At 47.0% G+C, this 125380-nt stretch overlaps 2 protein-coding genes across 8 annotated transcripts; both read left to right on the forward strand.

Annotated features, from left to right (window-relative positions):
- The first annotated feature begins 20351 nt into the window (after nucleotides 1–20351).
- On the forward strand, nucleotides 20352–29811 carry C2H11orf24 (chromosome 2 C11orf24 homolog). Of its 3 annotated transcripts, XM_043924730.1 has the most exons (5): nucleotides 20356–20512; nucleotides 22591–22751; nucleotides 23590–23787; nucleotides 27515–27688; nucleotides 28377–29811. In XM_043924730.1, exons 4-5 carry the CDS (start codon nucleotides 27613–27615, stop codon nucleotides 29480–29482), a joined length of 1182 nt encoding a protein of 393 aa, XP_043780665.1. In that variant the 5' UTR covers nucleotides 20356–20512; nucleotides 22591–22751; nucleotides 23590–23787; nucleotides 27515–27612; the 3' UTR covers nucleotides 29483–29811. The 3 variants fall into 3 exon arrangements, with proteins under 3 accessions (XP_043780655.1, XP_043780663.1, XP_043780665.1); XM_043924720.1 differs by lacking the exon at nucleotides 22591–22751 and having other exon boundaries at nucleotides 20352–20512; XM_043924728.1 differs by lacking the exon at nucleotides 22591–22751 and having other exon boundaries at nucleotides 20355–20512; nucleotides 23590–23837.
- Nucleotides 29812–68459: 38648 nt separating this feature from the next.
- KMT5B (lysine methyltransferase 5B) lies at nucleotides 68460–121563 on the forward strand. Of its 5 annotated transcripts, XM_043924732.1 has the most exons (12): nucleotides 68460–68798; nucleotides 68982–69083; nucleotides 87794–88029; nucleotides 94168–94315; nucleotides 97636–97704; nucleotides 102053–102218; nucleotides 102601–102710; nucleotides 104160–104326; nucleotides 104602–104621; nucleotides 104703–104839; nucleotides 109540–109736; nucleotides 117223–121563. In XM_043924732.1, the coding sequence occupies exons 3-12, from the start codon at nucleotides 87870–87872 to the stop codon at nucleotides 118704–118706; spliced, it is 2658 nt and encodes an 885-aa protein (XP_043780667.1). In that variant the 5' UTR covers nucleotides 68460–68798; nucleotides 68982–69083; nucleotides 87794–87869; the 3' UTR covers nucleotides 118707–121563. The 5 variants fall into 5 exon arrangements, with proteins under 5 accessions (XP_043780667.1, XP_043780666.1, XP_043780669.1 ...); XM_043924731.1 differs by lacking the exon at nucleotides 68982–69083 and having other exon boundaries at nucleotides 68462–68798; XM_043924734.1 differs by lacking the exons at nucleotides 68460–68798; nucleotides 68982–69083 and adding an exon at nucleotides 78934–79051.
- The last annotated feature ends 3817 nt before the right edge of the window (nucleotides 121564–125380 follow it).

A 125380-nucleotide genomic window follows, 5' to 3' on the forward strand; every position in this document is an offset into this window, starting at 1 on the left:
GGAGTGGGCGGGGCTTATCCCCCCCAACTACACCCCCACCCCCGCCCCGCGCAGATCCCCTGGATACCCGGGTCTGGGGGCGCTGGGCGCAGCGAGGACACAGACCCTCAGGCGGCGGCGAGGCAGGGCCGGCGTCTCGGCCTTGTCCCTGGGCAGCGCCAGGTGCAGCCGGGCGCGGGGCGCCGACCGCGGGGGAGGAGGCGCCTGCTGCCCGAGCGCGTCCCGGGCCAGGATCACACATCCTCCTTGCTTATCAGAGAACCTCCGACCAAAGCCTCCGACCAAAGCTCACCGCGGGCAGGGCGCGCGGGCACATTTGATGAGCAGCCCCCGCCGCCCAGTCAACAAACGCTGCAGACTTTGCCCCGAGAGTGTTTACTCCCGGCAAGCACGGGGGTGTACCCCCCCGCGGGCTGCCCGCTGCTTTCTCTGGGGTGGGGGTGGGGTGAAGGGGGGGATGAGGGAGCTACCAGTGTGAGTCTTCTCCAGCCCAGGGTTCTGGAGGAGCACCTGCCTGGGTTCTCCAGGAGCACCTGCCTGCTCATGAAATCCTCCTAACTGAAGAGGGAAGATCTCACTTATGCCCATTCTATAGAGGGGAAGACTGAGGCCAGGCTGGTTAGGTGACTTGACTGAGATCCCTCAGGGAACAAAGGATGGAGCTACAGACTTGTTATTTCTCCTCTCTGATGCTACTGAAATTTTGGCTTTCTGTGTGCCCACGAAAACCAAGTAAAAAAAAAAACATGGAAACATGTTTGGAGGAAGTGGAAAAGCGGCTTTAATCCTCAAATGGTGGAAGGGAGAACACAGTAGGTCTGTGCCTCAAGAACTGTGCCTCCTTTTCATGAGGAATCTGGGGGATTATATAGATGAGGGCTCGCAGTCAGGGGTTGGCGATGAGGAACAAAGGTGTCAGGATCTTGCATTCTTCTTCCTCTAGCATTCTTTCAAAACATAGGCTGGTGTCAGGTAGCCCAGTAATTGGGTCTGGCTGTCTGGTAATAGTTGGGTCCATTGACTTTTGCGTATTGTACTGGGGCCTTCTTTCTATAATGCAAAAAGAGAAAAACTACAAGGGATGGTCTTCAAAGAGTTCTGTAAAGGTGAGCAACAGGATGTAATTAGCATGGAGTCAAAGGATAGTTGGAGGAGGGCATGGAACCCACTCCAGTATTCTTACCTGGAAAATCCCACGGACAGAGGAGCCTGGCGGGCTACAGTCCATGGGGTTGTACAGAAGTGACTTAACACGCACGCGCAAAGGCTAGTAGACGCAGAATAAAGCTTATGCAGAGTTAGGGGGCAGAACAGATTAGGAACAGTTTAAGTAAAACCTGGGGCTTTCCAGGTGGCTCAAGTGGTAAAGAATCTGCCAGCCAGTACAGGAGATGAAGGAGACACAACTTTGATCCCTGGGTTGGGAAAGATCCACTGGAATAGGAAATGGCAGGATGGCAACCCACTCCCGTATACTTGCCTGGAGAGTCCCATGGACAGAGGAGCCTGGCGGGCTACAGTCCACGGGGTCACAAAGAGTCGGACATGACTGAGCCGCTGGGCGCACACACCAAGTAAAAGCTAGGAGTGATCAGGCCTGCTCGCTGTTCCATCTTCTTTGTTCTTAGGAAAGAAAAGAAAAACTCATTTTCTTTTTTCACCTTTTCACTGCAGCATCTCTCCCAGGCCCTGGAGGGTCGGGGGAGTGAGGGGAGCAAGGAAGAGACTGAGGGCCTCCAGACTCAGGGGTCCAGGCTCACCCCAGCTCCAGGGGCCCCTAGCTCAGGCCTTCAGCGATCCGCACAGCCACGAGAGGGCAGCAGCATCCTGCCATGCCAGGCTCTCCAGGTGCTCCGGGATCCAAGGAAAGCGCTCGTCAACACGGAGGGGCGTGGAGGAGGATCGGCCAGCCCTTGGATCAGGGAGCACGTTCCACCCCACTCATGACCTTGGGCAAGCTGTGGAACCCCTGGAGACCTCCGTTTCCTAATCTGTGCCGGTGGGGATAACAGGAGCTGCCCCGCTCGGCGGAGCTGGGAATTAAGAAAACCTGGCAGCAGATAGAAAACTTGCTCCCAAGGCACTGGTTCTAGTTCATATTCTAGAACTAACACCAAAAAAAGATGTCTTTTTCGTAATAGGGAACTGGAATGCAAAAGTAGGAAGTCAAGAGATACATGGAGTAACAGGCAGGTTTGACAGTGGACTACAAAACGAAGCAGGGCAAAGGCTAACCGAGTTTTGCCAAGAGAACGCACTGGTCATAGCAAACCCCGTCTTCCAACAACACAAGGGATGACTCTACACATGGACATCACCAGATGGTCAATACCGAAATCAGATTGGTTATATTCTTTGGAGCTGAAGATAGAGAAGCTCTATACAGTCAGCAAAAATAAGACTGGGAGCTGACTATGGCTCAGATCATGAACTCCGTGTTGAAAAATTCAGACTTAAATTGAAGAAAGTAAGGAAGACCACTAGACCATTCAGGTATGACCTAAATCAAATCCTTTATGATTATACAGTGGAAGTGACAAATAGATTCAAGGGACTAGATCTGATAGAGTGCTTGAAGAACTATGGATGGACGTTTTTAACATTGTACAGGAGGCAATGATCATCCCCAAGAAAAAGAAATGCAAAAAGTCAAAATGGTTGTCTGAGGAGGCCTTACAAATAGCTGAGAAAAGAAGAGAAGCAAAAAGCAAAGGAGAAAAGGAAAGATATGCCCATTTAAATGCATAGTTCCAAAGAATAGCAAAGAGAGATAAGAAAGCCTTCCTCAGTGGTCAATGCAAAGATATAGAGGAAAACAATAGAAAGGGAAAGACTAGAGATCTCTTCGAGAAAATTAGAGATATCAAGGGAACACCTCATGAAAAGATGGGCACAATAAAGGACAGAAATGGTATGGACCTAACAGAAGCAGAAGATATTAAGAAGAGGTGGCAAAAATACACAGAAGAAGAACTATACAAAAGAGATCTTAATGACCCCGATAACCACAATGGTGTGATCACTCACTTAGAGTCAGACATCCTGAAGTGCCAAGTCAAGTGGGCCTTAGGAAGCATCACTATGAACAAATAGAGTGGAGATGATGGAATTCCAGCTGAGCTATTTCAAATCCTAAAAATGATGCTAAAAATAAAAATGGTTTTTCCAGTAGTCATGTATGGATGTGAGAGTTGGACCATAAAAAAGGCTGAATGCAAAGAATTGATGCTTTTGAACTGTGGTGTTGGAGAAGACTCTTGAGAGTCCCTTGGACTGTAAGGAGATCAAACCAGTCAATCCTAAAGGAAATCAATTCTGAATATTCACTGGAAAGATTAATGCTGAAGCTGAGGTTCCAAAACTTTGGGCACCTGATGGGAAGAGCCATCTCATTAGAAAAAGCCCTGATGATGGGGAAGATTGAAGGCAGGAGGAGAAGGGGATGACAGAGGATGAGATGGTTGGATGGCATCACTGACTCAATGGACATGAGTCTGAGCAAGCTCCGGGAGATGGTGAAGGACGGGGAAGCCTGGCGTGCTGCAGTCCATAGGGTCGCAGAATCGGACACAACTGAGCAACTGAATAGCAACCAACAACAGACTGGATATCCAGAGAGCTCCATTTGTTACAAACACATACAAATACAGGAAACAATACTAATTAAACATTTTTTAATGTATGGCAAAGTTGGGAAAGGAAGGGATTTCATTAAGGCCAGAAATAATAAGAAAGCAGCAACAATAAGAAAGCCGTCTCATAGTTATGTGGCAACTGACCATTTGAACACTGATTATAGCAGAAAATTGAACACTGATGATATTAAGAAATTACTGTTTAAAATTTTAGGTGTGAGTGCATATATTGTGACTTTATTTTGAAAAGAGTTCTTATCATTTGGAAATGTATACGGAAGAACTTTCAAATGAAACAGTATGATTTCTAGAGTTTGCTTCAGAACCACACAGAAGGTGAATGAGCTTTGAGACTGGCCAGAGGTTCATGACATGTGACGAGTTTGTTGGGATCACTATATTATTTTTTGTATGTGTATATATATTTGAAATTCTCCATTACATATTAAAAGATAATGTATATCAGGGCGGTCTGCAGGTGGCTTTTTGCTGGGGGTGTCTCCACTTCCAGGAACCTCCCTGAATAAAGAGGAAGGTCAGTGAGATCAAAAACTCCCAAAAATCTGAGAGCCCTCCAAAAAAGGACCTTTGCAGTGGGTAAACAACAGTAAAAATCCTCCCACCAAGTATCTACAGGTGGGAGGGGGGAGATGTCCGCATGTTGGCCTTGGCTCTGAGTAGACGAGAAACAGTTAAAAGGAAGAAAAAAGTCCCCCATGAGTGTCTCAAGCCAGATTGCACATCAAGACTCACCCTGAGGATGTGATCTAAAGTCGACCCAGGTACCATTTGCAGCAACATGATGAACGTAGAGAGTGTCCTACTGGGTGAAGTAAGTCAGACAGAGACGGAGAAATGTCATATGACAGCCTTTATGTGTGACATCTAAAAAGAAACGATGCAAATGAACTTACTTACAGAACAGAAAGAGACTCAGAGAAAATGACCTCGTGGTTGCTGGGGGCAGGGGAGATAGTTAAGGGCTTTGGGAAGGTCAGGTACACACTCCTGTATTTAAAATGGATAACCAACAAGGACCTACTGGATAGCACAGGGAACTCTGCTCAATGTTATGTGCCAGCCTGGACGGGAGGGGAATTTGGGGGAGAATGGATCCATGTATATGTTAGGCTGAGTCCCTTCAGTGTTCACCTGAAACTATCACGACATTGTTAAAAATACCCCAATACAAAATGTTTTGGTTGTTAAATAAATAAAAATTGAATTAAAAAAATAAAGTGGGCCCAGTTGGTGGTGGAGCCTCCAGAGCCTGGCAAAACAGAGGCAACTCTGGAGAAAGTGTGCTTCAGAGCCAGCCCTCAGAATCCCCAGGAACAAAGCCATAAGCTTCTCTAGGGGCAGAGAATGAACCACCGTAAGCGTGAGCGAAAAAGCAAACTATGCAGCCCTGGCGCCATAAAATTGACACTCTCCAACTGTTAGTGTGAAGTCTTCCTCAGACATTTCAAGAGAGAAAAGAGGACATTCAAAGTATGACAGAGAAGCGAGAAAACATCAAATTTGCAGAAAATGACTGAAAAGCAATTCCAGAAATAAAAATTACAATTGAAATCAGAAACTCAATGGGCAGGTTAAACACTTGACAAGACACGAGAGTGTGCTGGAGAGGGATGCACAGAACTCCGCAGAGGGGCTCAGAGAGATGGACAAATCAGAGAAAGCAGCTCATGTGTCCCGGGGAGTGTGAACCCGTGCAGCCACTTTAGAAACAGTCTGGAGGGAGGGTTCTCAGAAGGTTAAGCGTGGTGTTCCCACGTGACCCAGCAGTTGCACTTTTAGGCATTCACTCAGGAGAAACGAAGGCATAAATCTGCACAAAAACTTACACTGAATAGTCACAGCTTCATTACTCCTAAGAGCTAAACAGTGGGAACAATCAAATGTCCATCAACCGATGAGCAAAATGTGGTATGTCTATACAATGGAATAGTATTTATCCCCAAAGAGAAAAGAATTACTAATACAGATGAAAACGCTGAAAGCATTGAGAAAAGTGAAAGAAGTTAGGCACCAAAGGCCACATGTGGTATGATTCCGTTTACTTGTCCAGAAGAGGCAGATCCATAGAGACAGACAGTGGACTTGTGCTCAGCAGGAAGCGGGGGGATGGGGGGATGGAACGTGACTGCTGATGAGCGCGGAGCTTTCTAGTGGGAGAGGGTGATGAAAGTGTTCTAACAGCGTGGTGATGGGTGCACAACTTGGTGAATATACCAAAAAAAAAACCCCACTGTTGTACACGAGATGTGTGAATTGTATAGCATGTGAACTATAGCACAATAAAGGTTGTTGTGTTTTTTTTTTTGAGGTTGACACATAGAATATGGACAGAGAAGATCTAACAGACAAAAATCAATGTTATAGAAGGAAAAATCGGAGACAGGGAAGAGGCGATATTCAATGTCATCATGGTTGAAAGTTTTACAGAGGTTATAAAGCAAGCTATCAGGTCTTTGGACTCAAAAAGCCCAATGAATCCCAAGCAGGATTTTAAAAAGGAAAAAAAAAAGGTAAGAAATCCACATATAGACACGTCAGAGGGGTCTGGTTCAGGGTCCAATCCAGAGACAGAAATCACATAGTGGATAGGGAAAGTTTGTTCTGAAGAGTTACTAACCATAGCAGAGGATTGGAGTCACGCGGGGGTTGGTAAAAGAGATAAAGACAGCTTTAAAGAGGCAGGAAAGGTGGGACTTCCCTGGTGCCTGGTGGCTAAGACTCTGCGCTCCCAATGCAGAGGGGCCTGGATTTGATCCCCAGTTGGGGACCTAGATCCCACACGCACAACGAAGAGTTCGCATGCCACAGCTAAGACCTGGTGCAGCCAAATAAATAAATCAGTAAATAAATACATATTTTTTAAAAAAGAAATGCAGGAATAGTACATATAAGGCACAGCCACAACCCCAGGGCTGAGACAGAGGCCCCTCGAAGGGGGTCCCTGGGAGAAGGCCATTGAGTTGTGCCAGCCCAGCCCCCTGGAAGCCCAGCCCCCTCCCACTGTCCCTGCAGCACCCCATGCCCCTTTACCGCAGAGCAGGCAGTGAGAGGGGAGTTTGGGCCTGGCAGGCAGCAAATTAATAACTGTCATATCCAGAAGGCAGCAGAACAAAAAGAAAACTCTTAAACCAGCTGGAGAAAATGACAGAATGACAGAAGACAGGGCACAGCGGAGAACCGCCTTGGAGGGGAAGCCCGGAATCCAGCAAAGCCAGGAGAGCGATCTTCAAGAACAAGGGCCAGAGGAAGATTTTTTTCCAGACAGAACTAAGAGTGGTAACCAGTAAGCCCTCGGGTGGGGAAGCGACTTGACAAAGCTCTTCAGTGGGAAGCAAGGTCTGGGTCACAAGAGGAAACCGTGAGCAAAGAAAATGGAAGACGTTGGATTAAATGGAAACAAACAACTGTACAAAATAATGGAAACATCCCATCTGCGGGTGCAGGAAACAGTGTAGGCCAGAAAAACTAGGTGACAGGGACTTCCCTGGGGGCCTGGGGTTGACTCCACCTGCATGGCATGCAGCGCTGCCCAAAAAAAGGAAGGATTAAAAAAGAGAAGAAACCAGGTAACAGCATTCACCCCAGTTTATTCACTTTCTTCAGTTACTTATGCCAATACGGACTCATGGATTTTGGCTTTATTCTCTGGGTTATAACCAGGTACTATCATTATTTATTTTGTTACTTCAGTTGCTCCAGCTTCTGTCTTTGGGGCCACTGTGGTTGGCTCCCATGACCTTTTAACATACCCCCATCATTGTGGGTACTTTTTTCTTAAAGCACTTTCATTCTTTCTGACTCTCACACCTACTATGTGCCTGGTAGTGCTTTAGATACCAAATGAAGAGCCCTGCCATCCTGGGGCTTATACTTTAGAGGGAAGGGAAGCAGATAATAAGTTAGAAATGTCAAGACTTCCCTGGCAGTCCAGTGGTTAAGACTCTGCGCTTACAATGCAGGAGGCTTGGGTTTGATCTCTGATTGGGTCGCTAAGATCCCACATGCCTTGGGGCCAAAAAATCAATACGCAGAACAGAAACAATGTTGTAACAAATTCAATAAAAACTTTAAAAGTGGTCCACGTTAAAAAATCTTTTAAGATTATTTAAGAATAAAAAAATTTTTAAAAATAAGTAAGAAATGTACTTGTGTAATATGTTGTTGCTGCATGTCCCACTCTTTGCAACCCCATGGACTGTAGCCCGCCAGGCTCCTCTGTCCATGGGATTCTCCAGGCAGGAATATTGGAGTGGGTTGCCATGCCCTCCTCCAGGGGATCTTCTCGACCTAGGAATCAAACCCAGGTCTCCCACATTGCAGGCAGATTCTTTATCAGCTGAGCTACCAGGGAAGCCCGTAGTAGTATGCTGGAACTACTACAAAAAATGAAATGTAGAGCAGCGTTGGGGTGTCAGGGGAACACAGGGCAGTCAGGAAAGATCTCCTTGAGAATAGAGAGAAAGAAGCAAGGGAGGATGAGGTCAAGAGGTCATCTGGGGAAAGAACATTCCAGACAGTGGATACAGTCAATGCAACATTCTAGGGTTGAGAATGTGCCTACTTTTTTTTTTTCCAAGAGCATTTAATCACAAGGCCATTTTCCCATCTCATTGAAACAGTTACAAAACTGTTTGCTGAATTATAGGAAGACCAAGTAAGGCTGATGCTCTGTCCCGCTGTTCCCTACCCCCCCAGCTACTTAGGGAAGTGCTCTTTCCCACAGGGCTCTCCATATGGCCCTGGGCGGGTCCTGGGAATGGTGACTAGGCTACCAGGGCTGTGAAATGTCCACACTAACTCCAGCACAGGTGGCCGGATGCCAAATCAAAGGAAAGAGTTAATTCTTGACTTTTGACTTTCAACGTAGACCCTTGAAAGTCTCAGGAGAGGCAAGCCCTATTATATGTGTGTGTATATACAGGTGATTTACTTTGCTTACAGCAGAAGCTAGCATCACATTGTAAAGAAGCTGTATACTACACCCTACCCCCACCCCAAAAAAGAACCCTATGCTCAGTGATGTAGAAAATAAACTTACAGTTACCAAAGGGAAAGGGGAGAAGTGGTAAATTAGGAGTCTGAGATTAACATATACACACTACTATATACAAAATAGATAACCAACAAGCACCAACTGTATAACACAGGGAACCATACTCAATATCTTGTAATAACCTATAAGGGAAAAGAGGACTTCCCTGGTGGCTCATATGGGAAAGAATCTGCTTCCAATGCAGGAGACCTGGGTTCGATCCCTGGGTCGGGAAGATCCCCAGGAGGAGGGCATGGCAACCCACTCCAGTATTCCTGCCGGAGAATCCCATGGACAGAGGAGCCTGGTGGGCTACAGTCCATGGGGCCGCAAAGAGTCAGACACGACTGAAATGACTGAGCATGCACCCTCCTCCCTCTCTTCTCTGGAGGTCCTGTTGCCAGGGCTCAGTCCTCCAGGTCCATCTTCCAGATCTCCTGTCTCTTGTCTGGATTTCCATTTCCACAGTCATTTTGTGCTACATTGTCAGTTTTATCATCTGATCTTTCAGAAGATTCTCAGAAGAGACTCTCTTTTTATTTTTCACTTCCTCTTTTGAACTTTTCAGTTTGTCTGTTTGTTTTTAATAGTTTCTTTATTTATGTGGCTGCACTGGGTCTTTGTTGGGGCACACAGGCTTTGGTAGCTGTGAAAACAACTCTAGTTCTCTAGTTGTGGCAGGAGGGCTTAGTCGCCCTGTAGCCACATGTGGGATCTTAGTTCCCAGTCCAGGGACTGGATTCTCGTCCCCTGCTCTGGAAGGCGGATTCTTAACCACTGGACCACCAGGGAAGTCCCTGAACTTTCAATTCTGGAAGCTGTGTCTTTTTCATTTAGGAGGCTGTCTTCATCTCTCTGTACCTCCTTTGAGTTCCCGTTATTCTCTTTCAAAGCCTCTTGAGTTCTGACTTGGCAGGCACCTCTTCTCACTCCATGGAGGCTGTTTTTTCTGCTGATGCGAACATCCAGCTCCTTTGGCTTCTGGATCGATTGGGCTTTGGCATTCTGTGGTGGACACTGCCAGGCTGGTCAGGTCCCCACTCCCCTCCTCGGAGACATAAGCGCTCCCTCACCCCCACCCCCTGCTTAGAGTGTGGGCGGCTGATCACTCTCAGTGGACTTCCTCTCCTGGACAATGAAAGCTGCCTCTTCAGGGCCCTGACCCCTTCCTGGGGCAGCCAAGGTCAACAATAGGTCACCCAGTCCCCTGTAAAATCAGCTGAGGCCTTGCTGTGAGTGCATCTTATTTCAGCTTCCTCCTTTGCCCAGTTTTGCCCCCTCCACTTCCCCATAGGTGTTGATCCCAGGAACCCTCCTCAGTCAACCACCTGCACACGAATCCAGCATCTCAGAGTCTGACTTCCAGAAAACATGGCCTGCAGATGTGTCTCTTGGCCAGAAGAAAACCCACAGGTAGTGGAAGATGAAGGCTTCTTTGTTCTAGGGTGCAGGAAGGCATTCAGCAAGCTAGGCCCTCCACACAGGTGTGCAGGCAGGGCCGTCTTTACTCAGCTGCGAGCACAGGTGTGGGAAGATTCTGCCACTCCCAAGGAGGGTTGCTTCTGTTGTGGTCAGAGGTAGATGGAACATGAGGAGATAAACAAGGAGCTCCCCAAGCAGAGCAAGGAGAGGCTACTGATTCAAAGCTGGCTGTAGCAAGGGGGCCAGTCACCATCATTCCCATCTGGTAGATACTCAAAGGCAGACGGAGGAGTGGGGAAGCTTTATGGGTGTCGGGGAGACCCCTCAGGTGTGCCCTAGCTGGAGGCTGTTGACCTGGGGAGCTGGAAGTGGGCTCACTAAAAGTGGGGTATCCCATTTTAGGGGGGCATATTTGACTTTCTCTCATTGGTCCTAAATTGGAAACAGGGACAAAATTAGGGAAACTGGCAGTTTATCATCAGATCCTGGCATATTGGACTGATGGTTACAGGAGTGATTGTTTAGCTTCCTGCATTGTTGCCAGAGATATGAATGTGGTTTCTTGTGAGCCTGACAGCAGGCTGGCTTCCTAGGAAGTATCGTGGATAAAGGCATTGGTTTTCTGGACAGCTCATGCAGATTGTGGGTCAGAGATTTATTTTCATATATGGTTTGCTCATTGTCTGTTTGTGTATTCACTCTCTCAAAAGAGATCCTGTACAAGGGGCTCCTCCTTTAGAGCAAAATCAGGATCTGGTCAAGGGCAGAAGGACCTCACATGGCCTGCCTAGCAGGATTGCATCACTATGATGGACCACCATCTCCTGGGTATCATTCATTGTTTCCTCTCTGAATGGAACTCTTCACTGCAGTTTATTAGTCCTGCTTCACCATTGTGAATTAGAGAAGGCAGGCCAGGGAGTTCCAGAACAAGGAAAAGAAATTCACTCTGAGATACAGCATACAGTCAAAAACAGTGAGAACATTCCTAAAAGCTACAAGAAGAAAAGGCTCATGGCCTTTGGAAGAGGAGCAGTTAAGACTGGCAGCTGACATGGCAGTAGCATCAGTGGAAGGAAGACTGACAATGGAAAGATGTCCTCAGAGTACAAAGAGAAAATAACCATCAATACTGAGTTTTATGCCTAAGGAAAATATGTTTCAAGAGTGAAGGAGAGGGGCTTATCTGGCATTCCAGTGGTTAAGACTTTGCCTTCCAATGCAGGGGATGTGGCTTTGATCTCTGGTTGGGGAACTAAAATTTCACATGCTGAGTGGACAAAAAGAAAAAAACCCAAAACCCCCAGAAAACAGAAGCAATATTGTGGCAAATTCAATAAAAACTTTAATATAATAAACACACACACACACAAATCTCCAAAAAAAAGAGTGAAGGAGAGAAGCAGTATGAAGAAGAGGTAAGAGTAACCCATGGGCCAACCAAAGACCTTGGGCCACAGCATTCCATGTCCAGCAACGACGCCCTGCCTCCATCACCACCATGCCAGAGAGAAAGGCTGAAGGGGACGTTAAAGGAGATAAATTTGAAGTGAAGGACCAACCATAGGAAAGATCTGAAAGGTTGTCTCTTAAACCCGTCCCTCCAATGCCAGAGTCCAGGCCTCAAAAGGCCCCCTGCAAAGAAGGGGGAGAAGGTACCCAAAGGGAAAAGGAGGGGAAAACTGATGCTGGCAAGTGTGGGAATAACCTTGCAGAAAATGGAGATGCTGAACGGGCCAGGCTCAGAAACCTGAAGGTTCTCCACGTGCCGACGGAAGTGTGTGCATTTCTGGTAACTGGGTGCTTCTGGTGACTGTCCAGTTTGAAATACTGTTTTTTTTTTTTAATCAAATTTTATAAAAATGCAAAAAAAAAAATTAATTAATTTAAAAAAAAATGCAGAACTTTGGTTTACTTTTTTTTAAGCTATGTTGTTAGCACACCGGATCCTTCATTGTTGTTTCTGGGTGGAAGGGTACCTGCCATTAATAGAATGTCTCCAAAGTTGAATTGACAAGGGTAAAAAAACGCCTTTCCCGTCTAGTTTTGAAAGACTTCATCTTGGTTCCCAGGAAGGAGGGAACCCTGAGGCTGACCCACATTAGCCACCTTGCCTCAAACACCTCGTGCGGAGGAAAAACTCAAGTTGGTTCTTCTGTCCTCTTCTCCCTCTGTACCTTCCTTCAGCTTAGACTCGGCTCCCTTAAACACAGAGACCTGTTGGAACTTGACCTCCACAAAGGCCCCTGGGACGGGGACAAAGAAGGAGCTCTGTTATACTGACAGCTGATTAACATAATTCTTGGAAAAAATCATTCAGGTTCTGCAAGACTGTAACAGATTTGTTTCTTTGTTTTTTTCCTCTAAGCAAAACAGTATCAAATCATATCAAACCTTCTCAAAGAACTATTTTTCCATTCCTTTGTTAGGCCATTAACTTGAATTTCTAACAATAATCTAATAAGGAATGAATAGATTCAGAGAATAGAGAAAGGTTTTCATCTCGGTAATTACATGTTGTACTATTTTTAAATGTGTAATGGGTTTAAGTTGCCTTTTGTTGTTGCTAAAATGGAAGACTTTCTTTACTATAAAAATAATACACATTTTATAGAAATTTTGCAAAATACAGAAAGGCACTATAGCTTATTTGCTATTTTTACCATTTAGTGCCACAGATGAATGTTAGAATTATTTTCTCAAGTTCCAAAAAAATTCAAAATGAGGTTTTGATTAGAATTGTATTAAAACCATAAATTTGAGGCTGGGAAAGATTGAGGGCGAAGGAGGAGAAGGGGGTGATAGAGGATGAGATGGTTGCATGGCATCACTAACGCAGTGGACATAAGTTTGAGCAAACTCCAGGAGATAGTGAAGGACGGGGAAGCCTGGCGTGCTACAGTCCATTGGGTCGCGAAGGGTCAGACTGAACAACAAAACTATAAATTAATTTGAGGAAATATACCTCTCTTCAAGGTTTTACTTTCCCATCAACATGATATACCTCTCCATTTTTCCAAGTATATTTTTATTTTAAAAATAACATTTATTTACATTCTTATTTTCGGTTGCACTGGGTCGTCTTTGCTGCACGGACTTTCTCTAGTTGCCGAGAGCAGGGGGTACTCTCTAGTTTTGATATGTGGGCTTCTCCTTGCAATGGCTTCTCTTTTGCAGAGTTCAGGCTCTAGAGCAGTAGTTGTGGAGCACAGACTTAGTTGCTCCGAGGTATTTGGGATCTTCCTGGACTGGGGATCGAACCCATGTCCCCTGCATTGGCAGACGGATGGATTCCAATCCACTGTGCCACCAGGGAAGTCCTCAAGTATATTTTTGACTCCTCCATAGAAAGAACATTCTAAAACTTGAGAGTCCTGAATATTTCTCACTAATGTATCACTGTCTATTTTATATTTTTGTCATCAGAGTAACTGACATTTTTTAAGCTTTTTTTTCTCTTTGGTGGCACCATGCCACATTGGGATTTTAGTTCCCAGAGCAGGGATCGAACCCAAGTCCCTGCAATGGAAACACAGAGTCTTATCCACAGGACTGGCAGGGAAATCCTGTTTTTCATTGTTGGTATACTGCAGATGGTGATTGCAGCCATGAAATTAAAAGACGCTTGCTCCTTGGAAGGAAAGTTATGACCAACCTAGACTGCATGTTAAAAAGCAGAAACATTACTTTGCCAACAAAGGTCCGTCTAGTCAAGGCTATGGTTTTTCCAGTGGTCATGTATGGATGTGAGAGTTGGACTATAAAGAAAGCTGGGTGCTGAAGAATTGATGATTTTGAACTGTGGTGTTGGAGAAGACTCTTGAGAGTCCCTTGGACGGCAAGGAGAGCCAACCAGTCCATCCTAAAGGAGATCAGCCCTGGGTGTTCATTGGAAGGACTGATGTTGAAGCTGAAACTCCAGTACTTTGGCTACCTGATGCGAAGAGCTGACTCATTTGAAAAGACCCTGATGCTGGGAAAAATTGAAGACAGGAGGAGAAGAGGATGACAGAGGATGAGGTGGTTGGATGGCATCACCGACTCGACGGACATGGGTTTGGGTGGACTCCAGGAGTTGGTGACGGACAGGGAGGCCTGGCATGCTGCAGTTCATGGGGTCGCAAAGAGTCAGACACGACTGAGCGACTGAACTGACTGGCTGACTGATACAAGAAATCTACTGACATAAACTTATTTTGCATTGGGGAAGATTATTAACCTATACATTTTAGTTGACTTTAAGGTGACTCTCTGAGACATTCTAAGTAATTGATCATACCTTATGCAAATAATGAAAATTTGTCTTTAAAAAATGCACTATATTCATTGCTCTTCTCTCATTCCTTTGACTAGAATAATGTTCATTAAGACCTCATCCGTGATCTCTCTAGGAACAGCTCTAATTTTTAAAAAATCATTATGTATGATGTAGGATGAGGTTTCCCAGGTGGCGCTAGTGGCAAAGAACCCGCCTGCCAATGCAGGAGATGTAAGGAACTTGGGTTCAATCCTTGAATCAGGAAGATCACTTGGAGAAGGGCATGGCAACCCACTCAGTATTCTTGCCTGGAGAATCCCCATGGACAGAGGAACCTGGCGGAGTACAGTCCATAGGGTCGCAAAGAGTTGGACACGCCTGAAACAACTTAGCACACATGCACAGCACATGATGTAGAATAATAATCTGAAATAATTATTTTTTTTCATATCAAGTCAATATTCTTCTATTTCTAGTTAACTGAGTTTTAAATGCAGCTACATTAGCCCTTTATAAAAACTAGGGACTTCCCTGGCGGTCCAGTGGTTAAGACTCTGTGCTTCTAACGCAGGGGACACGGGTTTGATTCCTGGTTGGGGAACTGAGATCCCATATGCCTGCAGGGCCAAATAAAAAACTAAGAATTAAAAGATAAATTTTTAATATAAATTCCTATCACTTCCTCCTAACCCACATCATACGTAGTAAATATATGCTTGTGATGACCACACAGAATTCCTCATCAAGATTTTCTCTCTCTCCTCACAATTCTGGTAATCACGATATACAAGATATGTTCTTCGTGTAAGCAGGAGATAAACATTTAAAACCTTTTTTTTTTAAACAACCATTTCTGACCAGAGTCCCTGCTCTGTCACAAAGTCCCTCCACCTTTGATTTTCCATTTCTTGGACTCTGAGCCCTGTTTCCTGATTCCGTGGAATATGAACACCTCTGGCTGCGCCGCTACCCTTTATGGTGAAGGGTCGGCTAACTCCGCAGCTGCTGCTGAAAGAGACGCCCTGTGACAGCCCCTCAGACCAGCTCAATGTCTGCTGCTGCAGTCCCCAGGGTTGGTCATCAGACATTTCTCTCTGCTGAAGCTCTCTACAGAACCCTGGACACGGTGGCCCTGGGGGACCGACCCAGGGGCCAAAGGTTGAAACGCTAGTGTTATCTGCAAATTTGATAAGCACACTCTTAGCCCTCTTCCCCAGGACATGCGATTAAGCTATCAATTACCCAGTTATTAGGTGGAATGATCTACGCATGTTCATGAAGCCAGGAATCCTTAGCAATGTCATCGAAGTCTTTAACAATCTTACTGGTTTTTTTGTGGGGGAGGAAAGTTCTGCTTGTTCTATACACTACTAAAAGAAGCATATTAAAATCTCTCCCTATGTTGGGAATTTTTCTATTTCTTCTCTGCCAGTTTTGCTCTACGTATTTTGAGGTCTTGGAATTGGGGCTATTCCAATTTTGAATATTAGGGATTATACATCTTCCTGGTGTGTTGAATTTTGTATAAGTAGGAAATGTGTCTCTTTTTGCTTGTTTTGCTATGCTGTAAGGCATGCAGGATCTTAGTTCCCTGCCCTCCCAGGGATCCTGGGATGCAAGCCCTACCGCGGAAGTGCGGAGTCTTAACCACGGAACAGTCAGGGTATTCCCAAGGAATGGGTCTCTTTATCCCCAGTAAAACTGGGCAAAAAATCCAATTTTATTGGATTTACATACGACAGAATGCATTCATTTTGTGTTTGTTTCCACTTACACACCTATGCACACGCACACACATGCACACACTCATGTAACTGTCATCACGATCCTGTTTTCACTTTCGCCTTTCTTTACAATCCCGTGTTTAGTGTTTTAGTGAAATTCACTGAGGCAGAATTTACATTCAGTAAAACTCACAATTCCATGAGTTGGGACAAATGTATATAGTTGTGTAACCGTCACCATAAGCAAGATACAGAATATTTCCATCAAGAATTCCCTCAGGTTCTTCTGATGGAGCAGTCAGTTTCAGCAACTTTAGCCGGGCAACGTGCACTTTATCTGGTGACCCTGAACCAGTCCTTTTCCTCATCCCATCCCCTGGTGACCTCTGGTTTCTGTCTCTATACTTCAGTCTTTTGATGAAAATTATGTGAATGGGATCATATTGTAGCCTCTGACATCAGGTTTCTTTCTCTTAGCATAGTGCTTCTGTGACTCACCAATGCTGGTGAATGCAGTAGTCCATTGTATAGACACAACACATTTTATCTATCCTTTCACCCACTGAGTCATTTGGGTGTTTCCAGCCTTTGGCAATTATGAATAAAGTTGCTATAGACTTTTTCATACAGGTCTTTGTGTGAACAGATGTTTTCATTTCCCTTGGGTGAATACCCAAGGTGAGTGGGATTGCTGGGTCATATAGCAAGTGTATATTTAACTTTATGAGAGACTGTCAAACTGTTTTCCAAAAGGCTCTACCATTTTGCATTCCCATCACCAATGTGTAAGAGTTCAAATTGTTCTGAATCTTCGCAGATACTTGGTAGTTTTGGAGCGGCTGGGAAGGAGGACAAGGGGGTCCCCAGGCTGCTGGTACTGGCTTTCTTATCTGAGTGGCTACACAGGGGGTTGTTAGTGAAAATTCATCAAGCTATAAATCTGTACATATTCTTTTCTGTACGTATAATAATCGTCAATAAAGATTTTTAAACTATACAAGATACCTTTGAATAATTTTGCTAAATTAGTGATGTGTTGAAATTTAAAATGTGCTTTTTTTAAAAATTGAAAAAGTCAATGTAAATCTGTAGCAACCTGCTTTCGTAATCTCTAAAAAAATTTTTCCAGCTAGCCACAGTAAATATCTGAAAGGCAAATTAATATTTCTGAACATTGCAACTGACAGGTCAGCAGGATCAATCGAATAATGTGTATATAATTATATTCCTATCTTCATAAATTATCTATTTTTATTCTAAAAATTCTCACAATTTCAATGTCCTCAATTTTATGTTTGGAGTGTAAAAATGACTGTAAAGTGTAGAGCATGAGGGGAAGTACTGGTCTTGTTTTCTTCCCTAGGAGCAGTGGTTCGGCACTCACTAAGTCCGAATTCACGGCAACTTTATTAAGCATAACAACCACAAGTCATGAGAACTGACTGTAGGATAAACTGAGGCACAGAGTGGCTAAGCCTCTTGACCGCTGTCACTCAGCTAAAAAGTAAAGCAGCCAGGATTTGAAGCCTGGCAGTGCTACTCCATGGCCCTAACATCTACGATCGCGCATGGCCTTACATTTTAATAACATTATAAATCAACAGCTAAAAGGACCACGCTGAGTTTGTTATTTAGCCATTTCTGCATAGAAAGAACCTGAGGGCATCAGTGGACTGAGTTACAGCGTGAGGATTTAAGCCTATCCTTCCTTCTCTGTCTTTAATTCGTCCCCTGCCATCAGAATCAGCTCGCCTGGCCTGCTTCATTGCTCATAATACTCTGCACAAACAGTAACGTGGTTCCCAGAGCTCTGTTCAGTGGACTTGAGGTGCCAGGTGACCCCAATCCACTGAAAGCTGCCAAATTCCCCTACAAGAGAATGAGTTTCCCTGTATTCTGGACCACCTCAACAAGGCATTTCCACTGCTGTCTGAAACCATTTCCTTGCAACATTCTAGACTGGGGGTTTGCAAGCATATTCTGAAGGGCCAGGCAGTAAACATGTTAGGTTTTGGTGAGCCAAACAGTCTCTGCTGCAACAATTCAACTCTGCCCTTGCAGTGCAAGAGCAGCCAGATAATACATAACAAAGTGGTGTAATGATATTCCAATTAAAGTTAATTACAAAAGCAAACACTGGGCTTCCCTGGTGGCTCAGTGCTAAAGAATCTGCCTGCCAATGCAGGAGACACAGTTCAATCCCTGATCCGAGAGGCTCTCACCTGCTTCAGAGCAACAGAGTGGCTAAGCCCGTGCACTATAACTATTGAGCCTGTGCTCTAGAGTCCAGGAACCACAGTCCAAGACCCACGTGCGGCAACTACTGAAGCCCGTGTGCCCTAAAGCCCGTGCTCCACAAGGGAAGAGGCCACTGAGATGAGAAGCCTGCACGCCACAGTTAGAGAGTAGTCCCTGCTTGCTGCAACTAGAGAAAAGCCCTCGCTGCAACAAAGACCCAGCACAGCTAAAAATAAACGAGCAAATAAATAAAATTGTAAAAGCAGACAGAGGGCCAGCAGACCCTGCTGTAGACCATGAGCTCCTTAAGAAGGAAGGCTGTGTCTTATCTTTGTAATTTCAGCCCTTGTAGTAAAAATCGTTCCGGTTTTGCCAAAGAGGAAATAACACACAGGATCACTGAAGCTAACTTTGAGGAAGGCAAGCACAGAACTATAACTGGTTGCTTGAGTGTATTTTCACTTCTGAATTGAACAGAGATGCTGTACTTTTCATGTTAGATTGGAGCTAGTTGGGAAAATTAAAGCAAACACAAACCAAAGGAGCTTGTCTTCAAGAACCCTTCCATCTGATCTACATCTCAGCAAACCTATGTCTTTCAGAGTAAGTTCTATACAACCTGAAACCATGGGGTACTCGGCGGTGCCATCACTAAAGTGAGTTTCAGGTGCTCCCAGGGCTCACAGCTGGCTAGCTGACCTTGTCACACACCCCCAGTTTTCTGTGTCACATTTAGTTTCTCATCCCAGGGCCCTGCTGACTAAAAAAAAACATACAACCTACAAGTTGAGAATTATGTGTTATTTGGCGGACAAAACTGAAGACTTAAGCCAAGTACACAGCATCTCAGAAAATTCTGAGATACTGCCCCGAAGAGGTAAGGGAGGAGCCAGGAGATATAGGAGTTTCAGCAACAAAACCCAGCGAGTTGGAACATCAAAAGATTACTGTTCAAGAAAACCAGGAATCTCAAGTCAACGATTTCGTGCTTTTCCATGTATTTGTGTGCTATGCTTAGTTGCTCAGTCATGTCTGACTCTTTGGGACGCTATGGACTGTAGCCCACCAGGCTCCTCTGTCCATGGGATTCTCCAGGCAAGAATACTGGAGTGGGTTGACATGCCCTCCTCCAGGGGATCTTCCCAACCCAGGGATCGAACCCACATCTCCTGCATTGGCAAGTGGATTCTAAATCGTTCAGGCACCAGGGAAGCCCATACATACAGGCATTCCTTTTTAGAAGATTCTTTCCCATTATGGTTTATCCATGGGTAAGGAAGATCCCCTGGAGGAGGGCACAACAACTTAACTCCAATATTCTTGCCTGGAGAATCCCATGGACAGAGGAGCCTGGCAGGCTATAGTCCATGGGGTCGCAAGAGTCGGACATGACTTGGCGACTAAACCACCACCACCAATTCCTCTTGAGCCTCTGTCTCAGCCCTCAAAGCCTATTTCAAGTCCCGTCAGCTTTACTCTGTACTTCATTCTGCCCCACTGTTATTCACGGCTCAGAATTAAAGAACATTCTGTGAGCCTCAGTTTCAGCGTCTGTAAAACGGGTGCGAAGCGTGTCACAGGGTTACTGAACCAAGCTCAGGGCTTGGCGCGCGCAAGCGCTCAAGACCCACGGGTGGCCATCTCTACTGTTACTTAGTCCCAGCGCTGGCCCCTGGGCCTGGATAAAGTCTGTGGGATGGGGGCGGGCACATGGCACAGCCACGGCGCCGAGGGAGGTCTGAGATGACCCTCTCCGAGACCCTCCGCCGGACACGCCAGTATACGCGGCCAGGTGGCAGAGCCCCAGGAACCACCACTTCCGGAGAGACCCGTCCAAAATAGCCACTTCCGGCCGCGCTCCCGGTGTAACCAGAGCCGCTCCGCGGTGGGCGTGGCCCTGGGTGCGGCCACGCCCCTCACTTCCGGCTCGCCTCCGGCTGCTCCACTCGTTTCGGGAGTCGGGCTCCAGGGTCGTCCAAGGCTGCCCCGCCCACCCTGGCCCGCCCTCCCGTGACGTCACCTCCGGGGCGGGGCGGGGCGGGGCCGAGCTGGGGCGGCTGCCCTGAGCCGTCTTGGCACCGGGTCCCGCGGCTCCGCTGCCGGCCACGTCCCCACGCCGGACCGCGGGCGCTTCCCCGCCGCCCGAGGGCCGCCGGGCCGCCGCAAGGCCTGCCGCGCCCGGGTAAGCGGGCCTCCCTGCTGTCCAGGGGAGCTGTTGTCACTGCTGCCTGTACCGGCTTGGGGGCGGAGAGGGGGAGGTGGGGTGCATGGGGTACTCAAGGGGCGGCGGAGGGAGGCAGCGACAAGATGAATGGGGATACGGAGTGCACACTGGTGACGATTGGAGGTGAGGAAGGAGGAGAGGAAGGATCGGAAGGAGGAGTCAGCTGGGGGAAGGATCGGGGAGGGGGAGCCCAAGAAGCAGGAGGCAAAAGGGGGCCCTAAGAGAACCCCGAACCGGAGAAGAAGAGACGCGGTCGGTCCAGTTTGGGAGCGAAGGAGGGAAAGTTGGGACACACCCGGATGGGTGGGGAGCTTAAAAGGTCCTGCCCGGCCCAAGGCTGGGCCCCAGGAAGTGTTGCTCTCAACACAGAGTTGGCCCTTTCAGGCGACCCAGGCCTCCCCCAAGCCCTCTCTACCTGAGAGGGGCTTATGCATTTCCACTTAACCTGCCTGCCTCCCCCACGTGAGTCTGGGTAGCCTCTTAGTCTCTGCCATTAGCTGTTAAGCTAGTATGAGGAGCCAGCATCCACATGGTTTGCCATAAGATATAAATACCTACTTAGAAATCTACCTTTAATAATATTTTTCCCCCCTCCCTAGAGGAATCATCTCTAAAATTTCAATACAGATGTTCAGCTTATAGGCCAGACTTGCCCGATGGACAAAGGAATGTGGAATTTACCCACGTGGCCAGCAAAAATTAGGCTCTTGATCAGCAATTAGCATCATATCCAAAACTCCAGAAGCCTGGAAGGAAGCAATATAATTAAGATGCTCTCCAGCGCTCCAGGTTCTCATCTGCCACAGACACACATCCTTTGGAACCCAGGACAATGTCTAAAGACACAAAACCACATGCCTGTGTTCCTTGCATTCTGATACCAAAGTTCAGCCAGGTGACGTGTCAGGACAGATGTCTGTGGTTTGCCCTGCGTTTGTTTCTGCAATCCCTATTCCTTGGTGTGTGTTTCTCCAGTTGGAGTCACATTGCCGCTGTCACTGATAAAAAAGTTACTAGTGTGATGGAATGTGGCAGGTAACACTTGTGTTGGCCCAGGAACCTGTGTAAGCCAGAAAAAGGAATTAAGCAATTTGGAGTCTGATTTCAGGTAACTTGCATGCCTGTATATCACAGTTTCAAAGAAGTTTAAAAGTCAAGCCAAGATTGAGAGCACGGAAGTCGGAAGTGGGAGATGTTGAGAGGCAGCATGAAGTCAAGGACCAGAGAAGGATGATGACGTTGGCGCCCAGGGCCATGTCTCAGGGTGCCTTTCTCATGGAGTGTTGCCTGGCTCCTGTCCCTTCCCTGCATAGCTCGTGAGGAGCTGAGCCCTGAAAATGAGAACTCTCAGAACCAGCCTAACCTCCCGTCTTTCCTCCTGGCCCGCTCTCCTACTTAACACCATTTCCTTCCTGCTCCAAGGAAGACCTTGACCTGCCCAGTCTTTCTACACCAGATAATGAGAATAACGGCCAGACCCTCCATTAAGGCTCACTGAAGCATTACTGACCCAGAGGACATGAGTTTGAGCAAACTCTGGGAGACGGTGAAAGACAGGGAAGCCTAGTGTGCTGCAGTCCATGGGGTCACAAAGAGTCGGACACGATTGAGCGACTGAACAACACCAAAAGCCTCTGCAGGGGAAACCAGATACTAAGTCTTGGTGATGGTTTCTCCATCGGGCTTCCCTGGTGGTTTAGATGCAATGCAGGAGACCCAGGTTCAATCCCTGGGTTGGGAAGATCCCCCAGAGAAGGAAATGGCAACCCACTCCAGTATTCTTGCCTAGAAAATCCCATGAATGGAGGTGCCTCATGGGCTACAGTCCATGGGTTGGCGAAGAGTTGGACACAACTGAGCGACTTCACTTTCACTTTCCATTGTGAGCCAACTTTGATTAGCACAGGTCCCGACAGGGGAATCTTGACATTTAGAATACGGGGTTGGAAGGTGGGGGCTGTACCATACCAGAGGGATGAGGTCATGGCACAAGGGCCTGCTCTTGACTCTACATAGCGGCCAATTCCTATCTCTAGCAGTGATTACCAGCCGCACTGGCTGGGGGAAGAGGCGGTGATGGGAGCCGTCAGAGGTTTCTTGAGAGACCCGTGGAGTTCCCTGAGATAGCTTGAGAGATGCTCCGTGAGCACGCTCACCTCGTGTATGTAACTGTGTGTGTGGTTGCACACATGTACAGGTATGATTGCACGTGTACATGCAGGGCAGTGTGCATGCGTGTGTTGCCTTGTGCACGTGGATATGGGTGCATGTGTAGCTCTGTGCATGAGTGTGACTGCCTATGCATGTGTGTGTGTTGCCAAAACCTTGACTCTGTGCACCATGGCCAAACAGATATGGAGACAGAGTCATGGAGGAGAAGGAAAGAGTGGCTTTCTTACCTTGCTATGCAAAGGTGAGCACAGTAGGCTAGTGCCTCAAGAACTGTGCCCCCTTCCCTTGGAAGAGGTTACAGTCAGGCATGGGGATGTGATAAGGAACAAGGCAATAACTTCTGCAAAGTTTCAAAAGGGTGAGGTTGCTGACAAGGTTAGGGTGTGTGCAGGGTGGGCCCACTCCTAATCTTGATGAATCTGTTCAGGTCCATTAGTCTTGCCTTGGGTTTCATCCTGTTCCTCCCGTGGTTATCAACTGTTAGGCCTTTGGAACTTAGAAAAGGTCATGGAGCCTGGAGTCTTGCCTATAAGAAATGGGGGACAAAAAGATCTATGTGCCCAGGAGCCCCACAGGGTGGGTGCACGTGGGTGTCTGTGATAGTGAGCCAGCCAGTGGTGGTCCTCGGGTATCACCACCTACTTGTGTCTGCCACTCTTGAAAGTGGTGAGTTTCTTGCATCTCTTCCTGAGTATGTATCAGATATTCACCAATCACAGAATCATGCGTGCTGGTTCATATCTTTACAACTGTATCCTGGACTCCTCTGAAGTTTTGGTTGGCTCCTAGGACAATGCCTCCCTTCTCACTGGATATTACCCCCTGCTTTTCCTAAGGAGCACTTCCTCTTTTTCAAACCCTAGATGCATCTTTTGCCAGAGTGGAGCATCTGCCTGGATCCCACCTGCGCCGTAGAGCGTGCCATGGCCTGGGAGTGCCCTGCAAAGCTGCCCTCGCCTCCCGCAAAGCCATTCCTCACCCTGCGAGCCCTCGGTGCCAAGCCCTCAGCTCTCCAAGGAGGATGGCCCAGCCTGGGAGCGTGCCCTGAGCAGCTGTCTCTCGTGAGTGTCCAAGGCCCGCGGGCAGGGCCGCCTGCTCAGTGATAGGACAGGTAACCCAGAAACAGCCCTGTGGGGGCTTTGCAGGGTCAGGGTGGGCAAAAGAAAGCGCGAACATCAGAGGGCCGAGCCATCCAGTGACCAGGAGGCCTGGCCGGTGGCACTGCACCGACAGAGCCTCTGCCTTCTCTGGTGGCCCCGGACATGGCTCCCCAGGTGGGCATGGGAACCATGTGGTCCTCTGGCCATCTTCTGTTTCTGGAGGTTCCCTCTAGGCCTCGTGTTGTGACACCACGAGACTGTGGGAGCCCCCTGGGGTGATGCATCTCAGCGATGCTGGGGGTGGAGGGGGCCTCTCATAGCAGAAGGGATCCCGGGAAGAGGCCGCCTGGAGGCCGTCCCTCAACCAAGAATGGTACAGTCCATGTCTGTTCCAGGGTGAGGAGCTGGACAGAAGGAGGAAATTCGTTCAGCCCCCTGAATCGGTTCCTCCTGCTTTAGCTGGAATGTCAGCTCTGAAGCTCAGTGAAGTCCCAGAGCCAGGGGGGCCATGTCCCGCCCACTGCCTGTCTTTGTAAATAAAGTTTTATTGGGACACAGCCACACGCATCACCTGCCTAGGGTCCATGCCTGCTTTTGAGACTTGAGTAGCCAAGACAGACCATATGGCCCACCAAGTCTGAAATACTTGCAATCAAGCTTCTCACAGGAAAAAGCTTGCTGATCCTGCTCTCGAGATTCGTAGTGAGGGGGCAGCGGAAGGCCCTAAGGCCTGGGGTGCATTCTGGAAGCCCTGAGATCCAGGGTTCAGACAGGGAGCACGTGGGGCTTGGTGGTGGGGGTATTGTCAATGCACTTGCTGGGTGTGACTGGCCGAAGAGAGAGCCATTTCAATACATTTATTTATGGAGAGTCCAGCTGCGTCTGCTTCAGCCGTGGACGGGTGGGGGTGGTGGTGGTGTGTGAACTCTTTGTGCCTGAAACCTCCCTGGTTCAGTCCACGCTCATGACATTGGTCTGTTTCTTCTCTGCCCACCCTACCCCCACGTGTTTCTGTCAGAACAAAGAATGCATTTCGCACTCAAGAGAGCAGATGCGAATCTGTGGTTGGTAGGGCCGAGGGACCTTTTGACACCTGTGAGACCCCAGGAACCTTGATGGGACGGTTTTGGCAGGAAAGCACACCATGAGGCTAAACTGAAGTTAGTGACACTTGGTTAGAAGCCTGGGGTGGGGGTGGTGTGGGGTGGGGGTGGGGTGGGGTGAGGTGGGGGTGCGGAGCACAGCCTTCCAGCAGAGTTTGAGCTCTGAGGGGATTTTTTCCAGTTCTGGGGCCACCCTGCAATGTCCCCAAGGGGCCCCTTTATGCTGCACGGGGGCGGGTGGGGGACTGCAGGTCTTTCATACATCTGGTGGAAGTGGGTGCATCCAGGAGGGGCTGAGGGTCAGACATGGAAGGCTACCTTGCCATACTGACAGCTTACTGACCAGAGACGTGTTAATGCGTCTTCTGTTACCTAAACGTTGCTGTTCAGTCGTTTAGTCATTTCCAACTCTTTGTGACCCTGTAGACTGCAGCACGCCAGGCTTCCCTGTCCTTCACCATCTCCTGGAGGTTGCTTAAAACTCATATCAATTGAGTCAATGATGCCATCCAACCATCTCATCCTTTGTTGTCCCCTTCTCCTCCCACCTTCAATCTTTCCCAGCATCAGGGTCTTTTCCCATGAGTCAGCTCTTTGCCATCAAGTGGCTAAAGTATTGGGGCTTCAGTTTCAGCATCAGTCCTTCCAATGAATATTCAGGGTTACATTTCAGTATTCACTTACCTGACAAATCACCAGCCACAGGCGATTTAGTTCCTGCCAAAATCCCTGATCAGTAAGCTTTGGAATTATCCTGGGAGAGTAGGGGTTTAAGCAGCGGAGGCAGGGTGGGCTTTGGGGGTTACAGAAATCTCTCTGGCAGCTGTGGAGTGGCAGATGGCACAGGGCCAGGATGGGGACGCTTGAAGGTGACTCTCGGGGCTGTTGGGAGGCCAGGGAGCCAGCCCGGCGGCTGGTCCATGCAGAGCAGCACTTAGCATCATGCCGGGCAAGGAATCGGTCAGCACATTTCCTTCCGGACGACTTGAAGGCTCCCTTGCAAGATGTTCTGTGGAACTCCAGAGCTTTGCGCTGATTGCCTAGGGTGCCTGCGGGCAGGACTGCTTGTGGGGGGCGCCCTCAGGGGCCCCAGTCCCCTCACTTGCCCCCAGACTCCAGCAGCCTGTGCTCCACCTGCCCTGGGCCTTCGTGGAGTGCCGGGTTGCGGGACTAACCCAGGGTGCACGCGGCTGGGCCCCTGTCTGGGGAGGGCCCAGGCCTCGCGGGCGACCACGTGGGACTCTGGCGGTTGGGCGGGGCTGAGAACAGGCTCAGGGCCCACCCAGGACCAGCAGGGCATGAAGTGACGGGCCCCTCGGTTGCCCTGCAGCGAGGGACGGGAGAGTGCTGGCACATGGGAGAGACCGGGGTGAGCATGGGGAGACCCGAGCGCCAGGGCAGCCCGTCCTTGTTCTGCTGGCGCTCAGCCGCAGTGGGGACTCTGTCAGTCCCTGCGGCTGCACCGTCACCCTCGGAGACCAGAGCTTCTGCAAGCGGGCCCACTCAGCCCGCCCTCTGTCGCTCACCGTGGAACCCCCGGGCTGAGTCTCTCGGCCTCCTCGGACCCCGCCCCCTCCCACCTGCATCGCCCCCCGAGATGCCCGTCGCCTGGAACCCCTGTGTATACTTGCCACACCCCTGCCTCAGTCAGACCTGCAGGGGCTCCCATCCCCCCACCCCCGAATCCAAACCACACCCGGGTGTCCGCCCCTCTCTAGTTTAGCCCCAGGTCTCACCGCACCATCCCCTGGTCCCCACTGTCAGTACCTGCCGCTCCCTCCTACCCACCTCCCCCACCCCTTTCCCAATAGGTGGACCCCATCTGTCTTTCAGAACATGGCCCAGGTGGCACCCAGGAAACCGGCCCGGCACCCTGCCCCAGCCCCCACCAGCTGAATCCCATGCCCCCTCTGGGCCCCGCAGCACCCAGTCCCTTCCCACCCACCTCTGGGGCCTCCGCCCGGAGGGCCAGCCTCCCCCTCCCCCTTCACGGCCTGCTCAGGTGCCATCCCCTCGCTGTTTGCCGAGCCGGAGTCACGCTCTGCTCTGCAGTGGCACCAGCTTGCTGTGACCACTCTTCTGTGCCTCCCTCTGGAGGAGAGAGTCGTGTGGCTCTCATCTTTCTGTCCTGAGTCCGCTGCATGGCACGTGAGCAGGCACTCAGGGCGTGCTGGACGGGTGGATGGGTGGCCAATGACGGATGAGTGACGGCTGGCTGCTCGTGGCATCTCCCCGTGCGGTCAACCATCCCAGGTCCTGCAGGCTGCAGAAGGACTTGGGTAATCTCGGTAACTGGAAGTCTTTACACCTTCTCGCTGCTGCTCTTTTATGTTCTGAACTCCGGGGTGGGATGGTGGGACTCGTAGTGAAATTGGGTCAAGAAGTGCTCTTAGCCCATGAAAGCAGGCACTGGGCCAATCGCTGGACATGTGGCTGAGAATCGGCACACCCTTCCCATGTGGCAGGCCCCGGGGGGACATCTGGCTGGGTTTGCACCCTGCAGCCCGCCGGAGCCCTCCCTCGCCTGTGACAGAGGAGCCCCTGCCCCCACATTCCTGACCCGACGCCTGCTGTCTTGACCATAGGTCCCTCGGCCAAGCAGCAGGGAACCCTTAGCAGCCTGAGGCGCGGCCGGCTGGGAGCCCCGGAGACCGCCCAGCCTCGCTCCCGGCCCACCTGCAAGATGTGGACAGCCCTCGTGCTCGTTTGGGTTTCCTCCTGGTCCTTATCTGAGAGCCTGCACGCATCAGAGCATCCATGTAAGTGAGAAAGCCGTGCGTCCGCCGGACGGGCCTGCCGGGGCCCCGGGGGCTGGGCTGGGAAGGCTTGTCCGGCCGACATGGGACCCAGCCTCTGAGCCCTGCGAGGGTTACTCCCTGGGTCCTGCAAAGTTTCATTTGTTCCGTAAACCCAGTCTTTACTGGGGAGCTGGATTTGCACTAGCTCCCAAACAGCACTTGTTTAGTTGCGCTTCTCCTCTGTGCCAGGCACTGTGCATCCCCAGAAATCTCTCTGTAAGTCCTTCCATAAAGCCAAGAGCTGTGGCACGGTGTGAATATCTGGGCAACGATTTAGCTGCTTTGGAGACCTGGGTGTGTGTTGGATAGATTTTTTTTTTTAATGGTGAATCACACCTGTGATGTGAGACTTTGATATTTTGGGAATTGGATCAAAGGGTGAAGCTCTGAAGTCTTCCGTGCATTTGGGGTTCAGAGAGCAAAGGAGTTTTTAAACCACAGTGCTGAGCACCCGTGTGACGGGCTGCAGGCCAGAGGTGCGCGGTGAGCTAAGAGGGAATCCTGGGCCCGCGTCACTGTCGTCCTCCCCGGCCAGCCCCATGGGCCGGAAACTCAGACCGGCTCTGAATAATCCACTTGAGTAATCCACTTCTCTAATGAGAAGACGATCATTTGTCTTTCTCCTTTTCCAACTCTTAACGGTACGCAGTCCTCAACCGGACGTGGGGCCATTCGGAGACAAACTCATCCGTAGAAACAGTGACCGGGGTCTTGAACAGAACAGCTGAAAGAATGACCCCAGAGACACCGTCTCCCATCACACCGACCAGAGGGACTTGGGGAGGCGACCACACCTCTCCTGCAGTCACAGCGGGGACAACACACAGGACAGACATGGGCACTTCCGCGACAGCTGGAGGGACCCGGGCTGGAGCTGCCTCCAGGGTGCCCACGCCGCCCGCCCCGGTGTCTGCCTGGAGGACCCCGTCCTCACCCGGCACGCGGGCGCCTGGCAACAGCTCGTCGTCTAGGCCAGCGACAGCCATCCCACCCGCCACACCCACACTGGCCACGAGTGCCCAGCCCGCCGCCGCGACCCCCGCCAGTGTCAGCAGCCCCGCAGGCTCACCCGGTCCTCCTGGGTCCACTGCCAGCCTCTCCACAGCCAGCCTGACACCCTCGAGTCCCCGAGTACCCAATGTGTCCGCGCAGGGCCCCACCGTCCAGGCGCCGATGCCGACGCCCCGGACTGTGGATGACACGTCCCAGAGGCCCACACCCACCCTCTTAAACACAACCCCGGAGCCCGCCTCCCCATCTGCGGCTTCCGTGTCCACAACCGTGGGCACCACAACCAAGGCCCCCGAGCTGACCGTCGGCACAGCGGCAGCACCCACACCTCACACCAGCCTGGCCCCCGCGGTGGAGGCCACGACCCCCACGACACGGCCCAGCCCTGCCACATCCACGCCGGGGGCCCCAGAGCTGGGCACAACTCAGACGCCGGAGCAGGCCAAGCCTGTGGCCACACCTGGTACTACTTCCCCGGGGCCGACCCCCGGGGACTCCAAGGTGCCACCCACAGACTCGTGCCAGCCCAGCACCCAGGGCCGGTACCTGGTGGCCTCCAGCGAGCCCCTGACCCTGTACTCCGTGAACAGAAGCTTCCTCCTGGCGGTGCTCTTGCTGGGGGTCACCCTCTTCATCACGGTCCTGATCCTGTTCGCCCTGCAGGCCTACGAGAGCTACAGGAAGAAGGACTACACGCAGGTGGACTATCTCATCAACGGCATGTACGCAGATTCCGAGATGTGACCTGCGGGTCGGGGGCGGGGCACCGCGCTCAGCCGGGCCTGGGGCTGGGCCCCCCCGCACCCCCACCTCCCCTTCCGGGTTGCCTCTGAGGCCAAACCAAGTGCTTCCAGATTCTTTTGGTGCAATTTAGGAGACATGCCAGATGCTTAAACACATTTAATTGCTGTCAAGATTAATTCCACGATCACTAAAGAGCGGCTGCTTTTTTCATATTTATTTTTCTAACGATCCTGTTGACATAGGGCCAGTGGTTCTGCCTCGGGATGGGGCAGGCGGGCCCCCCGGGGTGGGTCCTGACCTAAATTAAAGCAATGACCCCTTTCCACTCAGACCGCGTCCGTCCATTTGTGTGGGCTGCTTCCTGCACCCCCCCATCCCACCCCGTCACGCCCCAGGGAGCCTTTTCAAGATGGTGCGATGGCGTGCAATATTGTCGATGTTGAATGTACTGTGAGGTCCCGGACGTGGGCTGTGTCTGCTGCTCTCCTGGGCTTCGCTCTTAGGCCTGACCCTGCCTGAGCCTGGGCGGGAGGAGCCTCCGCCCCTGAGGGTCCCTGGCACCACATGGACGTGAACCCTTTCCTCGAATCCTCCTTTCTCGGGACTGTGGCGTGGTGGACGCGTGGAGCCTGCTTTGGATACGAGAGCCAAGTGCAGCACATAAACCATGCAACGCGGTGTAACCGGTGGGCGGGGTCTCGAGGACCCGGCACGGCTCACGTGCTCTGGCCACGTGGGAGCCTGGTCAGGTGGCGCCGTGGGCTGTCACTTACCAGCACTGCACCCCAGGGGAGCCCCAGGGCCGAGCGAGCCCGAGGCCAGGCCCCACGTCCCCAGCAGCCCTCCGAGCCCACACTGCGCTTGTCACGTGCCACACACTCCCAGGGCTCAGTGCACGTGGCTGGGCGCCCACGCGCGCCCCAGGACACCAGTGCTCTGAGCCCCGTTTTAAAGGCAGGACCACCGAGACCCAGAGGAGACCTCACTCAAGCGCAGAGGGCCAGAGTCAGAGTTTCACCGGTTCCAGAGGCCGGCTCTTTCCTCAGCAGCTTTGTTTTACAGCTGCCCAGACCGCACTTGGCTCTCAGGCCTCACCGCGTGCCTGCCCGAGGCAGCGAGCGCTGGCCCGCAGCACGTGAGACCGGTTTCCAGGCCACGTCTCTGAGCTGCGTGGCTTGTAGCACAGGGGCACTGGTGGGGACTCGGCATCCTGTGAAATGCGCAGGCAGTCACATCTGTCGTGGCCCTGGGGTCCTGCTGCCTGGCAAGATTCCAGGACTGGGGTTGACTCTTTCTTCTCAACTACTCTGAGCCCTGAGGAGGAGACTCTACCTGGAGACGCCAGGTTCCCCATCACAGGGGTCTCCTGAGCTAGACCTGCGTGTCTGGATCCTCCTATTTAAGTTCTGCCTCCAAAAAGAATTTCAAATGGTGCATAATAAGAGACAACGACAGGGGCTTCTCTGATAGCTCAGTGGGCCAAGAATCCACCTGCCAAGGCAGGAGACGTGGGTTCCATCTATGGGTTGAGAAGATCCCCTAGAGGAGGAAATGGCCACCTACTCCAGTATTCTTTCCTGGAGAATCCCACGGACAGAGGAGCCTGGCGGGGTACAGTCCATGGGGTCGCAAAGAGTCGGACATGGCTGAGTGACTGAACACACACACAAAATATGAAGACAGTGAAACCATCTGAAATAACATAAGAGCCATGGGTGGAGGATATACAGAGCAGAGCGGGGGGATCCGAACAGTCCTCCCCTGTCTTCCAGCTCCATCTGGGGTTTCCCCAGCCCCTCTCTCTCACTTGTTGGTCCAGCAGCCCCCTTTCCTTCCCCAGCAGCCATGCTGTGCCTCCGACAGCTGGGCCCCTACCGGCCTCTGCCGTGCACACATGCTCAGTCATGTCCGACTCTGCAACCCCATGGACTGTAGCCCTCCAGGCTCCTCTGTCCATGGGATTCTCCAGGCAAGAAGACTGGAGTGGGCTGCCAGTTCCTATTCCAGGGGATCTTCCCCACCCAGGGATTGATCCCGCGTTCCACTGGCCTACAAGCCTCTGTTTCTCCCTGCCCCAGCAGACCCATCTTACGCTTGAGCCCGTCTGCTCTTTGATCCCAGGTACTGTGGCTGAGAAGGTGTCAGCCTCACTGACCGGAGCTCCAGGCCAGCCTGCAGCTCCATCCTCAGATCTGAGAAGTCATCTCTGCACGTCAGGGTGAACAATCGGGGGATTTAGGGAATGACCTTTCTCTGCCCGCATCACCCCAGCGGCATGACGGTGCTGGCCTGTCAAGGGCAGGCTCCACACCCTATCTGGATGAGTCCCTCGACGGACAGAGCCCAGACCCCCATGTGAACCACGGCACACAGGGCGCCGTGTTCCTTTGCAGGGATGTAGGACAAGGGGCAACCCTCAGGGCTGGCTTTCATCCTTAGCTTGTGAGCAGGGGCCTCTGCCTCCAAGGAATGGGGGCGTGGAGTGCCACAGGGCTCGCCATTCGCCCTGCCCCAGCTGGGACTCCAAGTCTTTTCGCCCCAAGAACCCACTGTGCTTTCTACTCCTCCCGCCTAGGGTCCTGCTGCCATCATTTTGGTTCCTGTCTTTTGTTGTTGTTCGGTCGCTAAGTTGTGTCTGACTCTGCGACCCCATGGACTGCAGCTCGCCAGCCTTCCCTGGCCTTCGCTGTCTCCCAGAGTTTGCTCAGATGCACCTCCAATGAGTGTGGGGCTCCTGCTGGCGGACCGCAAATCCGTAACATGCAAGGCCAAGCTCAGCTGTGACCCCCAGGAACGTGATTGACTCCCAGGGTTCTTCCTAAAGCCAACAGCATCGCCACTTACCTGAGCTCGATACCCGGGCTTCACCCTCGAGTCCATGGCCATCCCGAGCTTTCCTGTGAGCGGGCCTCTCCTTGCCTGAGGCCTCCTGCCCTGCCTGGGGGCCCACCGCCACCTGCCTGCTCCCCCCCAGCCGTCCTCCACCCTGCAGCCAGGGCACCCTCAAAAATACAAGCCTCACCACAGCTGTCCCTGCCAACAATCTTTCCCGGGATGAAGACCAAACTGCCAGGCCGGGCCTTCCAGGCCAGAGCAAACCTTCCAGGGGGTCCTGGCCCCCAGCAGAGACTGAGGGGAGGGGCGAGTCTCAGGAAGGCTCGCAGGAGAGGGAAAGCACACGGGGCCCCTCCACGCAGGCCTTTCACTCTAGGGGCTGCGTGTCTGAGCCCAGACTGTCCCCTGCCTGGAGGCCACCGGCCTGCAGGAGGCCAGGCGGAAAGTCCCTTCAGACCTGTTCGGTGCCCGCTGTTTGGCAGCCAACTGGGGGTTCAGGCATGCAGCTGCCACACACTGCCCCCCCAGCTTGAGATCTGAATGATGATCGTGAGAAGGAAAGAGGAGACACACGGGGTGCCCGACCCGCCGGGGATGCTGGGGCGGGGGGCTGCCTGGCAGAGGGGCTCGAGCCTCTTCCCCGGCTCTTTGCTCCAGCAGCAGGGGCTGTGGCTGCTTCAGGTTCCCGGTTCCGTGGATGAGAGGTGCCAGAGGTCCAGGTGAGATGCGTCAGATTTGGGGCTTGACCCCTGAAAGCGATTTCTTCCCTTCACAGTGCGAAAAGTCAGGCACATGAAGGTCAAGTGGCTTGCCCAAGGCCACTGCTCGCCCTCCAAGCAGTGGCGGGACAGGGTTCACCCCGGGTCTTTCTGTCCCTCTGCGAATACCGGCCACCACGCGGCGGCTGTTGCATTCCTCTGGGCACAGCCCGGAGTCCACAAACCGGCGAAGTCCCCGGGCTCCCCCTGGTGGCCGAGCCTCCTTCCTTCACCCTGGGTGCTGGTCCTGGCTGGAGACGCTGGGGGTGGGGGAATCCCTCCAGCCTGGCAGTGGGGACGCCGTCCCGGTCACCCCACACTGGAAGGACTCCCCCACTCATTGCTAGACGGGGCCTCCCTTGTGGTGGACACAATGCTCTTGGTGGCGTTGCAGCATCTGTGCCTTTAACTGTCTCCCTGCGGGACGAAGCCAGGCCAGGGTTCAGGAAGGTGCAGTAAACGCATACTCGGGCTCGGGGGCTTCTCTCCCGGAGCCCCACCAGCCGGGTTACTTGGGGCAGACAGTTCACCCTCAGCCACTTTTTATTCCTGCAACTCTGCTTAAAAAGGGAGGCCAAGGTTTATGCAGCAGGTGCTGACAATAGCTGGTATTTTTTGAGCACTCACTGTCTCAGGCTGGAGTGCCTTCCAGCTTTCATCTCACTGAATCATCTCAGACCCCGGCGGCCCCCTTCCCCACCCACCCACAATATCCTCCACACAGAGGCCCGATCACCACGCGCTCCTGCCTAGACCCCCAGATTTTTGTTAGGACAGAAATCCAAACAAGGGAACTGAGAACACAGGTGGCCAGGGGGAGGCATTCATGAAAAGCGAGGGAAATGGGGGACCCAGGCAGAGAGACCATGAACGCAGAGCCCCAGGACAGGGAACAGACTGGCCAGCCGGAGGAGGGAGGGGAGAGGCAGGTCAGGGTCAAGGCCAGGGTGAGGAGGTAGGGTCCCAGGGGGGTTTTCAGCCGAGGGATAATGTCATCCAACTTGGGGGATGTCCAAAATCCCCAAAGTTACTTTGTTGGGAATTCCCTAGTGACCCAGGGGTTAGGACTTGGCACTTTTACTGACACAGCCCTGGTTCAGTCCTTGGTGGGGGAACGTAATTCCCACAAACCAGCTCAGTGTAGGTTGAAAAAAATTACTTTGTTGAGCATAGTACTTCTTACAGATGAGGTGATGTGCTGTCTGGGGTGCAGGAGGGGAGCGTGGTGGTGTGTCGGGGGGGGACACATCATAGTAGTCCCGAACACGGAAGGTGGTTGGTAGGCTTGTCACTGGTCATCCTGCTTGCTCTGTGCTTGTGTGTCTGCAGTTTCCATGATAAAAATTTAGAAGAAGAGAAAGGAGGGGGGTAGAATTCGATTTAACTCTCTTAAGTGAAAGATCCTTCTGGTTGCACCCCGTAGTGGGGGAGGGTGGCTGGGCGGCTGGAAAGGCTGCTCGGCTGCCCCCCAGGGGGAGATGGACCAGGGTGTGCTCACAGACAGACAGACGCCCATGAACTTGGCATGTGTTTTGGAAGCTGAGTCAGCGGGGCTGCCACTGTTTCTTTACACACGTCCCACACGCACAAAGCAGAAGCCGGGTTGACCCCGGTGTCTTTGGCTCGATGACCTGGGATGCTGGCGGTGTCGTTTCCAGAGCTTTGTATGTTAGTTTGTTTCATCCTGACTCCTGAGCATCCTGCCCTCCCCCATCACAGAGGGGACGCTGAGGCCCCGGGGGACTGGTGAACCTTCCGCATGTCACGGGGCGGGGGCGACAGAGCCCAGTTCACACCCAAGGACCACCCTGGTTTCTACACACTTACCAGAGGCCCCCCTAGCTCCTCGTGGGAGGACTTGGGGGGTGGAGTGGGCACCCCACCAAGAGTTCTGTGGATGGGCTGAGGCTGAGAGGTCTGTCAGGAGGACACGGGATATGAGTCTGAAGTTCAGGAAGGTCCCCACAGGAGAGAGAACTCCGGAGCCTTCAGAGCAGAGATGATCCGGGGTTAGGGTCACAGTTAGGGTTAGGGTCGGGGCGGGAGGGGAGGAGGAGCCCAACCTGGCCATGGGGAGGAGAGAGAAAGCGCGTCTTCCTCCACCAAGAGGGTCCCAGAAAGAGGCTGTGGACAGCCCTGTTGGTCAGGCAAGGAAGGGGCGAGGGAGTGGCCGCTCCTCCCAGGACGTCCCCATTGGCCTCGTGAGGGGGCGGAGGAAGGCAGGCAGGTGAGCATGTGGGCAGAGACGCCGGCTGCCTTCTCAGGAGGTTTGCTGGGGAATGGGTCAGGCCAGGCAGTGGGCTCAGGTGGGTAGGGGACCTGGAGGGATCCTTTTTATGCTAGCAATCTAGAGCGTATTAATTTGTTGATGAGAATCCCCGTGTGAGAGGCGATGATGAAAGGGTGAAAGGGGGACAAGGGGGGAGCTGAGTCCTTAAAAGGAAGACCGAGAAGGGGTTCAACACCCAGAGCAGGCTTCCCCGCCTCCCCACACCATAGGAGCTCATCTTACGCCTATTTCCAGGCGGGGAGGCCGACTCATTGGAGAAGACCCCGATGCTGGGGAAGATTGAGGGCAGGAGGAGAAGGGTCCGACAGAAGACGAGACGGTTGGATGGCATCACTGACTCGATGGACAGGAGTTTGAGCAAACTTCAGGAGATGGTGAAGGACAGGGAAGCCTGGTGTGCTGCAGTCCATGGGGTTGCAGATAGTCGGACACGACTTAGCAACTGAACAACAACAGTGGCTTTGGATTATGTTCTCGTATCCTTACATTTCACCCTGGAGGGCTCCTTTCACCATTTCCTGTAGGGAAGGTCTGCTGGGAGTAAATTCCCTCAGCTTTTGTTGATCTGCTTGCTAAGTTGCTTCAGTCATGTTTGACTCTGTGACCCTGTGGACCATAGCCAGCAAGCTTCCTCTGCCATTGGGATTCTCCTGGCGAGAATACTGGAGTGGGTTGCCATTTCCTTCTCCAGGGGATCTTCCTGACCCAGAGATCGAACCCGCTTCTCTTACATCATTTGCATTGGCAGATGGATTCTTTACCACTAGCTCCACCTGGGAAATATCTTAATTTCTCCTTCATTCTTGAAGGAGAGTTTTGCTGATATAGAGTTCTTGGTTAACAGGTGTTTTTTGTTTTTGTTTTTTTCTTTCAGAACTATATATATATATTATTCCACTACCTTCTGGCCTCCATGGTTATTGAGGATAAATCAGGTGTTAATCTCATTGAGGACCCTGGTATGTGTGAGTTGCTTTGATCTTGCTGCTTCCAAAATTCTGTCCTTGTCCTTGGCTTTTGACAATTTCACTGTAATATGCCTTGGTGTGGATCTCTTTGAATTTATCCTATTGGGGGTTTGTTGAGCTTCTTGGATGTGCATATTCATGCTTTCTTCAGACTTGAGACATTTTTCAGCCATTTTATTTTCAAATATTTTCCTGCCTCTTTCTCTCTCTCTTATCCTTCTCAGACTCCTATAATGCATACGTTAGTATGTTTGATGGTGTCCTATAGATCTCTTAAGTTCTGCTCATTTTTACTCATTCTTTTTTCTTTCTGCCCCTCAGACTGGATAATTTCAATTGTCCCATTGATCCTTTTTTTTTTTTTTTGCCAGCTCAAGTCAGCTATGGCACCAACTCTCCTTCAAGAATGAAGGAGAATTAAGATATTTCCCAGGTGGCACTAGTGGTAAAGAACCTGCCTGCCAAAGCAGACAGTGTAACAGAAGCAGGTTAAATCTCTGGATCAGGAAGATGCTCTAGAGAAGGAAATGGCAACCCACTCCAGTATTCTCACCTGGAGAATCCCATGGACAGAAGAGCCTTGCTGGCTGTGGTCCATAGGGTCACAGAGTCAAACATGACTGAAGCGTGCAGATAAACAAAAGTTGAGTGGTTCTATAGAACCACGCTAGTGAATCTTTTAATTATTATACTTTTCAGCTTCAGAATTTCTCTTTAGTTCTCCTTATTTATATCTTCCATCTCTTTATTGATAGTCTCCTTTTCTTCAAAGATCATTTTCCTGATTTCCTTTGGTTCTTTGTCCATGGCTCCCTTTAGTTCATTGAGCATATTTGGGACAATTGATATAATGTTCTTGGCTGTCACTTCCAATGTGTGGGCTTCCTAGGGGTTGTATTGAATCAATTTTTTTTCAAAGTGAATGGGCCATACTTGGCTGTTTACATACTTTGTTGTTTATTTTTATGTTCTGTAGTTTTAGATGAGAACTAGACATTAGGAATATTTTATTGTAGTAACTCTATACATTTGATTCTCCTGCATGTATGTGTGTGCTAAGTCGCTTCAGTCATGTCTGACTCTTTGCAACCTTATGGACTGTAGCCCACAAGGCTCCTCTGTCCATGGGATTTCCCAGGTAAGAACACTGAAGTGGATCTTCATGCCCTCCTCCAGGTGATCTTCCCGACCCAGGGATCAAACCCACATCTCTCACATCTCCTGCATTGGCAGGCGGGTTCTTTACCACTAGTGCCACCTGGGAAGCCCTCTGATTCTTCTGCTCCTCGGGAATGGCTGCGCTTTGTTTGGTGAGGCTGGAACAATCCATTTGTGACTTTTCCAACTATTATTGCAAAGTTTATGTCCCTCATGCATGGTCATGGAAGCTTCTGTTCTATTAAATTGGTCAGCAAGTGACCTGACAAAGCTTTCCTTACATGTTTGACTTCCTCCAAAATAAATAAAGGTTCCCTCTCTTTGAATCTCTCCATAGATCCTGCCAGGGGAAGCTGCTGTAGCTGAGAGGGCTGAAACCAAGGCAGGTATCTGCACTGGCCCCTCAAAGCACTGGCAGACCACCTGAAATGCACGACCTCACATATTTGGAGAACAAGCACCCTAGTGCCCACTCTGCCACCAACCAGCCACTCCAGAAACACGGGCCACTGCCCCCAGAGCTGTGGCAGGACCGAGGAACAGGACGTGGTAGTTGGTTAGCACACACGTTTCTCTTACCAAAGAAGAGCAGCTTCTCTCTCTGTTAAACATTCCTCTGAATCGATCCATTGATTAATCAGTTTCACTGATTGATGAGTGTCCAATCAGGTTCCAGAGTTCTAAAATGGTTGGTTCGAGTCACTATTTCCTGCTCCATGGGAAAGATTGAAGGCGGGAGGAGAAGGGGACGACAGAGAATGAGATGGTTGGATGGCATCACCGACACAATGGACATGAGTTTGAGTGGGCTCCGGGAGTTGGTGGTGGACAGGGAAACCTGGCATGCCGCAGTCCATGGGGTCGCAAAGAGTCGGACACAACTGAGCGACTGAACTGAACTGAATTCATCTATGCTTCAGTGGAGGGTCAACTCACAGAGCTTCCTCCTCTGTGATTTTGTGTGACATCACAACTGTGCAAAATTCAATCACATACACATAATCACTTATATCCTGTCACCTTTGCTGCATCCTATTGGTTAGAAGAAGCAGGTCCCGGGTCCTGCCCATCCTCAAGGGGAGGGAAATACACAAGGTTATGAAAACCAGGACGGCTGAGAACATGGGGCAAATAGATGGAGGAAAAATGGAAACAGTGACAGACTTTATCTTCTTGGGCTCCAAAATCACAGTGGACGGTGACTCCAGCCATGAAATCAAAAGGTGCTTGCTCCCTAAAAGAAAAGCTATGCCTTAATTTCTCCACCATACTGCTTACAGAATATGTTATTTCTAAATAAAGTAGCATACATATATGTATGAAAGAATGGGGAAAGTTCTGGAAGAAGATGCACTGAACTCCTAATAATAGGAGAGGGGCAAGAATTGTTTATAGGGGATGGAGAGAAATAAGGAGGTAAAGCTTTAATTTTTGGAAAGAAAATGCATTCAAATATTAAGAGAATATGACTAAGGAACTGTAAGCATCTTCTTCAGAGAGGCAATATAGATTAATATTTGAGCTGAGTCTAGAGTTCCTCAGGAAGAAGGAAGCATCCATTAGCTTAAGAATTTCCCCAGGCCAGAATACTGGAGTAGGTAGCCTTTCCCTTCTCCAGGGGATCTTCCCAACCCAGGAATCGAACCCAGGTCTCTCACATTGCAGGAGGATTCTTTACCAGCTGAGCCAAAAGGAAAGCCCTAAGAATTTCCAGTGATTCCCAAACCTTTGCAGAGCCCAACCCCAAGAGTACAAATGGAAGCGCAGAAAACATCCGGCTAAACTAGTAAACACTTGGGGCTTCCCTGGTGGCTCAGATGGTAAAGAGTCTACCTGCCATGCAGCAGACCCTGGTTCAATCCCTGGGTTGGGAAGATCAGTGGAGAAGGGAATGGCTACCTACTCCAGTATTCTTGCCTGGAGAATTCCATGGACAATTAGAAATCTCTTTGATTTCCTGTTCTTTCCATTCCCATTATAAACAATGTGGTCCAAAAGCCATTAGGTAGGGCACAAAATAGAAGATGTTCACGTAGATGTTCAAGAAGAGCTATAATACCTTGGAGGAGGAAATGGCAACCCACTCCAGTATTCTTGCCTGGAGAATCCCCATGGGCAGAGGAGCCTGGCTGGCTACAGTCCTTGGGGTTGCAAAGAGTCAGACACGACTGAGCAACTAAGCATGTAATACCTTACAGCAAAGTGAAGATACAGAGCAAGGACTAGGGTAGGGCAGATGAGGCACTTACCTTGCATAGGAAATGTAAGATGGTTCCCAAAACTACTAATTAAGATAAATAACATTTTGATACATTTTTTAAATCAAAATGAATGCAAAAAAAATCTATAGTGAGCAAAATATCAAAATGTTTAACTCAGGATCAGAATCATTGATATTTTTTTATTTTGCCTCAAGCTCCATATGGCTCACCATGAAACTCTTACTTGTCCCTCATATGGGGGTATGGACTGATGTGGGGTGTCAGAACCTAACTGGGGTCCATGAGGTGCTCAGCATGGGGTTGCAGAGCCTGAGTGAGGAGCCTGTTCACACAGGAGGCATCTGGTGTAGACGGTCAGAGCCCCAGGAGGGTGCAAAGACACTCACACAGTAGTGGCCAGGTGTAGGGACTGGACTCCAGGAAAGGTAAGGAGGATGTTCGCGCAGGAGGGGAGACTGACATGGATAGCCAGAGCCAACGAGGGTTGAGAAGAGCTTCCAGGTGGCTGTGTGCCTCCAAGGTAAGTCGTTCGAGTCTGAGGAGGACGCTTGTGGTGGGGAGCAGTAGAGACAGAGTTGGTTACGCTGAAGTCAATTGATCAAGTAAGTAAATAGATCCAGGATTTAGGGAGATATGTTTCTCATAGTTGCAAAAGGGAGGTGCACATTTCAAAAGAGAAGAAAACTAAAATGGCATCCAGTTCCATCACTTCATGGCAAATAGAGAAAAAATGGAAACAGTGACAGATTTATTTTCTTGGGCTCCAAAATCATGATGGACGGTGACTGCAGCCATGAAATCAAAAGATGCTTGAATCAAAAGATGCTTGCTCTTTGAAAGAAAAGCTATGACAAACCTAGACAGCATATTAAAAAGCAGAGACATCACTTTGCCAACAAATGTCTATGTAGTCAAAGCTGTGATTTTTCTAGTAGTCATGTATGGATGTGGAAGTTGGACCATAAAGAAGGCTGAATGCCAAAGAGTTGATGCTTTTGAACTGTGGTGTTGGAGAACACTCTTGAGAGTCCCCTGGACTACAGGGAGATCAAACCAGTCAATTCTAAAGGCAATCGACCCTGAATATTCATTGGAAGGACCCATGCTGAAGCTAAAGCTCCAGTACTTTGGCCACCTGATGCAAAGAACTTACTCACTGGAAAAGACCCTGATGCTGGGAAAGATTGAGGGCAGGAGGAGAAGGGGTGATAGAGGATGAAATGGTTGGATGGCATCACCGACTCAATGGACATTAGTTTCAGCAAACTCCAGGAGATAATGAGGGACAGGGAAGCCTGGTCTGCTGGAGTCCAAGGGGTTGCAAAGAGTTGGACATGACTTAACAACTGAACAATAACAACATGATATGGTTAGGTTTACATCTATCATCTTGCTATTATATTCTATTTGTCCCATCTCTTCGTTCCCTTTTTACTTTTGTCTTCTTTCATATAACTGAGAATTTTTAGGACTCTATTTATCTCCTCTGTTGGCTTATTAGCTAAAACTCTTTGGCTTTATATTTTAATGGTTGCTTTGTAGTATATATCTTTAATTTATCACGGTCTACCTTCGAGTGCTATTTTACCAGTTCCCCTATGAGAAACTTACAACGAATTCCATCATCTCCACTAACTTTGTTCATAGTGATGCTTCCTAAGGCCCACTTGACTTCGCATTCCAGGACGTCTGGCTCTAGGTGAGTGATCACACCATTGTGATTATCTGGGTCGTGAAGATCTCTTTTGTATAGTTCTTCTGTGTATTCTTGCCACCTCTTCTTAATATTTTCTGCTTCTGTTAGGTCCATACCTTTCTGTCCTTTATTGTGCCCATGTTTGCATGAGATGTTCCCTTGGTATCTCTAATTTTCTTTCTTTCTTTTTTTTAATTCTTTATTGAATTTGTTACAACACTTCTTTCATTTTATGCTTTGTTTGGGGGGGCTGTGGGGCATGAGGGATCTTCACTCCCTGACCAAAGATGAAACCCACAACCCCTGCACTGGAAGTCTCAGCCACTAGACTGCCAGGGAAGTCCCTCTAATTTTCTTGAAGAGATCTCTAGCCTTTCCCATTCTATTGTTTTCCCCCATTTCTCTGTCTAATCTGCTGTTAATCCTCAGAATTGCATGTTTCATCTCAGACATTATATTTTTAATATCTTGAAGTTCAGTTTGGGTATTTTAACAAATAGTTTCCATGACTTTGCTTAATCTTCCCTTTGGTTTTCTTAGCATATGGGATATAAATATTAGTGTCATAACTATTTTAATGTCTTTGTCTATGAATTCTATTATCTGTATTATTTCTGGGTTAGTTTCAGTTGATTTCATTTTCTCCCCATTATGGCTCGTAGTTTCTTGTTTCTTAGCATACTTGGAAACCTCTTTTACAGGTCATATATGGTTTTTGCCATTTTTAAGAATAATGTTACATTGTCATGTGCCATTTTTGTATTCACACATGCATTCTTGAACTTTGTTCTGGGACTTGGTTAAGTTCCATGGGAATAGTTTGGGTTTTCTTGTTTTGGTTCTTGTTTTAGCTGCACCAGATCTTCGTTGCATGGGTTCTTTGTTATGACAAGTGGGCTTCATGGGGTGTTAGTTCCCCCACCAGGGATCAAACCTGCGTCACCTGCATTGGAAGCCCAGAGTCCTAACTCTTAGACTGCCAGGGAAGTCCCTCCATGAAAATAGTTTGATTATTTCTACTCTTGCTTTAAACTCAACATGAAAAAAAAAAACAAACAAACAAAGATCATGGCATCCAGTCCCATCGCTTCATGGCAAATAGAAGGGGGAAAAGTGGAAGCAGTGGCAGATTTTGTTTTCTTAGGCTCCAAAATCACTGCAGCCTTGCTCCTTGGAAGGAAAGCTATGACAAACCTAGACAGCATGTTAAAAAGCAGAGACATCACTTTACTGACAAAGGTTCATATAGTCAAAGCTATGATTTTTCCAGTAGTCATGTATGGATGTGAGAGTTGAGCCCTGAAAAATTGGTGCTTTAGAACTGTGGTGTTGAAGACTCCTGAGAGCCCCTTGGACAGCAAGGAGATCAAGCCAATCAATCCTAAAGGAAATCAGTCCTGAATACTCATTGGAAGGACTGATGCTGAAGCTAAAGCTCCAATACTTTGGCCACTGGATGGGAAGAACCAACTCACTGGGAAAGATCCTGGGAAAGACTGAGGGCAGGAGGAGAAGGGGGCGACCGAGGATGAGATGGTTGGGTAGGATCACCAACTCACATGAATTTGAGCGGACTCCAGGAGATAGTGGACGACAGAGAAGCCTGGTGTGCTGCAATCCATGGGGTTGCAAAGCGTCAGACAGGACTTAGCGACTGAACAACAACAAGCCTTGCTTTGTTCGGCAGGACCAGAGCAGGATTTCGCTGGGGCTAGTTTTTCCCACAGTGAGATGGGGCCCTTGCGAGTACTTTACTTGAAGTTCCATGACATTTCCATCTGGCCAGTGGGAGCAAGGACTACCTTCCAGGCCCTGTCCGAGCTCCTGTGACTGCCCCTCTGATCCTTTGGGTTTCCTTCTCTGGCCTTAGCATCTCCCGCGCAGGCCACCACTGACTAGCACTCAGCACATTGGTGTCTCAAGGACTCAGCAGATCTCCAGAGAAATCAGCCTCTCTGTCTCCTCCTTCCCAGTGTCTGCCCGGGAACTGTAGCCAGCCCCATCTCAACTCAGAACTGCCAGACCAGGCCCCAGTTCTCCTTTACACTGCACAAGGAAACTCTCTTCCGGCAACGAGAGGGCTCACCATCTTTGTTTTTTCTCCCTCAGCGTTCATGACTAACGAGTAAGAGCAATAAAACTCTACCACTTAAAATAGCTCCCCAAAGTCTTAAGTACTTAAATTTTTTTTTTCTTTTTTTTTGGCACACCACACGTAGGAGCTTAGCTTCCCAACCAGGGATCTAACCCTTGCTCTCTGCACTGGAAGCACAGAGTTTTAACCAGCGGATCACCAGGGAAGTCCGTTAAGTACTCAAATGTAAATTTAACAATGCCTAGAACCTATAAACTGCAAGCTACAAAATACTGATGAATGAGATCAAATAAGACCTAAGTAACAGATATAAGGGAAACTGGGTCTTATTCTGATGGGCGGGGCCATGCTCAGTAAATCTTTAATCCAATTTTCTGTTGATGGGCAGATCTCTGTTCCAGTCGCTGTTTGGCCTGAGACCGAACTATGGTGTGCCGGAGCCTGCCGGCAAACCAACTGGTCGAGAACGCAATTACCAGAGTACCTAGGAAAAATAAGACTCAGAAAGAGAAAGATGGGGTTGAGAGGGACAGAGTCCGCTTACTCCGCCAACTTTATTGAAGAATACCACGCCTATATATACGCTAACAGGAGTTACTAAGAATAGATCGAGGGTTTGCATACGTGCAGAGCTACAGATGTTTTAAATTCCCACACTTAAGATCAGTAAAGCATTAATTACCCTAGCACCCAACATGATTAAGATCAATAGAACACTAGATAGAAAACAGGCTTCATCAATAGAACATTATCTAGATGGAAAACAGGTTTCGAGCATGATGAGTTTATCAGCACCAGAAAAACAGGCAAAAGGTCACCGGTGTGTTTTTTCCTTGAAGGAGACAAATGCCAGTCTATACTTTAACAAGAAGGGATGGCAGGACAAAGAGAGACCCTTTGTTCTCTCTTAGGGCCGTAAGGGGCCTGTACGTTCAGGCCGGCTCCCTGCAATGGTGGAGGTAATGAAGATGACGGCGACCTCCTTCAAAAAGTCCTGTGCATGCATGGCCGTACTGAGTGTCCCCGACCCTGCAGCAGGTCGCTGCTGACCCACGCCTCCGCCGGAGGCTCCCGGACACCCTGGGTCAGTCTCTCATGGGGTCACTGCTCCTTTCTCCTGGGTTCTGGTGCACACAAGGTTTTGTTTGTGCCCTCCAAGAGCCTGTTTCCCCAGTCCTGTGTGAGTTCTGGATTCAAATCCCACATGCCTCCAAAGTCAAATTCCCTGGGGGTTCTCAGTCCCTTTGCCAGATCCCCAGGTTTGGAAATCTGTTGTGAGTCCTAGAACTTTCTTAGTGCGAGAATTTCGTTGGTATAATTGTTCTGCAGTTTGTGGGTCGTCTGCTCGGCAGCTCTATGGTGGGGTTAGTGCTGACCTCCTCCAAGAGGGCTTATGCCACAGGCTGTGTGACCCAGGTAGCTGCTCCCAGAGTCCGTGCCCCTGCAGCAGACTGCTGCTGACCCGTACGTCCTCAGGAGACTCGAACACAGGGCTGGCTCAGCCTCTGTGGGGCCTCTGGGTCCTCATGCACACAAGGTTTGGTTTCAGCCCTCCAAGCGTCTCTGGCGGGTATGGGGTTTGATTCTAAATGGGATTTCGCCCCTCTACCATCTTGCTGGGGCTTCTCCTTTGCCCTTGGAGGTGGGGTATCTTTTTCTGGTGGGATCCAACATCCTCTTGTCGATGGTTGTTCAGCAGAGAGTTGTAATTTTGGAGTTCTCACAGGAGAAGATGAGTGCACATCCTTCTACATCCACCTCTGAATTGCAAAGATGGACACAACAAAGGACAGAAATGGTATGGACCTAACAGAAGCAGAAGATATTAAGAAGAGGTGGCAAGAATACACAGAAGAGCTATACTAAAAAGATCTTCATGACCCAGATTACCACGATGGTGCATCACTCACCTAGAGCCAGATGTCCTGGAGTGCCAAGTCAAGTGGGCCTTAGGAATCATCACTACAAACAAAACTAGTGGAGGAGATGGAATGCCAGTTGAACTATTTCAAATCCTAAAAGATGATGCTGTGAAAGTGCTGTTCTCAATATGCCAGCAAATTTGGAAAACTCAGCAGTGGCCACAGGACTGGAAAAGGTCACTTTTCATCCCAATCCCAAAGAAAGGCAATGCCAAAGAATGTTCAAATTACCACACAATTGCACTCATCTCACATGCTAGCAAAATAATGCTCAAAATTCTCCAAGCCAGGCTTCAACAGTATGTGAACCGTGAACTTCCAGATGTTCAAGCTGGATTTAGAAAAGGTAGAAGAATCAGAGATCAAATTGCCAACATCCGTTGGATCATAGAAAAAGCAAGAGAATTCCAGAAAAACATCTATTTATGCTTTATTGACTATGCCAAAGCCTTTGACTGTGTAGATCACAACAAACTGTGGAAAATTCTTCAAGATATGGGAATATCAGACCACCTGACCTGCCTCCTGAGAAATCTGTATGCAGGTCAAGAAGCAACCTTTAAAACCAGACATGGAACAATGGACTGGTTCCAAATTGGGAAAGGAGTATGTCAAGGCTGTATATTGTCACCTGCTTATTTAACTTATATGTAGAGTACATCATTTGAAATGCCAAGCTGAATGAAGCACAAGCTGGAATCAAGATTGCTGGGAGAAATATCAATAACCTCAGATACGCAGATGATACCACTCTTATGGCAGAAAGTGAAAAGGAACTCAAGAGCCTCTTGATGAAAATGAAAGAAGAGAGTGAAAAAGCTGGCTTAAAACTCAACATTCAAAAAATTAAGATCATGGCATCTGGTTCCATCACTTCATGGCAAATAGATGGGGAAACAATGGAAAAAGTGACAGACTTTATTTTCTTGGGCTCCAAAATCACTGCAGATGGTGACTGCAGCCATGAAATTAAAAGATGCTTGCTCCTTGGAAGAAAAACTATGGCCAATCTAGACAACATATTAAAAAGCAGAGGCATTACTTTGCCAAAAAGGTCCACCTAGTCAAAGCTATGGTTTTTCCAATGGTCATGTATGGATGTGAGAGTTGGACTATAAAGAAAGCTGAGCACTGAAGAATTGATGTTTTTGATCTGTAGTGTTGGAGAATACTCTTGAACGTCCCTTGAACTGTAAGAGATCAAACCAGTCAATCCTAAAGAGATCAGTCCTGAATATTCATTGGAAGGACTGATGCTGAAGCTGAAACTCCAATACTTTGGCCACCTGATGCGAAGAACTGACTCACTGAAAAAGACCTTGATGCTGGGAAAGATTAAAGGCAGGAGGAGAAGGGGATGACAGAGGATAAGATGATTGGATGGCATCACTGACACAATGGACATGAGTTTGAACAAGCTCCGGGTGTTGGTGATGGACAGGGAAGCCTGGCATGCTGCAGTCCATGGGGTCGCAAAGAGTCAGACACGACTGAGCAACTGAACTGACTGACTGAACAGATATATTTGTAGTTAAGATGGCAGTTCTCCACAGATTGATCTACAGATTGCATTCAATCACAATCAAAATCTGATTTTAAAATTTATGTGGAAAGACAAAAGAATGAGAATTGTCTAAATGAATTTGAAAAAGAACAAAGTTGAAAAATTCACAGTAGTTCCAGATTTTTAACAAAGATGAAAAGGTGAGTTAATTAAAGAATAGTCTCTCAATAAATGGCACCAGGACAATTGGACATCTGTATTAAAAAGAGAGACAGAGAGAGAGAGAAGGAAGAGAAAAAAATTCCTCAACTTGTACCTCACACCTTACGTGGAAATTAAGCAAATGCGGTCCAGAGAGTTCAATATAAAACACACAACTATAAAATTCTTAAAAGAAAATATAGGAGAAAATCTTTATGATCTTGAGTTAGGCAAAGAATTCTTAGTTACAACATCAAAATCATGATCCTTAAAAAAGCTGATAAATTGGACTTTATCAAAAATAAAAAGCTTGTTCTGCAAATGACACTGCTAAGAGAATATGACATAGACTGCAAAAAGTGTACAAATAACCTACATATGTCTTCAGAGTACGTAAAGAACCCTCAAAACTAAACAATAAGAAAAGCAATCCAATGTTAAAATGGGCAAAAGATCTGGGCAGACACTTCAACAGAGAAGATGGAAGCACGGCAAATAAGCCCATGAAAAAAATGTTCGTTGTTAACCAGCAGGGAAGGGCAAGCTAAAAGTACCTGATACACCCTGTAGACCTAGTGACCGGCTAAGATAAAAGAAGACTGATGTTACCGGGTCCGGACGAAGACCTTGAGGAGCTGCTTTCTCACAGGCTGCCAGTGGGGATGTAGAACGTCACAGCATCTGGAAAGCGGTTTGGCAGCTTCTTACAAACAGAAACAATCCCACTTCTAAGGATTTATCACACCAAAACCTGTACACGAATGTTTATAGCAGAATAGTGGTGAAAAACTGGAAACAACACAAATAGCCTTCAATGGGAGAATGGACAGACGGAAGTACATCGACAATGGACCAGTGCTCGGCAACATAAAGAAACCAGCTAGTGATGCACCAGCAGCTTGAAAGGCTCCCCAAAGGATTACCCCAGTGAAAGCAGCCAGTCTCAGAAGGTTGCTTAGTGAAGAATTCCCATTTCCATGACATTCTAGAAAAGAAAGGATGGAGAACACATCAGTGATGCCCAGAGGCTAGAGGATGCTTTGACTACAAAGAGGCAGTGTGAGGGAATCTGGGGGACAATGGGAGTGTACAGTAGTCTTCTGCGGTGGTGCTCACCCAAACTACGCATAGGTTACATCTCATCAACCTGTATACCAACACAAAACAAGACTGCTTCTAATTTTACAAAGCCCCTGCTATACGTTAGAAATGAGTTTTTATATATTTCATCCAGCATTTCCGGGTGCTAATAAGCAGTGAGGTTTTCAGAATAATCGAATGCCACCTTCTTGCCAGAGCTGGGCAACTTCTTGAAGGTTTGGCCTCCTTATCTCCTGGGCCCCCTCCTCTCCAGTCCAGCCGTCCACTCCTGTGTCCACACCCTGGATCTTACTGCTGGCCAGGAACCAATTCTTCCTCTGAAATATGCCATAACTCAGACAAACCCCTCGCTAAGCCAGTAGTTCTTCAACAGGGGTGATGTTTCCCCTCTCTGCCCCCAGAGCAATATCTGGAGACATTTTTGTTCATCAGGCCTCTGGGTGGGCTGGGAAGGATGTTGCTCAACATCCTACAATACTCAGGGCAGCCCCTATGACTGGGAATTGTTGGCTGTGGATGTCGTGAGAGGCAAGACGGATGCCCTGCCCAAGGCTGTCCTTCCCTCCTGCACCTCCTCTCCAGCCCTCCCAGACCACCCACCTCTCATCTCCAGTGGGGAATGTTCTCATCTTAGTCAAGACTCTTCTCGTATACGAATACAAGACTGGGCTTCCCTGGTGGCCCAGCAGTAAAGAATCCACGGGAGACACGGGTTCGAGCCCTGGCCTGGGAAGATCCCACATGCCGTGGAACAGCCAAGCCCGTTCGCCACCACTGCTGAACCTGTGCTCCAGAGCCCGGGAGCTGCAAGTTTGGAAGCCCACACGCCCTAGCGACGGAGCTCCACAGCGAGGGAAGCCGCCTCAGTGAGAAGCCTGCACACCACGGCCAGAGAGCGGGCCCCACTCACAAGTAGAGGAAAGCCCCTGCAGCAACGAAGCCCCAGCACTGTCAAAAATAAAGAAAGAATAGCATTATTTACAAAGAGAACACAAGACAAATCAAAACAGGGAGGGCTGAGAGGGGACTTTACTGAACAACACAAAGGTAAAATGATGAGGAACTTCCCTGGCCGTCCAGTGGTGAAGACTCTGCCCTTCCAATGCATGGACCATGGGTTTGATGTCTGGTCAGGGGAACTGAGACCCCACATGCCGTGTGGGGTGTGTGTATTTGTGTGTGTGTGTGTGAGGGGGGGGCAGGGTGGAAAGGTAAAGTGATGATGGCTGAATTAGAACTAACATTCACTGAGCACTTACATGGACTGCCTCCAAGCCTTCACAGTCCCCCCTGGAGGTGGGTCCCTCACTCTCCCATTTCACGGAGGCTGAATGAAACCCACAGGTGGGAAGGGATGCTTGGCCACTCCAGAGTTTGGAACAGGAAACCAGGAAGACACTCAACACAAGTGACTGTTCTCCCAGCTCTGCCTCTTGTGTTGGACGTTTCTCTGAAGAGTTGCTTGCTCCTCTCTATAAACTGGCTTGTTCCATTTGCCCTTGAACATGGCATCGGGCAGCCAGCCAGGGGCTGCCAAACTTACATGAACCTAACTCCAGGAGACCAGCAGTGTACAAATGACATTTCCAGTTGGCAGATTCCTATCCTCTGTTCAGGTGTCTTTTTAAATTAAATCTGAATTTTTTTAGGACAGATTTAGGTCTACAGAAAAATCAAGCATATGTGCAGGGTTCCCATACACGCCCCCTACCCCTTCCTCCCTAGTTTCCCCTGTTACTAGCTTCATGTGTTACTGTCAGACAGTTGCCACACTCCATGAGCCAGTATTGATACATTATTAATTGAAGTGCATCATTTACAACAAGGTTCACTGTTTATGTTGCATGGTTGTATGTAGCCACCAATACGGTGTAACACGCAACAATTTCACTGCCCTGGAAGTCCCCTGGGTTCTACCTATTCATCCTTCTCCACCCCAGCCCTAAATCCCTGTCCCCACAGATCTTTTCACTGTGGTTATAAGTTTATCTTTTCCAGAGAGTCATATGCTGTTGTTCAGTCACTCAGTCGTGTCTGAATCTTTGCCACCCCATGGACTGCAGCACGCCAGGCTTCCCTGTCCTTCAGTATCTCCCAGAGCTTGCTCAAACTCATGTCCATTGAGTTGATGATGCCATTCAACCATCTCATCGTATAGAGTGTCATATAGTTGGAGTCATTTGGTATGTAGCCTTTTCTCATTGGCTTCTTTCACTTAGTAATATGCATTTAGGTTTTGTCCATATCTTTCTGTGGCTGGATAGCTCATTTTTTGTACTTTAAATTTTTAAAATTGAAGTATAGTTGATTTACAATGTTGTGTTAGTTTCTGGCATACAGCAAAGTGATATACATATATGGGTGTGTGTATATATATATATATATATATTCTTTTTCATATACTTTTCCATTACGTCTTATTATAAGATACTGAATATAGTTCTCTGTGCTATACAATCGGACCTTGTTGTTTGTCTATTTTATATATAGCAGTTTGTATCTGCTAATCCTGAAGTCCTAATTTATCCCCTTGACAACCATACATGTATTTGTTTGTTTTCTATGTCTGTGAGTCTATTTCTGCTTTGTTAATAAGTTCATTTGTATCATACTTTAGATTTCACACATAAGCGATGTCGTAGGACGTTTGTCTTTCTCTGTCTGATTTATTTCACTTAGTATAATAATCTTAGGTCCATCATGGCTCGTTTTTATGACCGAATAATATTCCATGTGTGGATGCACCACAGTTTCTTCATCCTTTCGTCTCATGAGGGGCATCTCGGTCACTCCCTTTTGTGGTGATTATGAATAATGCTGCTATGAACATTTATGTGCAGGTTTTTATGTGGACAAACATTCTCAACTCGGGTAAAAACCAAGGAACACAGATGCTGGATCGTGTGGTGAGATTGTGTTCAGTTTTGTCAGAAACCACTGATCGTCTTACCAAGTGGCTGCACCACTTTGCGTTCCCACCAGCAATGACCGAGAGTTCCTGCTGCTCCATATTCGTACCAGAATTTGGCATCATCGATGTTTTGGATTTTAGCCATTCTGGTCAGTGTAGGCGGTATCTTGTTAATTGTTTTAGCCTGCAATTCCCTAATGATGCATGATGGTGGGAACTTGCCTCTTCTATTTTCTGAGTAAGACATGTAGGACTCATACAATTTCTTCCTTAAATGTGCACTAGAATTGTCCAGTGAGACCATCTGGACCTGGAGAAGGTTTGTGTGTGTGTGTGTGTGTGTTTGTGTGTCTGTGAAGGGTTTTCATAATGAATTCCTTTACTCAGATAGTGGGCCGATCAAAATGTAATTTTTTCTTTAATCAGGGGTAGTATTTTTGTTTTTTTTTTAAGAAATATGCTCATTTTATGGGGTAGGAGGTGGGAGGGAGGTTTAAGAGGGAGGGGACATATGTATACCTATGGCTGATTCATGTTGATGTCTGGCAGAAACCAACACAATATTGTAAAGCAATTATCCTTCAATTAAAAATAAATACATTTTAAAAATAATAATAAAGAAAAAAGAAATATGCCCATTTTCCATCACTTATTGAATTTATTAAAATAAAGTTGTTCATAATATATATATATATATGACTTGCACCCCAAATAAACTTAAAGTGATTATAATTCAATAATAAGTCAAAAAAATCAGTTTAAAAATTGGCAAAAGATTGGAAAAGACACTTTGCTAAAGGAAGATATACAAGTGGACAATAAGCATGTAAAGAACCGCTCAGCATCATTGGTCATCAGAGAAATGCAAATTAGAGCCGCGGTGGGGTACTAGTACACACTCCTTGGAATGACTAAACCGAAGATGGCCAACAGGTCAAATGGTGAGGATGTGGAGCAAACAAACTGTCACGCTTTCCTGGTGGAACCGTAAAATGGTGCAGCCACTTTGGAAAAGATTTTATGTGGCAGGGTCTTGTCATTAAATATGTACCTACCCTTGACCCCACCAATTCTGCTCCCAGGGATTTACCCAGAAGATATGAATATTTGTCCACAAAAAGACTTGTACCCAAATGTTCATAGTAGTTCTATTCATAATAACCCAAAACTTAAAACTATCTGTTTGTTCTATGGGGCTTCCCCGGTGGCTCAGATGGTGAAGAATCCGCCTGCAAGGCAGGAGACCCTGGTTTGATTCCTGGGTTGGGAAGATCCCCTGGAGGAGGGTATGGCGACCCACTCCAGTATTCTTGCCTGGAGAATCCCCAGGGACAGAGGAGCCTGGTGGGCTCATAGGATCCCAAAGAGTCGGACCCGACTGAGCGACTAAGCGCAGCACGTGACATTTGTTCTGTGTATCTATGAGTCTGTCTTCGTTTGGTTTTGTTGATTTTGAATTTTAGATTCCACCTATAAGTGAGATCATATGGAATTTACCTGTATCTCTCTGACTTATTGGGGTTTCCCTGGCGGTTCAGACGGTAAAGAATCTACCTGCAATGCAGACGACAAAGGAGACCTGGGTTCGATCCCTGGGTGGGGAAGATCCCCTGCAGAAGGAAATGGCAACCCACTCCAGTACTCTTGCCTGGAGAATTCTATGGACAGAGGAGCCTGGAGGGCTGCAGTCCATCCATGGAGTCGCAAAGAGTCAGACACGACTGAGTGACTTTCACTTCCACTTTTCTGACTTATTTCACTTAGTAAATAACCTTTAGATCTATTCGTGTTGTCACAAATGGCCAGATTTTTTTTTTATGGCTGAATAATACTCATTGTACGTATATCTACCACATCTTCTTTATCCATTCATCTATCAGTGGACACTTGATTGCTTCCATTTCTTGGCTATGTTAACTAATATTGCAATGAACATTGGTGTACATATATCTTTTTGAGTTAGTGTTTCTGTTTCCTCCAGAGAAATACTCAGAGGTGAAATTGCTGGATGATGTGGTTGCTGTATTTCTCATTTTTGGAGGAAATTCCATACCGTTTTCCATAGTGGCTGCCCCAATGTACAATCCCACCAACAGTGCGCCAGGGGTCCGTTTTCTCCAAATCCTCACCCAGCGCTTGTTGTCTGTTGTCTGTTTGATGATGGCCGTTCTGACAGGTGTGAGGTGATATCACGTTGTGCTTTCCATGTGCGTTTCTTTGATGATCAGTGATGTTGACTATCTTTTCATGTGTCTGTCGGTCATCAGTAGGTCTTCTTTGGAAAAATGTCTTTTCAGGTCCTCTGCTACTTTTTTAACCAGCTTATGTGTTTTGTTTTGTTTTGATGTTGACTTGTATGAGTTCTCTGTATACTTTGGACATTAACACCTTACTGGATGTATCATTTACAAATATCTTCTCCCACTCGGTAGGCTGCCCTTACATTTTGTTGATTTGATGCACCAAGAAGAAATCAGCATCACTTCTGTATATTCTTGCCCAAAATGCACAACTTAAACCTAATCATGAGGAAACTGCATGTTTACGTGTTAAGTCGCTTCAGTCCGGTCCAACTCTGCGACCCTATGGACCGCAGCCCGTCAGGCTCCTCTGTCCATGGGATTCTCTAGGCAAGAATACTGGAATGGGTTACCATCTCCCCCTCCAGGGGATCTTCTTGACCCAGGGATCAAACCCGCATCTCTTATGTCTCTTGCATTGGCAGGTGGGTTCTTTATCATTAGCACCACCTGGGGAAACAGCACAGGGAAACCAGACCGAGGAAACAGCAGAAAATCCAAATTGGAGGACATTCTATAAAACAAGATCAAAAAGACAAAGAAGGACTGAAGAACTAAAAGGTGTGACGTGACAGCAAAGGTCATGGAATACGCGATTCTGGACTGGTGCTAGACTGAGGGTAGAAGCTGTTATATACTAGTATTATATCACTGGGAGTTTCTGTTCTTATTGAAATATAATCGATTGACTGATTAACCATGGATCAAGCCCCTCCCCAGCGCCACTGGTGAATTTCTTGACATTGATAACTGTATTGTGATTATTGGAGAAGGTAGTGGCAACCCACTCCAGTACTCTTGCCTGGAAAATCCCAAGGACAGAGGAGCCTGGTGGGCTGCAGTCCACGGGGTCGCTAAGAGTCCGACATGACTGAGCAACTTCACTTTCACTTTTCATTTTCATGCATTGGAGAAGGAAATGGCAACCCACTCCAGTGTTCTTGCCTGGAGAATCCCAGGGACGGGGGAGCCTGGTGGGCTTCCGTCTATGGGGTCCAACAGAGTCGGACACGACTGAAGTGACTTAGCAGCGGGAGCAGCAGCAGCAGCATTGTGATTATGCAAGAGGATGACTCTCTTGGAAACACACTGAATTACTCAGGGCTCCTGAGACATGTTTCCAACAGATGACCAAAGAGTTCAAAAATAATATTTACTTTTGTATATTGCATATTGTATTTGTATATTGCAATTATAATTGTATATATTGCAAAAATAAATAAAGCGAAAGTGAAAGTGTTAGTTGCTCACTCGTGTCTCTTTGTGACCCCATGGACCTGCCAGTCTCGTCGTTCCATGGATTCTCCAGGGAAGAATACTGTAGTGGGTAGCCATTCCCTTCTCCAGGGGATCTTCTTGACCCAGGGAATGAACCTGGGTCTCCTGCATTGCAAGCAGGTTCTTTAACCTCTGAGCCACCAGGGAAGCCCAAATAAAGGAAATCACATTCAGAATGCAGAGCCACAAGGGGGAGTTCTCACCCACAGGACACCAGTTGCAGCTTAATTCTGGGTAGGAAGAAGCTTTCTTTACTACCTCAGCAGGAGGCAGGAAGATTTCCTTCTTGCCCCGCTACAGCCCGGCTAAGGAGTAGCCACCACCACTCAGCCAATAAGAAACTGTCCCCACCCAGACTCTTGCTCTCCTCCAATGGATCGTTCGTTCATAGCAGGCCCTCCCACTTTCCTCCTTTTTCTCTACAAAGTAATGTTCCTGTCCTTTGTTCTCCAGACTTGCCTGTGGCTTTGCCATCACTTGCACACCCCAAATTGCAATTCCTCTGCTGTTCTCACATAAACTTGTTTGCTGGTAAAATAACTGGCTATTTTATTTTGAAAGGTGTGCAATATGTTCAGGCAGTTGATATTCACTATTAGTGGATTCTGTATTTGCACATTCACCTCAAGCTAAAGTGTATTTGCAACCCTAAAATTGATACTTGGGGTGCTTTTGTGGTCATTCATGGACACACACACATGAAGAGAGGTGACAATATTGAGTTGCTAGAACTGAAGTCAGACTTGGTGATGCCCCTCCTCCTCATTCCTGCTCTCATGCTGTAAATAATTATTATTTTCACAGTCGATTTAGTGCCTGATTTTGTCACTTTTGTGTGTTTTCTTGGTGACTTTGCTGTTTAAAATGACTGCCAGTCATAGCACTGAAGAACGGTCTGTGTGTCACATGTGTATCACATGAGCTTCCTTCATGTTGCACTGCGTGCTGTCGGCTGTGGTGTTGGTGTTAATGAATTAACAATATCTGTTAAATAAGGTCTCTTTAAACAGAAATCAACCCTGAATATTCACTGGAAGGACTGATGCTGAAGCTGAAGCTCCAATACTTTGGCCACCTGATACAAAGAGCCAACTCATTGGGAAAGACTCTGATGCTGGGAGAGATTGAGGGCAGGAGGAGAAGGGGATGACAAAGGATGAGATGCTTGGATGGCATCACCGACTCGACGGACATGAGTTTGAGCAAACTCCAGGAGACGGTGAAGGACAGGGAAGCCTGGAGTGCTGCAGTCCATGGGGTTGCAAAGAGTCTGACACTACTCAGCAACTGAACAACCACCAATAAACTGCATGCTTTCACGTGTTTTTCTCTGAGGCTGTATCTGCGGGACCAAGCCTGAGACAGTTGGTACCAGACACGGTCCTAGAAAGTGGCCCCTCAGGATGGGATGGGATCCTTTGCCAACCAGAGGGTCACCAGGTGCCCACTGCTGAGGGGCGTGGGCTGGTAGTGTCTCGGGCCCACTGTAAGCCCTCAGGCTGAGACTCATGTGGTGGGGGGACCGGGTCCAGGTGGAAGGGGGCACTGGCCTGTGCAGTTGAGGGACACGGACGCCAAAGGGACTCCCACGACAGCAGAAGCGATCGGTGGGGCTGGACCGAGGGCAGAGCCCTGGAGGAGGGAACCATCGGCCCTGCAGCCAAGGATCGACCACGGGGCACGTGTGAGCCAGAAGGCCCTACGCAAGCTGTATAGCACCCCGTCTTCTAAGGCCAGAGGCAGAACATGCCAAAAACGGAGGCCCCGGATCTGGTGGTCAGGGTGTCCTTCTGCCAGAGGAGGTGGAATTCACAGTCCCCACGCTGACTGCAGCGCCAGGACTTGGAATGACCCACATGACCACAGACGGGGCCACGCTCCCGATTAGGGCGCACGTGGGGCCGGAGCTCTGCCGCTAAGACTATGTGACCTCGGGCAGGTCACTCTGAGCCCCTCAGCATCCTCATCTGTAAGCTAGGGTCACAGCGCTCACTACTAGAGCCTTGCCCAGTACGTAGCACAAAACAGAAATTCAGCTAACAGGGCTCTGGTGTTTGATTTTTTTTTAATTTGAACAATTAAATTAATTGCTCCTTAGAAGAAAAGCTATGACCAACCTAAACAGCATATTAAAAAGCAGAGACATTACTTTGCCAACAAAGGTCCATCTAGTCAAAGCTATGGTTTTCCCAGTGGTCATGTATGGATGTGAGAGTTGAACTATAAAGGAAGCTGAGCTCTGAAGAATTGATGATTTTTGAACTGTGGTGTTAGAAAAGACTCTTGAGAGTCCCTTGGGCTGCAAGGAGATCCAACCAGTCCATCCTAAAGGAAATCAGTCCTGAATGTTCATTGGAAGGACTGATGTTGAAGCGGAAACTCCAATACTTTGGCCACCTGATGCGAAGAACCAACTCACTGGAAAAGACCTTGATGCTGGGAAAGACTGAAGGTGGGAGGAGAAGGAGACGACAGAGGATGAGATGGTTGGATGGCATCACCAACTTGATGGACCTGAGTTTGAGTAAACTCCGGGAGGTGGTGATGGACAGGGAGGCCTGGCGTGCTGCAGCCCGTGGGGTCACAAAGAGTCGGACACGACTGAGCGACTGAACTGAACTGAAAGTTTATATTTTATGTCGGAGTATAACTGATTAATGATGTTGTGACAGTTTCAGGCTGACAGCAAAGGGACTCAGCCACACATACACGTGTATCCCTTTTCCCCCAAACTCCCGTCCCAGGGGCTGCCACACAACAGTGAGCAGAGTTCCCTGTGGGTGGCGGTGTTTCTTTAACCAAGTGAAATGCAGGGAAGAGAACGTAGCGTGCAGTTCGCGGGCACTAAGTGAGTTCACGTTGTTCTGCCACCATCACCACCATCCATCTCCGAAACTCTTCATCCTCCCAAACTGGAACTCCGTCCCCACTAAACACTCACTCCCTCTCCTCGCTCCCCAACCCCTGGTAACCACTGTCCTGTTAATACTTCCCGTCTCTACGCTTTTCACTACTCTAGCTACCTCTTGTAAGTGGAATCTTTTAAGTGGAATCACGCAGTATTTGTCCTTCTGTGACCGGCTTATTTTACTTAGCATAACTCAAGGTTCATCCACATTATATCCAGTGTCAGAATTCCCTTCAGTGAGAGAAGGAAGTGTCCACCCACTCCAGTAGTCTTGTCTGGGAAAACCATGGACAGAGGAGCCTGGCAGGGGTCCACGGGGTCACAGAAGAGTCAGACAGGACTTGGCGGCTAAACAGCGAGGTATACAATGCATAGTTGAGTTAATCAAACCCTGGTCTTATAAGGAGTATGCTGCCAGCATTTTTCTTCGGCTGTCACTGGTTGCTGATATTACATGAGCTCAATGTAGGCCTCGTACTGTGCCTTCCTCCTAACTCCAGCTGCACACGAGTCGGGTACCTGGGAGTGTTTTCTGAGAAGGTCAGACAATCTCCACTGTATCTGAAAGGACGGTGTTCTGCTTGTCATCTTTTTAATTTTTTTACTGAAGTAGAGTTCATGTCCCATATTATGTAAGTTACAGGTGTACAATGTAGTGATCCACAGTTTTTAAAGCTTACAGTCATTTAGAGTTATAATAAACTACTAGCTGTAAAAAAAGAATTCCCTTCCTTGACAAGGCCGGAGAATACGCCACTGCACGGAGGGACCACATTTTCCCCATTGATTCATCCATCCGTGGACACTTGTGTTGCTTCCATATTTTGGCTGTTGTGAATAATACTGCTATGAACACGGATGAATGGCTTTATTATTTTAATTAAACAAGCAAGCATTTGCAGAACGAAGACCTGGACCAAATACTGGAGCCTCTCCTGATGGAGCGTCCTTGCCCTTAAGCTATATTTTATGGTTGGAAGAAACTCTGTTCCCAGGTGGAATGCAGAGGCAGGGGTCAGGAGGCGTGGTGGGGGCCAGGGGCTCCTGCCTCACCTGATACCAGCTGTGACTGCTGCCAGCTGCCTCAGCGCCCAGACAGGATGGTGTAACCGCCAATGTCCCAGTCACATCCCTATGCCCATGGCTTTACTTGCATCATCCCTCGGACGTGTGTGTGTGCTGAGTCACTTCAGTCGTGTTCCACTCTTTGCGACTCCCTGGACTGCAGCCCACAGGCTCCTCTGTCCGTGGGATTCTCCTTGCCCTCCAGGCAAGGATACTGGAGTGGGTTGCCCTGCCCTCCTCCAGGGGATCTTCCCGGCCCAGGGATCGAACCTGCGTCCCTTACATTGGCAGGCGGGTTCTTTACCACTAGTGCCACCTGGGAAGCCCCATCCCTGCGAAAGCTGGTTTCCATTCAGAAAAAACTCTGCCCTTCTTTCCTTGGCTGCGATCACTCCTTCTCACTCCGGGAGGGCTTTAAAGATTCAGGTCTCCTGTTCTTCGCCCCCTCCCCTTTCCTTTCCTTCCTGAAAGTTCCAGTCAAGAAGCCATTAGCTGAGTGGCGGTGGGCGCCCCCTGCCTGAGCGGAGGGTGTCCACACAGGGGGGCAGCGGGCCCGGGGGGGAGGAGTGTGCCTGTGTCAGCAGGGGTCCGACGTGGGGGGCTGGAGCCTGAGCAGGGTGAGGGGGCTCCCGTGCCGCGGGAGGGGAGGGTGGCCCAGCACAACGGGTCAGAGTTGAGTGAGGTGGGCGTCCACACTGGGGGGGGGGGTCCAGCACGGAGTAGAGGGGCCTGAGCGGGCGGGCAGGGGAGATCATTCACGTGGTGCTGGGGGCAGCTGGCTGTGGCTACGCGAGGTCGTTCCATACAGGGGCATTGACCGATTAGAGTCAGTCCCCTATATACGAATGAGTTCCATGCCAAGAACATGTTTGTATGTCCAATTTTCTCGCTAAGTCCAACAGAGTTAGCCTAGGGAGTCAACTGACACCATTGGCTATATAGTGCTGTTGCCGCTCAGTTGCCAGGCGTGTCTGACTCTGTGACCCCGTGGACTGTAGCCCACCAGGCTCCTCTGTCCATGGGATTCTCCAGGCAAGAACACTGGAGTGGGTTGCCATACCCTCCTCCAGCGGAGCTTCCTGACCCAGGGATGGAACCCAGGTCTCCTGCGTTGCAGGTGGACTCTTTACCGTCTGAGCCACCAGCGAAGCCCATATATAGTACTGTGCTGGAATAAGTTTATAACACACAAATAATCCATCTATAAAACACAACCACTAAAAATAAAACATTTCTAACCTTACGGTATAGCACCTTGAAAAGCGCAGTACAACAGTACATCATCTGGCGCATGGGGGCTGGCATCCAGCGAAGAGGCCAGAAGACCTGCTGACTTGGGGAGGAGAGGCGGCGGGAGACGGCAGAGCTGAGGGATGGTCAGCGACAGGAGACGGAGGGCCAGCCGCAGGGTCGGGCACATCTGGCGGGGACGGAGCGCGTGTTTGCGTCTTTCAAAGTTCGCAACTTAAAGGCTCGTATGTAGCAGACTTACTGTACCACAACAAAACAACTCACATGAGTTTTTGGCTTTGTGGTGCATATAAAATTTATGTTTACATGACTCTGTACTCTTCTAAGTGTGAAATAGCATTATCTTAAAAGACTGTACATGCCTTGATTTAAAAACGCTTTATTGCTAAACGATGCTGAAATGGTGACCATAGTAATATCAAAGGCCACTGATCACAGATTACCATTAACAAATGTACCCAAAGTTTTGAAGTACGGCCATAAATGCCAAAATGTGACAGAGGGACACAGAGTGAGCAAAAGCTGTTGGAAGAATGTCACCAGTGGGGTCGCTGGATGCAGGGTTGCCAATCTTCGATTTGTATAAAAGCACCATATCTGCAAAGCACAATAAATGAGATGTGACCGTTTTAAACCTCCCCTGTTCAGACTTCTATGTGGTTTGTCTCCCACTGGTACCTGGCCGTAGACAAGGGCTCAGGTTTTGGTGTGTAGAAGGGATGCTCAAGGAATGTTGGATCAGATGCTAGGGTCTGCCTCATAGCTCTGGGTACCCATAGTGGGATTCAGGGGAGGGGCCCCCTGCTTCCGCCACCGTCGGCCCTCTGCTGGGGCTGCTCTTGTGCTGGCTGTGAGAATCCATTCCATTTGCCAAAGGGAGAAACTCCATTTGGACCGCCTGCCCCCAGCAAGAGAATGGAGAAACCAGAAATCTGGTGCTAGGCTTGCTTCACGCCTGGAGGAACCGAGGACTGGGGTGAGCTGGGAGCCCCACGTCCTGGGCAGGGAGGGCAGGTGCAGGACAACGTCTCCCCCGCTCAAGTTAGAATCAGTTAAGCAAAGCCAGGCAGACTGTGGAACAACCAGGAAGGATCAGAGCTTGGTCCCCACTTGGGCTGACTTCATTGTTGTTCAGTCACTAAGCTGTGTCCAACTACTTGCAACCCCGTGGATTGTAGCACTCCAGGCTTCCCTGTCCTTCACTATCTTTTAGAGTTTGCTCAAACTCATGCCCATTGAGTCAGTGATGCCATCCAACCATCTCATCCTCTGTCACCCCCTTCTCCTCCTGCCCTCCATCCTTCTCGGCGTCAGGGTCTTTTCCAATGGATTACCTGGATGAGTCTAAATCCAGCGAAAAGGGTCTTAGGGAAAGGACAGGGGGATTTGACACAGAGGAGAGGCCATGGGAAGATGAAGGCCGAGGCTGGAGGGACAAGGCCACGAGCCTAGGGATGCCTGGAGCCCCCAGAGTTGGAAGAGGCAGGAAGGATCCTTCCTGGAACCCCCGAAGGGATCACAGCCCTGCCCACACCTTGATTTGGGACTTCTGACCTCCAAACTGGGGAAGAACAATTTTCTGTTGTTTTAAGCCACAGGAAACTTACACAGATGGGAAGACGGTCCCCTGCCTCTGGGCCGAGCCCTTTCCGGGTTGAATGACTCTTCATTCAATGAGCTGGGGTCAGGCTAGAAGGAGATCCCCACATCCGGGTCTCCCTCCAGAGGCCAGGATGCAGGGTGCAGGGCCCTTGAACCGGCGGGGGTGTGGCCGTGGCCTCCCGTGTGTGGGAGGGACTGTACCTGTCCTGCTCCTGCAATCCGGGGGCTCCTTTGCCTTCTCCATCCTTGGATGCATCTATAAGTCCATTGGGCCTTCTCCTGGAAATTTCCATCTCTCCAGCAAATTCTCATCAGTCTCTGAAACTTGCTGTCCCAAACTGGGCTCCACCATAGCCCAAGGTTGCCAGAATGTCCAGTCTCCTGAAGGTCCCCCCTGAGGCCTGGGGATGCAGGGGCAAGGCCTGGGGTCCTGCGTGCAGATTGTGTGTCTGTGGACAGTAGGGACAAAGGAAATGAGGATTCTGTGTCTTTGTGGCCCACACTTCATGTTGCTCACAGAGGTGTGGGGGGTAGATTGTCATGTTTTCTACTCTTTGATTAAAGAGCAGGAAAAACCCCACAGAGACAGTCGAAGCCCCTCATTTCCCTCTTGGTGAGTGCTCCCTTCACCATCCTAAGGCCTTCTTGAACCCCTTGGGGCCTCCAACTCTGAAGCCAGGGTTTCCACTCCAAATGCCAGGGCCGGGGCCCCAGTCCCGTTGTCTGCCTGACCACCCAGGCTGGAAATCAACTCTACCTTTGACTCAGGAAACACCACCCCCAGGGATTCACCAGGGGACAAGCCAACAGCCCAAAGAGGACATATGGGATATGACAAGGGAATCTCGGATGTTGTAATGGAGCAGAGAACTGACTCTGTGCAGCTCACATGTCCTGGCCAGAGAAGACCAGGGTCAACTTAAAACTGGCTGGAGTTTCCCAGTTCTGTGCATGTCTGACAGCATCCTGGGATGGCCCTAGGGCCTGCAGTCTGGAAACTCACCTGGTGGTGGAGGAAGGGGCAGCGACCCCCGCCCCCCACCTCTTTAAGCATCACACAGCAAGAGCCAGCTCTAACAGGCCAGATGGCAGAGCAAGAAACTTCAGGTTCCTCACCTGCACCTGGAACCTGGATTGTGCACTTTGAACCTGGGTCATTCCTAGAAGCAATGCTTATGGAAGAGCCAAGGAACAACTATTTTGCAGTTTGCTCAACCACAAGTCTTGGAAAAACTGCAGAGGTCTTCATTGTGCAGTAAGCCAGTTCAGTTCACTTTTTCCCAGATTGTTCCTCTCTTGTTTGAGGGTATAACTGACATTCAGTAATTTGCACAGAACTCACACTTAAACTGTACATACCCAGGTAGCCAGCCTTGGATATAGGATGTTTCCATGACACCAGAAAGTTCTCCGTGTCCCTACCTAGTGAATACCACCTGCCGGGAGGCAAACGATGCTTCAGACTTCTATCCCCATAGATGAGTTTCTTTCTCTTCTAGGAAATCACATGTTTGAAACTAAGCAATTTATACTCTATGGTTTCTAGCTTCTTTTCTCAACATAATGGTTTTGAAATTCATCTTTGTTGTGGCTCATTCATTATTATTTCTGATTAGTATTTCATCACATAGCTAGACCACACTTTATCCATTCTTTTGTTGGTTAGCATTTGCCTTGTTTCCATTTGGGGCTTTTTATAAATATAGCTGCCATAAATATCTTTGGAGGGAGAGAGAAGAGAGAGGGGAAGAAACGGGAACATAGATTCTCCAACTATATGTTGGTGAAGACTCTTGAGAGTCCCTTGGACTGCAAGGAGATCCAACCAGTCCATCCTAAAGGAGATCAGTCCCGAGTGTTCATTGGAAGGACTGATGTTGAAGCTGAAACTCCAATACTTTGGCCACCTGATGTGAAGAGCTGACTCATTTGAAAAGACCCTGATGCTGGGAAAGATTGAGGGCAGGAGGAGAAGGGGATGACGGAGGATGAGACAGTTGGATGGCATCACTGACTCAGTGGACATGAGTTTGGGTAAACTCCGGGAGTTGGTGACTGGGCACACTGCAGTTCATGGGGTCGCAAAGAGTCAGACATGAGTGAGCAACTGAACTGAACTGAACTAAATAGGAGCCCATCAATCCATACCGATACAATATATATTAATACATTGAAAGTTTGATGAGAATCAGATGTTTATATCCTCCTAAAGTTCATCTCCACAGAGTACTTATTATAAAGAATCTTCAGACTCTCAACAAGCGACTTTCCCGTGGAGAAGCCTGGCACACACCCCTTAATCAAGGGACCCAAGTGAGCATCATCAGTTACGGGTCAAATTGAAATGCTTTGCCACCTGAGAGGATGCAGTGACAGAAACTCAGCCTCACTCTGCGACATTCCCGCCAGAGGTACTTGACCTTAATCTAATCACGGAGAGCTGTCAGAAAAAAGCTAAAGTGATAATGTAACCGTCACGATTGCCCAAATCATGCAATTAAAGGGAAGGGTGAGGAACTGCTCCACATGGAGGAAGCTGAAGCATCACCAACCGAGGTAACTGGGGGCTCTGGGCAAGCTCCCTTGCTATAAAGGACATTACTAGGGTCATTGGGAAAACATGAGTCTGGTGTGGTGATGAAACAGCATCCACCCACCTGTGTAAATGTCTCAATTGTTATCACCTGGTTTTGTGGGGGCCCTCTAGCTGCCGGAAAACACACCCAACTCTGCTCAGAAGTCTTGGAGCATCGCGGCAGCAACTCACAGCTTAGGAAAGTGAAGTTTTTGTGCTATGCTTGAAAACGTCTTGTAAGTTTGAAATTATGGACTAATAATAAGAGGACGCTTTCCCTGCCCTTGAGGAAACCAGTTTTTCAGCAGCCACTGATCCTCTCTTTGTTTATCCCAGGTGTGTCTGAGAGGACAAGGGTGGCTATTTTATGTCTGGGTTCCTTTCTGGTGCTGGTGGGAACCGGAAGGAGTACCAGCCCTCAGCATGGGGCTGTTTCTGGGACCCTGTGGGTTGTCCTAGGCAGACACGAAGCTCAGGGCACTCCTGAGCTTGAAAGGCAGGGAAGTCTGTGCACATGTAGGGGTGGGTGGTAGAGAAACCTCCTTGACTGGAGCTTGAGCATCGGAAACAGGAGAGTGGTTAGAAACTTGCTTACAACTCGTTTTATCCCTGTAGCAACCCTGGAAGGTTAGCATTATCTTTCGTGAATTAAGCCTCTGCACCAGGGCCCCAGGCACTGTTCCAGATGTTGAGGACAGAGCAGTGAACAAGGCAGACAAAGCCCCCCGTCCTTAAATAACTTACAGCCTGGAAGAGAGATGCGGTCAGTAGATGCAATGAATAAGTGAAAGATACAGGACGCTAGGGGGATTCTTGGAAGCTCAGATGGGAAGGAATCTGCCCGAAATGCAGGAAACTTGGGTTCGAAACCTGGGTCAGGAAGATTCCCTTAGAGGAGGAAATGGCAACCCACTCCAGTATTCTTGCCTGGGAAATTCCATAGACAGGCTACAATCCATGAGGTCGCAAAGAGTCAGACATGACAGAGCAACACACACACACACACACACACACACACACACACACACAGGATGCTAGATGGTGATGTGTGCTAAGGAGAAAACCAATTCCATAGACAGGCTACAATCCATGAGGTCGCAAAGAGTCAGACATGACAGAGCAACACACACACACACACACACACACACACACACACAGGATGCTAGATGGTGATGTGTGCTAAGGAGAAAACCAACCAAACCAAACACAAAGGCCATTAAGGGAAACTAAAAGCTAGGTACTGGACCTGAGCAAATGGTAAAGGTCTCTCTCTGGGGAGTGGAATTTGGCGTGCATGTATGTTTTCAATTTTAACCTCGCTTTATTTAAAATGCCTATGAAACACCTAAGTGGTGGTGTCAGAAGTTCAGAGACATGCAGGCGGGGATGGGCAGGTGGGCATCTTCAGTACATAAAGTGTTTTGGAGATACAGAGGGGACTCCTTGGGCAGGATCAGGACTGGCACCTTTGCACAGGTGAGAGAACAGGTATGTAGACAGGCTGCCTCACTGGGCCCAAATCACATGGCTGCTAGGTTGTGGAACTGAGATTCAAACCCAGGTCAGACTTATGTCAAGGCCCTAATCACAGCTGCCCTGGAGTCTTGCTGCTGTTGACTTGGCCTTGGGCAGGTCACTTGACCTTTCCTCCTCTACCAAAGGAGAACTGGGCAGTGGAGGGGCAAGCACGATGCAGGGGGCGCTGCGATGCTCAGGCGGGTGGTCGAGGAGCCAGCAGCTGCCCAGACGGGTCACTGGAATCACCCTGGGTATGTCCCCCACCCTCTTCCCGCCGCCCACTCTGGCACCTGCTCCCATCAGAGCAGCCCTGCCTTCTGGGCAGGGGTGGGGTCGGCTGGGGTAAAGGGGAGACAGGAAAGCAGTCTGAAAGCCAAGGTATCACTTTACATTGAGAAGCCACCTGCCACCCAGCCTGATATTCTGGGCTCAGCAGGACCTGTGGGCCCTCCCTGTGGGCACAGGATCCCAGCAAGCAAATCCCTGCCAGCCAGTGGCTGGGTGAACCTGGTATTTGAAGAAGGGGCGTGGGAGAGGGATGCAGGTTTGGTGGGACTCAGCTGGGTCTCTGCAGTGCCCCCTCGCCCCTGCTGGGGGGACTGGAACGGATCCCCTGGCAGGGGTGCGGCGCCCAGGTCAGCTGCGGGCTGGGCTGGCACTCCAGGGCTTCCGGGGCTGGCCCAGGCTCCTTCCGCCAACTCACTCTTCCTTTCGAGTTGTTAACATTTTTCCCTCTGTCCAGGACTGGCGGGGCCCCACCGCCTCTGTGGCTTAGCACCTCCACTGGGGCATCCAGCGGCTTCACGCTGTAAATGCCGGTGGCTCCTGTCACGTGGGGGGCTGGGCAGGTGCCTGGCCACACTACTTCCTGTCCCCCACCCACCTCCTCTGCCAGCTGGCAGGAGGCGGCCTCCAGCTGGCCACGCTCACTGTGGGGAAGTCGAATTTCCAGTTTCCCCCAGCAAAGCTGCTCTGGGCTGTGGCCTCTGGCCAGCTCAGAGCTCCGGCCCACCCTGAGGGCCTCTCAGCGGAGGCTGGAAGAGCAGCCAGCAGCACAGGGGGGACGGGGTGCGGGTGGGGGGTGGAGACAGGCTCAGAAGTGGGGACCCGGAGGGACTTGTGTCTGGGGTCACCCATCTGCCTCCCCTGCGCCAGGAATACTTGGCGCTGGGCGGGGAGCGGATGAAGGCAGCGTCTTGGGAGTCTGGGGACTTGTCAGGGTCGGATTTTGGTGTCAGCCGCAGGGGGCGCTGTCGGGATGGACTCTGGAAAGCTTCGAGTGGGGAAGACAGATGTTTGGGGCTGTGAGGGGTGCCCGGACATGGCTGGACTTGGGGCCTGGGCACAGAGACCCACGGGGAGCCACACAGGACTGTGGTGCCCATTGGGCTTCTTCCTCTCTGGGCACCCAGCGAGGAGACAGGGTGGCAACGGCAGTCTCAGTGGGGTGCAATTTGGGGATTTGGAACCAAGCACTATGAAAATATTGGAAAGTTTAGCCATAAATCGGAAGCTAATGAAACTGAAGCAATCATTCATTAGTTGTGCTAGCAGAGAGGAACGTGGCAAGGCAGCTTCTGATGTCAGAGACGCCCAGAGGCTTTCAGAGCCAAAGAGCGAGCGTGCAGCTTCCTGAGCCGATGGGCTTCACCTGAGGGGTGGTGAGACCCCGCACGGCCCATCCCCGCCCAGTGGGCTTCCCCAGGAGGAAAGGTGAGGGCAGTGGGAGGAGCGCTGGTGTTTAAGATCTAGTCCCGCCTCCACCTCTGTAGATGCATGTCCTCAGCCAATCACTGTGCCTCAATTTCGCATCTGTGAAAGGGGATAATAGGCGCTATGTCTGCCACTCAAGGTCAAGAGGGAGAGAAAATCAGGTAAGCAGTCGTGTTGGTGGTGGTTGTTTGGTGGACCACAGACCTTGTGGTCATCGACACTGTCCACGGAAGTCGCCTTTCTGGCATGCCTACTCTGTGCCAGGCCCTGGGAATGGCAGGAAACCAAGGAAGGCCCGGGGCTCTTCCTGGAATAGAAGGACCGGCCTGCCCAGCCTGCCTCCTCTGCAGGACCGAGCTCTCATGATTGCTATTCTGTAGCCATTATCGTCAACCTCGCAGGCAGGATCCAGAGGGTGAGGCCGCGCGCCCGACCCGTGGGAGCCTCTCAACAAATTCCCGACCAGCCTGAGACCCAGGCGGGGGCCCGCATCCTTGGGTACAGGCACTGCCCTACGAGGCAGTGAATCGGCAAAACCCGTTTCTCCGAAAACCCGACGCACAGTAGGTGCTCAAGAAATGGCCGGCTGATGCTAGGCAGCTAGTGGCCGGGTTGATTCAGGCTCTCGTCTCCCTCCCTCCCACACGAGGCGGTGGAACTCCGGCTGCCCACACGGTCTATGCAGTGTGTTATCTGCTCCCAACGACACCCACTCCCACAACAAAGAAGCTCGCCTCCACGGGGGCCACCTCTTCTCGGCGCAGCCGGGAGGTGCAGCGGGCGAGAAGCCTGACCGTCCCCCACGGCTGACCCCCGTCCTGACTCAGAAGCGGTCCCCGGTGGGTACTGCTGCGCCAGGGACCGAGGGTTGGAAGACAGACTCGCGAGCCCCGAGCGCACGTAGAAGCCTAGGGCCCAGGTAGCGCCCGAGGGGCGCGCGGCGACGCCGCCTCCAGCCGCGATTTAAAGGGCAGCGAGGGGCGGAGGGATCCTTTCCGACAGCTCAATAAGAATCCCTCCGCCGCGAGCTAAGCGCAGCGACGACTGGCCTCGTCCTCTCAAAATTCGCTTTTTTGTCCCTCCGCCGATGGAAGCAGCCGGCGGGGGAACTCATTTCTTTCTTGGGTTTCTCCGCCTCCCCAACCCCCACCCAACCCCCAGTCCCGTAAAAGCAACAGAGGCGGCCGAAGAGGCGTGAGCTGAAGTGGTGTCCCTCCGCCCGGCCGAGGGTACTCCTTTTCGTGTCCTTCCACCGTTCCCGGGCGGCGTCCGAGCGGCTCACCGGGGGCGGCGACGCGTCTGCGGCGCGGACGGCGAGGCTCCGGGGCTATGAGGTGAGGACACCCGGGCACCGGAGACGGCACGCGCGGCGCCAGGACCCGGGGCGCGGAGTCGCCAGGCCAGCGGCTGCCTCCGGGATTCCCCGAGGCCGCGCGAGAGGCGAGGTGAGGCCCGCGGCGCGGGGGCGCGGGGGGCGCGGCGCGGTGGGGGCGGGGGGCTCCGGCCGCGGCTGGGACTCATTTCCCGACAGCGGATGGAGCGGGCGGTGCTGCGGCCGGGGCCGCCATCTTGGATTTTACTCTTCCCATTTTTCTGTGGAATTATTTTTGGTGATTAATTTTCTTGAGGGACGAGGAAGTGTCGCCGGGCAGAGCGGCCCCCCCCCCCCCCCAGCGGCCCAGGCGGCTGGGCCTCGACGCTCCCCGAGGAGGAACGGGTAGCGCCCGGCGGTGAGCAGGGGGGCGGACGCCGGCGCGGGCGTGCGGGGGGCGGCGGGGCGCCGGACGCGGGCGGCGGGCTGGGGGCGGGCCGGCGGGAGCGCGGGGGGCGCCGGGCCGGGCCAGGGGTGGGGGGACCGGAGCCGGGGCAGCGGGGGCGGTGGGGACGGTCGGGGGAGGGGCGCGGCGGCGGGCGGGGGGCGCGGGCCCTGCAGTGGACGCCGCGGCCGGAAGGGAGCGGTAGCGGCCGCCGGGCAGCGCCGGGCCGGCCCGCGGCCGCACGAGGGGAGCAGCCCCGCCGCTCGCGATTGGGGGACTCTGTTTTCCCTCTTCTCCAATGGGCAGCCGTGAACGGTCTCGCCCAATCTGCTCTCTCCGTCGCGCTCAACTTTGGGTTGTTTTTGTTTGGGCTCGAGCCTCATTCCTGGTCTCCTCCCGGGCCGGTCCTCCGCCCCGCTCCGTGCCTTCTCCTGACGGCGGCTCCAGCACCTTGGCCCGGGTTGGCCTCCCTGGCCCCGGGCCCCCCCGCCCCCTACGCTTCGGCCCGGTCCCCCTCGGTCTGCCGGCGTCTCGGGTCCCGAGGACACGCGCCGGTCCTCCCAGAGTGACACGGTCCCCTTCCACATCCCCAGAGATGATGATCCGCGTCACCCCCAACTGTGAGAGTGGGGGAAACGTGAAGAAGGTGACAACGGGACCGGACTTGCTGGAATGGTATAGAAGCACTTGGGACGCAGAGAAAGTCACTCTTTGTCGGTTTGGATTCGTTTGACCCGGTTTTGGAGCTCTGGCTTCCGACCCATTGAGTAGGGGAAAGTTTTTTTAAGAATATTGAGGCGAACGTGTGTTCTTTGAAATTTAAGTTTTTCAGAACTTGCCAAACGAAATTCTCTTGGGGAGGGGGGGCGGAATCTTTATTTAGAGTAGGAGGCAGAAGAATTGATTGGTTGTGATTGTGCTTCTTTTCATCAGGATCTTTTTTTAGATTTAAAGCGTTTTGATGTAAAGTACAGTGGAGCATGGCTTAATAAGATCATTGGTGGAAACAGTTGCCAGCTGAAGCTTTTTTCCTTCCCCCTTTGGTCTTTAATAGTAAGAACACGCCTATAACTTTTGGTGATTAATTGTCAAAGTATAAGCATTTTGAAGAAGGAAGGGGAAATCAGTTTTGCCTGAAATCATCACAGATAATTTGTACCTACCAGGAAACTGAAGAGTTACTTAGTATAGACACAAGTTTACCTTGTAGCCACATGTTTAGCGCCTTCACCACAGGTGTGGTCCTGTCACTGTGGGGCTCGCTAGATTCCAGGATTAAAGTCCACAAACGCTTTGATCCCAGCACGTGTGGGAACTCGGCCCCTTTTCCAGTTTCTAATCACTCAGCAGTCTCTTCTAACGTCCGAGCTCGGGGCCCAGCAGTTTCCCCTCTGCTGTCTTTTGGTCATGCCTTGCCCAGCACTCCTGCGCTCCCGGCCCCGGAATGACACTCTTCAGAAGGGCCTCATGAGAGAGTGACCTTCTGGGTAACTCTTCCACACCGCACAGAACTCTTACACACGTGCAGAGACTGAGCGCTCAGGAGAAGGCACGCTTCTTGTGTGTTCTCTGAGCAGTTGTTATATTGTATTTGGCTATTTACTTGCTCATCCCCTCGGTCTTCTTGCCAGCTTATTGAGTTATCTCCTCTGCTTTGAGCAGGTGCTCAATAGACACTTGATGAAAAATACTCATTTATTAATAGAACTTGCTGATATATAGTTGTTCAAAATTCCTGCGTTCTACTGTTATTACAGCATTGCTGTCGTTAACATAACCACTTAGTTTGAGAGCAAAAGGAGTGATGGGGATATTTACTCTTCAAGGGGAGAAGAGAGTAGGGCTTAATTTTTTACCCATAAACTTTGAAACTAAACAAAGTCATTTCCAAGTGCTGTCTTGCCTGTGTTTTCATTTGTCTTCTTGTGCACACTGAAGTGCTTCTGTTTTGAACTCTCCATGCCTGAAGCAAATTGCAGTGGGCAGTGTGGGGATCTAGCGGAATATGCATGTGAAGGAAGTGGCTGCAGGTTGTTTGTGTCTTTGAGCGTTGAGTTTTGTGGGTGGGGCATGTTGGTTTACAAATTTTCCCTTGGGTCCTATATGTCTGGGATTGAATCTGGTTTCTCTTAGTTTGAGTGTCAGTTTGTGGCCTTGTAGGACAGGAGCGTGTGGCCTGATTGTGTTGCACAGTCATTTATTTGTGTGTGTAGCATGGTAGCAGCTCCCTGTCTACAGGAATGCCCTTCATACAGCTTAGGAAAGCAAATCCTTTCAGACAAGTGGTGTCGATTAATTATCCTGTGCCTGCCATATATGAGCTTTACTTTCTCTCCTCTCGTAAAATCCTTCTTCGGTGGGCAGGAGTTACAGGTCTTTGTCAGCCCTGGAACACACTAACTGCTAAGTTTTCCACACAGTGTTAAAGATGGGGATGTGTGTCTTTGTTCCAGTGTGTATATTAGTTTCACAGATACACTGAGGAAATGAAGGCAGAGAGCATAGACAGCTGTGTCTCAGGTGGAGCTCTGTGCAGTAGAAGTTTTATGTGTAAAGATGTAACTCAGTTTTTCGGCCTGATTTTTAGTTACTTTTTATTTGGAGGGAAAATGTATTTGCTGATGTGTCTTGGTGTAGGGGACGGTTTTAATTGCAATAAAAAGCACACACTTAAATTTACTAGTGCGTGAAGCTAGCCAGTGCACTTTAAATTGCAAGTATTAGGAGTTCTAACCATTAAAACAGTGATTTGAAAAGTAACTTTTTTCTTGGATAGTCTGTCAACTTTGAAACCTTAAAAAACATACTCTGTTTGAAGCTCTTAAGTATGAAATGTGATTGAACCCTGTGGTTTTCATGAGGGAGCTCCATGGAACAAGCTGTACAAGGAAGGGTCCTAGTGAACAAGTCAGGAGTTCCACTGGGCTTAGCAAGTTTCACAACTTTCTTTAAATTCTATCAACTCTACATTTCATTCCCCCCAACCCCCCCCCCCAAAAGAAACCCTGTTCAAATCTGGTTTTACTTTAGTTCTTACTGTAAGCCCTTTCTTTCCCCGTAATTTGGTGTTTCCTAGAAGATTAGAAGTGTTGGTTGAGAGGAAATGTCATGTTTAACCAATAACTTAACTCTGTATTTTCCTACTAATGTGACTGGAGTTTGTCTTTGTCCAAATCAGATTACAGAAAGTCTGAGTAACTTTTCACTTACAAAAAGGTATCTTGTTTTATTCAACAGACACGTCCTCAAATTTTAGTCATGCACATCTTACTTTACTTGCTTTATAGGACTTTACTATTTTAAAGTTGTGGAATAGAGAGAATCCATCTGTGCAGGAAAGACTCATTACTTTGTTTTTCTAAACCCACATTAATGTCTAGTTTTAAAAAAAAACACCACACTTTCCTTTTGATCCCCATGTTGCTCAGAGGCAGTGGATATATTGTCTTTATATAGTTGGTGACGGAAGCAGAACTGTTTGCATTAATTCTAAAATATTCTCACAGAATGGAAAAAAAAGTCACTGATTTCCATAGTCATTGATGCTCTGAATTATGTTTTGCTTCATGATTTTCCTTCCATTAGGTTAAAGGGTTCCTAGGACCACTGGGGCACTTTGATCACTCACTGCCTCTGTCTCCCATGCCAGCCACATTGGGGGTTGGCTAGTATCTGTGTAAGACAGACTCAAACACTGCACAGTCTTTTCTAAGGATATACATAATTTTATAGTATAATTATACATACAATTATGGGGCTGGGTGAAGGACCACTGGACTAAGACTCAATACCCGTGTTCCAGTCTGCTCCTTATTTGTTTAAAGCATTGATGGGGCCAAGCCTTAGTTTCTTCATCTGTAAAACAGCTAAACATTAATCTCTGACATCACTTGCGGTTCTAGAGTATACTCTTTTACACTTAATCACCACCCATTTTCTCACTTCTGAGAGCTAACTTACTCACTTTGCCATCTCTCCAATTGGTTTACATAGTTCATCTGTGTATTTCACATAGTCTTTCCTCCTTGTTTTGAAATATTATTAAGTTGATGGTACAGCTTACAATCAGGCTTCCCTGGTGGCCCAGTGGTAAAGAATTCTCCTGCAATGCAGGAGATGCAGGTTCAATTCCTGGGTCAGGAAGATTCCCCTGGGCAAGGAACTGGCAACCCATTCCAGTATTCTTGCCAGGAAAATCCCACGAGGAGCCGGTGAGCTACAGTCCATGGAATTGCAAAGAGTTGGACATGGCTGAGTGAGGACACACGCACAGCTTATGGTCAGTTGGGTTTTAGAACTTGGAGACGGGGATCCCAGAAGTTCGATTCTTAAGGTCTGTGTGGCTTCCACGTCTCTGTGGCTCCTACTTGTCAGCTGCATTTCTGCGGGATGTCCTATCTTCTGTGTTAGGAGAGCACACAAAGACAAGAGCACGTGAGAAGCCTTTTTGTGGGTGATACACGTGTGCCTCCAGACTTCAGCTAGGACGCTCGAGTTCTAGACCCAGGCTAACTGTTTAAGGCAGCTTGACTTCAGGAAGGCAACTTCGTTCTGAGCTTCAGCCATCTCATTTGTAGTGATAATACCTGTCTCACCTATCTCATAGCGTGGCCAATCTGGGGAACCCTTGGTACGCGTGTTAGGATGGAACAAACACGGGGCTGGGGCGTCTTTATGGGAGCACCAGGTCCGCAGATCTCTTGTGACGCTCGGATTGCCGCTCAGGTCTGAGGCAGAAGCGCCCTTCCAGTGAAGGTCCTGCTGCTGCTGCTCTGCTCAGCAGATACCTGGCTTTCACAGGCTTCCCTTTGGTTTTGCAAAGGTCCCCCACTCCGTAGTTGCCTTGTGCAGTTTCCCGAAAGCGGAAACTCTCGTGCGCCCTCTAGTGTTTCCTGGACGCAGGCCGTATTCCAGCACCACGAACAGTGCCTAGAGGCTCCCAGCAGTTTCTTGATAAATACTGAATTGAGTTGTTTCTCGGTCTGCAGAATGATTCATTTTGTCTGTCTGATTTTTAACAAGGTTGAAATATCTGATACAGTTTAACCTCTGAAGAGTATTTTCATTTTCAAGAAAAGCCCTTATGTTGCATGTTGTGAAGGGATATGTATTTTCAGCAAGAAAACTAACATACTATTAGGAAGATGGAACCCCCTCCCCCCTCCCACCTGCTGAAGAGTAAAGGCGGCTGATCCTTCAGCCAGTGAGCCAGTAGAGGCTGGAGCTAGAGAGACCAGATAGAAACCTACTTCTCCCTTCCCGTCACAAAAGAGACAAAAAGTCCAAAAGTCTGATTTTGGACTCTGGGAGAAGGTGAGGGTGGGATAATCTGAGAGAACAGCATCGAAACATGTATATTATCAAGTGTGAAATGGACCGCCAGTCCAGGTTGGATGCATGAGACAAGTGCTCGGGGCTGGTGCACTGGGCTGGTGCACTGGGATGACCCAGAGGGATGAGGTGGGAAGGGGGTTCAGGATGGGGAGCACATGTAAATCCATGGCTGATTCATGTCAGTGTATGGCAAAAACCACTACAGTATTGTAAAGTAATTAGCCTCCAACTAATAAAAATAAATGAAGGAAAAAAAGAGAAAGAAAAAGACACCTCATTCAGAGGAGGATTTAGACCAAGCCAGTTGCCTCAGAAAATGTTTGGTGGGTGGGTGTAGATAGATCAGGAGTGTTTTTGATCCAAAAAGGTGATTGGGTTTCTGTATTTATGCTTTTTGGTTTATTCTTGATTATTCAATTGGAAGTTTGTCCCCACATTAGTCTGTCCTTGTATCCTACTTGTTTCCTTTATAGCTCTTACCAGAACTTACTGTTTCATACTTGTTTGTCTCTCATCTCATGCTATACTCTGAGCTCTGTGAAATCAGGATCCATGTCTATTTTGTTTTAGGGCCTTGCTCTTCAAATATGAGGCAAAATATATTTAAAATTTTGTTTGAGCAGGCTTATATTGCTTTCTTGTATGGTCAAAAGTGTATATGTAGTCTTTCAGCATGGCTTTTTTCTCATTCTTTAAGGCTTCCTCTTATTTGTGAAATGAGGGTGATGATAGTTGTATAAGTTATTGTATATTTTTAATGTTTTATGATACAAATTGTGTTGTATAATTTGCTATTTTATTGTGTTTATGAATATTAAAGATCTATTGTATATTTAAGATACTGTGATATGGGTAAATGATATGATATATATGAAGTTATTAGCACAATTGTTGGATCATAATACGAGCAGCCAGGTGGTCCCTGTGGCGTTCAGTTCTTCGTTCATGTCTGAGTGGACACTTGCTTAGCTGTGTGTTGGGCACTGGTAAGCATGTAAATCCATGGCTGATTCATGTCAATGTATGACAAAAACCACTACAATATTGTAAAGTAATTAGCCTCCAACTAATAAAAATAAATGAAAAGAAAAAAAAAAAACCAACAAAATCTGTAGTTCCTCTGTTAACATGCGAGGTATATTCAGTGATGTTTAATTATACATTGGTGCCAGAAAACACACTGCTTCTCTTCAGGAGCAGTAGGAAAAGCAGAGCTGATCTTAACTCTATCATAAATGAGCGTCTTGCTCCTTTTTATTCTCTTGAAACTTTGTACTTTTTCTAATGGATGAGGTGATGTGATTTTTTTTTTTCCCCTGTGAGAATTATGGTAGGATGAGGAATAGGGAATTTCTATTTGATTCTTGACAGTTTTGTGAATGATATATCAGCGTGCCTGGTCTTCTTTTCTTTGTTTCTTCCTTAGTTACATGAAAAGAGGAGATAATTGGAGACCTTTATTGTATTAGCAGTTTCTGCTCATTTAATCCTTGTGCCAGACTTCTCTTCTTTTTACTAATGAGACATTAGCTAGGTTGAGTGACTTGTCCATGGTCACGTTGCTGGAGAGTAGTGAGTGAAGCCAGAGTGGGCCCCGGGCGCCCTGCCCCTCCCGAGCCACAGCCTGACCCAGGGTGTGCGCTGCCCTCGGCACAGGCTGCCACCCGCAGACTCTGTCTTGGCCCAAGGCTCGGACTCAGCCCAGGATTCACTTTTTGTAGGTTTTTCTCACCCTTGTCTTTGCCCATAAGAGTTGATGATTCTTTGTTCTACTTCACTCAGAGCTTCTCGGGAACTGTGGGCTGTACTTACAGGGTCTTGCCACTAGGTGTCATCTGTTGATAGAGGAGTAAAATGCTGTTTGGGTCCCAGAGAGGAGGGTAACAAAGGAAGCATCCTTGATTTTGTTTATGGGCGCTCCTAGGTGAGCAGGTGGAGCAAATGTGGAGAAATAGGGAAGGAGATTGGGGGCAGAATTTCCCTCAGCAACCACATCAGCTAAGACCTTTATTTTAGAGATATCTGCTGAGACAGTTGGAGGCACAGATCTTTCTTACATAGAATCCTTTGTTGTGATACATACTGGTGTACGTATGGTGTATGTAAAAAGATGCTTTGAAGCAGTATTTTCTGTAATGAGGAGTTTTACATGCTCAGCTGTAGATCAGTGGCCAAATAAGTTTAAGTGTTGTAAACATCTGATTGTAGACCTTCCAGTGGTGGCTCTTTTGCTGTTTAAAATGGTCTGTTAAATGAAAATTTTAATAGTTTTAATTTTTAATTCTTGTGGTAAACATATATAAATATATAATGTTCCATATGATGCTTCTAAGGAAGGTTTTGGTTAACTGTGCTTAAGCACGGTGCATGAGTAATTAGATGTTTAATTGAGACACCAGTTGTATCTTCACAATCCATACAGCTCTCTCTGTAGCCATGTTGATACCTGAAGTTGAAGGGGGAAGTGACTCTTAAAAATGTATTTAAACAACTGTTTAAAGGCGCTTAACATCTCCTGTAATGTGTTGAAAGTTTATGTGTTTCTGGAGTCTAACTGGAATGTGTTTTTACTTTGGTTTACTTTTTCATGGTCTCTGTGTTGGTTTCCTGTGCGCCCTATAAAATACCACAGGGGGTGGCTGGTAACAGCAGACGTGTCTGCTCTCAGTTCCAGTGGACCAGAGTCAGGGTCTGGGTGGGGCCCCCTCCAGAAGCTCTCGGAAAGCCTTGTTCTTTGCCTCTCCCAGTGTCTGGTGTCCATGGCATTCCTTTGCTTGTGGCTGCCTCTCTCCAGTCTTTTTGTCTTTTTCTCAAAGTGTCAGTCAGTCAGTCAGTTTAGTCGCTCAGTCGTGTCCAACTCTTTGCGACCCCATGAATGGAGGCACGCCAGGCCTCCCTTTCCATCACCAACTCCCAGAGTTTACTCAAAGCCGTGTCCATGGAGTCAGTGATGCCATCCAGCCATCTCATCTTCTGTCGTCCCGTTCTCCTCCTGCCCCCAATCCCTCCCACCATCAGGGTCTTTTCCAATGAGTCAACTCTTTGCATGAGGTGGCCGAAGTATTGGAGTTTCAGCTTCAGCATCAGTCCTTCCAATGAACATCCAGGACTGATCTCCTTTAGGATGGACTGGTTGGATCTCCTTGCAGTCCAAGGGACTCTCAAGAGTCTTCTCCAACACCACAGTTCAAAAGCATCAGTTTTTCGGCGTTGAGCTTTCTTCATAGTCCAACTCTCATTTCCATACATGACCACTGGAAAAACCATAGCCTTGACCAGACGGACCTTTGTTGGCAAAGTAATGTCTCTGCTTTTTAATATGCTATCTAGGTTGGTCATAACTTTCCTTCCAAGGAGTAAGCGTCTTTTAATGTCATGGCTGCAATCACCATCTGCAGTGATTTTGGAGCTCAAAAAATTAAAGTCTGACACTGTTTACACTGTCTCCCCGTCTATTTCCCATGAAGTGATGGGACCAGATGCCATGATCTCAAAGTGTATGTGGTGTCAAATCTCCCTTTGCCCTTCCCTTTTAAGATCACTTGTGATGACATTTACGGCCCACCTGGATAATCTCTTTCATCTCAAAAATCTGATTTAATCATGTTTCCAAAGACCTCTTCCCTTGTAAACTAAAATTCACAGGTTCCAGATTAAGACATGATAGCTATCTTTGGGAACCGTTTTCCAGCCTCCTTTCGAGAAATTGTTGCAACCAATAACCTGGTTCCATCCCTGGGTGGGAAGATCCCCTGAAGAAGGGAACTGCTCCCCACTCCAGTGTTTTTGCCCAGAGAATCCCATGGACAGAGGAGCCTGGTGGGCTACAGTCCATGGGGTCACAAAGAGTCAGACACGACTGAGCGACTTTGACTCCACTAGCGGGATTAGTGACGCCGTCTGTAGCCATCCTTTTATCCTTACGGGGTGGCTGGAGTATCACTGTGCACTGGTGGGGAACTGCTGTCTTCAGGCACCATCCTCTTGCTGGTCTGAGTGGGGCTTTGCCTCCTGAGACTGCTTGAGAAAGCTGTTGAATTGACTGAAGCAAGATGCATATGAGTTTGTACAAAAGCTGGAAGAGAAAAGCAGAAATGATACTTTTTCAGTAGCTCTTTTCCAAGTGTAAAGACCTGTTCTTTGGCTCTAAAGTTTGGTGCTAGATAACCCGTGAGCACGGAATCTGCTGACAACTCCAGCTTCGGAGCAGCGCCCTGCCCTGGGGGAGGGCTTTCTGCTGAATTAAAGGGAAGAGTCATCCCTGGGACTTCTAGCACTAGCATTGGTTGAACTCTGACAGGTCATCTGAATTCTTGAATGAGATTTTTTTCCTGGCCGTGTTTACAGGAGCAAGTTTTAAGGTTACAGGTGTGGTAGCTTTCATGGTAGTTTTCTAACAAATTGTCAATGTACAGTTACCCTGTCAAACTGCATTAGAGTCTTAACAGTGGAGGAGTAGTGATCCCATGTGCTTCTGGTGGCTCTGCAGGGCTTCAGCTGGTCTCATTTCGTGAGTTATTACTGGAGGAGTCCGTGGAACCTTGGCTATATGTTGGATGCGGATGAATTTGGAATAGTCATTGACAGAGATGGACAGGAATTCTTTGGTACGTATGTTATAGAGTCCTGTTGTCATTTGAGACTTGAAAGAACTGATAATCTATAATGTAGCAGTTAGGTTTGAGACTGGAAAGGGGGATATGATACAAGTGGACCTGTGGTGTGTTGGGCCTTGTGATGGGTTCCAGTGATATGAAAGTGTACCTTATCTTTGTTATGCTGTGTGGGAAAGGCAAGTGTCATCAAGTAATACATGAAGAAGTGAGTACAGTTGTGATGAGCACTGTGAAGGAGAAATATTAAAGCATGTATCATGGCAGTCTGCTGGGCTGAGGACTGGGAGGTGGGCGCGCTGACGGGCAAAGCCCGGGGTGTGCTGTTTATTCTTTTGAGGTGTGCGTCTTGTTTGCTGTTTCTTCTTTGGGCAGTGCCTTCTTTCATTTCTATGCTTTTTATTTGTGTTTGTCATCTTGTGCTTATTTTAAATACAAAGCTCCTGGGAGTCTGGCGTTGTGACAGTGTGAGCATCAGAGTCCACAAGCATTGAAAACTTGTAGAAGGATTTCAATGACATTTTTTCACTTCCCATCTGCCTAGAAGTCTGGTTTTAATTGCTGCGAGTAAAGTTTTAGAAATTGGCTTTAACTTACATACATATGGATGATGCAGAAGGATTTTTGTGAAATCTGTTTTATTTTCCTTTTTAAACTTATTCTTTATTACAAAAGTGATATATGCTCATCTTGAAAAGTCAAACCTTTTGAAGAGTATGTCATGTAACAGTTAAGAAATTGCTTGTAATCTGTTTCTCCAAGATAAGACTGTTAACTGTTTGGTGTATTGAATTATTTTCTCAGCAAATTGTAACTGAATCACTTGAAAAATGTTTGTTCTGCTTTTTCTCAATAAAGATTTTAAAAAGTCCTCTAGCAAGCTAGAGCCTGCTTTTAAAAATGTGTTAACCTTTTCATTTCAGCCACTTGGGGAATTGTTTCCTTGTCAATGGATAATTTCTCTAAAATAAACTACCTTCAGACAAGTTCAGTTGGAAACTGGTTAGAGAGTTCTTGGTGATGTTATCAGAAGTGTGTCAAAATTTTTGGTAGTCTTTCAGAATCGATGTTTTCATTTTTTATAACAGATTTTTTTTAAATCCCAATTTGTATTTAGGATACCCAATGAAAAATTCCTGTCCAAAAGTTTTAAGTGAAAAAGAACTGAAACCAGAGTTCTCAAATTGGAGATGAGCAGCTGAGTTCAAAGGCACAGTTTATGGTCCGTGTGAGTGTCCATAAAGGACACTCTCAAAGTGGGAGGCTGGGAGCATGTTGACATTTGTTGAGGGTCCGTCACTGGAGATAGAGTGGGCACATTTTCTATGAAACACCTCTGTGCTTTCTTTGGAAACTGGAATTTCAAGTATTGGGGGGAGTGGGTTGTTTGTTTTTTCCCAATTATAAAGAAATAGGTTCATTGTCAGTGTTTTGGGGAAAAGTCTTTTTTTGATGTTAATCCCGTTCTCCCAAAACAGCCATTGCTGTCTGTTGATGATTTGGAATTTATGATGGTGTGTGTGTGTGTGTGTTACCTTAGTGGTATTAAAATGTGGTCAGTCTTTCCTCTTTAAACACAGCTCTAAAGAATTCATTAAATACTTTCCTCTTTAAATGCATCTCTTGTTTTAGCAATTTTCTGGTACGTTTTGTATTATCACAAGTTGTGTGCCCTTTTGTTTACATTTGAATTCTCCAGGTCAGAATACTGGAGTGGGTAGCCTTTCCCTTCTCCAGGGGATCTTCCCAACCCAGGGATTGAACCCAGGTCTCCTGCACTGCGGAGAAGGCAATGGCACCCCACTCCAGTGTTCTTGCCTGGAGAATCCCAGGGACGGGGGAGTCTGGTGGGCTTCCGTCTGTGGGGTCGCTAAGAGTCGGACATGACTGAGCGACTTCCCTTTCACTTTTCACTTTCATGCATTGGAGAAGGAAATGGCAGCCCACTCCAGTGTTCTTGCCGGAGAATCCCAGGGACGGGGGAGCCTGGTGGGCTGCCGTCTATGGGGTCGCACAGAGTTGGACACGACTGAAGCGCCTCAGCAGCAGCAGCAGCTCCTGCATTGCGGGCGGATTCTTTGCCAGCTGAACTACAAGGGAAGCCCTTTACATTTGAGAGTAGAATCTGAAGTATGGGCATCCTTCCCCACCTGTGTTGGTCCAGTGAAACCCTTCCTGTTGTGTTAGTGTCAGATAAACTCCCAGCTGGGCTTCCCTGGTGACTTGGTGGTAAAGAACCCACCTGCCAGTGCAGGAGATACAAGTTCAGTCCCTGGGTGGGGAAGATCCCCTGGAGGAGGAAATGGCAAGCCACTGGTTATTCTTGCTGGGAAATCCCATGGCGGAGGAGCCTGAATAACAGCAAGAAACCCCAGGGGCGGGTAGGAGTAGGGGAAGGTGTCCCATACCAGAGCACAGTGACAACTGCATTTCTCTAGAGCCCAGTTGGGTCATTTTTGTGACACCTATAAAAACAGAGGGGGCAAAGCCTTGTACAGACACTTCGGAATTCTGTCCATCAGCATACTCCCTTCCTGATAACTAGTAAATCTGTTCATTTAAAAACTTAACAAAGATCCTTAGAAACTCTATCAAAGCATGCTGGTCTCAAATTGACCTATCGTCACCCTCTGAATGTTACAGGTATCTTTTCTGACACCTGAAATTTAGACTCTTTTTCTCTTCTTTGAAGCAAATGAAAAGAACTTAGGAGTCTCTTTACTCATGATTCTTTATATTCCTTTCTGCCATCTAGTTCTTTCCCCGTGAGCTCATGTTTCAAGACATTATGTCCATTTCAGAAGTTCTCTGTCCTTGCCATGAGAGGCTCACAGCGGCCCAGACCCTCAGAGGTCTGCTTGATGAGCCCTGAAGTCTGTGCCCAGCCGGCCTCCTTCCTGACACGCGGAGCCCTGATTTACTCTTGCTTCGCCTGCTTCCTCACTCACTGCTCCTCTGGGTGTCCTCAGCTGCTGTTCCATCATCTGGAGCTCTAAATACCTGGCCCCCTTGGCTCTTGACTTCTTCCCTCTGTCCTTCCTCGCTAGGTGATTTCACTGGTCCTGTGGTTTGACCTCTCACTAGTCCTCAGCTCCCGAATGCGTACATCCAGCCTGGACCTGCCCTCCAGGGCCTTTTGTCCAGCTGCCTAGACATCTCTGCTTGGACTCTTTTAACAGATACCTCAAACACCACCAAACCAAACTCCTGCCCCCTGGCCCCTACCAAAACCTGACCTTCCTGTGGTCTTAGTCACCTCCATAACTTCTGAGTCCCTTCTTGCATTTGCAAGCATATCTGAGACCTCTTTCTTCCACACAGTATTAGCAGATCCTGTCAGCAAAACCTTCTGAAAGGATCCCTGAACTCGACCACTTCTCCCCCGCTCTGCTGCTGCAGGCCACCAGTGTCCATCTCTCCTGTTTATTGCTGTGGTCTCTTAACTGCTTTTCTCTCATCCTCCCAAATTGTTAGTTGCTTGATTAGTATTGCTCTTCCAAACGCATTCAAGCTCTTCTTCATAAGAGCAGCCAGCAGAGGCCTTTACCACTCAACTCCCATCCCTACTGCTTTCTCACTGAGAGTTAATGCCTAGGTCTCAGCCAGGGTTTGGAAGCCCCGTGTTAACATTGTGTTTTTCTGGGAACCTCTCTGGCCTGCCTCCTGCCCCTCTGACCCCCTTCCCTTGCTCCAGCCACACTGGGCTCTGCTGGCCCTCCCCCCCCGACTTTGTACCTGCCCTTTGCCTGTGCTCACTCCCCAGTGCGCCCCAGTGCTTCGCCCTGTGCCACCTGGGTTCCACCTAGAACACCCCCTTCCACTTAGAAGTGGTTTTATCTTCTCCAAGGTGCTGGCGTTTATTTGCCAATTTGTGATTTCCTGGAGCTTTCTTCATTAGAATTTAAGCACAGATGAGGACAGAAACCTTGTTTGCTGCATCCTCAGTGACTGGAGTGTAGTAGATGTGTGATAATTTTCATGATTTTTTAATTGTGAAATCAGAACAAAGAGTGATTTGTAACTTTTTAGGCCATTTAAGGAGTAGCCAGTACTCCTTTCTTAAAAATTTTTTTCTGCCAATTTTGGGATAAATTTGAGGTGATTTTAACTTTTAAATACGGCTCAGATACTGTCAACCAAGTCAAGACCATGGTACTATTTCCATGTGAACCTGCTGGGTTCCAGGCCAGAGAGACTGCACCCCTCCTCTGTTGGGAGAGGGAGCCACCCCATGTCTTCAGCTCCTGTTTCTCCTGTGAAAATACCTACTTGTGTTAGCTTTTCAAATTCCATCTCCACCTTTAATATGAAAGTGTTCTTCCAGCTCATCGTCTTGTGGGACTGATCATGCCAACAAGAGCAGATCCTGCACGCATGAGGGCAGAGCAGCTGATGACTAGTAGAGGATATGTTTATTTTGAGCTAAAAATTTATATACATAGCCCCCCATCTTTGCTAGCTTTACTAAAACTGCTTTCACAGAATATTCATTGTGAGCTGAAGCCTTTTGCTGTAATGATAACTGTTGTTATCCAGACGAGTGGAGAGTATTGGCGCCTCTGCTAGAATATGGAATATACCCAGACATACGTGCAGTGTGTTCATTCTAGTGAAATTCAGCCATGTCTTCTGATTGACAGAGTGCTTGTTACTCTTTGGTTCCTTAACTTCAAATAAAATAGTTATCAGTTGACTGCAGTATAATTCAGACACCCCGGGTTACGGATTTGCTCCTTTTTTTTAGTCATTAACCTACATTTAATTGAAATTATGTGTAAGTTAGAGTGGATCTCAGTCTGTTCTCCATGAACTGAGTCAGAGTGTACTACTAAAATGATTTATTGGTGAACTTTCTGAATTCTTGGGAGAAATTGGGTTGGTAGGTATAATTTCCTCAAATTAAAATTTTTTATTCTTTAATTTTCCTTAAAAATTTGATATCTGTTCTTTGCCCTAGTAGATGAACAAGTAACTTAGAACAGTAGTTCAGATGCTGGAGTTGCATCAAAATCCCCTGGAGGACTTACTAAAACTCAGATTGCTGGGCCTTGTCCCAGGTTTTCTACTTTTTTCCTCTGACTGGGAGCTTGGTTGGGGCTGAAGGGTTTTCTGGGGAGCTGATTTGCTGTTCTTTTGTCTCTTAATTCTATATAAAGCCACATTTCTCTTTTCTATTTCATATAGTTAGCTTTTGTTATCATTGAGGAGTATTAGGACTTCTAAAAGAGGCTTAAAAACACATTCTTTGATCGTTATCTGTAGGTCATGTGTTATCGGCATACGTGGACATTCTTGAGATGAACTTCCTTCTCACTGTTTTCTCTGGAGTAGGGTCAGGGGTGAGCCCGGAAGCGCTGCGGTGGGTGCTGGGGAGGCCGCTGGTGGGGAGGGGCTGCTGCCTGCGCCAGCCCTGCTCCAGCCGCGGTGCCAGGACAGGCACCTTGAGGAAGAAGAGAACTGGAGGTCAGGTTGTAAGTTACAGTCTAAACAACACGGACGTGCCAGCTCCTGTGAGGTGATTTAGATCACAGTCTCATTTATTTATTCTTTCATCAGTTGAGTGCCTTTGATCTACTTTGTGCTGTGCTAAGGAAAAGAAAAGTAGGTTCTTGTTTTCAGGAGCTGTCAGTCCCTTACAGAGGCAGACTGTTGTGCAGTCCCTAAGTCCTGTCCGGCTCTTTGCGACCCCATGGACTGTAGCATGCTAAGCTTCCCTGTCCTCCACTATCTCCTGGAGTTTGCTCAGATTAATGTCCATTGAGTCGGCGAAGCCATCCAACCATCATCCTCTGTTGGCCCTTTCTCCCTCTGCCCTCAATCTTTCCAGTATCAGAGTCTTTTTCAATGAGTTGGCTCTTCGCATCAGGTGACCTGAGTATTGGAGCTTTAGCTTCAGTTTCAGTCGCTCCAATGAATATTCAGGGTTGATTTCCTTTAGGATTGACTGGTTTGATCTCCTTGCAGTCCAGGGGACTTTCAAGAGTCTTCTCTAGCACCACAATTCGAAAGCATCAATTCTTCAGTGCTCAACCTTCTTTATAGTTCACATTCATGAACTCTTACATTTGTACATGACTAGTGGAAAAGCATACTTTGACTATACAGACCTTTGTCAGCAAAGGTCTGCTTTTTAATATGGCGTGTGTGTTTGTCATAGCTTTTCTTCGCAGGAGCAAGCGTCTTTTAATTTCATGGCTGTGGTCACTGTCCGCAGTGATTTTGGATTCCAAGAAAATAAAATCTGTCATTGCTTCCACGATTCCCCCTTCTCTTTGCCATGAGGTGATAACGACCGGATGCCATGATCTTAGGTTTTTGAATGTTGAGCTTTAAGCCTGTTTTTTCACTCTCCTCTTTCACCCTCATCAAGAGGCTCTTTAATTCCTCTTTGCTTTCTGCCGTTAGAGTGTTATCATCTGTGTGTATCTGAGATATTTGATATCAAATATTGTTGATATTTCTCCTGGCAATCTTGATTCCAACCTGTAATTCATCCAGCCCAGCATTTCACACAGTGTACTCTGCATTGAAGTTAAATAAGCGGGGTGACCACGTATAGCCTTGACATATTCCTCTCCCAGTTTTGAATCCAGTCCATTGTTCCATGTCTGGTTCTAACTTGCTTCTTGACCTGCATACTGGTTTCTCAGGAAATAGGTAAGGTGGTCTGGTATACATCTTTTTAAGAATCTTCCGGTTTGTTGTGATCCATACAGTCAGAGGCTTTAGGATGTCAGTGATGCAGAAGTAGATGTTTTTCTGCAGTTCCCTTGCTTTTTTTATGATCCAGCAGATGTTGGCAATTTGATCTCTGTTTCCTCTGCCTTTTCTAAATCCAGCTTGTATATCTGGAAGTTCTCGGCTCATTTACTGGTAAAGCCTAGCTTGAAGGATTTTGAGCATTACCTTGCTAGCTTGTGAAATGAGCATGATTTTAAGGTAGTTTGAACTTCCTGTGGCATTGCCTTTCTTTGGGATTGGAATGAAAACTGACCTTTTCCAGTTCTGTGGTCACTGCTGAGTTTTCCAAATCTGCTGGCACGTTGAGTACAGCTCTTTAACAGCATCATCTTTTAAGTTTGAAATAACTCAGCTGGAATTCCATCATTTCCACTAGCTTTGGAGGTGGCAGACAGGCCTTCACTATAAGGCGACATAAGGGCTTTCACCCAGTTTTATAGTAGGGTGTCTACCTGGATTTGAGAATGAGGGTCAAGGAAGACTTCCTGGAACATGTAGAAATTAGACAAAAAGACCAGTTGTCTAAGTGTAAATATAAGATACTCTATCATTGCTAGGAGATACCGTTTTATTTAATAAAGTATATTAGTTCAAAAACATTTAGCTTGTAACTGGTGTATCAATATTTTACTTGCCTTTACCTATTTAAGCTGTGGCATTTTTCTGGGTTTAGTGAAGCCTACAGGAACAATCAAAAGATCGGTACAATAAGAGCTGTAGACTAATTGAATTTAAATAGTGAAGGAACTAAGAGAAAATATATCTTTGAGAACAATTTAAAAGTATTCTTGATATGGATCTGCTGATTTTTACCTTCTTACACCTAAGCATGTTGCTCTAACACACATTCTACTTCACTGTGAATTCACACAGAATTCCTGTGATGTCAGAGAGACTGGAGGTCAAGTAAAAATTAATATTTCATATTTGTGTTGGGTATCAGTGATTATCTCCGGCTATACATTTCTGGGAGTTCTTCAGAATAATTTATCGTGTACTTTTCTGTGTGTTTGGGAAAAGTGAGGGGAGATGCCCTGTGCTGCAGTGAGAGCGCCTTGGGCAGCAGTGCTGGGCCCCTCTCCGGACGCTGCTGCTGCAGGCCGGGGGGCTCTGGGTGTGCTGCCTCAGCACCCTCTGCACGCTGAAGAGCTGTACTGAAATCTTAAAACTCCTTTAGCTCTGTTGTTGTCCTTTCCTTGAGCCTTTTTAGTCTGATTTATGTTAAAGCGTAATTTGTAATGAGGTGATGATGTGGACATCCTCTCTCATTTCACTACCAGCAAATGCCATCTAGTATACCTTCTTTTCCAAAGGTTCTTACATATGATAAGCATCACTCGCTGTCCTCGTCATTTTGTCCCCAAATTCAGCCAGTTAAAATTCAGATAGTGAGGGAAACCACTGTACTAGCAAATATAATAATTTCAATTTTTGTTGCCGATGTAGAGAAAGCTAAGGCAGTTATTTCATGATGAGCAGTATTTTGATATTTGAATGTTGGTCTCTTAAATACCCTTAATGCTGATTGCAGACTAACAAAACTCTTGTGGAGAAAGCTTAACTTAGATGCCTTTTCTTCAGCTCCTCAAGAAGAGAAGAAGCAATTTTTCTTGTAATTTATTCACAGAGTTAATACAATTTTCCAAAACTTGTAGTTTGAGCAAGTATTGATATCTAGCTATACCTCGATATCACAGTAATAGGAAGCAAAGATGATTCTTGTTGGTAACTGAGAGATAAATATTTGTTGAACACTTACTAGTTACCAATCTCTATTAGGAGCACAAGCGAGGAGCAAGGCAGAACGAGTCTGGGGGCTCTGTAGGCCTCAGCCTGATGGGAGGAGGGGGAGCCAAGACAGTCTGTGAAGAGTGGAAACACTAATTGTTCAGTTACTTTTAATACTCTGAAAATTGCTCAGGGGTCTGTGTAGCATGGTCTTTTATGTATTTATCTACCCATTTTGTTCTGTTTTTCGTGTTTTGTTTCTGTTAGGAGAGAACGTTGAAATTATTCTCTAAGCTATTTGAAGAAAGTGACTAAATGCACCTGGGTCAGGCTGTCTGTGGGTATGAAGTGGTTGGGAGAATCCAAGAACATGGTGGTGAATGGCAGGAGACATGGAGGCAAGTTGTCTAATGACCATCAGCAGAATCAATCAAAATTGCAGCACGCGGGAAAGGACAGCGTGAAGACTGGCAGAAACGCAGGCGAGAGGAGGTCGAGCAGATGTATGTACACACTTCAGCTGTCGCTCTTTTAACTGTGATGTGGGGCAGGAATTCTTTCCACTTTGTCATTATGTATTCTTAGTTAACAATGTGGTTCTTATACTCTTTCAGACTTGTGTCAACTTTTATTCTCATCCAACATTGTGTACAACTCGTTTAATTCTTAATATAGTGTTTTTATATCCATAACTTTAAATTATTTTCTGTAGAATTTATACCTGAATGGTTGCTTTGTTCTATTAAAAATATTAAAGGACTGCTATTAAATTTCTTTTAAGTTTAAACTGTGTTTTTTTATGTTTGATGTAAATGTAAGTATGTATTTCTTTGAAAACTTGCAGAGTGATATGAATGATAAAGTCAGCCCTCATTTACATGTTACGTGGAACTTAAGGCAGCTTTTAAAATTTTCATCGTTTCTTCTTTTTATTTAGGGTGAATAGTTTATCCTAACAGAGAAGGACTGTTGACAATGAATTACTTTTCTACCTCAGTATCTTTTGGTTGATAATGAGGCTACATATTGAGAGTTCAAGAAATTGTAGATTTGATCCATGTTTCATAGCTCTTCTAAGAGTAGTGAATTGCCCCAGGATAAATGTAAACCTGTGAAGATGAATAGCATTACACTGGATGTTATTGGGCAAGAATGGTGCAAAAAGAGTGTCAATGATGAGGAGATGCATCATCTTAGATAAAAGACTTCAGTGACTTCATCTGACACCAGAACCATAGGATACATGGAGCAAACACTCACAAAGCTGAAGGAAGGAGTAGATGATTCAGCAATAATTTGGAACTTCAGTTCCCCACTTTCAATAATGGATAGAAAAGATAAGCAGAAGATGAAGGAAAGAAGACTCAAATAGTACTCTAAATCAGCTCTTCCTGACAGACTTCTATTGAACACTTCACTTAACAGGAGCAGAACACACATTCTTTTCAAGTGCACATGAAGCATTCAGGATAGACACAGAGACTAAGCCATACTTTAAGCCTCAGTAAATTGAAAGGATTGAAATCATACAATATATGTTCTGACCACAGTGGAGTTAGATGAGAAATGAATAACAGAAATTTGGGAAGTACACAAATATGTGGAAATTAACTCACTCCTAAATAATCAGTGGATTAGAGAAGAAATCAAAAAGGAAATAAGTAAATAGTCTGAGACGATTGAAAATGAAAATACAACATACCAAAAACTTATAGAATGCAGCTAAAGCAGTGCCTGGAGGGATATTATAGTTGTGAACACCTGTATTTAAAAAAGAAGGAAGATTTCAATCAATAATCTAACCTTTTACCTTAAAACACCAGAAAAAGAGCAAAACTAAACCCAAAGCAGGAAGAAGGAAGGAAATAGAGTAGAAATGAACAAAACAGAAAACAGAGAAAATGAGCAAAGTTCAAGAAGTTCATTCTTTGAAAAGATCAACAAGAATTGGCAAACCTTTAAGCAGGATTGATTAAGAAAAAGAGAATACTGGAGAATGAACAGCAGAAGGGACATTATGGTTGTTGTTCAGTTACTAAGTCACGTCCAGCTCTTTGCTAGTCCATGGACGGTGGTACAGCAGCCTTCCCTGTCCTTCACTGTCTCGTGGATTTTGCTCAAACTCATGTCTGTTGAGTCAGTGATGCCATCCAACCATCTCATCCTCTGCCACCCTCTTCTCCTGTCCTCAGCCTTTCCCAGGGTCAGGGTCTTTTCCAGTGAATCAGCTCTTTGCATCAAGTGACCAAAGTAGTGGAGCTTCAGCTTTAGCATCAATCCTTCCAACAAATATTCAGAGTTGATTTCCTTTAGAATTGACTGGTTTGCTCTCCCTACAGTCCAACGGACTCTTCAAGAGTCTTCTCTAACACAACAATTTGAAAGAAACAGTTCTTCTGGAAGCTGTGGGATTGAAGGACATTACTACTGCCTTAGAAAAATATAAAGAATTATAACAGAATACTATGAAAAACTGTATACCAAGAAATTAAATAGATTAAGTGAACAAATTTCTAGAAAGTAATAAATTACTAAAACTGAATTAGAAATTTATACAAAATCTAAATAAACCTATATATATATAGCAAGTAAAGAAGATTGAATCAGTAAATTTAAAACCAAAAACAGAAAACACTACCTACAAAGAAAAGGCCAGTATTATCCTTGTACCAAAACCATCATAAGAAAAGGAGACCTACAGACTAATATCTCTAATAAATATGGATGCAAAAATCCTCAGTAAAATACTAGTCAACCAGATCCAGCAACAGATGAAAAGAATTCTGTGGCATGCCCAAGTGGGATTTATCCCAGGAATGCAAGGTTGGTTTAATGTCTGAGAATCAACTGATGTGATACCATATCCGTAGAATCAAGGACAAAAACTGTACTATCATCCCAATGGATGTAGAAGAAGCGTTTGACAAAATCCAGCGTCCTTTCAGGATAAATGCTCTCAGCAAACTAGGAATAGAAAGGAATTCTTCAACCTGATAATGCTTAATGTCATATATAATGGTGGATGGTTTCTCCTGAGATCAGGAATAAGACAGAAATTTATCTGTTCAGCATTGTACTAGAAGTTCTGACTATAGCAGTTAAGCAAGAAAATGAACTTAAAGGCATCGAAATTGGAAAAGAAGTAAAACAATCTCTATTTGAAGATGACATGATTGTGTATATAGAAAGTCCTAAGGAGTCCACTAAAATATTATAATAAATGAGTCCAGCAAAATTGCAAGATACAAGTATGCAAAAATCAATTGTGTGTCTATACACTTTCAATAAAGAATCAAAAAATAAAAGTAACAGTTTTGTTTACAATGGCATCAGAAAGAAACAGCAATACATTTAACATAAAGTGTAAAACTTATACTCTGACAACTATAAAACATTATTGAAGAAAAATTCAAGAAGATCTAAATAAATGGAAAGACATCCCGTGTGTGCTGTGCTTGGTCTCTCAGTCATGTCCAACTCTTTGTGACCCCATGGACTGCAGCCCACCAGGGTCCTCGTCCATGGGATTTTCCAGGCAAGAATACTGGAGTGGGTTGCCATGCCCTCCTCCAGGGGGTCTTCTCAACCCAGGGATCGAACCCAGGTCTCCTGCACTGCAGGTGGATTCTTTACCAGCTGAGCCACCAGGGAAGCCCAAGAATACTGGAGTGGGTAGTCCCTTCTCCAGGGGATCTTCCCAACCCAGGAATCGAACCAGTCTCCTGCATTGCAGGCAGATTCTTTACCAGTAGAGCTACCAGGGAAGCCCCACAGATTGAATGTAATCTCGATCAAAACCTCAACTGGCTTCTCTGTAGAAATTGACAGGCTGATCCTAGAACACTTAAGAAAATTCAGCGGACCCACAATAGCTAAAACAGTCTTGAAAAAGACTCATACTTGGAAGATTCATACTTTTCAGTTTCAGAGCTTACTACAAAGCTGCAGTAATCAAGACAGTATTATACTAGCAGTGGATAGACATATAGTCATGAAATAGAATTGAGAATCCAGAGAAGGCCCTCATGTTTGTAGTCAATTGATTTTTGACAGAAGTGAGAATGAAATTAAGTGAGGAAGAATAGTCTTTTGAGCGATTGGTTCTGGCCAAACTGTATACCCACATGCAAAAGAATGAAGTTAGACTGAACCTCAGACCATATGTGAAAAATTAACTCAAAATGGACTAAAGACCTAAATTAAATGCTTAAACTGTAAAACCCCCAGAAGAAAACATATGCATGAGTTTTCATGACTTTGGATTAGTCAGTGGTTTCTTGGATATGACACTAAAAGCACAGGGAACAAAAGAAAAAGGATAAGATGAAATTCACCGAAGCTGCAAACTTTAAGGAATACCATCAAGAACGTGGAAAGACAGCTTACAGAATAGGAGAAAATGTTTTCATCTGATAAAGGACTAGTATCCAGAATAAATAACTCTTGTGGGCTTCCCTGATGGCTCAGTGGTAGAGTCCATCCGCCAGTGCAAGAGACACAGTTTGATCCCTGGCCTGGGAAGTCTCCACGTGCCGTGGGGTGGGGCAGCTAAGGTGGTGTGCCACAGTACTGAGCCTGTGCTCAAGAGCCCAGGAACTGCAGCTGTCAAGCCCACGTGTGGCAACTACCGAAGCCCATAGGCTCCGTGAGAAGCCATCGCAGTGAGAAGCCCGTACCCTGCAGCTGGAGAAGAGCTCACACAGCAACAGCGACCCAACACAGCCAAATAAATGTGAAAAGAATTCTTACAAGTAAATAATAAGAGACAATTTAAGTTTTTAAATGGGCAAGGGATCTGAATAGACAGACGTTTCTTCAAAGATACACAAATGGCCAGTACATGAAAAGATATTCAAAATCATTAGTCATCAGGGAAATTCAAATCAAAACCATAGGGTACCCCTTCACAATCAGTAGGACGTCTGAAATCAAAAGGACAAATAGTGACAAGTGCTGGTGATGATGTGGTTGAATTTAGAGTCCTCATGCACTGTTTTTGGGAACATAAAATGGTGCAGCCACTTGGAAAACAGTCTGGCAGTTTCTCAAAAGGTTCAGCATAGAGTTACCACATGACCCAGCAGTTTCCATTCCTGGATATGTACCTAAGAGAGTTGGAAAACATACGTACCCACAAAAACTTTACTTGAATGTTCATGAGAACCTTATTCATCATAGCCCAAAATGGATGCAACCCCCGTGTTTTCATCAGCTGATGAATCAAAAACAAAATGTGGTCTATTCATACAATTAAATATTCTTTGGCCTTAATAAGGAATGAAGTACTGAGCATGGTACAATGTGGATGAACCTTGGAAACATGCTAATTGAAAGAAGTAAGTCACAGAAGACTACATGTCGTATGATTCCATCTATGTGAAATTTTCAGAGCTAGGCAAATCCATAGAAACCGGGTAGATTAGTGGTTGCCGGAGGCTGTGTGGGAGGGGAAAATGGATAGTAACTCCTAGTAGGTATGAAGTTTCTTTTAGGGATGATGAAAATGTTCCAGACTTTATTTCGGTGATGGTTACACAATTCTGTAAATACGTTTAAAACCATATTCTGAATTGTATACTGTAAATGGGTGACTTGTATGTGAATTAAATTTTAATAAAGCTGTTGTAGGAAATATAACAACTTTGATAGTTGTACACATACCTACATGCAAAAGTTTGACTTGAAAACAAATACCCTTTGCCAGGGACTTACATGTAAGTGTTTATTTATTTATTGGAAGAGTGGATGAAATGGTTAGACCTCTCACTTTGTCTCTCATTCTTCCACCTTTTAATTTTGAGAGGCTTAAAGTTACACTGCTGGTATCCTCTGTAATTACATGTGCTGTCTTCATGAAGACTCAGTGACATGTACATCAAACTTAAATCAGCACTGATGAAGCTTCATCTGTACAAATTTAGTCTTCCTTTCCTCTCTTTACATTGTTTTTCTTACACAGTTAAACCCGTTTACTTTAGGTACCTTTTTCAGTCACTTCCCTATTTTTATCCATTCCTTCAAAACCTGTTTCAAACAGGTTAGAAACAGGCCTCTTAGTCTCTCTCTACCTCTTTCCCCTCTTCTGCTACCTAGCTCCATAACCATAGGCAAGTTTCTTAACCTCTGGGCCTCAATTTCCTGCATATTGGGGATGATAATCATACATCTGCTCAAAAGCAGGAAGCTGAAGGTGTAACACCTTGATGTTCCTTTTTAGCTCCTTTGAGATCTACCCTTCTGGCACTTACTGCAGAGGGGTCTTGCGTTCCTCTTGTTTCCTTCTCACCCCAGCCCTGTCTGTAGTGGCCCTTGATGCTGTCTTGCTACCGTCTCCTGTGTCTCAACTCTTCCTTGGATGGGCAAGTGAGGCATTTGAGCCAGAGTGTCACAGCTATCTAGACCCTGTTCTTGGGAAACTTGGTAATATTATCTAACAAAAATGCTCTCAGTAATTGAGTTAATTTACTGCATTTGGTTTTTCTGTTTTTGCAAAGGGTACTCAGTTTTTAATTGGTAACATTGATTGAAGTAGCAGTTTTAATTCTTAATTACTAACTTGAATGGGCAGTGAGGTTAAAGGTTTTTAAGGTAGATTTAAGTAGTATTCAGTGCGAGTTACTTTTTCTCTTTTCTTCTCACAGGTAATGGGAATCCAGGCTTCGAAGGACAGAGTCGATATGTACCATCTTCTGGAATGTCTGCCAAGGAACTCTGTGAAAATGATGACCTCGCAACCAGTTTGGTTCTTGATCCCTATTTAGGTTTTCAAACACACAAAATGAATACTAGGTAATTTTAAGTCTTTATCCTGAGTGGAACAGATGATGTCGTTGAACTTGAGAAAATGGATGGTTAATTTTAAGTCAAAATTTAAAGTGACGTTAAAGGAAAGTTTTTGTTGCAGAAGAATTTTCTAAGTGTGAGCCAAGAAAAGCAACAAAAGCTTCCAAAAGCTGTGTATTTTAATTCTGTGTTCTTATTTTATCTTGAGATGGTTCTATTAAAATATAAAGTTGGAGGCATATCTTTATATTCTGTTTTAGATGTTGATGAGAATTATCTTAGCTGAAAGAAATAGCTTATATGCATCCTGTACAATCTTGAAAATGTGGATGATTTTTTTCCTACGTAAATTAGGTTGTATCAGTTTTTTTCATGATTTTATTACAAACTTTTCTTCTTTTAAATAATTGCCAGTATATATAGGGAAATTTGCCATTATGTTTTATCTTTGAGACTCAGCTAGTCATTAGAAGTAAAGATGTGCTTATATTCAGTGTGCAGATAAAAATATTAATAAATCTGTAACTGCTTTATTGAATATCTCATGCCACATATATAAAATACTACATAACTCTTGAAATCTGTCACACTTTAAATTTCTTTAATTGTCTTAAACATCATCTTGCTCCCAAAAAGACCTTTAGATAATTTCATAAGTAACTGCTGCCAAGCACTGAAGTCAGACCTTTACAACTTTTTGTTGCCTTTTAATGTCCAGAGGGTTTTGAAATCTGGTGGAAAAGCAGGATAGTGGGGGTTCAGAATATGGAGCAAATTCTGGACCTCTGTTCACTCTGGGCTGCGTCATACCAGCACTGATGCTTTGTAACTGCCATGTCAGGGATGGCCCTGGAGGGACTGGATCACCAGGCAGATGGTCACCAATAATTAGTTGGGGACAGGTGGTTAGAGGAAAGTCATGTGTTCGTTTTTTCCTCTTTAATTCTGTCCCTTGTTAGAATTAAAATAAGATAATTCATTAATCAATTATATTCTAAATTCCCAAAGAAGTAATTCCGGTTAAAACGTGCCTTTGGTATTTTCATGTAATTTCCTGCCATCATATATCTTTACTTACTAAAACGAAGTGAAATTTGGAATGGACTTGAGATTATTTAACTGGTTCCCTGCCATCAAAGGGGCACATAGATTTTCTAAAATCAGCAGGATTGGATGCCCTAGTGCCTGACCAAAGTCTAGTTTGTATTATTCTGAGTCCACATCACCTATTTCCCAGTGAACAGAAGCAGCCAGGGCTCATTCTCCTGCTACTAGAGTCCTAGTAGTACTTAACTCATGGGTCAGCCTGGAAGAGAAAGTGACGCGCTCACTGTGTGACCCAGGAGTCTAGTGGCATTCAGAATATTACCTCCAGGGCCCATCATTATGGCCTGGAGTCATCAAGAAACAGATGATGTTTATTATGCCTTGTATCCTAAAATATGGAAGCATATAAACCACTTTTAGAAAGTTTTCCATCAGAATTACAACAAAAGTTTTAATGGCTTGGGAAAGAACTCCATGTCTTCTGAAGCCCTCATGCTTTGACTGTCCCCGAGGCTGAAGAATTACCTGTTACTGGTTTCTCTTTTCTGTAAAAGTCCTCCTGGACAGCTGCTTCTTATAATCAGCTTACATATGAGTCACTTGGGAACCTTGTTAAGATGCAGGTTCTGATTCAGTAGCTCTGAGGTGGGGCCTGAGAGTCTCCGTTTGTCACAAACTCCCAGTTACACTTGGGAAGCAAAGTCCCAAACCATCGAGCCTGCTGAGTCTTGTCTCCATGTGGTAAGTGGGTAGAAACTCCCTTATCAGTAGTTTTCTGGGACTCATCTTAAGACATGTAGTCCTAAAATGTAAAGTTTAGGATTACCACACAGATATTATTAAAACTTTAAATCTTTACCATATCCAAGTACCCCAGGTTCATATTTTCCAGTGCTTCATTTGATTCTGCTCAAACAGCTCCCAGAATAGCCACTGATGCTGTAGCCAATGCTGCTGCTCCCTAGACTGCGTTGGCTTAGTAACACGGTTAGCGCTTAGGCCAGTGCGGTGAGCCGTTGGTGCCTGTCACAGCACCGGTGCTGTCCGCCTCACTAGAAGCCTTCATTCATTCTTAGGGGGGTTATTTGAAAATAAAGCTGTCACTTACAGTTCTTTATCTTCTGAGTGAGAATTTGCCAGAATGCCACTTACACGATTTTCAAAGATATTTTATAGACAGTAAGGAAACTCTGCAGTGTTTTCTTTGAATAATCATACATATTTCTGAAATTATTAGTTTTTTGTGGACTTTTTCTTTGGGGTGCAAAGAAGCGACTGGAGGATGTGATTGGAACTTGGATTTTAACTCTCCAGGCTGTTACTTATAAGTGGCTTCTTTGTTCATATGTTTATCGATCTGTGATTTGATTTTAGTTTTTCTTTTTTTATGTCCTCTTCCTGCCTTCTACTTCAGTTGTACCTTCAGTAATACTGTTCAGAAACAGTAGATGTTTAATTATTTGAGATTTTCCCAAACTGGATATGTTACGAATTGGTTATATTCTAACCTTAGCCTATCCCTGTATTTACTAACACGGCAATCAGAGTTGTGGCATGAATGCCTAGAAATAGCATAAGCAAAATAGTAATTTCAGTTTATCAGGAAATGTTTTGATTTAGTTGACTTTTGTCACTTATAAAACTTAAATTCATCCTTTTAACCAGAAAATAAGAGTTGTTAGTAATACCTCTAATGATTTTTAAAAAGCTAGTGGAGAGATGAAGGTCGTGAATCAGGAATGGATGTTGTCAGTGATGCCCCATTGTTCAGGCCACATGATCAGTGATTTCACAGTATCCTGAGGAGCTGGGGGACATCACATTGTGAAGAAATAGGAAGAGCCCTCTTAGGGCACAGACTTCCACCTGCACAGTCCTCACTTACCTAATTCCACTACACTAACCATCTAATTTTTTTTTCATTATTTATATATTTGATGTCCACTGTTGTATCATTTGTATCCACTGTTGAATGTGAACTTATAAATCACTTTAAAATGTCACTTTAATATCAAGTGTTTGACTGGAAAGCATAAAGAAATTTTTTGAACTTTTAACTTAGTATAATCAAGGATAAAATGTTTTGTGGGAAGGAAAGAATTTTAGCTTCTTTGGCCTTTTTTATCATTTCGAGCCAACCTGTGGCTTCTTAAAGTTGTTAGATATCACAGCGTTTTAGGGATTTCTACTACCATCTAATATTGTAAGTCTGTTTAGAAATTACAAGTGCAAATTATACAAATAGTTTTTTATTGTTGTTTGTTTTTGCATTTATATAGCGCCTTTCCTTCGAGGAGCTCAAGGCATTTTTCAAAATCTGACAGTTTTTCTCACAACAACCCTGTAAGGTAGGTAGAGAGCATTACAAATAGTAATAAGACACAAACTAACTTGTTTCAGCCATTATAATGTTTTTTTATGTTAAGTAATTGGAGGTGTCAGCGTAAACACAATTTTTAGAACATTTTGCAAACCTTTTGAAAATTTGGTCTTAGTATTAGCTGTATTTAAAAAACAACTTGTACTCCATAACAGGGTAATTTTAAGAGAAATCATTCATCCAAAGATCAGGAGGCACTCCATGGGATTAGCTGAGCACTGATTGCAGGACTCAGCCAGGTATGTTTCTGGTTGTTGTTTACTTTCAGGTCAAGAAGGAATGAAGAGCTGTCCTAGCGGAACCCCCCTCAGCATCTCGGAATGTCAGTTTGCAGTTAAACTCTCTTCAGAGGGGGAATGTGTTCACAATGTTGCCTCACGGTTTTATTTTATATCTTAAATATTTGAGCATTTTTCTCTCTCTTCCTCCCTCCTTCCCTCGCTCCCTTTTTCTGTCCCCCCTCCTCTTTCCTCTCCCTCCAGTCAGCTCTTGGTTGTACATGCTAATGGAGGGCACAGTAGTACAGCTAATACACACCTGCAGCTTTTCTTCATTGCCACAGTGGTCTCTTGGGTTTGGAAACAGAAAAACCAAATAGCAAGAAAACCTGGGAAGTCAGTCTCTGGAAAGAGTGGGGAACAGGTGTGTGGGAGTGTGAATTCATATGTTTTTTCCCTGCCCCTTTTGATAGTAAATAATTGTAAATGCCATATTTTTAAAATTCCTATACTGGCCATGGGATCAGAGAAGTGTGGGAAGAGAAAAATAAATGTTTGGTTTATTTAAAGTTGCAAATATCGTATTAAGAGGGAGGAGGGGCGTGTTGATTTGGAAATGCCAAAAACCTGTTTCTCTTGCCCGCCCCCTCCCCCCCCCCGCCACACACACACTCAGTTTGTTTCCACGCCTTTCACTGCTGTCCGGGCACCAGGCAGGTACCAGGCAGCTCCGTCTCGGGTGGGGCTTGGCGCTGGTGCTCAGCTGTGTCAGTCAGACCCCGGTCTCCTGGGGAAGGGACAGAAGAGGGCGCTCATGCTTCAGATGCGAGCAGGCCAAGAAAGGCCTGGGCAACAGTCCCCTCCTTCCAGCAGTTAGCCCTCACTGGGCCTCATTTTCCTCATTTGTGGAGCCAGACATAACTTTTTAGATCATCTAAATTTTCTTCTACCTTTAGGAGCCATGGTGTAGAATAGCTTTAAGCGGTTTGTATGGGAGATTTAGTGTGATTGTATTAAGGAGAGGACAGAACATATTTTTCTTAATAGAAAAATAATTTTTTCCAAGATCCCCTATGCCTTTTGCTTTGGACCTGATAGTTGTAACAGCCTTGTTATTAAATAATTTTTATTTCCTCACAGTTTTTGTTACAAAGGGATTTGACTTGAACTGTCAGCCAGGTGATTTTGATGTTCTATCTGGTTATCGAAAACAGCTGTCTCTTCCCCTTCCTGTCCACCCAGTACTGTTTTCTTCTCCTCCTCATCACTATCATTTCATGCCTGTAGCAGCCAAATATGACAGTAAGTTTTGACTGTAAATTACATTTTAAGTAAAACAGAGATTGTTGTCCAATGGGCAGCAAGGGATAGTTTAGGGGGTTTTGTTTGTGTTTGAGGCAGTAGAAGTCAGGAAAGCAGAAAAGAAAGTCACAGGTTGTGTGGAAGGTACAATATTAGTAACTCCAGCGGTGGTTGTTGTGTGTTGGTTTTAGCATATAAATTGTTTGGCATCATGTTGTTTTTGTTGTTTAGTTGCCCAGTTGTGTCCGACTCCTCGCAACCGCATGGACTGCAGCATGGAGGGCTCCCTGTCCCTCACCATCCCCCGAAGCTTGCCCAAGTTCATGTTCATTGCATTGGTGATGCCATCCAGCCGTCTCATCCTCTGATGCCCTCTTCTCCTTCTGCCTTCAATCTTTCCCAGCATCGGGGACTTTTCCAGTGGGTCGGCTGTTCTCATCAGATGACCAAAATGCTGGAGTTTCAGTTTCAGCATCAGTCCTTCCAATGAGTATTTAGGGTTTCCAGCACGAGCAGAGAATAGACAAAAGGATAGCTGAAAGGTGTCTTTAGATAGGAAGTTTCAGAAAGTGGGGAGTGCACATGAAACCTGTCAGGAGTAGCTGGTGTCTGCTCCGGGTCTGAGACTTACTTTTTGTCATGTTCTTAAGATCTTGAGGTGAATATAGTCCTGACTCTGATGTGTGCAGCCATGCGGTTACTTGACAGGTATCACCATTGGTCAGTCCTACATTGAACATGTGAAGATTGCTTGTAGCCCCATCACTTAACATCATGGATTATTGCTCAGAGGGAACTTTTGCTTTTCTCTTTACTGTGCAAAATGTGAGTTTCTGTTCCCCGTCATTTGGTATTGCCTGGAGTGGTGTACCTAAGCTAACAGCTGCTGGGTGGTCTTATCTGTCCTTCATATGCACATAACCCCATAGTGCAGGGTTGCAGCCAGAAGGGTTTAGTTTGGGTTTCTTAGTGAAACCCAGTGTTGACAAAATCACTTGTGATGGCCGCAATTCGAAAGTAGTTTAATACTATAACTGTGTGGAAGTTTGAATACTTTCACAGTTCTGCAAATCTGTGTTTTAGTGATTCCCTGACACCATAGTCTGACAGTCTAGTTAAAGACATTCTGAATTGTCCAGAGGACTTCCACTCATCTGTCTGTGAGGGCTGGTGTGCTAACTGATTGAAATGGAAAATAAAATAAGGCACTGTTTTTTCATGGGCTATCTCTAGAGCTCCTTTGGATCCTTCTGTTAGGAGTCGTGAGAGCTTCCTAACCCTGGAGTCTGGGGCTCATGAGCTTCTAGAGGTGTCAGTGTGCTCACCCACCTGAAGGCCTCTGAAGATCCTGCCCAGTAAATTGTATTATACCTATTGTGTTCCTCGCATGGTCCCACTTCCTTGTTCTAGAACATTCCTTGTCCTGTTGCTCGCCGGCTGACTCCCTCAGCCCTGGTCATCTCTTTGAATCAAGCCTTAGAATTTCTGCTTAGGTCCTCTGCTTAGAATTTCTCTCCTTTGCCTTCCTCCTTCTGATTCCTTCCTGCCTCTAGTAATAGTCTGTTTTTTCTTTAGAAATCTAAATTCACCACTTTCTTCATTGTCCATATCAGTGCCCGCCCCAAACCCTGCTTGAGGTATAATCTCCACACTTCAGAGTGCTGCAGCAGTGTTGTTTGTACCACAGTCATGTGTATTTGCACATTGATCTTTGCTTCTCTGTTTGATGCACGGATATGTCTTTCAGTCCCAGCAGAATTTTCTGTAGAACAGTAGCCCTGTCTTCTAGCTTATATTTTTCACCATAGCACCTGTATGCACAGCACCTAAAGGTAATCCTTGGTGAAATATTGTGGCTTAAAATCTTACTGAATCTTAATGTATTTTACTTGAAGAGCAGTCTGTAATTCCTTTTTTTGTTGTTGGATGTTAATTTTTTAAAAAGCTTTATTTTGAAAAATAAACTGCATTAATATGAGAAGAAATTTTGAAGTTAAGCTCCAAGAACTTTTAGTCATAGTGCACATTTTATTGAGAACATAGCTTTAAAATGAGTAAAACTTAAGTTTTACTTGGGCCATGATTGTATCGTGTGTTTGACGTGCCTGGCCATGTAGTGTTCTGAAGTCATTATAGCTGGTTTTACATAGATGCCTTCTGAAATTTTACCCCAGCAATTTTTCCTCCCATCACCGCCACAACAGCGCCACTTCTCGAGTTGTACTCTTGCACAGTGCTTGTTCTTGGAATGCAGTTATCACAGACTACGTTGACGTGGCTGGTGGAACATCCAGGTGTGTTTCAAGACCTGTCAGGATGCTTAGTTTGGGGTTTTTCTAACTCTGTACATAGAGGGTGTTTTTGTTTATGGCATAATTTTGTTTACTTCATCCTTCTTCTAAAGCTCAGTGCACTGCACTCTTCTGGCTTGATTCCTCATGTTTTAAAAAATTCTTGTCCTTCCAACTCAATTAGATGAACTCTATCCTAGATCTCTTGTTTTGTATCTCCCAAATTAGATGACAGTTAAAAGTCTGAATTAGCTCTCATTTTAATCACCTGGTCACCTCTTGGTTAATGAGATAACAGTGAAATAAAAATACTAAAGTACAGTCTGAGGAAGGGAAGTTATATTTCTTGGTGATCAGTATTATTTTAGTACTCATTATCCAGATTACTTATTGTTCTCTTGTTAGGTCTGGTTGTTGTTTTTAGGTTACTTTTTTCTCAAGCTCTTTTAGCAGTGGCTCAGGGATGATGGAAGATAACTAACGTTGTTGTTTTGATTTCTTTCAGATTTCGGCCTATTAAAGGAAGGCAGGAAGAACTCAAAGAAGTAATTGAACGTTTTAAGAAAGATGAGCACTTGGAGAAAGCCTTCAAATGTCTGACTTCAGGAGAATGGGCACGGCACTATTTTCTCAACAAGAACAAAATGCAGGAGAAATTATTCAAGGAACATGTGAGTTTATTGAAAAAATTAATACTTTTATCTGTCTGGATAAGATTAAAGGAAACTAAAATGTAAATTTTAGTGAACACTGAAATTTTAAATCCAGTTTTCATAAAACTAATTAATATCAAGGTCTAATAACACATAAGATAATTTATGACTATCCATAGAGAAAACTACGTTGTCTAGAAGTGAAACTTTCTGTGAACTTTTAAGAGTAACATAGCCAAGTCACCATGTATACAAATTTGTGAAATTTTAAAATAACAATATTTATTACTTAATCTTAAATTTTTCATTGATGGTGGTGGTTTGCTTTTATAATTCTGAGAGTCTGGCAAGATAAATAATTTAGTGTGAAGTAAGTGTCAAAAATTTTTTTCTGTTTTAGGTATTTATTTATTTGCGAATGTTTGCAACTGACAGTGGATTTGAAATATTGCCTTGTAATAGATACTCTTCAGAACAAAATGGAGCCAAAATAGTTGCAACGAAAGAGTGGTAACTATTATACTAGTGTAAACCCATAAAATAATCTTGTTTAAAGTTCTCTCTCAAATTACCATTCCTGTGCTAAGAAAGCTGTGGGAAGGGCAAAAACCAGAGCTCGCCCTAAAGGAGCCAGTGCGAGGCCAGCGCCTCAGCCCAGTGACTTGGGGTTGAGACAGTGGTGAGTTGGAGTCTGAGTTGAACCAGGTCCTACTTCTAAGTCAGGTGCTTGTGTTTTCCTCTTAACAAGTCCAGATGCCTGTTCAGGGACTGCTGGAAGGTTAGGGGTGCGGGGCTTAGATGACCTAGGTTCCAGAATCAGTCCTTCACTGGACTGTAAGAAAGGTTACGTATGAAGTTTTAATGGTCCAAGGAATTTCATGTGTAAAATCTTACTAGCACATTGCCTGCTAAAAATACAGGTGTGTGCCAGCTCAAATAAATGTAGTACAGTTGACCCCAGGTAGGAGGGATGAAATCTGTACAGGAAAGAGTATGTGGTTATATCTTTCTTCATTAGAAAGAAGAAGGCCTATTCCCTGCCTTACCTCCCAGAAGAAACCTGTAGCCCCCCTCTTATATGACCCCCGACATTTTTTATAGCAAAAATGTTAGGGTCAGTTACCTGAAAATGGAACGTTAAAGAGCCTGACTCTTGGCCTCTTGAAAAAAATATGTGTATGTACGTGAGCGAGAGTGTCTGTCTGCCGTGGGATGGTACCCAGCCTGCTGCTGGGCTCTCGTGGCTCCCTGCCTGGCAGATGGATGTGAGGTTTGAGGTCTTGGGTTCTGGAACTGCACCATCTAGGACAGTGGCCCCCAGTCATGCATGGCTATTGGACTTTGGAAATGTGGCTGGTCTTCAAGAGTTGAGAAGTGCTGCAGCTGTGGTAAACATGTCAGATTTTATATTGTGTTTCTCATTCGTATTTCATGCTATGACCTGCTGAAATAGCATTTGGGTTGTATTGGGTTAAAACATTCTACTGAAAGTGCTTTCACCAGTTCGACTTTGCTTTCTTCCCACAGCCCCTAGATTGGTGTGTGTCGGGCTCGCACTGCATTTGGCTGGTGCTGCTCCAGAGGGCGGCACCCCAGTTCTGGGTGCTCCTGACCCTTTGCTGCTGCTCATCTGTGTCCTTCTTCAGGGTCAGCAAGCTGAGTTCAGTGCAGCGGCTTTTTGAGTCCTTCCTGCCTGCAGGGCACAGGGGCCTCAGAGGTGTAGGTAGCACGATGCCTGCAGGACTTCCTGGTCTCTTGTAGGGATCAGGCAGCTGCGCAAGGCTGTGGGGCTTCCAGGGAAGAGGAGATGAAATCCAGGTGCGGTCAACGCGAGTCAGTTAAAACACGCACAGCTAGGTCTTCTCAATTCCTGGTATTTATTGGACAGGCTTATTTTATTAAAAGAAGCCTTATTATTTATAATTACTAGTAATTTTTACCATCACATATTTTAAATAGGAAACGAAATGACAAAATAGAATTACTGGTGGGTTGTATTGCCGAACTTTCAGAAATTGAGGAGAACATGCTGCTTAGACATGGAGAAAACGACTTCAGTGTCATGTATTCCACACGGAAAAACTGTGCCCAGCTCTGGCTTGGTCCCGCTGCGTTTATAAACCACGGTAAGCTCTGTTTCCGAGGCGTTAGCTCTGGTGTTGGGTAGCGCTGCTATAACTGAGAGCAGCCTTATCTGTCTTCCTTTAAAGGAGGGTTGGAAATGAAAATTCTTTTTGCACAAACTTATGAAAATTAGTATTCCTATAGTTTAACTCGAGATCAAAAACTTCTATCAAAAATTGGGAAAATTATGTGGAAAGCTTATTTCAGATTTCTATAATTGTTCGTGTTTCAGATCTTATCTACAGTTAATTGACTTTATCTTTTGGACATTTTTCAGATTGCAGACCTAACTGTAAGGTAAGCATAAAAAATACTTTATCTCAAGTATTTTGTCTTTGCTTCAGGTATGCGTTTCTTAATGAGTTCATTTTATTTCAGTTTGTATCAACTGGCCGAGATACAGCATGTGTGAAGGCCCTAAGAGATATTGAACCTGGAGAAGAAATTTCTTGCTATTATGGAGATGGGTTTTTTGGAGAAAACAATGAGTTCTGCGAGTGTTACACTTGTGAAAGGTAAAGTATCGATTAATGCCTGATGACTGTGAGAATGAGTGCACGCTGTCTTCTCATCATTTAGATGGCAGGGATAGTCTTCTGTGTTCTGTAGCATCACACCCAGGACAGCAGACAGGAGCAAAACCAGAGAAGACAGAACTATTTAAGGGCACGAGCGCCTGGCCTTTTAAAATGTTAAAATCATTCCCAGCTGTTCCCCTTATGAGTGAGTCAGAATATAGATATGCTTCAGGAGAGAGTGGGGGACACACACACACAGTTCCGGGGTGGGGTTGCTCCAGAATGGCAGGTGAGATTCACCACTGATAATCATTTAAAAACCCCAGGCTGTGTCTTCTGGAAGTCCTGTGTTTTGATGCACATGCTCTTCGCGATTTCTGAGTTCTACAGCTTGATGAGGACCTTCCTTTTGTGACACATCAAGACGGGTCCTTGTGGAAACCCTCCACATCTGACTGAGCAGGACTCCTTGTCCACACTGCTCATCTCCTGGTGGCGACGTGTCTGTAGAGCTCGCAGAGGCAGCTTCCCAGGCTTGTCTGGGTTGGCATAGCCCCACGGGGAGCACTCCTGCATTTGGTTTTAGTTTCTTAATTGAAGTGTAGTTGATTCGCAGTCATGTTAGTTTCAGCTGTACAGCACGGTGGTTCAGTTACACTTGTGTGTGTGTGTGTACACATTCTTCTTCAGGTGAGCACACCTAGGTTTATTGAACCCGCTGTACGTGCTGTGTGAGGTTCCGGGTGCTTCACCCTCCTGGACTCGGTCCCCAGCCGTCCTGGGAGAGGATGGTAGAGCGGCCGCGCTGCGGTGCAGAGGCCCGGCTCCGCCCGCCTCAGAGCCTGCGCTCTCGCCACTTGATGTTTTTTGGACGCGGGAGCAAGGATGGGGGGCGCTGCTGTCCCTCTCACCGTGGACACCTGCTGCCAGCCCCCACCTCGGGAGGCGTGCTGCTTCCCAGGGCTCGGCCTCCTCTCCTTCCTGGGCAGCCCGCGGTCTCTTGTGTCGTGAGAGCAGAGCGGGGAGCCGTGGCACAGCCCCAGCTGTTTCTCTCCCAGCTCCCGGGTCCTTGACTTGAAAGGGCGGCAGGAAAGGGGGGTTGGGAGTGTGGGAGGATAAAATTTATCTTTTTATAAATTACAAAAATGGTTCAGACATTGGTTAAATCTTAGGCCAGTCAACAGAAAGACCCTTTCACCCATGAAGTCGTTTAATTACAGTCGAATAATGCTTTAAAGCCATTTTGTAGAGACAGCGTGGTGTAGACAGAGCTGCGGTCTGACATCAGACTCCCTAAGTTGGAATCCTGTGACTCTACATTTTATTAGCTGTGTGATCTTGGGCAGCTTAGCTGCTTTTGTGCCTTAATTACACCATCTGTGAAATGGAGATAACACTAGGGTATCATAAGGTTGTTGTGAGGATTAAATTTATCTCACAAAAAGTATATAAAACACACAGTTAATATTCAGGTGTTAGATGTAAAAGTATTTTGTGGTTTCTGATTATTTTCCTATTAGAATGTAAGTTCCATGAAGGCAGAGATTTTTATCTTTTTCGTTTATTGCTATGTTGCCAGCATCCAAAACAGTACCTGACATGTAGTGATAACTATGTGCTTGATAACTGTTTGGTGAGTGAAGGAATGGAGCAAATGATACGCTGAATATGTTTAGGAGTCTTCCTACAAAATGTAACCGCATACACAGGAATCCACACCAGCCATGAGCCAGCTCTTTCACTAGTTCAGGACTGCATGTTTCTTGGGCAGCTTAGTTCTCCCTGAGACTGTTTCTCACAGGTCAGGTGGGCTGATCCTGCCTACTCCACAGGGTTAGTGCAAGAAATAAAGAGAAATGTGCAAATCGCTTTTAAGTGGAAAGGCCTTGTAGGGAACAGTAGGCACAGCTATTATCAGACTATCGGGGAGTTTGATTTAAAGGTTGTTTGGGAATATTCTTGAAATCCTCAGGAACAAATTGTTTCTGCCTTTGCAGAAATTAGGCGAGAGAATGAGACCAGTCAAAGGAACTCTTTCAGTTATTCATCTCCGAGTTGCTGAATAGTTCTCAGGTTAGACCTCGTCCAGGCAGGCTAAGCGAGGCTCGCACAGTGCCAGCTAGGAGAGCAGTGCTGTGAAGGGAGACACACGGTGTGCCGGCTGCTGAGGGGTGAGGACGGGGCCGGTGAGGTTGGGAGAGCGGAGTGTTTCCCAGGCCTTGACATCGTGGGTGCAGTGTCCAGAAGATATTTGATGCATGCTTCTGGGCAGTAACCATCCTGACACAGTAGTAATACTTTTCATAAGTAGATACTGCAAATGTAACTGGAGAATTTGAAGAATAAAATCTAATGAGGGATTGAAGAATATGAAGTACCAAAGTATTTTAAAGTATGAAAAGTATACGAAGGACCAAAGTATTTTAAAGTGTATGAAAGTATGTCTGATGACAACCACATTTTGAAGTATACTTAGGGGCAGTTTGCTTTAATAGGTATTAAAAATTACTGTGAAATAATTGAGTTCAAAACCTAATGATACTGGCTCAGATATGAACAAATAGGTAAGAGGACATGAACGAGTCTTGAAGCAGAGCTCGGTGTGTATGAGATCTTAATACCATGTGTAGGGAAATGATGATTTCTTTAATAAAAGGTGGTGGTATAATTCATGATGGGTCTGGAAGAAAACCAAGCTCACCTCCCATCTCATACCATATGCAAGATAAATTCCAAATAGATTAAAATTTTAAATTTAAAAATTATGTAAAATGATTAGAAAAATTTTAGGAGGCTTTTATGTCTAAACTTGGGGTAGTGGAATTTTCTGAAAGAAGTTAGTATAAGAAATGGTGAATATGAACATTTTTGAATAGCCAAAAGCAAGTTAGATAAATGATAAACTTGAAGGGAGGAAAAAGCACACATATGGCCAAGTTATATCCTAAGGACAAAAAGCTCCTAGAGCTCATAAAGAAGAGGTAGACGCCACTGGAGAAGAGAGGGGTATGGAGGATGCCACACAGAAAATGATAGCTGTAAACGAGGTAAGTAAAACAGTAGCTAGGTATTCGTTTTCACCATCAAATTGGTAACGTTTAAAAGTATACTCTGTGCTGCGGCTGAGGATATGGAGAGACCAGCCCTCACACAATGTCAGTAGGGCTGTAAAGTGCTTTAACCTTTTGGGAACTCCTTCTGGCAATATTTGTTCAAAATAATAGCACCCTTTTATCTGGCAGTCAATTCCATATGGAAGAATCTGTCCTGTGGAAATAGGAGCACTAGTTAGTGTGGATTTGGTTTCAAGAGCAACGTAGCAGCAACGTTCATGGTGGCAAGCAGACACCAAAACACCGACAGGTTTCAGTCATCACCATCTAGTGCTTGAATAGATTATGGTATGTTTAGTCTGTGTAAAAGGTACAGCTTTCAAAACATGTTGAGTTCAGAAATGCTTGTGCACAATATAGCGATAAGAGAGCTGGGGTAGGAGGAAAGGAGGAAAGCTGCTTCCTGAGTGGAATGTGTGGTATTACCTGTTAGGGGTTTTTTTTCGCTTAAGGAGAAGCAGCAGTGGGTCTAGGTGTGTAGCTTGCGGCAGAGCAGCAGATGAGGTGCAGGCAGTGGTTAACACAGGTGCTGGGGCTCTGCACACAGAGATGGCTGGGAGCTCGGGGAACTTCCGCGTTGGGGAGGCAGAGCCAGAGGTGGCCTCACCTGTTGCAGCAAGCGCATATCACTGTCATAAGTTAAAAAGAAGAAATCAAGGGAGTAGAGAAGCAGGTGAATAGTCATTTTACTTGAAAAAATTAATTTCCAGATAATTCTACCCATGATTATTTGTTTTGTAATTAAGTATGGCCCATCTTGGGCTTCCTTTCAGCTCAGCGGTAAAGAACCCACCTGCCTATGCAGGAGATGTAGGTTTGATCCCTGGGCCAAGCAGATGCCCTGGTGAAGGAAATGGCAACCCATTCCAGTGTTCGTGCCTGAGAAATCTCATGGACAGAGGAGCCTGGAGGGCTACAGTCCATGGGGTCGCAAAAGTGTCAGACATGGCTTAGCGACTAAACAAGGATAGGAATAATAAAAGCAGGTTACAAATCATTTTTAGCTGGTGGTAAAAGCAGGTCTTTAAATGTCTCTTATTTAGTAACATTTTGTTAACTTAATGATGTTCATCCAGTAACTTTAAAGGAGGAATTTTAGTTTTCATTATTCCAGAAGTGAGATTTTCACTAAGATAGCCTAGCCTTCCTAATATAAAATTTCAGTTAGAATTTATTTGTCTCTAACATTATCTTCTAAGTAATGGCTTAGTTTATGGAAATTCTCTAGTTTCTCTTTTAATTCCTTCATTTTCAATATTTAGTAATGGAGCATTAAATTATGCAGAACAAAGCTAGGGTATAATTAACAGGTGGGTTATTTTTACCTACACTTGAAATTCTGCAGGGTCCAATACCTTCTCAAGTGATTGACAATCGTCTTAACAGTGTTTTAAGTCTGGGGCTTTGGGGCATTAATTTTATCTCCGTATTTGTTTTGAGAGTCCTAGACTTGGCAGCTTGCAATGATGATTAAAACTCATCAGTTCATCTCACCTGCTGACCTGATGTGGACAGGTGCTCTCAGCAACCAGGCTGACGGCAGTGAGTATGCTGTTTGTGTAACCTGTGCTGTTTCTTTTTCAGACGGGGAACTGGTGCTTTTAAATCCAGAGTGGGACTGCCTGCGCCTGCTCCTGTTATCAATAGCAAATACGGACTCAGAGAAACAGATAAACGTTTAAATAGGCTTAAAAAGTTAGGTGACAGCAGCAAAAATTCAGACAGTCAATCTGTCAGCTCTAACACTGATGCAGATACCACTCAGGAAAAAAACAATGCAAGTAAGTAAGGGAGGTTTGATAAGCATATCTTTTTTTTTCTTAAGTGTTTTCACAGAGTTTGCTTTCTAAAGCATGCTTTAGTAGCTTTGATCTTTTGAACATTGAGAGCAGCCCTGGGATTCATGCACTTCACCAGCACTGCAAGGTTCTAGAAGTGATTCAAGCACAAAGCAGTCTCTATCATGCCTCCAGATTTCAGATGGTGCTGAATTGTCTGCTTTTCTTGAATACTTGGTATTGGGACATTGAATCTCTTCGTCATGTGTTCCAGGGTTGTCATGTTTGACAGAAAGCTATCACGGTGTTAGTCTCTGTAATGGTGTTGTTAGGTCTGCAAGAAGACAGAGGCCGGGGCAGCAGCACACAGGCACTTGCCTGTTCTGCACTGACCAGTCTGTTAGCAGGGATGATGGACTTGGGGGGTTCATAGCTTCTGGTCTCAAGGCTTCCACCTTTTTACTACCCACATGCCATTTTCAGAATGAACTGACCCAGTTGCCAAGCCACCAGTCCCCAGACTCAGAGTTGTGGTAGAGCAGCAGTTTGAATGTCACTGTACTGTGACGAGTTGTCATAGTCACTGCCGAAAGTGGGAAGAGAGATGGAAAGGAGAAGGGGAGAAGCTTTAAGATCCCAGTGGCTTGTGGGGGCAAGACCTAATGGAAACTGGAAAAAGAGAATGAAGAATAAAGAGAAAAGAAAGAAGAAATCCCAAATGAGCATAAGAAAACACATCATGTTTGTGGAGCTTTGACATCCTGGAACCATTCTGCTCACTACTGGTTTTCATCTGGGTGACACCAGTTTGCTCTAGTGGCCACTAAAGCAGTAGGCTCTTCAGTCTGTCTTGTCTCTGATAGGAATAAAATTTAAAAGTTTTAACTTGATAGTCCCCAGAGTATGCCTATTTTGGCACTGTAAATGTCTGTACATACTTCTGAGCAGTAAGTACCCTCTGAGGTCTGACTCTTGGAGACTTTTTACCTGTCTTCTGATGCTTTGAGCCCCCTCTGGGTGCTCTCCACTACAGAAAGGCCCAGAGAGCAGGGACGGCGTCTCCCATGATGGTGAGTGTCGCTGCCGCGAGCTTCCGAATCAGCCTGCTGCTGGAGTCGGAGGCCAGGGCTGCCCTCTGTAGTGCGGGAGGCAGTGCTCTGTTCCTCTTCAGTCTTTAACGTCCAGAGTGAACCAAAAAGAGCAGTTAGTTTGTCATTCACTGTTGACTGTTGGTTTTAATAATAAATGCAGCATAATCAACATTTTGTTTTCTGAGTCTGGTTCCTTGGTGAAACTGGAGACTTTGAAGCCCCTTGTATAAAGTGTCTACATGATAACACTTAAAAGCGAGCTGCTCCCGCGAGTGGAGATGGCCCCGAAGCTGTCCACACAGCTCTGTGGCGTTGCTGGGGTGTTTCGTGTTCTGATGCATTAACTCTGTTACTGATGTGCAGGTACTGAACTCAGTACACCACTTAGTGTAAAAAATCAAAATAGGGGAAAAAAATTTTGGAAGGTGCTGAGTGTTCTATTATGTGACCATCTAGGGAATATATGTTAATAAACCAAATACGTGTTCAAAGTCTGCTATTGTTAAAGAGATAGAAAAGTGCGTGAGGCTCAGGCCCTTCTGTCAGGGACTTCAGGCCTCAGCTCCAGAACCGGACCAGTACACAGTAACTCTGAGGACTACATGCCACTTCCTAAAGGCTGGAGGAAGCAGGTAATCCTTTGAGCAGTAGTCTCAGCATTACAGACTAGAACTAGCACTTTACTGTGACTGCTCATATTGGGGTGCTTCCTTTATTCAGATTACCTTTCTACAGAATGGTTGTCTTGAGTAATTCAAGAGCTGGCGTAAGTAACTGTGAGGGTCCTGAGACAGTTACTGGACATGGCCGGGGGCTCTGAAGGAGCTCGAGGCTTACTCCAGCCATCTCTGAGAACCTTGTTCACTAAGTATATTTGTAGCAATATTTCTCAGGCTCTTCCAAGTATTCTTTTAGGCTGTATTTCTTGTGGTGTTTGTGTCTTGACCGTGCTCCTCTGCCTGTTGAAAGGAGGACCCTTGAGTCTGCAGTGGGTGCGAGGCCGGAGCTGCCCAGCCTCTCTCCTGGGTGGCATGGGCAGATCCTAGGTGTACAGGCTGGAAGTACCCGTCTCATCCCACGGTTTGCTTAGAGTTCAGCAGCTCACAGCTGGAGAGGAACTGCTTTCTTTGAACAACATACATGTTCTTAAACATTTCTGCCTAGTTGGAAGAAAAAATTACTTCTTCCTTCCATGCAGCTCCTGTTTTGGAGTCTTCTCAAGAACCACAACTTGACTGTTTGCTTTAGCATCCGGAGAGGAGACAAGAGATCCATTTTCACAGAATCAGTCCACAGACCTGAACTATATGCTGTTACTAGAAGATTCTGGGTTTTTTGGCTCTTGTGCCTCAGTGGCTAGGCCGCTCCCCACAGTGCTGCCTCAGGATGTGAGTGCAAGTCCCAAAGGACTCCCCCCAGCAGAATCATCTCATTCAGCTTGACTGAGGAGCACCCATCCTGGAGACGGACTGGGCCACCACTTGTCACTCTCTGTCCCGCCACAGACATCACTAGTGAATCTGAATGCTCTTTTCTGCTGAGCCTACAGGCTGCTTCCTAATCCTTTCCAACACCCTGTTCCAGGCAGACATGCCCATGGTGGTCCCGTGAGGTGGAGCCTGCTTGTGGTGCCTGATAAATTCCCTGAACTGAAGTCCTTAGACCCCCTGTTGTGAACATCTCAAGCTGTGTGAGGCCTCGTGTTCCCTTGGTCCCACTGTGTGTGTTTTTGGGGCTCTTCCAGTGCAGAGCGTAGATGCAGCCCAAACCATTGGGATGCTTTGGCGTTGTTTCCCTGCACTTGTTTCTGGCTGTCATTCTTGAAGCCCACGCAGAGCTGCCTGATGATTCTGAGGGCACCCTGAGGTCGCCATGATGGCCACACCGCAGGTCCTTTACCAGGAGCTGGCACTGGCCCCATAACAGCTCTGTGGTGTGCCTTAGAGGCCACCTGACAATGTGGTCCCCCTCGAGCCAGAAACCTCGGTTCAAATCCCATCTCTGCCGCCTACCAGATGGACACTCCTGACAGGCACGTGAGTCCACGTGACCCTGGTTTTCACTTAGGGTAATAGCTCTTACCTCAAAGAATGCTTATTAGGATTCAGGTCATACTAATTTGGCCATCCCGCACTGTACCTAGTACATACTAACGGCTAAGGGTGTGTGTCTCCAACCCAAAGCACTGTCCAGGTTTATGCGGTTGGGATTTGTCCCCCATGAGGGAAGGGTACCACATGGGGTGTTAGTGCTGGAGCCCGGGGAGCCACTGCCCTGCCCGCCCCCACTGTGTCAGGATCTTTAGTCTCTTGGTAGACTCTTCTTAGTTCAGCGCCTCTCCTTCAGCCCGCTGTTGCTGGCACTCCCCATGCAATAGAGGGTAGCGGCGCCTCCATGGGACAGTGACGAGCCCTGGGCACTTAGTCCCGTTACTCACAGTTGTCTTACCAGCTGTGCTATTTCTGTCCTTTGACTTGAGCACACCTTTGAGCTGGGCTTTTGATAAGATAATGCTTTTCAAAGGAAATGAGAATACACCAATAAATACATAAATATGTAAGTGAACTCTACGGCAAAAAGATGTAGCATCGCCTACAGTCTCTGTTGTGCTCTTTAGAACACAGACATACTAAAGTGCTTTGTCAGTGGTTCACTGCAGTCAGCTAACAGCCTCCTGAAAGGAGGGGTGCAAGGGGGAGAGCCGAGATTCAGAATCACCACACAGTGAGATTCATCCAGGGCTTAAAAGGAAGTGCCGAGTGTGGAGAACCTCAGGTGCTGTGAGGAGTCCTAGGAGGGTAACCTGTCAAGAAAGTCATGAAAGGCTTCCTGAGAGAGGTGTTTGCTGAGCTGAGTCTTGAAAGGGGGTGAGAAGTCGGCCAAGCGGACCGTGCTCAGAGCAGAGGGACCGTCCCAAATGAGGACGTGAAGACCAGTGTAGGATTGGGTCAATAGAGTCATCAAGGCTGGAAGAGAAGGGATGTGACCGGAATTGAAGATTTTGGACTTTATTCTTCGGTCTTAGGTTACGGGAAGGTTTCAAGCCCAGAGGCGACCAGAAGTCCCAGGAAAATCACCCTGGGCTGTAGTGGGGAGTGGAATGCTGGGAAAGCAGTAGGGGGCAGGGACAGGCAGGAGCTGGTGCCGGAGTTACGGCAGGAAACGGTGGCATTGGGAATGGAGGGGGAGGCGGGTCCAGCGACAGTGCAGGAGTGAGCTCCTCGGGACGTGGCGGCTGGCATCAGGGATGACCTCCCTGTTTCTGCTCAGGCAGCTGACTGCCTGGTGGTGGTGTTGAACCAGATGGAGAACAGGAGGAGGAGCATGAGGCTTGCTGGTGAGTTCCCTTTGGGCTTATTGGCTTGTGAGGGGCTTATGAGACCACCTTAGAGGGAGATCAAGGTCCAAGGGGTAAGGTGAATCTAATTAAGGAGGGATTTGGGCTAGAGAACATGGCATGGGAACTGCCAGCATGTCACTGTGAACAGCCAGGACAGGGGCCGCTTATCCCTGGGAGACAGTTTTGAAGGGGTCCAGGTCACGGAGTACAGGCCACGGGGCAGATGGAGGAAGCCTGCCAGGGACGCAGAGGGACAGCCAGGGGATGGCTCTTGTGAACAGGCAAGGAGGGCCGTTCAGGAAGAAGAGTGGCTAGCAGTGTCTCCTTCTGCAGAGAAACAGCAAAGGTCCCAGCTGAAACGTCTTCGTGGGTTTTCATGGCAAGGAGGCTGTGAGAGAGATTGGCCAAAGCTGTCTCTTGAGGGCGATAAACTGGATCCAAACTGCAGGGTGATAGCTGTCAAGGATACAAGAAGTACATGATCATTGCAGAGGAGTGATTGCAGGTCTGAAAGGAGAAGCTTGATCATAGAACGGTCCTTGAAGAGCCATGGAGAGAGGTCACCCAGCAACCACATTGAGAACAACGAACACCAGCACACTGGTGCATTTCCATCAATAAACACACCTCCATTCACCTTGTAGGAAGCCTTATGAGCATAAAGAAATCTTTTAGCAAAAGGATTCCCTGGATATCCTTATACTTTAAAAATAATTTCTGGCAAGTTCTGGGTAATTCCAGTTCATGATACCATGGTTCTCAAGTTGAGTGGCACCAAACTTTACTGCTACTACTATTCCAAAAATAAGGGAGAAGTGTGTTCTTAGTTCAGTCAGGGGATATTGTTCCTGGGATTCTGCTGTTTGGAGATCCCAGAGCCGCTTATGAACCAGTTCCTTAGTACAGAGACTTCTATTCTTGATGGTCTGATACTTTGGGAACTCTGTTAGGCATTCTTGCTTCTCTGTCAATAAAAACGACTTGATGGTAACCTAACTTGCTCAGCCATGCAGAAGGAACAGCAGTTGCCCTGGGCGACCCCCAGCATGGAATGAATGATAGTCTTGTTGGGAAATGTACTGGGCTTACCCATAGTAAACTGGTTTTCATTCTGTTTCCTGCTAAGAGGTGGTGAGGATTAGTGTGGTCATCTCAACATCCCTAGTGAATGATTTAAAGAGGTATTTTGATGGGAAGAGGTCTTCAGGTGGGGGATGGGAAGCAGACGACGTCTTGGAGAAAAGGGCGCCTGTAAAACACTATGAATACAGATCCAGTGTGTAAGCGGAGAGAAAAACAGAAGGCAGAAAGTCAGCGGCAAGGTCAGAGGTTCACCATGCAGGGAGCTTAGCCTCGAGTCACATGTAAGCCTTTTGAGAAGCCCTTCAGCTGTCATATTAGTTTCCAGGTTTTGTCCCCATGGGGATTGTTACAGCCTTTTGGGATCCTTGTCCAGAGGGAGGAATTTGGGTCCCCCCTGTCCCGAGTGTGACTCCAGCTGTGTTACTCTTCCTTCTCTCACTCTAGTCATCAGTGGGCAGTCACTGGAGGGATGGGGTGAGCTAAACCCTGCAGCCTCAGAGTCTCTGCAGGTGCTCACAGCCCTGAAGGGAACAGCTTCAACAGTGTGATATTTGGGGTAAATATCTACTGGGAGTGACAGTATGTGGTTCTTGTTCAGTCGCTAAGTCGTGTCCAACTCTTTGAGATCCCATGGACTACAGCACGCCAGGCTCCTCTGTCCTCCATGTTTTGCTCATAGTCATGTCCATTGAGTCGATGATACTATCTAACCATCATCCTCTGTTGTCCCCTTCTTTTGCTTTCAATCTTTCCCAGCATCAGGGTCTTTTCCAGTGAGTCAGCTCTTTGCATCAGGTGGCCAAAGTATTGGAGCTTCAGCTTCAGCACCAGTCCTTCCAGTGAATGTTCAAGGTTGATTTCCTTTAGGATTGACCGGTTTGACCTTGCTGTCCAAGGGACTCTCAAGAGTCTTCTCCAACACCACAATTCGAAAGCATCAATCCTTCAGCAGTCACTCTTCTTTATAGTCCAACTCTCACATCGGTACATGACTACTGGAAAAAACAGTTTTGACTATACGAACCTTTGTCAGCAAAGTGATGTCTCTGTTTTTTAATATGCTATCTAGGTTTGTCATAGCTTTCCTTCCAAGGAGCAAGCATCTTTTAATTTCATGGCTGCAGCTGCTATCCACAGTGTTTTTGGAGCCCACGAAAAGAAAATCTGGCACTGTGTCCACTTTTCTTCCCTTCTATTTGCCATGAAGTGATGGGACCGGATGCCACGTTCTTAGTTTTTTGAATGTTGAGTCTTAGTGTTTTCACTCTCCTGTTCACCCTCATCAAGAGGCTCTTTAGTTCCTCTTTCTGCTATTAGAGTGGTATCATCTGTGTATCTGAGGTTGTTGATATTTCTCCTGGCAGTCTTTTTGATTCCAGCCTGGGATTCATCCAGCCTGGCATTCTGCGTATGGTTCTTAGGATCTCTTTCTCAGTTGAAGACATTGTAATAGAATTTGTCTCCTGGAGCCCTTTAGTCACCTGTTGCTGTTCTGGATTACTGGTCAAGTACTATGCTCTGAGTTAATGAATAATGGAAACATTTTAAATGATGAGTTTAAGAAGAATTTGTGAACGAAAAAAATACTGGTTTTGCTTAGCTTTACTTCAGATGTTCTCTGCAGTAAAATATTAAATCAGGAAAAGAAATTCTCAGTTTGGACTAGTGCCCTGACAAGCTTAGAATGAAATCTAGGCCCTTGCTGTGCTATAAGAACCCTTTAACCCTGAGTTTACTTCCCTGGAACGTGAATCAGTGCTTCTTAAGTTAGAGGCAGAAATTAGAGGGATAACGTAAAGAAAAACTGTAGGAATTGCTTGTGTGCAGACAGAAGCTCACTTGGGGCCTGTGTACCACCTGTGTGTGGAATTGAAACACTTCACAGCTAATCATCTGGGTGTTGGCGTTGTTTTGTTGAACATTACTGGGTTACCAAGACTGTTTTTCACCCTTATTTTTTCTTTTAACTTTACAGCTTCTAACCGAAAATCTTCAGTTGGTGTAAAAAAGAACAGCAAGAGCAGAACATTAACAAGGCAATCTATATCAAGAATTCCAGCTTCTTCCAACTCTACCTCATCTAAGCTAACTCCTATAAATAATTCCAGGGTACCAAAGAAACTGAAAAAACCTGCAAAGCCTTTACTATCAAAGATAAAATTAAGAAATCATTGCAAACGGCTAGAGCCGAAGAGTGCTTCGAGAAAACTCGAAATGGGAAACTTGGTACTGAAAGAGCCTAAAGTCGTTCTCTACAAAAATTTGCCCATTAAAAAAGAGAAGGAGCCAGAGGGACCAGTGGAGGCCACGGTGGCCAGTGGGTGCTTAACCAGACACGCGGCGAGAGAGCACAGACAGAACTCGGAACGAGGCACCCCTTCGCACGCGGAGGGCGCCCCCTGCACCTACACAACCAGGCGGTCCATGAGGACGAGGATGACCTTGAAGGAGACCTCCGACATCAAGCTTGAACCAAATACGCTGGATGACTATAGAAGTGACTTGACAGAACCTTGCCCAGATGGTGGCGAGCAGCTCGCTCCCGCGGCGACGGACGAAGAGCTGGCCCACGAAGCTGCACAGAAGGGGGAAGCCAGGTGTCCTAAGAGCGACAGCAGCATGTCCAAAAAGAAGACACAGCCGGCGAAGCTGGTGCGGCAGCTGGCAAAGGCAGAGGAAGCCAGTCCCGTGCATGAGTCCCCGGGCAGGCCCGGCACGGGGCCCGAGGCAGCGGGGGCCCGCCCTGACTCCGGCGAGCACAGCGGCGTGGAGGGCGTGCCCGGGAGCTATGCAGACTGGGCCCGGGCCCCTTCGCCTGTCGGTGCATCGCTGGTGACATCAGAGAGCTTCAAAACAAAAGACGGCTTCCGAACTGTGAAAAGTAAAAAAAAGAGGCGGATCACGAGGTATGATGCACAGTTAATCCTGGAAAATAACTCTGGGATTCCCAAGTTGACTCTTCGCAGACGTCATGACAGCAGCAGCAAGACAAATGACCAAGAGAGCGATGGGATGAATTCTTCAAAAATCAGCATCAAGTTAAGTAAAGACCATGAAAATGATAATAACCTCTATGTAGCAAAGCTCAACAATGGATTTAACTCAGGATCAGGCAGTAGTTCAACAAAATTAAAAATCCAGCTAAAGCGGGACGAGGAAAGTAGGGGGCCGTATACAGAGGGGCTTCACGAGAACGGGGTGTGCTGTAGTGACCCCCTGTCCCTCCTGGAGTCGCGTATGGAAGTGGATGACTACAGTCAGTACGAGGAGGAGAGCACAGACGACTCCTCCTCTTCAGAGGGAGACGACGAGGATGAGGAGTATGACGATGACTTTGAAGACGATTTTATCCCTCTGCCTCCGGCCAAGCGGTTGAGGCTCATAGTTGGGAAAGACTCTATAGATATTGACATTTCTTCCAGGAGGAGAGAAGATCAGTCTTTGAGGCTTAACGCATAATAAGCTCTTGGTCTTAACTTGACCCGGGATAACTACTTTAAAGAAATAAAAAATTCCAGTCAATTATTCCTCAACTGAAAACGTTTTAGTGGCAGCACTTCTATTGTCTCATCACTTATCAGCATAATACTGTAGAAAGTGTACAGCGTACTGACTCTTCTTAAAAAAAGTCTGATTTGTGCAAATTTTTATTGTACTTTTTAAATAGCCTTCTTATGTGCAATTCTGAGTTAGAGGTAAAGCCCTGTTGTAAAATAAAGGCTCAAGCAAAATTGTACAGTGATAGCAACTTTCCACACAGGACATTGAAACCAATAATGTGGCTACACAGTTTCCTTTTTTTTTAACTTTAAAAGCATCAACTGGCTCTTTAATATATGACTAAACAATAATTTAAAACAAATCATAGCAGCAGCATATTAAGGTTTTCTAGTATATGCTAATATCACCAGCAATGATCTTTGGCTTTTTGATTTATTTGCTAGGTGTTTCCCCCTTGGAGTTCTGTCAGTTTCACACTGTTTGCTGGCCCAGGTGTACTGTTTGTGACCTTGGTTAAATAGCAGACCATTGGGTGGGACTCAAATTGGTTTCTTTAAAAAAAAAAAAAAAAAGTACAATTACACGCGTGACAGCTAATTTTCAGTACATTACATGTACAAGGGTAGCAGTGTGCAGGATGAGTTTCGATACAGCGTATTTATTGCTTGTCATGTAAATTAAAAGACCTTGTATTTAACACTTTTCAATCCTTTTAGATAAAATTGTTCTTTGCAAGAATGATTGGTGCTTATTTTTTCAAAAGATTTGCTGTGAACAATGTGACGACAACAAGCAACATTTATCTAATGAACTACATTACAGCTCTCTTAATTTGGGTCTTCGAGTTTTCTGTTGCACTTGTAAAATGCTACAAGGAATATTAAAAAAAAAAAAACTATTCACTTTAACTTATAATAGTTTATGAAATAAAAACATGAGTCACAGCTTTTGTTCTGTGGTAACCTATAAAAATGTTCGTCTTTGAAATTCAGTGTAAAGAACTGAAAACAGTGTATATGTTGTAAATATTTGTGTTGTGAGAAATTTTTGTCATAAGAAATTAAAAGAACTTACCAGGAAGGTTTTTAAGTTTAGAAATATTCATGCCAATAAAATAGGAAATTATAAATATATAGTTTTAAGCACTGCATCAGTGGGAGTTCTTGGCTTATGTTAGTTTATGTTTGAAAATATCAAAGATTTTTTTTTTTTTACTATATTATCAGTTAACAAAAAAGAGGAGTCAGATTTAATTTGTTTTTGAAGCACTTTGAAAAGAGAAATTAATGTTTAAGTAACTTAATGAGCAAATTTTTGATTACTACTTTATGTTCAATACCAACCTTCCATTTCTCTGGATTATTTTACAAATCATTGGAAAAAGAATTTGAGAATATAAATCTGTAGCAGGTGTTTGACACCAGTGGGTCTCTTTATTTCTGGGAAATGTGTACATGTGCTTTCGGATATACAGTGTTCCTGAGTAAAATCAATTTAGGGAATTCGTGTAGTGTCTAGAAGAGTAGCCCATATCTTGAGATACTGAAAGGCCTCTGCAGGTAATGAGCAGTCCAGTGGGAAAACCTCTGCTGTCAGGACTTCGTGATTCCTGCCAGCTTCTAGGTTCTTGAGGACATAATTTAAATTAAGTTCCTTAAAACTGTTGCTAGTAGATTCCAAGTAGAAATTGGTAATATTCGTAAAGGTTCTCTAATTTAAAATTTTCCGCTCCTTCCGTCCTTGAAGGAATGACTTCCGTGGTCTTCTCTCTCGTCTCGTCCCTGTTTGTTACGGTGCAGTTACATCCCTCAGGTATTAACGTGGGATCAGACGGCCCACCTCGCCCACTCACACCCCCTCGGCTCACTCCATCTAGCATCTTCACCTCTCGACGTAGGGCGGTCCCACAGGTCTGTCCCCGAGCACGCAGAGCACTTTACAGACTCACCCAGCCCTCCCGAGTCTCCAGGTGGCCGTGGGGGGCAGGGGGGCTCACGCACCAAGAAGGTCACGCTTAGACCCTGCGTCCGGGAGGCACCGGAGCACAGCGAGTCACCCTGATTGGTGGGAACCCCACCTAGTTTGCAGTCTGGAAGAGGTTCAGAGACTACATCTTGAACCGTTCTTTTGGAATACCAACAATAGCCACTTCAGGAATTTCAGTCTTAAAGGAAAAAGTAACAATACCACATTTCCCACTTTTCTCCATTTTTTAAGCTTAACTTTAGTAATTTATTTATGACATTTAACTTTACTGAGGCCCCGTCTTTGGGGGCTGAGCTTCCCGTGGGTCCTGAGCAGTGAGGCCCGGCGGTCACTGCCTCGGGAGGCGGTGTGCACAAGCGCTCGGCGGCCATGGCCGACGCCTTCCAGGGAAACCTGACTTCCGTTTTTACAGTGAGGGGCCTCGGTGTTGGCCTGCCTATGCTGTAGGGCTGTGTGGAACGGCCAAGTCCACACACTGCCGACCACTTGGAAAAGGTTGCAATCAATAAAACTTCTAGCCTGAGCTTATGCAATGATTGGTAAAGATTGTGGCATTGTAAGAATTAGGAAACGATCGTAGAAATATATGTAAAGTATTCAATTTTCAATCATTTTTCAAATTACTGTTTTAAATTGTTTTGCTGAGTTGTAATACTTTTGAGATACAATGTATTCCTTGTACTGAAAGAATGGAAAAAAAAAAAAGGACTTTTTCAGCATTTGAGGTAAGTTCTTTAACGTTTCATTAAAAGACATTTTTTACAAATATTTTGTACATGCACTTGCAGTATTGAGGTTAATCATTTTAATAAATTCGGAAATTAAAACAGTTTGGCCGGTGTTCACTGTATCTGAGAAGATCAAAGTGGTGACTTTGTCCACGAGGTTTTCATTTAGAGTAGAATTTGTAAAAATCACACTTGCTGAAGCTTTTCAGTATCTCTGCATGTTGAGTTTTCCGAGCCCTGATCTGCTCTTTTGCCATTTGGTTTAGATTGGGGTGAGCATATGTTCCTCTCAGTGGGGAGACCACTTGTAAACTGCCTACCCTCCCAGCCCTTGAACCTGAGAAAGTTAACTAATGGTTCCTGACTTCTTGGTCTTTTCCCACATTGAACTGGACAGAACTGGCGCAAATAGGACTGTGTGGGTCCCTCTTTCCCAGTTTCTGTAGCAAAACCTAGTCGAGAAAAGACTGACTTAGGAATCAGGAAACCTGAGTTTGCCCAGCTCTGCAACATGTGGGTGACCCTGAGCAAGCTGTTCACCCCCAGACCACCTCTTTGCAGCACCTGTAGGTCAGCGTGGACACCTGGTCCTATTGCCAGTTAAGCTGCAGGGTGAGCCGCGTCCACTCTCAGGGCAGTCAGTGTGAGAGTTGCAACCAGGCCATGAACTTGGGTTCCCAGTGTGACAAAAAGCTAAGAGGTGGCCTGGTAAATCCACAGCCTCTTTCAGAGGCTCGAGTCTGCTGTCTGCCCTGAAGCAAGTTGCTCCTTCTCCATAACCAGTGGCCTGCCGCCCAGAGGCCTCATGTGAGTTGTTTCTCCAGTGCCGACTGAACGTGCTCCCACGGTGTTCGGAGTGGCACTCAGCAAGGTGCAAGCCTGCTGCTGACCTTGGGTGAACCCCAGGACTAGGAAGCGTGATCTCCTGCAAGGGAGGACGAGAAGGTCTCCAGCCTCCTCCCTTCCCTGCTGTCACAGAGCTTGGGCATCGCTTGTGTTTGCCAGTGATGGGCCCAGAGGGAAAGTGGGTTTTGACTCTTCCAGAAGGGGCAGGCTACATGGATGGGCAGAACTGGGAAGGCGGGGGGAGGGTCTCCCGCTCGAGCTCCCACCACCTGCCTTCTTGCACGTTGACCCTCGCACTGTCCCAGGGTGTTAAGCTTTCGTTCTTGGAAGCAGTTGGAAAGCTGCTATCCCGGAAGACAGAAGAGAGTCTGCAGCCTCATCAAAATAACTTTGGTAAGGTTTTTATTTTACCCTGTTTTCTCCTTGTCAGATTAGTGAGTTTTCCTGCTCAGTTGCAGTGGACAGTGGCTTCTCTTTTGGGGGTCACCTACCCTGTCCTGCTAAGGGGAAGCAGAGCACTGCTGGGTCTGCTCAGGCGTGCAGGAGGGCTGCCCTGGTCTGAGCCCCTGAGCAGGCTCCGCCCAGAGTGGCAGGTGCATTCTCTCTGTGGTCCTCATGACCTGCGGGAGCCCAGTCTGGGGACGCCCTTCCAGGAGGAGCCAGGCAGGTTGAGGAGAGAGCAGGCGGAGAGGACGTTTGACTGAAGGTGGAAATGATGAGGATAGGAAGGAGGTGGGGACCAGCAGGTCTGACCATGGAGACAGAAAACTTCCGCAGGGTGAGGCTGGTGGTGGGGTGTGGTTTCCTCAGAGTCGGTGAGGAGGGGTCGTCTTAGGATTACAGGTCTGTCTTGGCAACAAGAGGAAAAGAGACAGTCCGTGTAAGGGGGAGCCAGTTCCAGCACTGGGTTTCTGTTTGGTCTGAAGTAGGAGGTGAGGTCTGATTCATTGGAAGGACTGATGTTGAAGATGAAACTCTAATACTTTGGCCACCTGATGGGAAGAACTGACTCATTGGAAAAGACCCTGATGCTGGGAAAGACTGAAGGCCAGAGGAGAAGGGGACGACAGAGGATGAGATAGTTGGATGGCATCAGTGACTCGATGGACACGAGTTTGAGCAAGCTCCAGGAGTTGGTGATGGTCAGGGAAGCCTGGCGTGCTGCAGTCCATGGGGTCACAAAGAGTCAGAGACAACTGAGCTCCAGAACTGAACTGAACTGAGGAGGTGAGGTCAGACCTCCTGGTAACTCAGCTGGTAAAGAATTTGCCTGCAATGCCGAAGACCTGGGTTGGGAAGATCCCCTGGAGAAGGGCATAGCAACCCACTCCAGTATTCTTGCTTGGAGAATCCCCATGGCAGGCTACAGTCCATGGGGTCTCAAAGAGTCAGACACGACTGAGTATTAAGCACAGCACAGCACAGGAGGTGAGGTCATCTGATTGGGAGGAGATGCGGGGCCCAAAGCTTCAGGAGCATGAAGAAGATTTGAAATCAAGAAAGGGGAAGGGAGCTGACTGCAGAAGCCCAGTGTGAAGCATCACAGAGGTCTAGGTACCAGTCAGTGTTGTAGGAACCCACGGGAGCCAAGGCTGGTGGCAGCACTTCTCAGCACAGGGGTGAGGCTCTCAGCCAGGTGGGAGACCTCAGAAGGCAGCAGGGCTGGAGGCTTCAGGGGTTGGGGGGAAGGGCTTGAGTGAAGATGGCTGGCCTGCACTCGGGTTAGGGAAAAAGAGTCTGCAGCCAGAGTGGGCCTCTGGCCAGGGAAAGTAGAGTTCCCCAAGTCCTGGAGGTACTCCTGCGGTCAGAATAGCTCAGCAGTAGCTGGACAAGAACCTGAGGTCGGAAGTCAGGTTCTCGAGGCTGGAAGAGTTGCATTTTCAATGGGGTTTGGGGGAGAGTGTCATGGTCCTGACTTGCCAGGACATTGAACAGAACCAAGGGAGCCAAGATGGCAGGGGATGGCCATGTCTGTGAGCCCTGGGAAGCAAGCAAGCACTCCTGAAGCCAGACAGAGCTGAGCCTGGTGGGGGACAAACACGGGGAGGGGGCACCGTGTTCAGGCTGTAGGGGCGTCTCATGGACTCTCCCTGTCCACCTCCAGAGCTGGGGTAGTACGTGCTCAGTAGCCACAGTTCAGAGAAAGGCTGAATCAGTCTGCCCGAGGCCACGTGGCTGGTGGCAAGTGGCTGCTGTGGCCCCAGGACACCGCTCCAGGTGGAGTCCAGCCAGGACCACACTGGCCGGTGAGGGTCATAGAGCCAAGGGTCACTCCAGCCTGAGTCTGGAGGCCCCACCTTCTCCGGGTCAATTCTGCAGGCGTCTGTCTCCTAAGAATTCCCCTGGCTGCTGACAAATAGCAATCACTGCTTTTTACCTTCATTTCCACGTGGTTCCGTGGGGCCGGGAGAACTTTGTCCAAAGGTTATCGTGCAGATATGCGGGGTGACCACCTCCCCTTTGCCCAGAGTGGGTGAGGCCCCCACCCAAGTTTGCGGGGCCCCCAAAGGGTGCAGGCTTGTCTGCATGTGAAAAAGTGAATCATACATGCCTCTGGACGGCAGAAGAAAAAGCCCAGGGTTTCCTCCAGCCTGGAGAGCCTGTGATTGCAGTGGTGACAATGACCTCACACAAACGCACACAAATGTCCAGGTGGGGAGGAAGGACCAGATCCGACAAGCAGGTTTCTGTGTTACTCCCTGAAGCACACCTGTGCTATCCTACGGGCAGCTGGCCTCTCACGGGACAGACTTCGGACGCTGTGATGACAGCCCTGGGCGGCTGGGCTCCATTCTAGGACAGAAAGCTGATTTCTGTGTCTGAAGCCCACCCAGGAGGCGGGTTCGCCTGGGCTCGGACCCCCGGCCTGGGGAGGTCGGGCTCTGTGCTTCCTCCCTGGCCCTCCCTGGGGCTGTGGGCTGGACGCGGCCGCTGGCAGAGGTCCCCGGGCTCGAGTCCAAGGCCGTTGTTACCTTCCCTCCCCGCTTCTGGCAGGTGGAGGAGGCCTTCGCAGTCGCTCTCCTAGAAAACCAAACAGAAGATGATTTCCTGCTCTTGCCAGTTAAACTGCAT

The sequence above is a fragment of the Cervus elaphus genome, chromosome 2 (assembly GCF_910594005.1).
Source record: "Cervus elaphus chromosome 2, mCerEla1.1, whole genome shotgun sequence".
NCBI classification, from domain to species: Eukaryota; Metazoa; Chordata; class Mammalia; order Artiodactyla; family Cervidae; genus Cervus; species Cervus elaphus.

Coding starts and splice junctions, on each gene's coding strand:
- C2H11orf24 (XM_043924720.1), top strand. CDS start 27,613: ATGTGGACAGCCCTCGTGCTCGTTTGGGTTTCCTCCTGGTCCTTATCT. Junction 27,689..28,376: donor GCACGCATCAGAGCATCCAT/GTAAGTGAGAAA, acceptor AACGGTACGCAG/TCCTCAACCGGACGTGGGGC.
- KMT5B (XM_043924732.1), top strand. CDS start 87,870: ATGAAGTGGTTGGGAGAATCCAAGAACATGGTGGTGAATGGCAGGAGA. Junction 88,030..94,167: donor CGAGAGGAGGTCGAGCAGAT/GTATGTACACAC, acceptor TTCTTCTCACAG/GTAATGGGAATCCAGGCTTC. Junction 104,622..104,702: donor ATTGCAGACCTAACTGTAAG/GTAAGCATAAAA, acceptor ATTTTATTTCAG/TTTGTATCAACTGGCCGAGA.